At 37.2% G+C, this 124,174-nt stretch overlaps 2 protein-coding genes, 1 long non-coding RNA gene, 1 other non-coding gene and 1 pseudogene across 7 annotated transcripts; 4 read left to right on the forward strand and 1 right to left on the reverse strand.

Moving 5' to 3' along the window:
• Positions 1 to 32,520: 32,520 nt before the first annotated feature.
• On the reverse strand, positions 32,521 to 32,655 carry LOC111755229 (small nucleolar RNA SNORA51). The gene has a single exon (XR_002789801.2). It is a non-coding gene; the product is annotated as a small nucleolar RNA SNORA51 (small nucleolar RNA).
• An 11,616-nt stretch (positions 32,656 to 44,271) lies between these two features.
• Commd3 (COMM domain containing 3) lies at positions 44,272 to 48,197 on the forward strand. 2 transcript variants are annotated; one of them, XM_005000988.4, is made up of 8 exons: positions 44,287 to 44,562; positions 45,898 to 46,009; positions 46,112 to 46,175; positions 46,269 to 46,303; positions 46,679 to 46,739; positions 46,817 to 46,873; positions 46,969 to 47,028; positions 47,858 to 48,197. In XM_005000988.4, exons 1-8 carry the CDS (start codon positions 44,424 to 44,426, stop codon positions 47,915 to 47,917), a joined length of 588 nt encoding a protein of 195 aa, XP_005001045.1. In that variant the 5' UTR covers positions 44,287 to 44,423; the 3' UTR covers positions 47,918 to 48,197. The 2 variants fall into 2 exon arrangements, with proteins under 2 accessions (XP_013001451.1, XP_005001045.1); XM_013145997.3 differs by lacking the exon at positions 45,898 to 46,009 and having other exon boundaries at positions 44,272 to 44,562; positions 46,072 to 46,175.
• A 1,201-nt stretch (positions 48,198 to 49,398) lies between these two features.
• Positions 49,399 to 59,712, forward strand: Bmi1 (BMI1 proto-oncogene, polycomb ring finger). Of its 2 annotated transcripts, XM_063237929.1 has the most exons (11): positions 49,399 to 49,585; positions 54,224 to 54,354; positions 54,692 to 54,788; positions 55,448 to 55,503; positions 55,592 to 55,642; positions 55,811 to 55,919; positions 55,996 to 56,041; positions 56,459 to 56,557; positions 57,104 to 57,184; positions 57,276 to 57,414; positions 57,497 to 59,712. In XM_063237929.1, the coding sequence occupies exons 2-11, from the start codon at positions 54,243 to 54,245 to the stop codon at positions 57,502 to 57,504; spliced, it is 798 nt and encodes a 265-aa protein (XP_063093999.1). In that variant the 5' UTR covers positions 49,399 to 49,585; positions 54,224 to 54,242; the 3' UTR covers positions 57,505 to 59,712. The 2 variants fall into 2 exon arrangements, with proteins under 2 accessions (XP_063093999.1, XP_063093998.1); XM_063237928.1 differs by having other exon boundaries at positions 57,276 to 59,712.
• Positions 59,713 to 71,850: 12,138 nt separating this feature from the next.
• Positions 71,851 to 120,044, forward strand: LOC134473497 (uncharacterized). Of its 2 annotated transcripts, XR_010043745.1 has the most exons (5): positions 71,851 to 72,162; positions 83,445 to 83,616; positions 93,312 to 94,367; positions 105,680 to 105,864; positions 106,375 to 120,044. It is a non-coding gene; the product is annotated as an uncharacterized LOC134473497 (long non-coding RNA). The 2 variants fall into 2 exon arrangements; XR_010043744.1 differs by having other exon boundaries at positions 71,852 to 72,162; positions 105,680 to 120,044.
• Positions 83,623 to 93,305, forward strand: LOC134473496 (small ribosomal subunit protein uS9-like; annotated as a pseudogene).
• Positions 120,045 to 124,174: the final 4,130 nt, after the last annotated feature.

Below are 124,174 nucleotides of genomic sequence, written 5' to 3' on the forward strand. Positions count from 1 at the left end.
TCTGTTAATGAAGAAAAACTATTAAGTGAAGACTTTCAATCTTCCAAATTAGAAAATGTTCCAATGTATTAGCTATCAAAGTAAAAATTGAGAATAAATATTTTATAGCTATAAAACATGTTAGAATATTTTAGGTCGGTCTCAACATGAATCAGAGGCTTTGTTCAAAAAAATTGCAGGCTTTCTCCATCTGTGTGTCATAAACTTATGAATAGAACGAGCATAAAAGACAGATGCTCAGCATTAAATCATCTCACTAGAGTGATAAGAAATGCATGTGTCACAGAGTTTAACTGGAAGTGCTTGGCACCAACACTTAAGATCAGTACACATAAAAATGCTGTAAACACTGAAAGACAGTACTGCCGAGTGAGAAGCCCACACTCCAGTGATGTAGTGTCACTTGAGATGGACTGAGAATGGGACCATGACCTGCACACTGCAGGGTTCTCACAGTCTGGGGGCTTCACAGCTTCCTTCTGCCAGGAGATGAGATTCCTTTAGAGCAGTCAAGTGATGCTGCAGCTGACAAGTTAAAAACATGAGTGGCTGTCCAATGAACAAATTCAGAAGAGCATAAATGTCTGTTTTGCAAAACGCAATAAGAAGTAAAGATTCTGCCTCCTATGTATGTGGCCCTGGGTTTGATTCCTAGCACTGGGAAAAAAAAGGACGAAGATTCCGTCCCAGGGCTTTGTAATTACAGCAACTTTTTGATTCCAAATAACAATCACCCTGCTCTATCAAATGTATTATTAAATATACTGTTTTTTGCATAGTTGCATAGTTTCTGCTTCCCATCTTATCCCAGTTCTCCAAGCCCACTCTCCAAGCTCTGTATCAGGAGGAGCTGAAGGAGTGTTCCATCCAGCTTGTGGGAAAGCAGCATTATCCAGTGAGTACTCCCTGGGCACAGTCTCCTTATTATGATCATTCCTTGCCTCATCTACGCCCTCACCATAAACCCCAAAGCAGTGGAGATGGCACGTGGGCTTCCCCAGGATCCAAACCAGCCGGCCGTGGTCACTCCCTCTGCCTTCCTGACTGCTGCCAGCTGCCTCATGAATATGCCAGAAGCTCTTTGGCTTTTAGGCAGTTACAGTGCCCTGAACTCCCGAACTCCACCTGCTGCCATTCTACTAATCTTTTCAGACCATGCCTCCATTTCCATCTCCCTTTGGGAATCTTTCTTTAACCCCCACTTTTGTGGTACCCCACTAAGTCCCTTTAGCTGTTCACCTGTGTGCTCTTCTGTCTCCAGTGTAGGCAAATGGACAGTGGTCAGGCTCTCCCCACACTCTAGAACTGTGCTCCTCTTACGGACACAATTCATAGTGATATTCATATTCCCTAATAAGTACTCCAAAAATACATTGTCATTAATTTGGTAAGCATCCCACTTGCATTTTTAGCTCATGTTAAACTTGGTTCACATAAGAAATATACAAACAAAATAGTCATTTAAGGAATGACTCTAAATAGAGCTGGCTAATAGATAATAACTCAAAATAAATATTAGCCCTAGTTACCTGCTTACTAGTATTTTTATTTTACAAAAGGTTAAGGGCTTCTTTTCAAGTTACAAAGAAATCTAAGCAGAATAAAAGGTGCCAACATGCTTTCTCTGACCGGATGATGGGAGCAATAACAGTAATAATTCGCACATCCCAGCACCAGCACTTCAGTTCTTTTACATTTGCCAAGCTGAGGACTGAGCACAAGGCCTCAAGTCCAATCCCCACAGGTCTCACCACTGAACTACATCCCCAGACCTGATGCATTTGAAATAAATTACCTTGTTCCATTCTCAAAACATTGCTATGGTTACCGTTTACATTCAAAGATGAAAACAATGAGTTTTGGGTAAAAAACTTACCCAAAAGTACACACTTAATGCTAACAAGAGTCAAGCTTTAAGTCCAGACAGTCTGACACCAGACTTGAAGTCTTTATTGACCTTTAGAAGAGAAAATCTCACATTAAGAAATATCGCATACCATATCTGACTCTGATGAACTCCTATTGTATTCATTATATAATGTCACCAGTTATTGGGTAGAGTATGACCTAACACCAGTCTTTCCAGGCCTCTAGCCCATGGGTTTCAGTAATGAGAGTGTTAGAAGAGACATTCTTGCTAACCATGGTTGCACCTGCCTATAATCTCAGTCCTGGGAAGGCTGGAGCAGGGGGATCTCTGTGAGCTGGAGGCCAGCCTGGGCTATGTATCGAATTCTCAACTAGCCTGCACTACATAGTGAGACCCTGTTTCAAAAGACCACAAATGAAAAGTGATGTTCTATATTTTTTCTATAAATTTTTATTTATTTCAGTTTAGTAGTATATGTGTGTAGTATATAATGTTTACATTCCTACTGGAAATTAGGACATGTATTTAATACATCTTAATTCCTTTTGCCTTTTTAATCCCGTTTCCTTTCCTTTTCCCTTCCCCTATCCCTCGAGGTGTTTCAAACTGCATAAAATAATTACTACCCAAATGTTAGCAATTTAAAACAGCAAACGTTTATTATCTCGAAGTTTCTGGAGCTTGGCCCTCGAGGGGCTGTTATCTGGGGCTATCCTGGCTCACCGTCTTTCATGAGGTTGCACGGAAGCTGTTGGTCAGAGCTGCATCTATTTCAACTTGTATGGGTGTCAGCCAGCCCCCACTCTTTGGAGGATGGTGGTTCTCACTGAGAAGCTCTCTGAGTTCTTTGTCAGAAAGCAAGTGAGTGAGCCAAGAAGGAACAGGAGCGAGGTGACCCACGGGCGAAAGCTGCCCCACACCCCCTCATCTCTGAAGAGACACTCACCCCTTCTACTGTATACTCAGAGTCCGTTCACAGAGTCCTGCCCACACTAGGGGTTCACAAAGACGTGACTTCCAAAGACTGAATCAGGGAGCATCGAGGGGGTTACTACAATGCCGCAGTAGGCTAGGAAGATAAGCATGTCTTCATTTCATCCCTGAGCTCCACGTTTCTATGGGTTGGTGTTGGCATTCTGTTTTTATTCAAATGATAAAGAATTAGATTATTAGACTCCAAAGCCAAAGCCTTGCAGACAAACAACAACTATGTTGATTAGCTTTCCCTCTGCTAGGACATAAATCATAAATCAAAGGAGGAATTAATCAATGCAATATGATTGAAAAATACAGTAAATAAAAGTTGATTTTTTAAGAGAAATTATTACAGTAAAAGATTGATATTAATCTCTTTTCAAATTCTTCTCTTTCACTTAGAACATACTGAAACCATCATTCTTGCCACTTTCTGATGCAGTTCTGGAGTCTTCCTTGGTGAGCATCACCAGCATGTCATGCCTGATGAGATATCCTGAACTGACTCACAATGTTTACCTTTCACGGTCAGTTTTATTTTGGGGAGACCCAGGAGTCACACAGTGCCAGATGCAGTGAATGAGGTGAACAGGGACAGAGCATAGTGTTTTTTGAGCCTACCTTTCTGTTGAATGTCAGATAGCACTGTAAAGACCCTCATGGAAGAGGACTTCAGAACTGCTTCTTAGTGGCAAGGATGATGGCATGCGAGCGTTTGGAGGGAAGGAGAGTATTTTGAGGGAAACTAATGTCAGTGTGTCTTTTACTACAGTATTTTTTTAGATTTAAGTACACACTGTATTTATCAACTTTGTGTTTGGTTTCCAGTTTCAGAAATTTCGGTCCATGGACAGCTGTGTCTGTGAAGCAGAGCTGCTCATTTCAGTGGCAGCCAGAAAGCAGAGTCTAGAAGAAAAGAGCTAGAGAGGAAGGGGCCCCGGGGCCAGATACAGTCCCCATAATCACACTTCTGTGATCCACTCAGACACTCCCAGGAGCATGCTTCCTAATCCCCTAGGTGGCTCACAAGCCAATCAAATCGACAATCAAGATTAACTGTCACAAACCATTATAATCAGAAGACAAAATCGCAAAGGTGAAGTAAAACATAAAATAGCCTTCATTCACAATTACATCAAAATGCTAGACAATTTCTTAGTGTACTTCATGTTCTGTCTTAATACAGTTCAAGTGAAGGTCCCAGTTACATTAGGTAGGCCCCAAATAAAAGACCACAGCCTCGGCTGGGGAGTCAGCTCAGTGGTGTAAGCACCTGTCTGGCAAGTACAAGGTTGTGAGTTTGATCCCCATTACCAAAAAAAAAAAAAAAAAAGCCTCCAGGAATAAAAGCCCTTTAAGAAACTGTAGCATATTAATTCCTGAATACATGTATCAATGCTTAGATACAATTGGCTTTCCAAATACCTCCACCTATTGCTAACTTCTGATTCAGTGTGTCATAGCAGACACTCCTACAGCACAATCTCCGTAAAGAACACTGATATCAGGGCTGGCCATGGATCAGTGGCAGAGTACAAGCTTAACATAAACCCTCATTCAATCCCCAGGACCGGGGAAAAAGAAAGAAAGAAAGAATAAAGAGTTGGATAAAGATCAGTATGACAAAAAATGTGTTACTGTCTTTTGTAATGTGGTGAATTTTCAGTATTTTTAATTAGCAGTTTTAAAGACAGATAAATCTATATTTTGGACCTAGGAGTTTGAACAAAATAGTGACACTTTCAAATTTTAAATAGTCTGAAATGCTACAAGTTTTCATGTTTGGAAAGTCAGTCTGCCTCTACATTGTTTATAGTTTACAATGATATTAGAGTAAATAATCTTCTGTTCTGCAAGTTTAATAGCAACCATGACCAAAAATCTTAAAATTCCAATCTGAAATTGCATGAGCTTTATTCCAAACCATAGCTGTATGTGCTTTGAGGGATTCTAACGTGTTTTCTTTTACTTATTATAAGGTGAAAATTATATGCAGGCTTCTACATTTTTCCAATTAATCAACAATTTATTATTGCCAACTGACATGAGCTTGACACAGGAATTCTAAAGTCAAATGTTCCTTTCTTCCTATTGCTGAAAATTGGTGCCATGTAGTAGAACTTTTTTTTTTTCAAAACTGCTTCTTTCTTACTTTCTTTTACAATGATGAGGTTTTTTTTATTCCAGATAGGGTGTTTCACTATATGGTCCATAATGCCCTTGAATTCAAGAGCCTCCTGCCTTCTCTAGCTGAGTAGAAGACAGAGGCTCACCCTCACTCAGCTGTCAGATTCTTAGTAACATTTGTGAACATCACACACACTTTACATCCCCAGAGCCTACTATAGCAACCTAGAAAACAATAGACTACGTTGGTGCTTTTCCATCTTACTCTATAATCTCCAGTGCTCAAACTTGAACTAAAGCTTTTTTTCAAGCTAATACAAACTTGCCATTTTATAATAACAATAATATGAATTTAGTCTTGGTCTCAACTTTATCAGGGAAAGAAAATATTCTCTTCTTTTTATTACATAATAGGATACTCATCCAGCATAAAAGTTATGAAAATTTTACAATTATGTTTTGAAAAAACAAAAAGAATTAAAGGACTGAGGTGAGACACTTGCCCAAAGTGCCCAAGACTCTGGGTTTGAGCTCTAGCATGGCAAAAATAAATAAACAAGAAACTACATGTCAAACCCCTGTGCTATTTTTATTATTCAGTTGTGTAAAGCCTCTATAGTTTCTATTTTACACATTCTGTTTTTGTTGTTGTCCTCATTGTGAGCATAAACATATTTTCATCTTCGCATGCTCTATCGAAAGGACTTGTAACCATGTCTGAAACGTAAATTGGATACCACCAAGAATACTTACACTTAAGATCATAAAATTTCTAGAACTTTGGAAGCGTTCTATTTGGTCATGCTTAGGAGGCAGTATTCTTGCTTGCGCCCCTCCTGTGGTCCCTGAAAGTTCGCTATCCATCAGCACTTGTCAACTCAGCACCTAGAGAAATCGATCTTAGTGAAAGTCTCTTTTTTACACTGTACTTCAGTTTCACATGGCCATTCTCACAATAGGTTCAATTTATCTGGTTTTATTTTTCTAAAACTTGCAGGGTATATTGTTCAGTACAACATACAACAAACTCTATAATTTGAGAGGAAAAAAATCTCCATGTTATGCAAAGTGTATCACTAGATTTTCCTAATAATAAAACTAATAGATTCTCCTATTTTTCCCAATTTTTAATTAATTCCAAGTTAATTTTGTGTGTTAACTGAATTTTTAATGGCAAGAATCCTCCAAATGTGTTTTTATTTTTATTACAGAGAAGCTATGTCCCTGCAAACTACTTTAAATGGCATGATTTGGCAGATAGAAGGCATTTGATTCATTTCATAATGATGTGAAAAATAGAAGTCAATGTAACTATTACATAATTTTTTTTTTAAAAACTAACTTATCCATAACTCAGGGCTATAGAGTATAACTCTGTATCAAATTAACACAATAATCATTAAGCACTTAGTGAAAGTCTCTTCTCACCCAGCCCTGGACTAGATTGCGATGTGGAGATTATAAAACCTTAGTTAAGCATAATTATATAATGTAGTATAATATAATTATCATATTTACATATATTACTCAATATAATTTATTATTAACTTTTAAGATATAATTGTTAAGTAATGTAATCATTAATTTAATTTAGTGTTGTTATAACCATTTGTAAAGTTGTTAATCATTTGCAATTTAGTGTTGTTATTATAATCTATTTATAGTATATACATAGTAATGATTATAATATGTAAATATTATATGCATACAGTATGATTACATAATATATATTCCTTCAAAGAGTTTAAAACAGTATTTTAGTAGCAGGCTTAGATTTAAACCCTAACTTTGACCCTAATTTTATTTATTTTTATTTATTTATGTTTTGCCTTTTTAAGATAGGGTCTCAGTTCAAGCTGGTCTTGAGCTTACATTGTCTCCAATTTACAACAATCCTCCTACCTCAACCTCCTGAGTGCTGGGATTACAGGTGTGTGCCACCATTCCTAGCTCGGCTAGCCTTAATTTTAAAAGAAATTAAGTCAAGAGACTAATTATAAGTTACAAATGCAACAGAAGAAAAAAAAGTAATGAATAAGTACATGTACATAAGTAAAATTAAAAGCATGAATTTTAAGCATGTAGTTAAGAGATGAATAAGATTTCAGCAAGCAATTAACGCAAAAGATATTTTCAGCTAGAAGAAGAGAACAAACGAAACAAGGAAAACAGGTGGAGTTAATAGGTTTCCCAGAGTTAAACCTAATAGGATTGAAGGATAATTTTGGGAGTAGTGAAAATGACATTTGGAAGCTACAGGAAGAATTCACTGAAAAACAAGCCAGAGGAATTCAGAGTAGATGCAGAAAGAAAGAGGAATCCATGGCAGGTTCTTGAGCAAAAGAATAATAATAACAGTATGTTTTTAGGAAGATTTTTCACTAGTGAATTAAATGGGAATATAATTAACTAAATAATTATAAGCCTCTTACTTCGCAGATCACGACAAAACAATGACAGGAGAAAAACAGAATCTCTTATATTCCACTTGCTAAAGTTCAGTTACATTGTCTTTATTCCCCCCCAAGAATAAAAATTAGGGGGGGAAACAGCAAGAGGAAAATGGAGCCCAAAAGAGGTGGGAAGAGAGTAAGAAAGGTGTTTCTTACACAATTCAGTACAAAAGAAGTGCCTTCTGCTTGCAAAGTATTTGATACAGGACAGTTAACCTCAATAAAATCCAATTCATGTGTACCAGGAGTTTATGAGATAATTAAAGTGTTAACAAATATACATTAGCCATTTTTATCAATACCACAACAAAAGTGCAGATAAAATCCCATGGGCATTCACAGAAGTTTTGTTTGGTTTGATTTTTGGTTTCTGTATTGGTTTTTGACAGGATCTTGCCTCTATCTCATGGCAATCCTCTTGCCTGAGTGCTGAGATTTTTAGGCATGCCCCATCACACTTGGCTTTTGTTTTGTTTGTTTGTTTCTTTCCTTTGTGGTTGTTCCACAGAAGCTGAACATCTTCTTTCAGGTTGTATGAATCAGAAGGGATTAAGATAAGAGAGAGATAATCTTTTTTGTAAATCTCAAAAAGGGGGTTGTCAGAAGGAATGGCAAGGGAGCCTGCCAAAGTAATGATCCTGAGGCAGCAGCATCAATGGGCACTTGAGACCAGCCTGGGCTGTGTAGGCAGTTCAAAGCCAGCCAGCATGAATTATGGAGCATGACTCTGTCTCAAAAGAAAAAAAAAAACTAATAGGGTAGCCCCCCTGTGTGCAGCGGCAGCCCTGCCAGCCAGGGAAAACCAGCAAGGAAACCACTACCACCACCTCCAAAAGCAACCTGATGCAACACAGGCTGAGATGATAACTGAAGTAGGGAAGCAACCTGACATTTGTGTTGTTTCATTGACTGTGCAAGCCTGGGGCTGGTAGTCTGACTATTAGAGGATAACAACTATGTAGAGGATAACAATATACAACATAGTGACGATTGTGGATTTCCTATGGTCCTATCACTGTTTTGTTTTGTTTCATTCCCTTTAAAATTAAAAAAAGTAGGGGCTGGGGATTTAGCTCAGCGGCATAAGCGCCTGCCTTGTAAGCAGGCAGTTGTGAGTTTGATCCCTGGTACCAATAAAAAGGAAAAAGACAAAAAAAAAATTAAAATTAAAAAAAGTAATGTTTATTCTGGGTGGTCAATGTCTGCTAAGCATCAGGCTTACTGTAGGACAAGGGAGAGGATAGATGTGAAATAGATGTGGAAGGTAATGGCAGTACATGTATAACCTGTTTCCTAAAGTGGCTTGGCATGGTAACTTAGCAGGAATATTCTGACGAAGAAAAATGGATTTCTCAGGTGGTGTGACATGATAAGTATGTTTTGTCAAGAGGGAGAGATACAAGAAAAGCGATTTATTTAGTAGAGACATAATCTGCATAAGTAAGGACTATCTTCTGAGAGTCCCCTAACCTTTTCCTTTCTTGGTTTTGCATTTATGTCTTCTAATCCTCTTTTCCTACTAAATCCTGAATGCTAAAACTCTCATTTCTTCATTTCCTCATTCCTTTTACTATCATTGTGTCTTTGTTCCCTATAAATTAAAAATTTCAGCATCAAGATTGTTCATACTGTTGCTCTAAAGCTTCTGTTACCAGCTAGCACTGACATACTTAATCTCCTGTAATGTGACAAGTAATGAAGTCGATTAGCTGCAAAATCTCAATGAAAAGAGAACTGACAACTCTTAACTACATAATTCACTTATATCTCCCTTGATTCTCATATTCCTGCAATAAAGACCTTCTGTGACCTCATATATCAATTTGTTCCTACTGAAAGTGACCATACAGCAATTAAATACTGTAAGCATATTTATTTAACAAAATCTTGTTATCTAATTAATTGGACTGAAAACTAAATCTGCATACTCTCAACATTTTTTTATCATTAAAACATACAAAGCACTCTACATTCTAGAGTGGGTTAGGAAGACTTCCCCAATGGAGAAGAAAAAATGTGGCTTGATAGGGGGCTGGATGGAGAGCCTTTGCAGAGAAATCAGATCAGATGCTAGAATTTGACAACATGGAGAGGGCCAGATGATTGGATAATGATTCTTATTAACCAAGGCTATAACCGAAGGGAAAAATAAAACTAGGAAGAAGAAGGAAAAGCACAGGTGGAGAATTGAAACCCAACAAGCTCACTGAGACCCGTTCCACACTGTACTGGGCATGCCCAGATGATCCAAAGTTGCTCTGAGACTGCAGCTGCCAATAATGGGAGTCAGCAAATCCTGGGCCCTTAACTGGAGGATGCGGCATAGTGAACAATGGATCTAAAGGGAAGAACTTTATTGGCTCTCGATGAGTGCTGGAAATTGTGTCCCAGGGACCTGTGAAGCAGCCAGAGCCATCTGGCTGTGCCAGAGGAGATCACCAAGCACCTGGGCGCTGAAGCCGGGCACCGTGCAGTTTTCTGACTGATCTGCGCTATGCTGGGAGTGCAGTGAAGACATGCGGTGCAGTGTGGAGTGGATCCAAGAAGAAGAACTGCATTGATTGCTGGTGAGTGCTAGGGATTGGGTCCCACGGCTGCTGTCGCTGGCTGGAGGACATATTGGAGTTGGGCAGAGCCCGGCACTGCAGCATTGTCAGTCAGCTGTCCCTGACACAGAGAGGACTGGTGGAGGACATCTTGAAGTTGGACAGAGTCTGGCACCGTGGCTGTGTCAGTTAGCCACCCCTGGCACAGAGAGAACTGGCCGGATCTGCTGGGGCTGAGCCATGCCTTTGGTTGGGACCCAATAAGCAGGTACAAAATTGTCACAACTCTGTGACGTCTACAAAGTACAGCCTAACTTGTGGATTGAATGGCTCAGAGGCTGGAGACTAGCCTGCACCATCCCTGCATCCCTGCATGTACCTCAGATAACAGCAAATTGGGGAGGGCAGCAAAAACTCCAATCAGCACGCTTCGGAAAGAACCTAAGCAATATGGAGAGGGCCAGAGACCCCTCCCAGGACACACCAGTCTGAAAGAAACCAGAAACATGACATGAGATAGAAATAAAAAAAAAAATCTCCAGCTGCCGAACCTGGGAAAATAAGCCCAGGAGAAGTAAATACAGAAGAGAACCAGTGCAGTAACCATCCAATACTAGACACAGCATCAGCGGACATAAAGAAATACCTTTATGACTTCATAGACAAATTTAAAACTGTACTTCTGATCCAAGTGAGGCAAGATATAAAAAGATTAATTAAAGAAATGATAAGCCCCTCCCAAGAGAACACAGATGGGAAGAACAGAGGAACTCAAAAAAGAAAGAGAAACCTTTGATGAAGAATTTAAACATAACCTAGAATATATGAAACAGATCCAAAGAGATTACCAGGAATCTAAAAACTCCATTGAAAACTGGCAAACTGCCTTGACAGAAACTAAAGTTAGCCTTTTGAAACTTGAAGAGAGATTTATGATATATGTTGCGAAAGAAAAGATCTCTTAAAAATAACGAGGAACCAGAAAGAAACAATTCAAAGGCTAGAAGAAGACAAAAGGATATACAACTTAAGAATAAAACATGTGAGCGAAGAAGCAGGAGTAACCAAAAATGAACTACAAAGACTATTCACAGATATAATAAAGGAAAACTTCCCAAGCACAGGAAAAAGAAATGATATCCAGATAAATGAGGCATACAGAACTCCAGCCACCTACAACCAAAACAGATCTACTCCCAGACATATAATAATCAAGATTCCAGAAATCCACCAAAAGAACAGAATATTCAAAGCAGCTGGGTATCAACACAAACTCTCAAATCAAGAAGAGCCTGTGGGGAAATAGTCCAAGCCCTAAAAGAAAATAATCTGCAACCAAGACTGATGTACCCAGAAAAACTCTCTCTCAAAATTAATGGAGAAATAAGATGTTTCCAAGACAAGGAGGAACTGTGGTAGTTCATGACTACCAACCCAACTCTGCAAAAAATACTGAAGAACATTCCAGAGAGAGAGAGGAAAAAATACCAGGATTCTAGTAACAGTGGCAGAAAGGCCTCAATGAACGGGGCAGACAATGGAATGAAGGAATAAAGTGGACAAATTATAGCAGAAAAATAGAATAGCAGACATGAGGCAGAGACGGTAAGCTATAGTCTTTAATATACATAGCCTTGATACACTAAAATGAAAAAAAGAAACAGGCAGAGTAGATTAGGAGGCAGGTCCCATCGAGATGCTCTGAATAGGAAATACACTCAACTCAAAAGAGGGTTAATAAACTGAAAGTGAAAGATGAGAAATCAATGATATATGTGACAGGAAACCAGAGAGAAATAGCGACAACTCGTCCAGCAGCCACAGATAGACTGGAAATCTATGATACTTTTGGGCAGTGTAGAACTACACAGCTGGAAGGAAAGAAAACCTTCTGACTTTAGTAAGTAAGGAGTACAGCTCAAGATCAAGCTCAGGGGTAAAAAGGTTCAGCAACACTCAGACAGACAACACGCTGGCCCCATAATCTAAAAACTAAAGGGGCTAAATGGGACCCAAAACATAAAAGCATCCTGGGAAGGGGAAAGGTGAAAAACAGCCTAAAAAAGGAAGGCAGAGGTCATTGTTAATAGTGTATCAGGACTTAAAAGTCACAGTAGTCTTATCGTTCTGTTTAGTTTGATTTTATTTTGTTCCAGTCTGTCCACTCATATCAGATTTGAGGGCACAGACATCTAACCACAAAATAGCAGGTTATACCATGGTAACTATCCTTAATTTCCTATTAACTTAAACTGAAACCCTGTATTATTTACATTTTCTTACTATGACTGATCTTATTTGAAGCTGGTTTGTTAGACTGCAGTTTTGCCTTGGCTGATTTTATTCAAATTTGGTATGCTTGAGAGTATCAAGTCTAAGAGTAGAGGCAACAACTCTGAAGATGACAAGATGTAAAAGATATCCATACAAGTTTTGATTATTAACTGCTCTCAAATCCTACAATGTCTTCAAAGTTGTGTTTTTATAAAAATAGCTATGTAGGGGCTGGGGATTTAGCTCAGCAGCATAAGTGCCTTCCTTGCAAGTGTGTGGTCGTAAATTCAATCCCCGGTACTGATAAAAACGAAAAAGAAAAAAAAAGAAAAGAAAAGAAAATAGCTATGTAATACTATGCTTAACTATATTAAGCCTGATGATGTGGATAAGTCTATTGAAAATAACAAAAGAAAGCATAGTAAATATTAGATCACCTAATATTGTGGTCTTATGTGTCTTTTTCATTGCATGTTTTTCTAGGAATTTGTTTTGTTGTCTTGTTATGATCTGTTTTTCCCTATAATACAGAGAGGATAGATATACATGTAGAAATTTACACATGGAAGAATTTTTAAAACTATTTATCGGAACAGATTATATAATACACGATGTAATGAACAGATACTCTGTAGAAGAAGAGACACTAAGAAACCCAATGCTAATTCTGTAACATTATGATATCAAATCTAGCAATACTATTCACTGTTCAGAGTGACATTAGTCTCTTAAATTCAATTTCAACAAAGATAAGGACAGCTATTACGAAGAGAATGAGAGACATTATGGTAGTCATTATTGACTTCCCCAAAATCAGGTCTTGAAAACCTAAAAAGCCTTCATCATCCTGTAATGATTTGATTAGTTCTATAATATGCAGTATGTATTCAATGTGTGTGAAGATGGGGACAACTATTTGGAAGAAAACTAGAGACAACACAAGACAGTGAAGATCTCCAGTGGACTTGTTTTGAAATCTGCATTTCTTTAAATTGTTTCTTTATGAACCATTTTGTTCTGTTTTGATATGTTTAATCTTACTCTTTAAGATAAAAAACTGTAGGACTGATAACCATATTACTAAGTTTTTGTTGGAATCTTGAGCAGAACTGTTGGCAGTGTCACTATTTGAATTCACTTTGTATGCTTTAATTTTGTTTTTTTTACAAGTTATACAGATTTACAGAAAAAAATAAACAGTAGGAAATCACTAGTTAATGGATTACATTTTGTCATCTCAGAAACAATTGTTCAAGTTACAAAATTAAAGCTTATAAAGTGGACATTCCAACAGTGAGACTGCAAACAGTTCTGTTCAATGATCCAACAAAACTCAGTAATATCATTATCTATCTTATACACTTAAATATACATGGGTTATATAGTTTAGAGCACTTTCTTTTCCTCTCTTTGGTACAATGACAACTACACATTTTGGGTTTTGTTGCTCCCACAGTTCTTATTACTTTTTTGGAAGAGAGTAGAACCAAATGTGAAATAACAGAACAGTCAGTCAAATCAAAAGGGTGGACGTAATAGATAATGTAAAAGCATAATACTACGTGATCAACAATGGTTACCATAATGCCTCCCACTATCTCTAATAGAATTGCCTATATCATTAGTTATAATAAAATTGAACAAAACCAACAAAACCAAAACATTGGAGACATTATAGGTCTTCAAAAGTAGATAATAGTCAACCAGAATGGGCGTCATAATGAATCCTACTATCTTCACAGCTGTTGCCTAAACTTTCGAGCCTGGTACTATCAAGCAAAACAGAATAGAGGAACATCAGTCAAAACAAGATGGTGAGAACAATACAGGGCTTTAAATCAAGATAATGGAAAGTCAAAGTGGGTTACTATAATATATCCTGCTATTTTTTAATTTATTTTTCCCTTAATTAAAAGGATAAAAAAGTAAATAATAAAATGGAGATTGAGATAAAAGAGGGCATAACAGCAAATCAGCACAGATCAAAACATAACCATTTAAGCAAAATAGTGTTTCACCACAAGATTATCCCGACATAAAAGTAGTTACCATATTGTCTCTTTCCTTGAAATCTTTGAGCCTAACTTCGTATACTGTAGCATCAAATATATCAAAACAATGTAAAACCATTCAAGAGAATGACAGTATTACAGGGTTTTTAGAATCAACTAACAGAAAATAAACAATGGTTTCTGTATAATCTCCTTGTCTATAAAAGGTTTTGCTTATAGTATCATATATAATAAAATCCAATGAGATACCACCTGTTTAGACCAATGGAGACAGAAGAACAAAAGCTTGATGAGACTTCAAAACAAGATGATACTAAATCAGTATTACCTCTTAAGACATCATTTTCTCCAAAATAGCTGTTCCTATCATCCAATCTTCTCTGCCTCATTTCTGTTGAGATCTTTTTCTGTCATTAGTTGTCAGTTTGTCTTCTTCATTTTGTTTTCTGCTCCATTAATTGTGGCCTCTCTGCCGCTACTTCTGGATTCTTTGTATTTTTCTTTTTTAGAATATCTTGCAGTATTCTCTGTAGAGTTGAATTGGTGGTTGCACATTCCCCTAGTTCCTCTTTATCCTGGAAGCACCTTGTTTTTGCATCAATTTCCAGGAATAGTTGTGCAGGATATATCAATCTTGGCTGGAGATTATTATCTTTCAAAGCTTGAATTATTTCCCCCCATGCTCTTCGTGATTTGATGGTTTGTGCCGAGAAGTCTGCTGTAATTCTGATGGGTGTTCCCTTGTAAGTGATCTGTTTCTTGTCTCTGACGGCTTTTAGTATTCTGTCCTTGTATTGGACTTCTGGAATTTTAATTATTATATGCCTGGGTGTTGCTCTGTTTGGGTTGTAGGTGGCTGGGGTCCTGTATGCTTCATACAACTGAGTATCTTTACCTTTTGCTAAATTAGGAAAATTGTCCTGGATTATTTCTGTGAGTAGCTTTTGTAGTTCATTTGTTTGTGTCCCTACTTCTTTTTTTATGTTCTTAATTCTTAAGTTATAGACCCTCTTATCATCTTCTAGTCTTTGTATTATTGTTTCTTTGTTATTTTTAAGAAGTTTTTCATTTCCTTCTCCCATATTACAAATTTGCCCTCCAGTTCAGATAATCTGTCCTTAGTTTCTTTCAAGCTGTTATGCCAGTTTTCAATAGACTTTTTAGTTTCCTGGTATTCTCTTTGAACCTGCTTCACATATTCTATGCTTTCTCTATTTTCTCCATTAAACAATTCTCCCCTCTTTTTCTGTTCTTCCATTCCACCATCTGTTTTTTCTTGGGTGGTGCTTAGCATTTCTCTAACTATTCTGCTTATGTCTAGCTTCAGGTCATTAATAACTTCATTCCTGAACTTGTCTATGAGGCTCTCGAGATAGCGCTTTATGTCTATTGGTGCTGTGTCTTCTGTTGCCTCTTTCTCAGGATTAGGGGCTGAGGACCCTTTCTGGTTGCTGCCTCTTCCCATATTCTTTGTTCCTTATATATGCAAGCGTATATAGGAGGCCCAGCTTCCTTCCTTGTCAGCCACAGTCTGATTGAATTGTGCCAGCTAGGTGTTCCCGCCCACTGCAGCACACCAGGGAGTTACAGACCAGACAGCCTATGCAGGGCCCACCCCTCCAGGTCACCTTCAGGAGCTGGGACCTGGGCTGTGCTAGCCTACTGGGTCTCAGCCAGCAGTGTCACGTGGGCTAGGCACTACTCACCAATCCCGCTTGAGAGGCAGATTGGTGACTGAAGTCACTGCAGTGCCCTGTTCCCGCAAGTCTGCCCGGTCCCAGAATGTCCTCTGTTGGAGTCTCCTAGACCGTGGGGAAGAGACCCAGTTTTCCCTCCCTCACCAGAGGTGGATGCACAGCTCCCCGCCTGTCCCATTCTCAATTCCGTTCACTGATTCCCATTCTCAGAGCTTCTGCGCGTCTCTCTCCCTGCCGAGCCAATGTAGATGCAGCCGCCACGTGGCGGGAAACCCAAATCGCGGCTTCCAATGGCGCGGGCTCCAGCTTCCATGCGGAGGCTTTATCTGTTCCTGTTATAGCACCAGGATTGCATTCCCAGTTGGTTTCTCTCAGCCCAGTTCATTCTTGGATCACTGGGGCATATCTCCTCTTGCTTATGATTCCTTACTCAGCACCATTCCTGAATTCTAAGCTGGGTGTTTCAGAGAGCCTCCGTAGCTGCTGCTATCTGTCCGCCATGTTCTCCCGGAAGTCATGCTTTAATTTTGTAACCTGAACTATTTCTAAGATGACAATATGTAACTTATCAACTAGTGATTTCTGTTTATTTTTCTGTAATTCTGTATTATTTCTACCCTTTTTTCTTCTCTTTTTGTTTTTTGTTGTTGTTGTTGTTTTCTCTTTAAATTAAAAAAAAAGAAAGAAAGACTTCCTCAATGGTCAGGTACCTCTGCAACTGATTTCCGAAATGTTTAGTAGTACTCAGACAGGGTGCTAAATGGCCTCTGATTTGTTTGTCAAAAGAAACAGTAACACTTTTGAGAAGCAAATGTAATATGGTTTTGGGAACCTGATTGTTCTAATTTTACAAGATCTCCCTGTCATTCTTCTAAGCACAGCAGCAATTTTACATTATTTTTCCTTCTGCTGTTCTTCTCGGTCTCCTTCCTCACTTCCTCCTTCTTTTCCCTCAACTTTAAATACTGATGTACCCCACAGCTTATTCTTTGCATTGCTTGAGTTCAAAGACTACAGTCTTGGGCTTTCGGAAATGCGTGTGCCAATAATTTGCTGCTTCGTATCTTCAGTTTCTTATATCCTCCTAACACTGCATGGACGTTGAATAGGCATTTCAAATTTAATGTGTACCAAATGGAATCGGATCTCTTTCCCTTAAATAAAAACTGACTTCCACCTTCTCCCCCATCTCAATAGATGGCAACTGCACCCTCCCAAATGACTCAGGTGGGAGGTGTGGGTGCTACTGGGTTTTTCCCTGTCCCCTCCACTTCTCCCAAAGACATGGAGGAGCTCCTACTGGTTCTACCCTTCTTATTTATCCAAATTGCTCATCATTCTCACGCCCCTGTCATCGTGCATGTTGACCTCATTCCTGCCCTGAATTCTTGCAATAGTCTCCTAACAGGTTTCCTTGTTTCCACCTTCTCCTTCAACTCATGCGTCGAAGGTTCTATTCTGAATATTGCAGCCAGGATGATCCCTTCCAAACCTCAGTGGCTCAGAATCCCCCAGTCTCCTTGCATGCAGGCAGGTCTCCTTGCATCCAAGACCTCGCCAGGGCCTCCGATGCCCTTTCTGCGGAGCCCTTGCTGCACACCGGCTCCACAGCAGCTACCTTGGCTTGCTTCCTCCTCCCACACTCCTGTTCTCTTCTCTTTTGAGATCTTTGCCATCATTGGGACTCTACCAAGAACGCTGCTTCTCCAGTGCATAAACACCTTAAGTCTTGGACTAAGTCACTTTCTCTGCCAGGCTTTACCTGACTCAACTTATCTAGGTTGCAGTTCCTAGCCTGACCCTGTTTACACCTTTGCCTCTTCCTTACTTTCTTCTGTAACCCTTCTCACCTTCTGCTCTCTATTTAACTTATGTTTGTGTTCTTTTAGTTTCTTTCACCTAGACCAAGGCCTAGCACACAGTAAGCACTCCCTAGTTACATGCTGAATGAGAAAATAAATAACTAAATAGTGATAATTTATGACTAGGGTAAAAATAATTTCAGGAAGGAAAGACTTTTTTTTTAGTACCAGGAGTCGCAGAGACTATGCCACTGAACTGTATCCCCAAGCAAAAAGACTTTTAAAACAATTGCCATGATTTTTCCTTCTTTTCTGAGTCTAGCATCTGGCATCTGTCATATTGTAGACATTCAATAAATACTTCTGAATTTAACTGAATAGATACTGAATTGTGCAGACTAAAATTTAGGTACCAATCCCAGATTCTCTGCTCTCTAGATGTGTAGCCTAGAGAAAAGCACTTAACTTTTCTGTTTGGTGTCTTCATAAGATAAGAATAATAAATATAAGAGTTGTTAGACATAGGGTTGTTGTGAGGATTAAACAAGTAAATATATTTAAAGCACAGAACGCCTTAACACACATACATAGTGACTGTCAATTACAATACTCCTATGAAACGTAATTAAATAGGAATTTTCTGAGAAAGCATCAACTACCCAAGATCTTTTTAAAAATAAATGAACTAGATCAAGTAACCAAGTTATAGCTTGCCAGTCCTTAACTGAAAATCTGTAACTACTGCCTTGGTGATAAAAGCCAAACTTCCATTCCAGCATTCAAGATTTTCTGTAGTTTGAACCCAATATTTAATTTAAAGGTTAATAGAGCTGGATTATTCCAGCAGGTAGCTCAGTGGTAGAACATTTGCCTACCATGTGTGAGGCTCTGAATTTAATCCCTTGTACTGCCAAATAATAAAAAAGTCAATAAAAATAATTGGCTACAACAGCAAGGTGAAGAATTCCCCCACAAATGTATAACGATTTCTGCAAGGATATAAATAATGTCTTCTATTTTAAAACATATATGATTTTCAAAGAACTTTTACACAGTGAGCTTGCTTATAGCAGTGACCACATTTGAAAGGAACCAGGTCATCTTTATTTCACAGGTAAAGAGAAAAGAATTCCAAGAGAATAAGTGATTTTTCATTGTTTTATTTTGTTTCCTTGTGTTTTGTTTTGTCATGCTGGCAGTTGAACCCGGGGCCTCATGCATGCCATACAAATGCTCTAACACCTGCCCCTGATTGCGGTTCTGTAGCTAGCGATTCATGATCCAAGGCCATAGAACTTCCTGCTATTCAATTCTGCTATTGAATTCAGGGTGCATTTACTATAGCCTTCTAGTGATAACATGGAATTCAGTGAGTGAGTTCTAAGTCTCTTGTAGTGTTGAACACATTGCTAAGTATGTGATAAGTGCTTAAAACATCTTTTCTAATTACTTAAGGTAAGAAATAGGCATATTCTTTTAAGCAAAGATAATTCATATCCTCTGACAGAATATAAACTAACCCCTAATGCCTGTTATTGCACAAATTGTTTCAATACTTTTTAAGGTACAAAAGCTTCTGAAATGAGCCTAGAGTTTCTACTGATGTTCTAATTTGCCATTTGTCCTTCCACAGAAAGACACTTTTTTCATTTCCTAGGAGTTCTGTAAAATAAACCAATACCTGAGTTTCATACTTGATAAGACCATTTGCTTAATACTATCTGTGCGATTCTAGCTCTTCTCCTGTATGTTAAGGGTCAGAGAGAACTGACTTTAAATCGTCCTCCGTAGGAGTTTAAAACCTTCAGCTTCAATGTTCCATCACACTCTTAGCATTTTCTAGATAGAATAAAACATAGGAAATACTGCAATATTTATGTTGAAGGAATTTATATGTGTAAAAATCATGTTTATAACTAAACTATGAACATCAGATGTAGAAAAATTCAGCAAATGTTATATAATACATTTTTATCTTGTCTATTTTAAGCACACAAGAGAAGTAGTAGCCTGGAAATACCAAAAAAAAAACTCTTGTTTTTTCCAAAAGTGACAAAAGAAGCATTACAAGCAATATTTAGCCATCGGTTGGCAGGGAGCAGCTTCTCATTTTGGTTCTTTGAATGGCTTAAAGGCCCTGTTGCCTGGTATATCTATTTGACCCAGGTAGTGGAGCTGTCCCTTTTGCCAGGTACTCCTTGCAAGGATTGTCATGGTTTTCCAAGGTTCTGACTCCAGTAACCGTTAACCTGCATTACATTAAAACCCAAAAACTCACTTCCCCCACCCTCTTCTCCCCAACCGCCACTCTTGTTTCCTATATGTCATCTGGCAAGAACATATGAAAAACGTGGTCCAGTAAAGGAGTGCACACAATGACCATGGATAGTGGATGCCGTGTCTCAACAGTGGGTGGCTCTGGCTGCCGGTGGGGGCCGCAGTTCCCTGGCACCTGCACGCCAGGGCGGGAGTCCAAGCTTGTGAATGGGCAGCAAGCCATGCCCAGCAGATGGGCACAGGGCCGACAGCCAAGCGACGATGTCTGTGCACCGAGTATAGGTGTTCAGAACAGGAATTCCAGCTGAGAAGATCAAGATGACGGTCTGTCTCGAGCGTATGGCAAGGAGCTTGTCAATTCATGCCTTGTTTAGTAACTGTGGATTGGAATTTGGGAGGCCAGAAGGATTTGGATAAACATGTACTTTTTGTAAAAATACAAGAATAACTCAAACATTTGCAGCAAATGGTTTTGGCAGCGTGATTTGAGTCAACAGTGGTCCAACTTTTCTACATGGATTCGTGATTATTAAAGCTTCACTTTAAGAGGTACAGAATTGGACCTTTTTGTAGAATTAGCTCATTAATTTCTCATTTGTCAAACTCTGTCAGTGCATTCAACTCAGTATTTCACTGTCCTTTATATTCTTAAGGAAATTTGTCCTAACAGATCAATTATAGTGAATTCCCAACTCAAACAATCTGTTAAGTCTCAAAGAATATCTGAGATCCACTTTACAATCTTTTCATGGTAGGAAAGATAATCCAGAGACTTCATTAGTAGTCTCCATTTTCTTTCTAAGAAAATGACTTCAAAACTCCAAATCCTAAGATTATGTAGCTTGAAGAATAAATGTGGGTGGGAAAGACAGAGTCAGATTCAAAATTCCTAAAGAGTATTGATATGAATGGAGAAGGAAGTGTGTAGCTTATGTACCTAACTTACTTATATTACTTAACTTATATGAATTATATTGTTTACATTACTTACATGATGTCATATTAAACTTGTTTATATTTCTATTCTGTTTCCCTAATTAGTAAAATCAAGGAATTGGGCCAGGCTCTCTCAGGTCCTTTCCAGGTGTAAATTCTATACTACCCCTGTAAACAAATGGAAAGTAGGATTCAAATCCTGAGCAGTCCTACCATGACTATCATCACCACAAAAAAAGGCAAAACACAACAGTCCCTGCAACACAATCCTACTCGCTGTGGAGTCAGACACTTAGAGAAGGAAGTTTGACCAACCTCTACCCCATCTCTAAAGGCTCTTCAGAAGCAGGTTTTCTCTGTCATGTATTTCTGCATAGAAACATATCTAAAGGGCTGGGAATATAGCTCAGTGATACAGCAGCTGCCTGGCAAGCATGACGTCCTGAGTTTGATTCCCGGTACCTAATTTAAAAAATAGAAAAACATATTTAAAATTTTTTCTTGAAAAATAATATACACACAAAAAGTAAGTAGTTGCAAGCTCTCACAAGCTGAATACATCTTTGAAAGCAGTGGCAAACCAGAAAATGGGTTGTGGGGTATAGCTCAGCTGTAGTAGATATTGCAATTTTTCCCAAATAATTATAACCAGATTACACATCCATCACTAGTGTAGGAGAATTTGTATTGCTCTGTATCCCTGCCAGCACTTGGTATTGAATGTCTTTTTTATTTTCCATTTTAGGTGAATTCAAGCAACATACAGTAGCTTTTAAAAGTGAGCAATTAAAACAATAAAAGTGAGCAATTAAGTGGCATTTAATACATTCACAATAGTACAATCATGGCCTCTGTCTAACCCAAAATATTTCATCACTTCAAAAGGAAGCTCTGCCCATTAAGCAATCACTCTCTATGTTCCATCTTCAGACCCAGCCATTGACAACCACTAGTCTGCCTTCATCTCTAAATTTACCTATGAGTGGAATCTTGTTAACAGGTGACATTTTGGGCTTGACAAGTTTCACTCCTTATTTTTCAGTCAACATGCTTTTCGGGTTCATTCCTGTTGTCTCACAGGCCCACACTTCATTCTTTAATAGCCGAATAGTATTCTATTGTTTGCTACAATTCATCTACCCATGCACCCATGATGGATTTTGGATGTGTCCACCTTCTGACCACTGTGGATAGTGCTCCTATGCATGTGAGACCAATGTGGTTGGGTGCCCTTCTCAGTTCTTTGGGGTGTGTACCTAGCAGAGGAAATCCTATGTCTTGTGGTAATTTACATGTAACTTCTTGACGAACTGCCAATCTTTTCCAACAATGGCTAAATCATTTGCCTCCCACCAGCAATGTTCCTGAGTTCCAACTTCTCCGTATCCCTCACAGAAAATAACACCTGTTATTTTCACACTGCTTTTGTTTGTCTTCTACCTTACAGCCACAGCCACCCTAATGAGTATCAAGTGATACCCCACTGCGGTTTTGATTTGCATGTCTCTAGTAACTAATGAGGTTTAGCATCTTTGTGTGTGCTTATTGGTTATGTGCATATCTTCTCTGAAGAAATGTCTGTTAAAGGGCTTTGTCAATATTATATTTGAGTTGTTCGTATTTTTGTTGTGTTATAAAAGTTTTATTTGACTATTCTGGATACAGACCCTTCTCAGATACATGACTGTTTTTAAACATTTATTCCCATTCTTTATGTGGCATTTTACTTGTTGATGATGTCCTTTGACATTACAACAAAAGTTTTTGATATCGATGAAGTCCAGTTTGCTATTTTTTCTTTTGTTGTTTATGAGTTGGAAAGAAAGTACTGTGAAATTCAAAGCCACAAAGATTTACTGCTATATTTTCTTCTAAGAGTTTTAAAAAAAATTTTACATGTTATATGTAGATTGTTGATCCATTATATGTTACATGCTGGCATATAACACTCTTACCATACAGCACTTCCAGTACTGAAAGGAAAGGAAGCCCAGGGAAAGGAAATCAGTGCATCAAGGAGACCCTGCATTCATGCTTATCACAACATTATTCACAACAGCTAGAATTTGGACTCAACCTAGACAGCCATCAGTGGATGAATGAATATAGTTTGGTGTCTATGTATGTGGTGGAATACTATTCGTCCCTAAACAAGCATCTGCCTCTGTTATTCATGACAAGGTGGATAGTAGACCTGGAAGATGTAATGTTAAGTGAGATAAGTTAGACACAAAAAGACAAGCACAGCATGATATCACTCACGTGGAATCTAAAAATGTAGACCTGTAATATTAACCCATTTTGAGTTAATTTTTTGGGTATGCTCTGAGGCAGATGTTTAACTTCATTATTTCACACATGCATACTCTGTTTTCCCAATATCATTGTGAAAACTATATCTTTTCCCAGGGAATGGCACTGGCGTCCTTGTAGAAAAATCAGTGAATAGCTGGCGTGATGGTGCACTCCTGTAATCCCAGCACTCGGGAGGCTAAGGCAAGAAGATTGCTGCAAGTTCATGACCAGCCTGGGCTACCAAGTGAGCCCAAGGCCAGCCTGAACTGTATAGTGAGACCGTGTCTCAAAAACAAAAGCAAAAACAAAAACATAAAAGAAAAGAAAATCAGTGAATAGTAGTGTTATGGGTTTATTTGTGGACTCTCAGTTCTATTGCCATGGTGTAATGTTTTGAAGATTGGACGCATGTGTCCTATAATTTCATTATTTTTTGGCAGTTCAGGACCCCTTGCAATCCATTTGAATTTGAGACTAAACTTTTCCATTTCTTCAAAAGCTGTCATTGGAATGTTGATGAGATTGCATGAATCTATGGATCATGCTGGATAGTAGTACTATCCTAACAACATTGTTTTATAATCCATAAAGACAGGATGTCTTTCCATTAATTCAGATCTTTAATTTTTTAAGCTATGCTTTTTTTTTGGTTTTAGGGTATTTTAGTCTCATGAATGATTTTTTAAATGAAGATGTTTTATTAATTTCCTTATTGCATATTTTTTGTAATTTTTTAACTTTTGAGAAAAGATCTCACTAAATTGTCCAGACTGGCCTGAAACTAGTGATCTTCCTGTCTCCATCTTCTGAGTATCTGAGATTACAGGTATGTGTGAACATGCCTGGTAAATTGTGTTTTAGTTTTTTGATTTAATGACTTTTTGCTTTTTGAGGTTTTTGTTTTGTTTTATATGTATGTCCTAGAGATTGAACCTAGGGCCTCAGCACTGAGCTATGTTTGCTGCCCATGATTCATTTTGAGACAGGACCTCACTAAGAGGCTAAGTTGCATAGGCTGGGCTCTACTTTGCAACCCTCAACTTTTTAAAATTCTAGGATTACAGGCCTGGCCGCCAGGCCCAGCAAGGGTGTTGATTTTACACACTGAAATGTTTTTGAATTTGTTTGTTAGCTCTAGGAGTTTGTTTATTTACTTTTATTAAACCTTTGAGATTTTCTACATAGAAGATCATGTCTTCTATAAATAGTTTTAGTTTCTTCTTTTCAAACTTCAGTGGCCTTTCTCTCCTTGCCTAATTGCTCTGGATAGAATTTCAAGTGCACAGTTGTGGAGCAGTGGTTAAAACGACTCCCTTGTCTTGTTACTGATCTTCAAAAGAAAGTTTTCAGTTTTTCAGCCTTTGAGTACAATGTGAGTGAGTTTTTCATAAATATCTTTTATCATTTTGAGGAAATTTCTTTCTATTCTTACTTTCCTGAGCATTTTTTTCTCAAAAGGCTGTTGAAGTTTGTTAAATGTCTTTTTCACATCAATTGAAGTGTGTTTTCTTTAGCTCTTTGTATGTTGAACTCCTCTTACATTCTTGATTTAAATCCCACTTTATTACATTGTATAATCTTTTTAACATGTTGTTGGTTTTGACTTGGTAGTATTTTGCTGAGGATTTTTGCATTGACATTCATAAAGAATATTTGTCTAGTTTTCTTGTGGCATCTTTCTCTGGCTTTAATATTTAGTATTTAGAATAATTCTGGTCTCTTAAAATGAGTGCTTCCTCCTCTTTTCTTATTTTTGGAAGAATTTTAAAAGGATGCATGCTAATTCTTCTTTAGATGTCTGATAGAAACAGTGTAGTTTTAATTTAGATTTCTCTATTGTCTAATGAAGTTGAGCATCCTTTTATAGGTTTATTGGACATTGTTACATCATCTTTTGTGAAGTCTGTTCAAGTCTTGTCCATTTTCCTATTGATATTATGTGATTTTATTAATTTATAGACATTTTTACATATTCTGAATGAGTCATTTGTCGTTGTATTGTTTGCCTTTGTATTGTTGTATTATCTCCTAGGCCACAGTTCTCCCTTTTTATTTTCGTAAGAGTATCCTCTAATGAACAGTTACTAGTTTTAGTATAGTCCTGTTAAAAGGTTGTTTTCTTTCATGTTTACCCTGTTTGTATTGTAGGTAAGCCTTGCTGCTTCAACGTAATAAAGATTTCTCCTATGTTTTCCTCTAAAAAAGCACTGTTGCTTTACCTTTCTTATACAGTATATCTGGAATTTGTTTTCGTGGAGGGCATGAAGTTAGTGAAGGTACATGCATATTTCCCATATAGATGTCTACCTTACACAGTACCAGTTATCTGTCCATGCTTGACGACCACATTGATCTAACAAAGTGTCTGACAAAAATAGTCTCCAACCACGGTCTTCCAGATAATGTGGCGTTCGCTCCAACCTTTGCATTTGTGTATCAATTTTAGAATCAGTTTCTCATTTTCTACAGAGGGCAAAAATAAACCAGTTGAGATTTTGATCAAGAATATGATCAGTTTTGGAAACTTAAAAAAAAGAAAGAAAAATATTGGGTGGTAAAATTAGAGGAAACGTTAATTCAATAAATATTTCTGCAATGCCTGGCTTTTGCCATGCTGTGCCCTCTGTGGGTACGGCACAGTGCAGGGATGTATCAGCAAACAAGGCTTTATGCTAAGTAAGATTAGACACCTGCTGAGGCATTTTATGGTCATTTGTAAAATGTCCTCCTGATGAGACTGAGTACTTTCCAAATTCTTATGAAGTTCCACTTAGCAAATAGAAGCTCAGCAACTACTGAGTTCTTACTATGTGTCATTGAGTGCTTCACAGATTACTTTATTTAATTCTCATGATAACCTCACCTGATAATGAAATTAATATTATTTTTGCCATCTTTACAGATGAAAAAAGTATGGATTAAGGGAAGGGCAGGAACAAAAGAAGATAATTTGAGCAAGCAGGTTATGGACCTAGAATCTGAACTCATCTTCCTAATCCCAAGGCTAGTGCTCTTAACCACTAAAAGAAATAAATAACATAACTCAAATGAATTTGTTAGTGTTTCTTCAGCAGTCCATAGAGAGTAGAAGTGACAGAAGACAAAATACCTAGGGCCTACATGAGACTTTGGTATGATGTGGCACTGCTACATACATTATCTGTGGTTACTTCCTATGAAGTGCTAATTATAATACAAGACATTGGGAAACCTAAGGTCAGTTCCCATGAAACAGCATGAGAGGCATGAGAAATTCAAAGACTGTGCAGTAGGGTAGGTGCCTCCATTGGTCAGACAGTTTAAAGAAGGTAAGGGGCCAAGCTAAAGTCTCAGTTTATGTTGAAAACCAAAGCCTTTCTTTCGATTATACTCAGTGTGTTGAGGGGTGTAGCACTGGGGATTGAACCCAGAGCCTTCACACTTAGCTATGAACCCAGAGGTTTTTGTTTTCTTTTGTTTTGCTTTGCTTTGTTTTTTTTTTTTGTTTTGTTTTGTGTATGTACATTTGTGAAATAGTGAGTATGTTCATTGTGGGTAGTTGGTACAGGTACATGACACATCTCAATTCTGTTTAAGGTTCCCTTCTCCTTCTCCAGCTTCATCTCTTAGACCTCTTTCCACTTGCAAAAGACCTATTTCCCTGTTTTCTATTATCTGTCTTTTATTTTGTTCTTCAATTTATTTATATTTTTGAGTTTCTCATATAAGAGAAGCTACATGGTATTTAAGCTTGTATTACTGATTTATTTCACTTAATAGGCTTAAGGTACATTCATTTTCCTACAAATGACTCAAATTTATCCTTCCTTATAGCAGAGTAGTACTCCATTGTGTATAGATGCCACATTTGCCTTATCTATTCATATGTTAATAGACATATAAGCTGCTTCCAAATTTATCTACTATGATTTGTGCTCATCTTTTATTTTTTATATATCATTAAGTCACTAAATTGCCCAGACTGGCCTCAAACTTGTAATCTTCCTGCCTTAGATTCCCAGAGTATTGGGATTACTGGTGTACACTACCACAAATGGATTCTTATTTTTCTTAAAGAATATTTTACTTATTGTGCAGCAAGACTGATAGACCCTCAAAGTCAGTGCCAAGATTGCTAAAAATATAAGGTTAAAATCTATGAATTGCCTAATTATAATATCAGTTGAAGTATCAACTTCACCAGATTCTTATGTTCAAGAATCTGACTGGGAGAGGGTGGAGCCCCAAGGATTGGAAGATGAGCATATATGGGGATTATAATAACTCAGAATACACTGAATCTCCAACCCCCACGGAATCCCATTGGCTTCCTGAAATTGGTGAGACTCCTTAGCTGGTTTGACGACGCTTTAGAGTCTTACGAGAATTATTACCTTTATACTTTGCTTTCATCATTTAGCTTTATGATAGTGTGAAAGTAGTATCCATTCAGTAGAAACCATATTTCAAATTTTGAACTTGGACCTTTTCCCAGGCTCGCAATTGCTGGTGTGCTACTTTCTTCTGACACTAGACTTGCATGGAGCATGCAGCTCGCACTCAGCCATAGAATCATGAGGTGAAGCTGTCAGTACTTCACAGTGAACTGTGCTGCTACATGCTTGACAGGCTAGATACATTCAAAGAATTTCTGACTGTGACAGTGTTTTCAGCTTCCAATGCCACCATATGCTCAGGACTATGTGTATATATAGTCATGAAGCATATAATAATGAAGGAGCACATATACAATGGTGGTATGATTAAATTCTATTGCCCAATGACATTGCAGCCACCTTGATTTAAACATAATCTGTGATATTCATACAACAGACTCACCTAAAATGTACTTCTCAACACAAATCTTTTCATGAGCCAACACATGACTGTCAGGGGAGTGTGAACACTGGAAAACAAATTGATATGCTTTGCATTAGCGATTCTGGGGAAGTATTGAACACAATGGGCTCCTATCTAACTTCCAGTGAACTCACAAGAATATCAAGTTCTAGAATGGTAGAATGTAAGGAGCCTCACCATGGCGAAGTGTTTACAGCAGCAAGATGAGAATGGAAAATTGAACAAGCCCCACAAGGTCCTGGATTATAGAATATTTGAGTGTTCACCCCCTAGTACCAAACTATTTGGACAACTCATCTATTTACTATTTATTGAAACTAAATAACCTAAAACTAAATCTGTTGAACATTAGATTTTTTTAGTTCTTTAGAGGAATTATTAGAAATGAGTTCTAATTCTAATTCCAAAATGAAACTATTTTACAGGGCAGAATATAACCACTCCCTTCCTTCCTTTAATCTTACCTTAAATTTTACAAGTTTTAGAGGATTGATCTACTCTAATTAAAGTTATAAGCACCTCTCCACCTCAAACTCCTTGAGCTCCTACCTAGATATATTTTTACTACATAGAATTTGTTGCCTTCTGATATTTATTGTCTGTTTTTCTTTCTCGTAGAATGTTGGCTTCATAGGACAGAGATTTTAGTCTGTTGTTTCTTGTATCCCAACCAACTTAAATAATTCTTTGTATATGACAGTATAAGAAGTATGTATTGAATAAGTTAAAATAGGAAAAAAAATTTTCAGATGAGCCTGTCTCATGTAGCCCCAATGGGACAATAAGCCTTTTTCCATGAAATTCATTTATTATGTAGGTGTCACTCAGACATAGCAGACCTTATGGAGTAGTGGGATAACCTGTTGAAGCCTTAATGATATGCACCCTTGGTAGAAATATTCTTAAGCAACAATCACTGTTTCCACAGATAGAATAGACATATTTGGGAACCAGAGATATAAGCAGGAGTGCAAAATGCCTGCTACTATTCCAGCAACACACAGGCCTCTGGCACAGAGGTCTTAATACCCAAGGGAAGAATGCTTTGGCCAATTCAGCCTTCTAATATCTGTGAATAATAGTTCAAGAAAGTTATTGCATTGTTTTCTGCAGTTTCTACTACTGTTTAGTTGCCACTAAATAAAGGATGAGAAAAAATTCTGGGAAATGCATCAGGGCACTTCCTAATACTATATGGCAGTGGCAGAAATGATAGAAATTCCACAGATGCAGAGCCATTAATAATGCACATCTTTAGGGAATGATAGTCTGGCTTCCCCCTTTGGGTTGAGACTTTCAACCAGCTGTAGTGTTAGATGAAGGCCAAAAAATATGCAGCACACAGCATGGGGAAATCATAACATCTACGCTCACCTTGTGATTCATAACACAATTCAGGACTGTTTTCTGAGTCAGGTAACAACTACACACTTTCACTCATTTCCCTTTTCTCCTCAGTGCTCTTTCTCCACTATTTAATATAGGCTCACATCGAATCTGGTGGCTAATTTTGCAAGTTAGTCCACAGAGAACAGAATGTCGACATGGGAGCTGATTATACTAGAAGGGGCAAGCACAACACACTGAGCTCCTGACTTGAGCCTGGATGCAGTTAACAGTGAAGAGGAGGAGCACATTCTCCATTGCTCTGCAGTTTACTCGGTATGTCAGAATCAATTCTGTTCTAATATTTTTCTTTTCTTTCTCCTTCCAAACTACCTATTTCCTCTTAGTACTTCTTTCCATTTTGGAAGTTTAAATGTAGGAAGAAGATTGTTTGCTAACACTAAGGCATCAAAGGAATGCAATACAGAACTAGGCAAACATTTTAATGACTGAATTATTATTTTTGCACCCAATATTCTGACCTCTTTATCTGTATTTGGAGAACCAGTATCACTATGAAACAGAGCCTACTACCTGCCACATTGAAAATGTGTATTTTTTTTTTCAGAATCAATGGATCTAAATGAGGTGCATCAGTCAGAGGCATCTTGGGAGTTAGCAACACAAAACCCACAAAGGTCGTGGTGTTCTGGTCACAGATGCCAACCACGGATGTATTCTGAGTCAGCAAAGCCATTGGCCCTGAAGTACCCTTCTATGCCAGGTCAGCGCTGGTGACGGAATCCCTGCCCACACAGAATACAGAGCTGTCCTCCCTGAGGCTGTGCTGGGCAGACGCCAGGCTCCGCTGTGGAAGATGCTGGGTGCTGCTGTCTGGATAAAGCAGTGGTGCACTGCAGACCGCTGTGTCAGCTTCCAAAAGCTGATTGCCAGATTTTCAGAAATTTTGTGAGACAGTTGTTAAATGTGATACAAAAAACTGAATTACATAAACTTGGATTTGGCAAATTACTTTTTTAGAGGTAATGAATACAGAAAAGTCATTGTATCCTAAATATTCCATTACTATGTAGAGATGGGAGGTTATGCACATACATCTTTTGTGTCTTTGTGATATAGTGCTTCCCAATTCCTTGTTTAGTCACCTACATTTGGAACTTGAGACTGGTAAGGGGGATTTATACAATAAATACTGTCAAACATCCCAAGCCAGGGCTTGGTTTGGTTGATAAGAGAAATGGTAATAAAATACATTAAACTTAAAAGTGTCTCATGTCTACAACCATTACTGATGCTCATAACAAAAAATAAGATAACTTTTTCCTATGGAGTTAGTTTCACAGCCCCAAAGCCTTATTTTGTGATTCTGCTGGAGATTGAAAGCAACTTATTATCCTTTTTTTAAAAATGTATTTTTCAGTTTTTTGAGACAGGCTCTTGCTATGTCTCCTGCTTAAGTTGTCTGAGTGTTAGGATTACATGCATGTGCCACTACACCTATTTAAAAATCTTTTCTGAATAACTAAATCGGAATATACTTCTAAGGACCAAAAACTGTGATAGATACACTACCATTTGAAATGGGATAAGTATCTTTTCTCAAAAATGTATCTCAAAAATTTCTAGTGAGCCTTTGATAAAACAAGGGGAAGATTCTATATTTCATTCAAAGCTTAGCTTCAGTGTGTAATGGGTATATTCCAATTTGAATAGTAGTCCAATTCCTATTTAAAATTGCTGCTCTTGCTGAGTGTGGTGGCACATGCCTATAATTCCAGCTATTCGGGAAGCTGACACAGGAAAATCATAAGTTCAAGGACAATCTGTGGAACTTAGTGAGACCATGTACCAAAAGAAAATAATAAAAAAGGTTAGAGATATAGCTCAGCAGTTACTGGGTTCAATCTTCAGTACTGAAACAAAAATGTTGATCTTTCTTTATATCGCCTATATATATATTGGTATATAATAACATATGCCTAGTGTTCCCAAATAGAAGTTTATATTCTAGTACAGGACTATTTTTCATATTTTTGAGGAAAAAATATGCATATTAAAAATAACAAACATAAAAAACATTTATTGTGCACCACTTGTTTGCAAGATTATGTAGTAAGAGCTATCAGAGAATAAATCTAAATGTTTTGCTTCATTATTCAGTATGTGAGCTAACACAAGCATAATGCCTGAAATTTAAAACAGTGTGTTAGGAAACATAGAAGAGGTTCAAGCTGCTATGAAAACTATAAACTGCAGCAAGATAACAAGTAAGCAACTATACTATTTATAATAATAAATCATGCTTGATAATGAGTGTCATCCAAATCAAACAGTATCAATGTAAAAAGATGGATATGAACCTGGGAGCCAGTCACAGGTGCACTTGAGAAGGTACTCAGCAACCTGCTCAGTTAACAGTTATTCAGGGAAGCAGAACCACAGCCAACAGTGTAGAATCAGGGATTCATTATAGGATTAGATTTCATGCATGATGAGAGATGTTATGGTAAAGGTGTCTAAAAGAGGGGTGAGCGGATAAAGTCACAAGTAAAGGACACAATGTTCCTGCAGGTGAGCCCCTAGCCACTGAAGATATGTGGAGCCAGCTGTTGGTAAGGATAGCTGGACATGAGGTGGTAGAGAGGAAGTACACCTTTTTGGAGTAATGCAGTGCACAGGTTTCATACTGTCTCTCATGGCATCTAACCTAGTCCAGGAAAGAAAGCACCCAGGAAATGGGCAGGAGATGAGGATATTGTGAGCTGCTGCCTCACTCAGCAAGATGAACTAGAAGATTGGGGCGTCATTATGCTTTTGATTGTTACGGTTGCTGCTTCGCTTCTGCATTCCACATCTCTCTTATAGGCAACTCTATGTGACAGCCATGCAGTTCTGGGAATTCTGGGACAAGAAGTTCCAGACGAGCTGAGTTGACACAATATAAAGTCACTACACAATGTTACTTAGCCCATAAAACAAATTAATTTAAAGCCTTTAATACTGGTTTTATATTTCCTTTTAGTTTTCAAATGATCTTCTTTAGTTGAGATTATGATTTGCTATATTTTTCCCAGGCCTCCTTATTGACAATTCAGAGCAGGCACAGGGCCTGGACTGCAGTATATATATATAGAGTACGTTTATCTCTGCTTTTTTTCTGTATAGTCACTGGAAGAACACAAATGATAGTAAGTACCAAGAGGCTGATTTGGTTTTTTTTTTTTTTTTCAAAGAAATTATGCTTAATTTTCTTCAAATATATTTTAACATCATGTTTAGTATATTATTTCCTTTGCTTATAAGGATTTTTAAGTATTATTTAGAGCAGTAAGCCAAATAGACCTCTTCATAAAGTTAAAAAATTTTAGAGCAAAGTGAAATGTGGTTAAAACTAGTATTTATACTTGAAAATAGGCATATTATTTAGATAACACAAATAAGGAAATGATGTCCACTTTTACAATTCGTAGTCAACTTTATTTTGAAGGTTCTAGCCAGTATAATGAGTTGTGAAAAATAAATCAAAAGACATACAGATTGGAAAGGAAGAAACACAACTATCTCTATAGGAGACAAGATTGTCTACACAGAAAAACCCTATGAGCTATTAAAAAAATACTAGAATAATTTAGCAATGTTATATGAGATCAATATATAAAACAAAAATCAATTGTATTTTTATATTCTTATAATGAAGAAATTTTTTTTTTTGTCTTTTTTCTTTTTATCGGTACCAGGTATTGGACTCACGACTGCCTGCTTGCAAGGCAGGCGCTTATGCCACTGAGCTAAATCCCCAGCCCCAATGAAGAAATTTTTAAAGTTGTATTTCAAAAAGCAACAAAGTACATTAAGTATTTAGGTTAAAAAAATTACAAAATATGTATAGAATCTGTGTGCTCAATAATAAAACATTGATAACAAAACCAAAGATACAAATAAGAAGAGATATACCATTTATGAAGATTGGGAGATTCAGTGTTATATCATTTCTGTTCCAAACTATTAATAGATTTAATGTGGTCTCAATTAAGATTCTCATAGTTTTTTCTGTAAAAATCAACAAGCTGAATCTCAATTTTGTAGGGGAAAAATAGGAACTGCCAAAATGACTTTGAAAAAGAATTACTAAGAATTACTATAAATCTACAGAAGTCAAGACTGTGTGACATTAGCAAAAGGATAGACACATAAATCAGTGGAACAGAACAGAAGATTCATAATCCAATACAAAGAGGGTGAGAATGATCAGCTGAATTCTGACAAAACTGCAAAGATAGTTCAAATGGACTTAAAGAAAATAGAACAAAATACATACTTTTATGGCTATCTGCAAAAAAATAAAACCCCACAATTCCATTTGTGGCTCACATATAAAAATTGACTTAAAATGGATCATAAATGTAAAATATTCACCTTTTAGAATAAAACATAGAAAATCTTTGTGTCCTTAATTAGAGAATTTTTAGTTGCAATACCAAAATGATAATCCATTTAAAAAATTGTACAGGGGCTGGGGATTTAGCTCAGCGGCATAAGCACCTGCCTTGCAAGCAGGCGGTCGTGAGTTCAATCCCTGGTACCAATAAAAATGAAAAAGACAAAAAAAAAAAATTGTACAGAACCTAAATGAAAAATTTTGCTCTTTGAAAGATGCTAATGAAGCAAAAACAAAAAATACAATCCATGAAATATCCACAAAAATATTGCTTAAGCATAGCTGATAAAGGACAAGTATACAGCTGGGTATGGGGCTGTGTACCTGTAGTTTCATCCATTAGGGAATCTGAAGCAAGAAGATTAAGATTTTGAGGACAGCCTGGACAATTTAGTGAGAGCCTGTTTTCAAAAAAAATGCTGTGGATGTACTAGAGTGGTAGAATGCTAGCAACACAAGATCTACAAGGTCTACAAGATCCTTGGCTCAATCTCCAGTCCAGGGGAAAAAAAGACTTGCATCTAGTGTATACAGAGAACAACCAAAACTCAGTAAGTAAACAAATAATCCTGTAAAAAATGGGCAAAAGATTTGCATAGGCACTTTGATAATAAAGGTCATATTTGGCAAATGGGCTCACAGAAAAGATGTTCAACATAATTACTCATTAAGGAAATACAAATTAAAACCACACTAACATGCCACTTTATACGTATTACAGTGTCTAAAGTAAACCTGGCGTGGTGGTACATGCCTCTAATCCTAGCTACTTGGGAGGCTGAGGTGGGAGGATTGCTTGGGCCCATAAATTTGAAACCACCCTGTGAATTATAGTGAGACCCTGTCTCAAAAACAAACAAAGAATAAATTTTTTAAATGTCTAAGGTAAAATTAACTGGTGATGCACATATAGAAGAGGATGCAAAGCAACTGAAACTCCCATACAATGCTCGTAGAACTGAAAGATGATATAGTTACTGAGGACAACAGCCTGGCAATTTCCTACAAAGTTCAATATATACTTATCACATAACCTAGCAACCCCTCACTCTAGAACTTATTCCAGAGAAATAATATATCTAAAGAAGACCAGTACACAAATCTTTGAGATGTTCTAAAGGCTGTTAGCCAAAGGAAATGACTTGAGAAAAACTAGAGTAAGGACCAGTGGGAGGAGAAGGAAGGGACCACTCACCCCTGCTTCCTTAAAGAGGGATATTTAGAGGTAGGCTCACCATCACCATTGCAGAGGCCGGGAGAGTCCTGGGACCTAAGTGATGAGGGAACAAGAAAATGAGTCATGGAAGTCTTTGAGGGAGTAATGTGATTGTCATTATTGCAACAGCTCTGTAAGATTTCCTCTAGAGTCCCTGAAAGTGAGGAAGTACCAGGCAACCCAGAAGGTTTTTATTTTAATTTTCTAAATAGGGACTTCTGTCTTTGGGATCCCCAAATGGTCACATCACATGCATAACAGCTGTACACTTAAATGGAAAACATATATGCCAGTAAAAGCAAAATTCAAAGTCACAGAATTGCATAATTTGTTTATAACTACATTCGTGGAACACATGGCTTAGTTCTGGATGCTTTCCATGAGCCATGTGAAGGAGATGTCATTATTATTCCACTGAACACTTGAGGAAAAAGAGATTCAGAGGAGATCTTTAGATTAAAGTCATAGAACTAGAAGCAAGTGAAAAAAGGGTTTGACCTTATTGGACTTCACAACACACTGCATATTACCTTCATCCAACAAAGTTGTACCTATCTACTAAATACCAGACACTTAGCCAGGTGTGGAGACTCCTGCCTATAATTCTAGCATTTGGGAGAATGAGGCAGGAGGATTGCCATGAATTCCAGGCCAGCCTGAACTACGCAGCAAGACCCTGTCTCAAACAAACAAACATAAATAAATAGCAGATGCTTGTCTACTAAAAGGATTCTATAAAAGTAAAGTAAAGAAATGATAAGCCAGGTATAGTGGAACATGCACAATCCCAGCACTCTGGAGACAGAGGCAAAGGATTGCTGTGAATTGAAGGCCAGCCTAAATTACACAAAATTAAGTGAGACCTTATCTCAAAAAAGCAAATAAATAAATAAATAAATAAACAAACTTGCTCTGCTCTTTCAGTAATTCATGTTATATTCCATAAATTTCAGTGCACTTTAAGAAGACACTATAACTTACATAACATCACATTTATATTAAGCATTACTAAAATAAAAATAAACTTTTAAAATGAAGTTACAAAAATTTTCCTATTAAAAAACTAAATAAAGTAGATCTCTGGGATAAATACCATCTACAAAGATTTTAAACATTTTTTTCAGTAAGCTTCATTATAATCAGCCTGTTATTAGAAAAACTGATATTCCACTTGCCATTCAAACCTTTACATTTTCTAAAACAATTATGTAATTATTCAGATATCTTTATGAAGAATGAAAGTAGCAATCACTTTCATTTAGAGAATGGTGAAATATGACAATACACAAAGTAGTATTAACTTTATTCCTAATATTATACTTTAGTTAGTTGTAATGGCCATTTGAATATCTGCATAACTTATATAACTATATCTGAGATTTAATTTCTATGGGACAGTTCTTTTAAATTTTTATTTTTCTGTGGTGCTAGGGATTGAACCTAGGACGTACTAAATGTACGTTCTACCACTTAGCTGTATTACCAACCTTTAGTTTTGTTTTTACTTACTTATTTTAGTGCAGTGAATCAACTCAGACTTGATCCTCCAAGGTATGCACTGTATCACTGAGATGTACCTCCAGTGCTGAGGAGTCTTTTAAAGCTGACTTGGGAATTACATCAAACATTGTATGTTTAAATCTAACCAAGTCTTTTTCTTTGTACTATTTTCTTAAAGTTTAATAAAATAAAGGGAAACTAAGAGGTAAAAAAAAATAATAAGCAAACAAAATTAGCTTATCCTTATCCTATTTACATCCATGGACAGACTCTTAGAGCATAGCTGAGTCTGTACTTACGCTTCTTTTCTCCTCTCTCCTCCCCACAATTACATGGCAGGTTGCTTGCTTGCAAAATGACTGCTTTCCTATAGTCATTCTTGATTTGAATATAACAGACTATCATTATGACTCAACTTGAACACTAGTCATCATGGGATGTGATGGTCTCTACCAACAAACATTGACAATAGCAACTTTTAGAAAAGAACCAAAAATAAAAAATAAAAAATAAAAAAGAAACTTAAATTAATTTAAAAGAATTCATTCGGAAATGTTCTTGTAGAGCTCTAAAAACATTTTAATCACTGGCTAAAAATATCTCACAAACGTACTGTAGATTTTTATTTATGTCCAATTGATTGCCAAAATAATTTAAGAAAAACTTCAAACTACATTTTAAAAACACGTAGAATATTATATTCCTTTCTAATATAATTGACAAAGGCAAAATCATTATTTCCCAATATTTGCTGTATAAACTGGTGAGAGTTCTTTGTAAAGAATGTATGTCACACATAAAAATTTATAAAACAAATATGTATGTCTTCATTGATACATTTGGTTTATAAAACTATTCTTAATTTCAATTCACAAATATCTTTATTAGATTACATTAGCAAAATAAGTCACATTCTTATAATTTCACAGGTTATATGCCACAGTTGGGTCTCATTTAAACTATTCTAACACTTTCAAATTTTAAGAAAAGCATATGAAAGTATGGTTTTCCTAGGCCTCCTTGGCCCACATATTTCTATCAGCATTATTATTTTTCACAAAATACTTTTCTTGAACTAGAATTTGTAGAAAACCATGAGTCAATAAAAGTTACCAGTTATCTGATTAATTTTGATTTGGAATACTACTGCTTTAAATGATCTAGGCCCATTTTTCTAACAAGAAAGAAAGAAGACAGAAAAGATAGTTGAGCTGGTACCCAAATACTAGTAACTCAAGGCTAAGTTTCTAATTACTTAGACTAAACTGACATATAAATACAAGTCTTTCTTTTATCCTGCTGCCATTTATTACTTTCTTGGTATTTCATTACACTGAAAAGAATTAAAACTTGCCTTCCTCCAATCCCATCCACAAAATACAGATTAAAATGCTTACATAAAGAAATGTAATTTGGGGCTGTGGATATAGTTAAGTGCTTACCTTGCAAGTGCAGGGCCCTGGGTTCCATTCCTAGCCCTGAAAGAGGGAGGTGGGAGAGGGGTGGGGATTTGGAGGGGCGGTTCTTGCTTTCAGTGTAACATTTGTAAAAGTTAGAACAGCAATATTATGTTTCAGTTTTAATAAAATAATCAAATGGAAGTTTGGAAAGAAAAACTTGAGTCTAGGAATAAAAGCAGAGGAAAAGTTTTACCTATTTTCTAAGGACTTGTTTTCTTAGCAGTCCAATATTAAAATTATTTCATGAAGATTTGCCATGGGTTTAAATACAGGTATATATAATCATTCGAAGTATTTTTTGAATAATTCTATCAAAATAGAAAGTAAGCCAGGAATTTAGCTCAGTGGTGTAAGTGCCTGCCTGGCAAGCGCGAGGTCGTGAGTTCGATCCCCAGTACCAAAAATAAATAAATAAATAAATAAACAAAATAGAAATTAAGCAAGAAAGTTGAATATTATTATACTAAGGTTTTTAAAAAAAATTCATGTTAGACTAACTTATCTATAAAATTGCTTCAAGTCCACATTTTGTTTTAGCAGGGGAAATAAAGTAGTAGTATTATGTCAAAAATAATATATTTATAACAACCATCATTAGAACATTAAATTCTTCTTCTTTTTTTTTTTTTTTTTTTTTTTTTTGTCTTTTTCCTTTTTATCGGTACCGGGGATCGAACTCACGACTGCCTGCTCGCAAGGCAGGCGCTTATGCTGCTGAACTAAATCCCCAGCCCCGAACATTAAATCCTTAACTAGTATCATTTTAAATTTATGCATATTTCAAAGCATTAAAGCACTTATATAGGCCTTTCTTTGCCAAGAAAACTCCTTTAAAATATAAATTTTGGGGCTGGGAGTTTAGCTCAGCAGCATAGTCACCTGCCTTGCAAGCAGGTGGTCATGAGTTCAATCCCCGGTACCAATAAAAAAAAAAAAACAGTATAAAATATAAATTTTGATTTAAATGTGTAATTTAAATGAGTTAAAAGTATATTTAGTATACTTTTCTTGTTTAGAATGAAATTTAGATTATCCATTATGTGTATAACTTTCATTCTAAAATACTTCATTTGATAAGTGAAAAATGATCCAAGCTTACAGTTTAAGCAAGTGTAGTTACTATTTTAATCTGTAAAATACTTTCATTTTTCTTTGTAAAACTATATTCCCTTAAAATAAATATAGATATTTATATATTATTTAAATTTTGAATTTCAGTGTGTAAAAACATGCTCTCAAAATACAAATTTTAAAAAGTTCTCCCATAGATGATAATTTACCTTTGTGTAGGCCGCTTTTTCAGCTTTTGGTTGGAATTCATGTATCTAACCAAAATTCCAATTTCAGAGGTATGAGGAAAATACAGTGTTAGGATAGAACAAGTCCAGAATCCAAATAGAAGGGGACTCTGTGAATACTCTCTGCTGTTATAGTCTAACTGTATGACACTTTGACACCAGATAAGATTCCAGGCAGGACAGATAACTTTCGGGTCTATCTTGTTTGTTACTTTGAAGCTTGGTTGAATTCAGTGTAGATAAGAGTATTTTCTGTCATGAATGTGTTAGACAAAATAAACAGTAAATAAGCTTTGTTAGAATTCTCCTCTTGGAAGGAAAAACCAGTTTGCCTTTTTTCTCCTCTTTCCAAAATTCTCCTTTCTTTCCTGTCTTCTTTCCTCCCTCTTTTAAAAAATATCTGACCAACTTAAAGACCAGTCTGTATGTGTACTACTATCTAGAAGAATGAGGTAGATGATGTAAGACATGAGTGGCATCTTTATAATTTAAGTGGAGAAAAAAATCCACCTGCTGTTGTGAAATAAGTAACTGTGCTTATTTTCTAAATTGTCTATTTGACAGAATGTGGTCCATCATTAACTGCTAATTTTCCTATCAGGATACTGGTGATATAAATTGTGTGATTTCAGAAGTAAACTTGCTTTTTATAGTCTAAGAATGATAAGCACATGGTGATCATTTAAATCACTTTGTGAACTTATAGGAAATTTTTTTATTTGTTCACATAGAGGAATTTGAAAGCACATACTTTAATCTGCTATTTTCTTAACTGAATGTTCCATGAAGGATGATCCCTTTCTGATTTCTTCCTAATTTTTTCATCTTTAAATTAAAATTGTCATCTTTTGCCAAAATATATTTATTCTTATTTCCTTCTTACAAATCAATCCTTTATTTCTTCCAGCTGAAGACTTTACAACTTTAGCCTCAGTCACATTTAACATTAATTATTTTGCTTAAAAATAAGGGCTGAAATATCCTAAAGTAAGTTACAATATGTTATACTGAAGCCCTAAAGGAAACACATTACTTTTCGTTATGCAGAAAATCTTTTTGAAACTATAGACCAGGAGATACAAAGATTTGGTATTAAAATCCTGATTTTATGCTTATCTATGCTCCTTCAATTTTATAGTTTTCTTATTCTAATTCAAGTAGCTAACAAAATTATGGCATGGTACCAATGACAATAGCTGCCAAATTTTACTTCAGAAGTACAAGAGTTTTCTTGCTACTGTCTTAACTACAGAATTTCCTATTTGGAAGTTTAACAAAATTACAGTGTCCTTCCTTCAGAAAATGCTTAGAGATGTATGTTTATAAACAATAAATTTCTTAGATAATTTGTCCTTTAAACCTTAGATTTAAAATATTCAATTTTCTTACTGTTTTTATATTTTGATATTTCCCTGATAGTATGCACAAAAAATATTTTAAAATGGTACTCAATAATAAAAATACTATCTAAACAGAAATTGAACAATTTCTTACCTTACCATGTTGAATAGAAATTTTAGGGAAAAGTCTGAAATGTCTGTGTAAAACCATAGCATGAATTCGAGTGTTTTAGAGAATGCTACCATTGATTTTTACTCCTATTGTTCCAGTTTCTTTAATGTAAGTGTCATTTTACTGCCCCTATCAAGACACTAAATTCACTGAAATGAATTTGGGTTTTATTTTTACATCCATATGTACAAATTAAGCTGTATTATGTGAGACAAAGAGTTACATTTGCTATATTAATTAGGAGCATGTGGAGCTTAATAGGGACTTGATCATAGGTTTAATTTAAAAAAGCTTTGTTGTTTCCTCTTAAAAGTCATTTTGGTATTTGATAATGCAGGTGATAGGAGATGCAAATTGAGGTTACTAAACTCTGTTATCATGAGTATGCAAAAACTGATCGTTTAACTTCCAAGTCCCAGTTTATACCTTAGAGTTATTTAGCAAAGTCAGTACATTTAGATAGGGCTTATAAACTTCATTGAAATTTTTTTTTACTTATACCCGCAAGGGTCATGTATAACTCAAATATTCTTTCTAACTGTTCATCTGTGATTATAATACCTTAAAAACAATAAATTCCATTTTCATGATTAAGTATTTCAAGTTTTAAGATAACTAATCACTGAAAAAATTAGTATTAGGAGGTAGAGAGGATTTTCCTATGTATAGTTTAAAAATATTTTTAACCCTCCTTAGGAAATGAGTGGGTATTTTATGAACAGAAGTAAAATAGATCCCAATATAGATTGTCGTAGTATATATGTTAGTTAAATCTCCTGTATCTGTGACTGACATCAAGCCATATTGAGATTTCTTTTCTCTCCCTCATTGGTATTTAACTATATTGGAGTTTCTTTTTTAATCTCTATGGGTATTGAATGAACTCTTTCATATAATGGAATACCTTCTTTCAGCTTTCTGTACAAAAGCAAAAGTACTAATAATACATTCTAGAAAAAAGAAATATTTTAATTCACAAAACTAACAATCATAGCAAAAAGGCCTTTGAGGAAAACTGACTACAAAGATCCTGTAAAAGCAGTTCATTTCAGTTGTAATCACAATAAGAGCTAATATTAAGTTGGTTTCTAAAAATATTAACCAATCAGTTCAAGGATACAATGTATTTTGAAATTCTAAAACATTGTTTAAAATGATACTTTCTGGTTTTTGAAATATTTTCTAGATTGCTATAGATTCCTTTATCCTAATATTTGCAGTTTAGAAGGCAAGGTATGGTTTTATCATGAAGATGTTGGAATATGATTGTTTGCAGTTATAGAAAACTGTTCTTTTAAAAGACTTTTGGATGTCAAATTTAGTCTATTGGCTTTGAGCCTGAAGAATTTTTTAAAGTTTAAATGAAGTTCCAGTGTTGTTTTCAGTGAGCAAAGCAAAAATTTTAAATTGTGTTTTTCACACTTTTATACATATGTAGTTTTTTTTTTAATGATACAAAGTGCATTGATTCTATGGCTGCAATCAAGAAAGTCCACATTTAAGTAATCCTATCTTTAAAAGTTCTATGTATTTCAATGGCTTGTCAAAGGCACATATGTTCTACATTTAAACAAATATTTAATCCTGTGCATCCTTCAAAGGAAACTGAAATAAATGTACCTGTTGTAGGAAAACTCAGTCTTTTTGCATCAGAAAACATTATGGTTAAAATTTTTGCAAGAGCTGGAAATGTACCATCACTTGGGCCTAACACATGAATACATTTAGGTAAAAGATTATAGTTTATAAGAGAAGTACCTACATATGACAAGAGAGTAACATGACAGTTACTATGAAACAATTTTTGTAAATTGTCTAATTTTTATGCCCACAAATCATAACCACATTTGCTTACTTTCCTTGTTTTAAATTAACATTTTAAAATCTATGCCCAGGCACTAATGCTTTCTTTTTATACACTAAATTAAGTATGATTAGAGTTATCAACTCAAATTCTATTAGAGCACTAACAACTAGTAATATGCCTAATCATGTTACATATATGAATATATGTATATATATATATGAAACATAAAGAGCTTAAGCGTTAATATTAACATTTACAGTTCTACCCTGTAAAGTATTCTCTCTGTAAATCAGGTATCCTAAAATTTTTCAACTGACATTTTACTGCTGATGAAAAGAAACAAGGAATTAGAAAGTGAAAGGAGGAAAAGATGAACATGATTAATAGGTGTTTGTAAAGACCGCAGGGAGACTTTCAAACCTTTCATTGCTGCTGCATTCTCTCCAGTGCAAATGCCTCTCGGAGCTTTCAAAGCAGGGCTGACTTACTCCACCAGTTGCTTTGCGTCCCGTTACTGTGAATCTGTGAATTGAGTTACCCTCCCCGCAATGGATTGCAAGGTTAAATGTTGACTGTACTCATTTAAAAACTCCCCCCTAAAAAAGCACCTAAATTATGCCAAAGAAGAGAATGTTTCACATTCTCTTATTTGAATTGAACATTGCAAACTAACGTTCCTGAAGCCTAAAACGTATTTGTCGTTCTGTAGCTTATCCCTCCATCCTTCATGACCTTGCATTTTTTACTCTTCGCGTTCTTTTGATCAAAAATGCCTAGTGTATGTTGCTTAGCGGGTTTTTTTTTTTTGTAAGTTACTCTTGTTCTCCAAACCAACTTCGTAGAAATAGAAAGGACGTAAATTTTATTTTTAAAGTTAGAGGTGTCAAAAAATACAAAGTAATTCACTTCTAACAAAGATCATGTCATCTCTAGCTGTGATTTTTACTGAGAATTGTCTATGTATTTATGAAGGGTTTATTGAGTAATTAAAACTGGACCCACGAATGTAGTGACTACTGTAACATACAAAGTGTATCGCAGTTTCCTTTTGGAAGGTATTTACTTGCAGTGGCTTATCAACATTTTAATAAGCCTGTCAGTGTGCTCATGCATAATGTATTCCTCTCCGGGTTTCGGACGCGCTCGCTCTTGATGCGTGCATCTCGGCGCACACGCTAAGCAGGAAAAAATCTATCGTCGACTTCCAGAAATGACAAAGAAAAGCCAGATTTACAGAATTAGGTGTCTACAGGGTAACTCATAAAGGGCAGTGCTTCGAGGTTACGCTGGTGGTTTTTTTTTTTTTAATACAAAAAGACACAAAACCTGTTGCCTCACAGCTGAGTCCCCCACGGGTTCCCCGCGCAAACCCGGGGCTCCGGGGCGAGTGGGGGTGTGGGGGCGGGGCCCGCCGCCGCCGCCGCCGCCCGGGTCTCCGGGAGCAAAGCCGCGTCGGTCCTAGATGAGCGCCGCGCGCGTCCACAAAGCGACCAGGGCTGACCCTCCCGGCCGGGCTCGCGGCTTCGAGGCCCGCAAGCTGAAGGAAGTTCCGGGGGCGCGAGACCTGCGAGGTTGGGGAGGTCCAGGCGGAGAGGCCTTTAGCCCGCGCCGCCCCAGCCTCTGCTCGGCCGCCGCCGCCCGGAGCCGCCCGGAGCCGCCCGAGCCGCGTGCGCGCGGCCGCATCAGCTGAGCGCGCGGCGGAGTCACGTGGTGTGCATGTCGAAGGTCACGGCGCGCTCACAATGGAGCTCTCGGAGTCTGTACAGAGAGGCTTCCAGACGCTGGCAGATCCCGGCTCTTTTGACTCCAACGCCTTCGCGCTTCTCCTCCGGGCGGCTTTCCAGAGCCTGCTGGACGCCCAGGCGGACGAGGCCGTGCTAGGTAAGCAGCTCGGCGCCGAGCCGAAACGGCCCGGGTGGAGGGCGCTGGAGAAGCGGAGCGGGACGAGCGCGCGGCGGAGCCCGGGAAGAGGAAGTCTGCCTGCGGCCGTGCCCTTCGCTCCGGACGGAGTGTGCGGACGGGACGCTGCCGGGCCAGCGGACCCCGAGCATTGTTCTGTCCCGCTTGGCACCTGCACACGGCTGGCCTCGCGTTCCCGGCCCGTTCTCGCTCAGTCGCTTTGTTCCTTTTGTCAAGCCCTTGTTCAGGTCTCCTTTGTGGCCTAAACAGCCAGGATTTGCAGTCTGGGCTGGGGCAGCCGCTGTTTTGACACTTGGACTTCAACTGGGGGTGGGGGGCTCCCTGTAATTCAAGCTTGCAAGACTGGACTGGCAAGGGTTTAAAAGGGTCTCTTTCCGAAGTAATGATGAGAGGTCAAAGAGTGCTTCCAACTCAGAGAAGATCTCGGGTTCCTAGGAGAACTCCCGCCCTCTAGTTCTGTGTGGTTTGTACAAGTTCTTGGCCCCAGTACCCTAAAATAGTGCGCCTGATATTTTGTTCCGCACCAGTTACCAGGAGGCAAGCCTCATTGAAGCTGTCTAGTCAGTGACTTCGGGAGGGCACTCTCCATGTGGATTATAGGCATACTTTAAGACAATTCGCTTTTAGGTTATTTTCTTAAATATAACTATTTAAACAATTCAAAGTTTTGGGGGTTTTCTTCTGTAGTTTCATGAACAAGACATTTGTACAAAAATTATGAAAGTGGAAGTTCTTTAAACGAAAATAGTAACCACCACCTGGGTTTAAAGAAAAAAAAAAAGAATGGCTGTCAAAACCCGAAAACACTAATAGGATTTTGGATTTCCGGTTTTACATTTTACATCCTCCCCTTTAGCCTCTGCCCCTTCAGTTATTAATGTGCACAGTGCCAGTTACCCCAAAATTTCATCATCTGTAAAGGGAAGGTTATCCTCAAATTTATGCCATGTAAAATACTTACTTTGTTTTTTCTTTTGAATTTACTCCATCCAGTATTAGACTGAGCACTGTATAGTTATTTTTTCCTTTGGGACCCTACTGTTTTTGAAACTAATAAAAATATTAGAGAAAAATAACAGGTAATTGAAAACAGATAAAGTAGAATTACTGATATGTTTTATTATTTTGCAGTTGATCTTGTTGCTCATCTCATTTACTTATAATTTATAATCATAATTGAATTCTTTGTTACCTTGTTAAAAAGGTGTTTTTACTCAAATTAATATATCTTTTTTTAGGAACATGACCATCAAGAATTTATTATTATAGGCATCACTGTCAATGTTTTTATTTTAGATCACCCAGACTTGAAACATATTGACCCAGTGGTTTTAAAACACTGTCATGCAGCAGCTGCAACGTACATACTGGAGGCAGGAAAGCACCGAGCTGACAAATCAACTTTAAGGTACAGGATTTATTTAAATAGCCATGTATTATGAAATAGTATCTTTGTGATTCTAATTTCAGTTTTTAAAATGAAGATCAAACTTTGGCTCTTCCCTACCAGCACCTATCTAGAAGACTGTAAATTTGACCGGGAGCGAATAGAACTGTTTTGCACAGAGTATCAGGTTACTTACTTTAACTTTTTAAATTAACTGTTACTACTTTTAATTCTAACTCAGTTTGCAAAGATGTATCTTTTTCCTTTTTTTCCTCCCCAGAATAATAAGAATTCCTTAGAAAGCCTCCTGGAAAGGTAGGTACAAAATGTAAGGTGTCAAGTCAAGCTGGGCACATTTTTACTTGGAGGTATGAATAGAGAGGGCTGGTGTGAAACAAAACAGTGCAAAAAAAAAAAAAAACAAAACAAAAAAACACCTGGGCCTCTGGCCCAAAGAAAAGGGGCCAAAGAGCATGTGAAATAATAGTTAAGCTAATGTATTAAAATGAAATTTACTGAATAATTTTAGAAATACTTTCATGCTTCAGAACTTGAAAATGTGACAATTTTAAAAATTCAGCATGGATTAAAATGGGCTGAATGGTGGAAGGTAGATACCATTTTTAGTAAAGACAAATCCTAATTAATTTTCCTGTAGTTATTATATACCAAATTAATACTATCTTTCAGTATAGGCAGGTCCCTTCCTCATATAACTGATGTTTCTTGGCGCTTGGAATATCAAATAAAGGTAAAGTTTAATTGTTTTCGAGAGGGGTTTAGGGAACTTTGTGGGGAAAAAAGACTTAACATGTTGTATTGTTGTAGACTAATCAACTTCATAAGATGTACAGACCTGCATATTTGGTAACCTTAAATGTAGAGGTATGTATAGACAATTCCTGTCCAAAAAGTGAAATATGTAGTGTAATTGCAAATTTCCTTGATTTAAATAAACTGCATTTTTTTTTCTTCTCTAGAACAGTGATTCCCAATCTTACCCAGAGATTAGTTTTAGCTGCAACATGGAACAATTACAGGTACAGTATTAGGATCTGTCTTTTATTGATGTTTAAGAATTAATGCTTATGGAAACTTCAAAAGAAAAATGAATATTCATCAGCAAATAATGATGGTTGGTCAAAGATACTTCATGGGAAGGGGTCTTCACAGCATATTCTGACATCAACCTCACTTTTGAAATTGTTACTAATTTACCAGTATTATGTTTGGCATTCCTTGTAATTAAACTTTTAAAGAATAATATAAATTCCTTCACTTTATGATGTTTGATCCATTAAGGTAAAGCAAAATTAAGATTGTGGCTTTGAAAATGCGATCTCTGCTTACAGAAATTGAGTGAAACTTTACAAATTGGATTGTTGAACAGTAGTTTTAAATGATTTTCATAAAGGGAGACATATATATGTATATATAAGATTTTAAATCTGTTTATGTTGCAACTTGTGAGCTTAGGGAAGTTGAAAACTACATTGATGGACAGGACAAATTATTTTTTGCCACTTCAAAAAATCTTAAAATTTAGATGCAGTTCAATTTTTCAAAGACCTGTTGTAGTCAGTATAACTATTCTAAACTTTAAGAAAATGTGAATGCAGCAATATTCTTGTTAAGAGGATTCGGTTACTCATATTTCATTCTAATGGCAAATTACCGATTTGAAGATGATATATTTGATAAGACAAATGCTTTTTTCCATGGATAGTGGTTTGTCAAAGGTTAAAATCACAGTGAACTTCAAGCTCATTTAGAACGTGTTCTCCCGACATTTTTCTTGCACCTCTCTGGAACTTGAATACTTCGTTATGTGTTTTATCCTAAAAACGTGGTATTCTATACATCTTCTAGGACTTAGTAGGGAAACTTAAAGACGCTTCAAAAAGCCTGGAAAGAGCAACGCAATTATAAGTTGGAGAAGTTAAGGAACCTCCCGGGTCTATAGGAAAAGCAGAAACATCTTGCCTTTAGCCAAATCGTCGCTTTTGCGAGCTGGATGCCTTCATTTTCAGTAGGAAAAAAAAAGTTTCCTCTTTAAGTTTATGCCATTCATCAATTTTGACTTTAAAAAAAATAGGGGGAATTCTATGCGTTTGATTCATCTTTGATATTAGCTGTACATCTCTGTTTTGATTTTTCAAGTATTCTGAAAATATTATACCCTGAATAAATAAGGTGTTGCCATAAAAAAGCGTGCTGATATTTTGTTTGGAGTTTGTGTTTTGTGTGAGCAGCTAGACACGATTAGCGTTAACTTTTAACGCCGGCCTTTTCTCGGGGTTCCACCACTGGGAAGGGTACTGATCCGGGTCGGGGAGCCCCGCCGAGGGCGGGAGCGGGCCTGTGGCGGGCAGGGCGGCCGTCCGTTACCTGGCGGAGGGCCCGCCGCTGTCCGACCCCGTCGCCCGCGCGCGCCCCGCCACGGCGGCCGGCGGCCAGGGAAGGGGCCGGCGCGGCCGCGGGAACACTGGGGCGGGCGCTGTTGTTTCTGCGAGCCCAACTCGGGTGCGGGTTCCCGGCCGCAGCCCCAAAAGCCCACAGGGCTGGGCGCCCCAGGTCGGCAGGAGTCGGCGGGCGCGAGTACCCCAGGCGGGAGACTGCAGTAACGGGGACAGGCGGACAACGCGGCGTGCGAGGCCAGAGTGGTGCCCGCGCCGAGCAGGGCGGCGCGTGTGGCGCTGTGGAGAAATGTCTGTCTCCGCGGCCGCGCCAGCGCCGACGCCGCGCGCAGCGCGAGGGGGAGGGGGCGGGCGCGCGGCGCGCAGGGGAGGGGGCGGCCACGGGCCCGACTACACCGACACTAATTCCCAGGCCGCCCTTAAGGAATGAGGGGAGCACGTGACCCTGTGGGGGGGCGGCGGGGGGAGAGGGCGGGCGGACTCTGAGCCATTTTGGAGCCGGTGTCAGTTTCCACTCTGCCTTCAGCGGTGCATTTTTTTCCACCCTCCCCTCCCCCTCCTCATCCTTCCTCCCCTCCCCCCGCCTCGCTGCCGCCGCCGCCGCACGCACATACACGGCGCCCCCCGCCCGCCCTCCTCCTCCTATAGCAACTATGAAATAATAATCGTAGTATTAAAGGCAGAGATCGGCCGAGACAATGGGGATGTTGGCGAGGGAGCCCCGAGCTGGATTAGAAACACCTCCTAGCCCCGCAGAATAATACCAATTGCGCCCCCTCCGCGCGCTCCCTCCCCCGAGCGCGGAGCGGGAGGCGGCGGCGGCGGCCGAGAAGGAGGAGGAGGAGGAGGAGGAGGAGGAGGAGGAGGAGGAGGCCCAGGAGGAGGAGGCGTTGGAGGCCGAGGCGGAGGCGGAGGAGGAGGCCCGGGCGGAGGAGGAGGTGGCCGAGGCGGCGGCAGCGGCGGCGGCGGCGGCGGCGGAGGAGGCTGGGCTCGGAGGCAGCATGAGCTGAGCGCCGCGGCCGCGGCTCCTTTCGGCTGCGCTCGTTGCCCATTGACAGCGGCGTCTGCAGCTCGCTTCAAGATGGCCGCTTGGCTCACATTCATTTTCTGCTGAACGACTTTTAACTTTCATTGTCTTTTCCGCCCGCTTCGATCGCCTCTCGCCGGCTGCTCTTTCCGGGTACGTAGGAGGCAAGGCGCCTCCAGGGCCGGGCCAGAGGGCGGCGGGGGGTCCGCGCGGGGGCTCGGGCGGCCGCGGGAAGACGAGGAGCGGCTCCCCCCAACCCCCCGCGCCTGCCCGGCCCGCGCCGGCCGGAGGCGCTGACAGCGCGGGCGCCCGCCGAGCCCCGCGCCCGATCGCCAGCCCCGCGCGCCGCCCGCCCCGCGCCCGCGAGCGCGCGCCCGCCCGCCCCGCGCCGCCCGACGCGCGGGGACCGGGACCAGCCCGCAGCCCGCGCCGCCTTCGCCGCCGCCGCGCCCGGACGCGCCCGCGCCGCCCCACGCTTTAGTTCCTTTCTCCCCCGGGCGCCCCTCGGCACCCTCGCGACGCACATGGTCCCCGAGCAGAGCCCTCGCGTCTGCAGCCTCGGCGGCTCCCGCGGCCGCGGCGCCCTTTGTTGCGAGCTGGATGGGGACGGAACGGGCTCGGGCGCCCGGCGTCGGGAGCTGCCTGGGTCCAGTGGCTCCGCTCCCCTCCCGAAGAAAGCGCCCCGGAGGGGTCTAAACCTCCAGGGAACGCCCCCATCTTATAGGGACGGGTCAGTGGGGGCGCCTTGACCCTGGCGAGATGGGTGTTAGGCCGGGGGGCGCCCCGACAAAAATGTTATTAACTTAAGTTGGAGGGACACTTGTGTGAAATTGGATGGCTCGTAAGATGGCGGTTCCCAGTTGTTTCCCCCAAGGTTTGCATTTGTGTGGAAAAATGGTAAAGTTTTCAAGGTACTGTTTGTTGGGAGTCTTGGAGGAGCGCTTCAAACTAGCTTGGGACTTGCTTCCTGGGAAATGGGTATTTCAAATTGGGAGGGGTTTTCTTTTTTCTTTCTTTTTTTTTTTTTTTTCTTTCCCTGAGTGAGGATGGTGACTGGATGTTAGTCTTGCTGTAGGTTTCCTCTCTGTATGTCTTTATCCCGTTTTTCTTTTTCTCCCCCCTCTCAGAGATGATAACTTTTCTACCCACCTCTGTCATGGGATGCATTCGGAATCCTGACTTCGTGTCCAGTGCGATGTATAGATCAGGTGGTAAAGGGATGCTCTGATAGAGGAGCACTAAGAAGTTGATTGCTAATGTTTACGCAGTCATTTGGGCTTGACAGCGATAGAGCAAGATCTTTCCTCCAGAGATTTACAGTTAATAATTGGGAGTAAACAAGTAGACAGACTTTGATCATTCCCAATTGCAATAAAAGGATTTAGTGGGCTTAGTGGTCACGGTTCAATATTTGAAAGAGAATCGTGTATTAACCGCGTTCCTTAAAGTAAGCAAGATCCGGGACATATATGTCACAATGCAAGTGGAAGTTGGTGGTATATACAATGTTAGGAGTAGTTCAACCTGTATTTTATAGGAACCTTAATCCCCATGTTTTGGGAAAAAGTCATAGGGAACATTGTAAATTGACAGCTTTTACGGGTAGCAGCATTTGGATTTTAGACAGATCAGATATTTTTGAGGTTGATTTTATGAGCAAAATTTTAAAATTTTGATACTTGAGTTCATTTCCATACTTTTCCCTCAAAGTACAATCAGAAGTTTGAAGTAACCTGCTTGTGCAAATTATGCCCCTAGTATCTTTAAAGCCATATAAAAGACACAGGTAATAAGCTTTTGTAAGTAGATTAGACATAACTATTTGGCAAATCTATTAATACTCCAGCACTAAGTTCTTGAATGTATATTAAGTGCACACATAGGTTAGATCCTTCCCGACTCCACTTAACCCTAGCTTTATCCATGGCTGTATTGAGGTGTGAGCCCCAACTGAGGTTGTGGAGTTCATTTGCATTTCTTAGACTGCTGTAGTCAAGCTGATTGTTAAGAACTTGCTTCTGTTTTCCTTCATTTTGACATTACTGATGTTAGGCCTCCACCTAAAAACTGACAGCCCTAACTATGTTCTGGTAGCAAGTTTTAACTATTGAATCTTTCACCATTGTATGTTGGAAGTATTTTTACTGGCTCAAGGACAGATTCTGTGTTGGAACCTAGATGATTTTCATTTCTAAGGTGCAAAAGAGTTCTTCAGACCTTGTTTAATATATCAAATGTTTTGGAAGTCTGTTAAATTACCACTATTTTCCTTTACAGTAAAGAGGTTAGGAACTAATTTTTATATAAGGAAAAGTGATACTAGCAAAAATCATAATAGGATTGTGGCCAAATTCTTCTGAGCTAAGGCAGGAGAATTGTGTAAAGTAAGATTTAAGATGAATTTTAAAAGAGTTTTGACTTAAATGTTCAAAGCCAAGTGGTAGATAATCCTCCTCTTAGGTTTGATTGTTCTCTGAGTTAATATTTGGTGTTGGTTTTCTGTAAGGGAGAGAAGAAATAACAGCTGTTTTTATTGGAGCTCCTTGGTGAACTACATGATCAGTGGTGGCCTTAGTGTGGTTTTTTTCCCCCAGGCAAACAATATCTATCACCTTGCTAACCATCTTTCCAGAAAAGATCCTATGGTTTCACAAGGTGTTTTAAGCCCCAAGGATGCTCTTTAATCAAGTGCAAGTGGATTTAAATACTGTTACTCTTTAGGGATTCTGCACCATCTCCGGCTTCTCTGAGATACCATCTAGATTTATGTTAGCATATGTTGGCAGTATTCATCCAAATAGGTAATCCAAAGCTAACTGAGGAATCCATACATGAATTTTCTGGTTGAGGTAGCTGGTTGCCACTGTGGTCACTTTTGTGAAAGAGGTTTGGTTTGCATTTGGTCCACTTTTTAGGACTGGGCTCTTTTAACTACAGCCATTAAGATATATTGATTGGTGTTTCCCTCTCCACTAAAATTTCCTAAGAACTAAAGCCTCAGATGCATCTTACTGCAGATTTCACAAGTTTCTAGATTTATGTTCAAGACAGCTTTGAGAATGTACTTCAGTCAGGTCTAGAATCTTAGTTTTACTTAAGTTTCTGAAATAAATCAAGGGGGGTAGGGGTTGGTATAAGAAAAGTTCCTACTTCTCAGCAGTATTACACGAAGTGATTGACTTCCCTGATTGTCCTCCTCTGTATTTCTGCTGATAATTCAGCACTGACTTTAAAAAAATAATATTTAACACCTTTTGGGAATATAATTTCATCATATGGAGGTTTGTATTGAAGTTAGGCTGAGAAAAGTAGCATTTGTTGTTCTCTCCTATCATTACTCTGGGTTGACAAGGTGTTGATTTAGTGTTGGGAATGGGCTGGTCACATGGTTCTTTATATATTGTCACTATCCTACGGACTGAAGTAGTTTTCCTTGCCTCCAGCATAGTTTGTTCAAATGAAACACAGGGCTTTCCCCCCTTCTTCCTCCTCTTTTAAAGCAGTTTTCAGTTTTTAGCCCTTCCAAAACTTGGTATGGCTCATCTCATCTCCGAAAGAACTTACTATGAGAGGAAGCTTTAAAGAGGTTCGGTTCAATAAACATCTCTGCAACTTGAGCCTTGACGCTTTGGGGCTAAGTGCACACTTGGCAATTTTCGAAAGATCTCTTAAGTGAAATTTTTGACCTAGTGATAGCAAACAGGACGGACTCAATGAGCCAAGATAGGAAACTAGGTCTTCTCACCTAATCACCGTGGAAAGAGGCCCCCAAGAGTGTCCGAGATGGCCAAGAGTGTGGTTTGCGTTTACTTAGCAGCTCGCTTTGCCGCCCCTCAGGATCCGGGGTCCCCCAGGCTGTCTGCCCTGTGGCTCCGCCCCGCATTCGGGTCCTCAGCCCGCAGGCCTCCTGCCGTAGCTCCACCCCCGCCCTGCCACCCGCACCCACCCCGCCCCCCGCCGTGCAGCCCCGCCTCCAGCGCCCCTCCCCCGCGCCCTCGCCACCGCTGGGCGCCCGCACACCAGCGGAGGCTCGGGGCTCGGCAGCGCAGCGCGCAAGTTGCAGCGGTGGCCGGATGCCAAGTGTAAGTGTAAGTTGCTATGGAAACCCTGACTGTGGCGAGTTCCGAATCCGGAGAGAGAAGGAGCCCGGGCGCCACTGGATCCGCCCCTCTCATCCCGGCCCCCAGGCGTCCTCCGCGCCCAGGCCCCAGCCCGAGGCCGACACGAGGTGCTCCTCCTGCCGTCTGCACCCAGCTCCGGAAATTCCAGGGATGCAGATAGAGCAGAATTTGTTTTCCTTTTGTATCTCGTAAAAACCTGCCAGGTTCTGGTGGCTTGAGCCATCTAAAACAATAAGAACCATGGAATTTTCAGCTGAAGATCTGCGAGGAAGTTTTACAATAAATCCATAGAGTTGGAACAAGCCCTAGTGGTTGGTAAATATCTGTGATGTCTGTATGGTGTCTGCAACAGCCTTGGGGCTACTAGCCTGGAGGACAAATGGAAGCGGGAGACCCAAATGAGCTCTGCTCCCGGCTTCCTCCGCGGACAGTTTAATCTCCCTTCAGGGTTGACCTGAGAGACTAGAAGTAAATTTAGTTGAATCCTTTCGCATCATTTCAGTAGAACTTATTCAGATCTAATCACTAAATTCCTTCTGTAAGAAATGTTGGGACGGTTCAGCTCTGACTGTGTTAAATAGATTCTATGAACTCAGTGTTTCAGTTAACTAGGAGAGATAATGTTGAATCTCTTTCTTTGAATTATGGCCAACGTTTCTGTGTTTTACAGGATCTTTTATCGAGCAGAAATGCATCGAACAACCAGAATCAAGATCACTGAGCTAAATCCTCACCTAATGTGTGTGCTTTGTGGAGGGTACTTCATTGATGCCACAACTATAATAGAATGTCTACATTCCTGTAAGTACAGACAGCTCTCTTTTTGTCACATGCATGTTGTTTCTTCTGAACTTTAAACTCTGTTAACAAGTCCTATAGTCCTTGGCCATTTTGATACAAAATAGTAGGGTTAATTTTCTTCTTTTACATAAGAGACTTTTTGTTAGTGCCTATTTTAAGTATTACAGGCATGCAGTGTATTTTCTCAGGATATTGATTGATTTCGATTATTTCCTTGGAAGTACCTTTTGGCATTTACCATCCCGTTTCTCAAATTCTCAATTTCTGACACTTAATTTTAATGTTTTGGAGTTTAGGCCCTAATTTAAACTAAAACATTACCTGTTCCTACTTCTAGTCTGTAAAACGTGTATTGTGCGTTACCTGGAGACCAGCAAGTATTGTCCTATCTGTGATGTCCAAGTTCACAAAACCAGACCATTACTGAATATAAGGTAGGAGAATGTTTAAATTCTTTGTAATTGTTATAGAAGTTGCATAATTTATATACAGGAAAGGCAGTTTTGCTGTCTTTACAGAAAATTCATTTTTTAACCTCTAACTGGTGATTTTTGTGAAGAGTAACTCTTTAATTTCTTGCCATTTTAATGGTGACCAACTTTAGTCAAAGTGCGTCATTATTCCAGTGATCCTTAAGGATTTTTTCTAATCTTTCTTTAAAAACTAAATTAGTGGGGGCTGGGGATTTAGCTCAGCAGCATAAGTACCTGCCTTGCAAGCAGGCGGTCGTGAGTTCGATTCCTGGTACCCATAAAAATGAAAAAGACCAAAAAAAAAAAAAAACTAAATTAGTTCTCCTTTTCTGTATTTTCTATTGACTTCATCATAGATAAATGTTTTTGAAAGAATATATCCCTATTTAATATTAATGAATTTAGTAACTTAAAAGACACACTTAACTCACCAAATGTGAAATTAGTAGTAAATTAAATGTTTTTCTGATTTGAAAGTACTACACAGGGAACTTTTATTTTCATAATTTTTATTTTAGTGTGTAGACATGATCACAAGTAAAACTATGTAAAAATTAATAAACATTTTAATTTTTGCCATATTAACTGGTGGTTTACTTTTCTAATTTATTCATTTTCAGGTCAGATAAAACACTTCAAGATATCGTATACAAATTAGTTCCAGGGCTTTTCAAAAGTGAGTGAGTACTTCAGTGAATTTTTAAAGAGGGTAGGCATTGCTTTTAACTGCTATATCAAATGTTCAAATCTTTTCCCTCCTTCAGATGAAATGAAGAGAAGAAGGGATTTTTATGCAGCTCATCCTTCAGCTGATGGTAAACTTTTAGGGGGCAGAAGATATTTTATTTGGAGGGAAAATTATCCACTACTTAAAATTCATTAAAATTGAATTTACTCTAAAATACCCCTTCCATTCTCTTATGTGTAAAATATTTTCATTAAAACTTTAATTTTTAAAAATTAGATTTCAAATGTCTTTATAGCTGCCAATGGCTCTAATGAAGATAGAGGAGAAGTTGCAGATGAAGAGAAGAGAATTATAACTGATGATGAGATAATAAGCTTATCTATTGAATTCTTTGACCAGAACAGGTAAATTATTTGGAAATCTATTTTATAATAATGTGTTTATTAGATACATTGTTTCACTAATTTTTTTGTTTCTTAGATTGGATCGGAAAGTAAACAAAGACAAAGAGAAGTCTAAGGAGGAGGTATGTTCTATATTACAAAAATATAAAAAAAAAATTTTGGCTCTGGACTTTATAAGGAGTGATATGCCCTTTAGAATGAATATTCTAGGGGTAGATGATGCTGTTAAATACAAGAAAATGGTATGTTTGATGTTGAAAAGTAATCTGTGTGCTTTATATATGGTTGTTATTCTTCCAAATATTTTACCTAGTTCATATTTAATATACTCATTTTCTTATGCTTATTATGTTTAATGTACTCATTTGTTTATTATACTAATTTGTTTATTTAGTATTTATAATAGTTGAAAGTATACTTGAGATTTTAGTTGCATCTAGTTTTGGTATTAGTACCTTTTATTGTACTTAGGCAGTTGAATTGAAAATTTCATATCTGAAAGGAAGTTGAAAAAATTATTTTCATAAATGTGTTCTCAGGTGAATGATAAAAGATATTTACGATGCCCAGCAGCAATGACTGTGATGCACTTAAGAAAGTTTCTCAGAAGTAAAATGGACATACCTAATACTTTCCAGGTATCTATTTTATAGCTTTTATATATTTATGTAGATTTTTACAAAATTGTTTTTGGATTACAAACCCAAAAATGCAATGGAAAAGATTTCAAATTTAATGCTTAAGTTGAAAGATACTTCTGAAAGTATTTGAGATAAATTGCCTTTTAAGATATTTACGTAGAGTTTTAAAAAATTGTCTTTGGATTACAAACCCAAAAAATGCAATGGAAAAAATTTAAAATTTAGTGCTGAAGTTGAAAGGTATCTTTTAAAATACTTGAGATAGATTGCCTTTTAACATATATAACACAAGGTCAGGGATTTAGCTCAGTGTTTCAAGTGCTTACCTGGTAAGCTTGAGGTCATGAGTCTGATTGCCAGTACCAAAAAAAAAAAAAAAAGTATAACACATCTCTTAATACTTTCTAGAACTGTTTAAGGAGGATTCTTTATCTAAATGTTTGGAGGAAATGTTTTCTAAAGTACTGTGGGGGATTTTTAGGGAACAAAAGTAGATTTACCTTTGTTTTTGTGTTATTTAATAATTGAAATATTTTTCAATAGATCGATGTCATGTATGAAGAGGAACCTTTAAAGGATTACTATACACTAATGGACATTGCCTACATTTATACCTGGAGAAGGGTAAGTAGCATATCTACTCTTCAGTTGTGCTAGTGAAGGACGTAGAAAGATTTAAGAGTGACTTTTTTTCCCTCTTTTTTTAACTTTGCAGAATGGTCCACTTCCTTTGAAATACAGAGTTCGACCTACTTGTAAGAGAATGAAGATCAGTCACCAGAGAGATGGACTGACAAATGCTGGAGAACTGGAAAGTGACTCTGGGAGTGACAAGGCCAACAGCCCAGCAGGAGGTATTCCCTCCACCTCTTCTTGTTTGCCCAGCCCCAGTACTCCAGTGCAGTCTCCTCATCCACAGTTTCCTCACATTTCCAGTACCATGAATGGAACCAGCAACAGCCCCAGTGGTAACCACCAATCTTCCTTTGCCAGTAGACCTCGGAAATCATCAGTAAATGGGTCATCAGCAACGTCATCTGGTTGATTCCTGAGACTGTTAAGGAAAAAAATTTTAAACTCCTGATTTATATAGATATCTTCATGCCATTACAGCTTTATAGATGCTAATACATGTGACTATTGTCCAGTTTGCTTTCTTTTGTAGTGACATTAAATTTGGCTGTAAAAGATGGACTAGGTGTGATATTCATGTGGACATTAAATGAAAAGAAAGATTGTTGCTATACAGAATTGGATTCTGAAGGCGGGCAAGATTTTTTTACTGTGTTAGAAAGGATGTGAAATGGTTTCTGTAACCGTTGTTTGGGTTTGGAAATACTCTGCAGTGGATAGAAGCATTGGGCCATAGTTTGTTAATCTCAATTAATGCCTACATTACATTCTTCTTGATTGTTCTTGTTATCATGCTGTTTTGTGAACCTGTAGAAAACAAGTGCTTTTTATCTTGAAATTCAACAGATGGAAAGAATAAACATAGAATAATGTGTTCTATGTAGCCATGTCACTGTGAATAACAATTTCTTGCATATTTAGCCATTTTGATTCCTGTTTGATTTTTATTTCTTTGTTGCTTTGCAAAACCAATCAAAGGAAAGTAAACTTCAGTTTTACAATCTGTATGCCTAAAAGCGGGTACTACCGTTTATTTTACTGACTTGTTTAAATGATTCGCTTTTGTAAGAATCTGATGGCATTATGCTTATTGTACAATGCCATATTGGTATATGACATAACAGGAAACAGTATTGTATGATATATTTATAAATACTATAAAGAAAATATTGTGTTTCATGAATTCAGAAATGGTTGTTAAAATTCTCCCAATTGGTTTGACCTTTGCAGATACCTATATCAAGGGTAGCTTACCAGCATAGAATATTTTTAATATGGATAATCTGATTCTAAATTCTGCTCCACTGGAAGCAATTGGCAAATAATCGTCATACTGACTTTATTCCAGTAATACATATTTACTTTTAAAATTGTTACAGTAAAGAAAAACTTTATAAGGAACATGGAAGTATAATGTCTTAATTTTTCATTGGTTATAATGGAATTAATGTGTTTTTAAATGCCTATTTCTCACTGTAATTCTAAAATTTTTAAGTGAACCAGCCAGTTGCTGGAAGAAGGCATTTTGTCTAAAGTAATTTTAATATGTGGTATAATAATTTCAAATGTAAGAATTGTTTTAACAGTTAATGGAGCCGGGCCTGGTGGCTCATGCCTGTAATCCTAGCACTCCGGAGGCTGAGGCAAGAGGATTGCCAGGAGTTTGAGGCCAGCCTGGGCGACATAGTGAGTTCCAGACCAGTCTGAACTCTATAGTGCAAGACCCTGACTCAAAAAAAAAAAAAAAAAAAGTAAAAAAATAAAAAATAAAAACAAAAAACCCCTGCAACAGTTAATGGAATATGCCTTCTTTGTAATGCCTAGAAATAGAAGCAATTTATCATGAGCTTCTATGGGAATTTTTAAATACAGCAAGTATGTTAACTTTAAATAATCCCAACAATTCTCAGTTTGTATTTTGCTTTGGTCGAATGTGGTGTGTGTTCATCACCCATCAGTTATTTGTGAGGGTGTTTATTCTATATGAATATTGTTTCATGTTTGTATGGGAAATTGTAGCTAAACATTTCATTGTCCCCAGTTTGCAAAAGAAGCACAATTCTATTGCTTTGTCTTGCTTATAGTCATTAAATCATCACTTTTGCATATATTGCTGTTACTTCGGCTTTCTTTAAAAGATTCAGTAAATGTTTTATGAAACCACAAAATACATATATTTTTATTTTGACCTAAATTTGTACAGTCCCAGTCTAAGTGTTGTTTCTAATTATAGATGTAAATTGAAATTTCATTTGTAATTGGGAAAAATCCAATAAAAAAGATATTCATTTAGAAAATAGCTAAGATCTTTAATAAAAATTTGATATGAAAAGCACAACGTGCGGAAGTTTTGGAAACTAGTGGATTACAACAGGTAAAATCTGGAGAGAATACATTGCCGTCTTAAAAAGTGATGTTACTAAGAAGTACATGCTTTGTTGTAAATTGCTTGAGAGCCCATTGAAAGATGTATCTGTTTATTTACAATCTTTGAAGTAAAAGTTAGCAATGTTTGCCAATTTTGGTGAATTTAACTCATTTTTCTAGGCCTTTTTTCCCCATGTTACTTACCTAGAACAAAGAAGTTAATGTTTCAAATGATATTTTCATTTTGGATGATCATTAGGTAAAGAATGAAAAACAATATTTTTCAAAGGCAAAAAGACTAAGTGCTGTTGGATAATTTGACCAACACAGAACTCAAACCTTGACATGTCAACACCTTTTTAATAATCTTACTTTTGAAATTTCTTGCATTTCTAGTTTAGTACTATTTTACTACACTTAATATTTCCATTAACAATTTGAAAATTGCTGAAGTTTCAAAGGAAATTTTAGTTAAAATTTACTTTTTTTATAAAACAAAGATTATCATGGTTTACATTTTTAATAATCGGCCACCTTAGTTCTAACAGGGTTTAACACTTAATAAATTACCACCTTAAATCTCATTGAAAACTCCCTTCAAAAGTCCTAGTTTTTATCAAAATAGGTTCCTTGAAAAGTCAGCTTGAAGGTTTGACTTCAAAATTTCTAGGATCCAGTAACACAAAGTTAGTGTTAAAATATTCCACAGAAGGTGCCTAAATTGATTTCACAGGTTTTTAGTTTAAATGAAAAAAGAAAATGAGACTGGTTGCTGTTGTGTAAATAGTGATCTATCTTGTTTTACACATGCATAGCATTTTACAATTACTTTTGGCTTTTTAAATTGCCGGCCGTTAATTGCAGAGTTGAGAAAAAGTTGCCCTGTAGTTGACATTTGCTTAGTTTTCATATCCAGGTGTGCAAATGTTAAGATCTATGGAAGTAAAATGCACCTGAAAAAGTAAACTGGTAGAACTTTCTTTCATCCTTTTCTCTTTCCCTAATACTGTACAGTATTTGAGAGTCTTCATTTGTAAAATCTTGATTAACTCATTTTTAGGCCTAGCAAGAGACTTTTGTCAGATAGGAACTTAAAATACCTGTGTGAAAGGCTACTAGCATTGACCAAGAAATGAAAACGTTGATCTTTTTAGGTAATTTACAACCTGTGGAGGGGGTGGGATTTTAGAAACAATCTGCACTGGAACCCAGTCTCTTAGATCGTGGAATGAAGGGGATCCCTCTCCACTTCTCTTTCTACTTTACAGGTTTAATAAATGTCTCATAGCTTTTTCTTCCCATTGCACCAGGAATGACAGTTGGAAATTCTGATTTAGTTTAGTTCCCATATGAAATAAAAGCTCTTAATATATTTTGGAAACAGTTTTTTACCCCATACATTTTGTACAAAACTAAAGCTCTTGATCAGATTATATTAAAAATGATTAGACTTTTATCAACTCTATACATCTTTTAACCAAATATCAATTAAACCTTTGTCTAAAACCATATGTCTTTGAAATATCTAATTTGCAAAGCAGAGAACCCATCTTTAATATAAAGCTTTTGGGTTAGATATATCATTTCATCTGTAAACTGAACACAACAGATTGACTATTCTAAACTCGCTCAAAAAAATTTCTGACCAAAGGGAAAAAGAAATTGGGCTGTACTAGAAAGACAGACTCAAAAAGGTTCTATAACAGGAAGACAAAGAAGGTATCACACATTCCAGTCTCCCGGTAAATCAAACTTGGGAAATAGCCCTGCCTAAAACCTTGAGCCAGCCCATCTCACCCTGCAAATCTCAAGATCCCCCAGTTTTGATTATAAAAGTCTGAAAATGTTTACACAGTCGAGTGTTTCCTGTTTCCGCAGTTAATTTTTTTTTAACGTTTTTCTTCTTTTGCTTCTTGAAACGGATTTCCTTTATTTGCACCAGTTTCTTTTTCTTAGTGAGCAATTTCTAAAGGTCTCACATGAAGAATTTCAGTAGCAACTCCCCCGCCCCTGCCACCGCCCACCAAAAGAAAAGTTTCTAGGTTGCTGTGCCAGGTGGAAAGAGCTCAGGACGCCTGCCTGAAGGGAACCACCTCGCCTCTAACTCTTTAGTGCTGCCTTCCAGGCCAGAGGGCCTTTACCAACTCCAGCAAGTCGACGACAATGTTCTTCAACACTGGAAAGGCTACTCTAAGATCTTTGCTTTTCTGAAGAAGTTTAGGGGGATAATTCACCTCGATTCTTACTTAGATCTTAGTAGTAACCTATTAGTAAAATTTTCCAAATGATAACAAATTTGTTTCATTTATCCGACTCTTGGCTTAAAAATATTTTCCCAAAGATCATCCAGAAAGAATGTACAAAAACAGCAAGTGCTGTTCATTGTTCCCTCAGAGTTACCTACATTTAAGTAAAAATATTCTTTGTTGCCCTGCTTTCCTGGGTTATTATAAGACACAAACTTCACCGGGAACGTGATTTCAAGGTGTATGGCGGTGATTCGAAGATCTCAACTCTGTCCTACAAAATCAGCTAGATCTCAGGGTGCAATAACAAATTTACCTGGAAGATTACTAACCAGAGTACTCGAGAAGCGCGTCAAAAATGAGAATGGAAGGAATGAGGACTTTGCAGAAACGGACTGACGTAGTTAGAGGAGGCTGTGGAAGATCTAGTCTAAGGTCTAAATGCCCGAAAGTGGAAGACACTCCAGCAGCACGGCACTGCAGACGGAGCCCAGGACTTAGTGATTAGAGTGTGAGTAGGGGAGCTATGGTGCTGCCCCGCCTAAGCCCCCACAAAGGTTTCTAGGTTTCCGCGCGGGGTGGAAAGGCGCCAATTCGCCTTCCTGAAGGAAACCGCCTCGCTTCTCTCATAGTACTGCTTTCTAGGCCAGCAGGTCTTTACCCAAAGGGCATGTGGAATATGACAGGGCCTCCTCCCTTTCTTTGTTTTCAACCTATTAGCTCTCCGAGGGGCAAAAGGAGCCTGTCTGGACCTCCCGTCCCTTTCTCAGCCGCGGGAAACTGGGCCTCGCGGGAGCTCAACCCAGCCCCGCCGCCCGGGAGGCCATTTTGCGCGTGCGCTGCTCGCATCGCCCGCCCAGCGCCGGACCGCGCGGATCCCGCCAAATTTGAAAGCGAGGTTGTCAGGCCCCGCCGGGCTCGGGAGGCCGGGCAGCTCCAAGTCCTTCGGCGTAGAGCGCTGGGGGCAGCAGCGGCAACTGCCGGGGTCTGCGCCGCCTTCCGAGCGCTCCCTTGCCCGCCGAAGCCGTCCACGCCGCAAGGACGACCCTGAACCCGCGCCAGGGACGGAGGGGCCACCGACGCGCCTGTGTGTGACCGCCGCGCCCTGGTCACTATCGTTTCTATCCCCGCTTCCACTCAGCGCCCTTTTTCCTCTGAGAACGACGTGCCCGCGGAGTGTGGCTTTGGGTGTGAATTTGAAACACGAGTTTTCATACTAGGCTGAAGAGGGTGACCGTAGAGGTGACTGGGAAAGGCAGAGTCGAATTTGTCAGCCCCTGGGCTTGTCGGGGTACAACGGTCTCGCGGGCAGGATCTGGCCCACAAGATCTGGCCGAAATGTCACACCTCGGGGCCCCAGGCGATGCCCGCGCAGGTCCTGGGCCCAGGAAGTCGCGAGCAGGCTCCAGGCGCGGGTGTCACCTCCGAACGCTGGCGGCTGCAGCCGGCTTCCTACAGCCCGCTTGTCAGGTCCACGGAGTCCCAAGGACACCCCAAAACAAGGAGAGAAAGGGACGATTGGGGAAAAGGTCGGGGAACGCGAAGTGAAAGCAGCCTGAAATGGGCGATGCCGGCGAGTCCTCTTTTATCAGCAAGCAGGCTGCCTCGCCGCCATTTGGTGGCAGATTTCTGTATTTCTGCAGCGCGTGGTGCCGAGCGTCACCACTGTTTGGTCTACGTGGCAGAGCCATTTTTTAAGCCGCTATTTCACCAAATTCAGATTTCCCGCCAGCTGTCTTCCACTGGGGGCATCGAGCCTCGCCCGGGCCTGGCTGGATCCCGGACCTGGCGTGGCAGGCAGACCTTTTCTCGGGGACCAAAGAGGCCCGAATGGAGCCCGGCGCCGACCCAAAGGGCAGCTTTGTGCTCCGTTTTCACGGGACTCTCCTCTCCCCGTGCAGATTCTCAACGCGCTGAGGCTGTGACAGGCGTCGTCTCGCCCGGTGTGTCGCCCTCAGCTGTGACGGGGGAGCTGAAGCCTAGGGACAGACCCGAGCCGAGACGCTGCTCGCGAGAGTGCAGGCGGGGCTTCCACAGGGACTCGGAATCGCAGTCGCCCCGGCGCGAGTCTGGCGTCCCAACGGCGGGCTGCGGTGAGAGGTCCCAAAGCGCGAGGTGGCTGCGCGGAGAACAAAGGGCCGCGGTCTCGGCGGGCTCGGGTGGGGGCTCAGGGCGCGGACTCCAGGCTGGAGACCCGTGACCACCGCCGCCACGCGGACGCCACGACCCCGGCTTCGAACCCTAGCTGCCATGTTGCCTCCCCGGAGGATGCCTGGATGTCGACGCCTCCGAGTCGCCGACGCCCCCGGCCCGAGAGCTCCGTGGTTCTTCGCGCCTCACAGCCGAGGCCCAGCCCGAAGGACCGGCCGAGCAGGCGGGCGGGGAGTCCTGTGGGTGGCAGGGCAGAACCAGCTCTTCGTCGCCCTCATTCCAGGCTCAGGGCTGCGCGCGCCTCAGATGCACGGTTGCCAGTAGCAACCACACGACGGCGATTCGCAGCGTGGGCTGCTGCTTCTGGTGCCGCTGCCTCTTCGCGAGCCCTCGAGTGGAGCAGTTGAAACCCTGGGGTTGCCTTCCTGACACCTGTCGCCCCACCCGGTCCTCAGCCTCCAGCACTCTCAGCTCCGCCCAACAGCCCCGCCCGGCCTGTCCGGCTCCCGCGCAGACAATGAGGGACACCAGTACCCGAGATCCAGGACCAGGTTTTGCAGAGCCCTCTCACCCTAGTCGCTCTCATCTCCGACTGGAGCCAAAATTCATTTTCAGTAATCAATTAGGAAGCTTTTGTTAATATCGGAAGCAAGATTGGTGCCAAAAAAGATGATGCTTTTCTAGTGACACCTACCCATTGAAGAGCTCCTGGCTGTGTCTACACTCCATGAGGGTGGCTTTCCTCTGAGTGAGCACCACAGGCACATACATGCACACGCACAGTACGTGGCTTCCTCTTCTTTGTCTACCATGAATATTTTGTATGAGATCCAGAATATAATCACTTCCGTAGGCTCAAACATACCTAGAGTCTTGGTCCCTGTTATTCACAGGTGTGTGGAACACCCCTTCACACCCCATTTCATGTGACAGTCCACATCAGCCCTTGGCAGGATGGACCAGAGTGGTCTGATGAACAACGGAAGTGACTGACATCAACCCTTACAGATGTTTCTACCTTTCTATGGTTCCAGGAACTGCTTAAACATGTTTTTTAACAATAGAACTTTAGTATTTTCAGTATTTTTTTTTTAATAAAAGACTCTAAAGTATCCAGCAAAATCTTTTATTTGGCTAAGAGGAGATGTGCATTGCCAGATTTCATCTCTGAATAATTGCCCCATGCTTTAAATAGCCTAAATTAGCTGAGGGTTTTTCATACATTGAAATTTAATGTAAATTGCAGACATGCTGAAATTTCTAAGTTTAAAGCTTCTTGAGGACAAAGACCTGTTTTATTTACCTTTGTATGATTGGGAGTCCTTTTGATGTAACTAAACATATATTTCCTGGATTTCCAGAAGATTCCAGAAGTTTCAACAATCCTTATTAGAAAGAAGGGGGAGAGGATTTACTATCACAAAGTTTGGAAATGTTTAGTGAACTCAATGAAAAGCTAAAGATGTTTTCAAGCTAGTGATACTAATCAGATATCCTTATTTACACATATTTTAACCTAATTATGTTTCCAATGTGGCAGATCTATTTACTAATATCTGCCAGATGTTTCCAGAATTCTGAGACTGACAAATTGCACATAAGTACTTGTAACTTTCCTAATTTCTCAACAGAAGTGTCTGAAAACTTAGTCATTAGTAAGGTAAGAATTTAAAGTAAGTTAAGATTTTAATACTTTCATATAGCAGACATGGTGCTTTATGCTTACATAGCAATGCCAAAGGGGCTACTAGACACTGTGAATCTACCAAGACAAGGCACCTTAAAATATCCTATTTAACTTAAGTAAGCTTTGGAAGATACTGAAAATAGTTACTGTGTCTTAATCATAAATAATGGTAAATTCTGATTAACAATGCCTCCAGAAATGATTGTGAGGTATGTTAGAAAAGGGGTTCACCTTTAAATTTCATAAATTGTCCAATTCATTAAATAAGACGGTTTTTTTCAAAGAAGTTAGCACTTGGTTTCTACACAACATAACAACCTGTAGCTTGCCCAATACGTTAAAAACAGGAAAGCAGGCTTTAGTGAAAAGTTCTTTTTTTCTACAGTCTTTGAAGAAAGAAAAGCACCAACAACTAACTTTGCACCAAGTTAAAGAGATTACCTCCCTTTTTCATTATGACAGTGTCTTTCAGTGAATTGACTGGATAAGATCAAAGTGCATTTGTATTCATGTGAATTATCATTGACTTTAATAATGATGGATTTCATTGTTTTATTTAAACTAAAGCCAGGAATGCTGCTGCTTTTGAGTCTATACCTGTAAGGCTGTAAAATTTCTTCTATGAGGACTAAAAATAAATACATAAATAAATTTTTTAAAACAGCAATTAGGTTTGACAAGCACATCATTTCCATAATGTACTTCCATACAGAGGACTTTTTATTGAAATCAGTTACATTTCTATAGACTCTTGCCATTCAATTTTTGACTGCTTTCAGCCTTCTCAACAAAGTTGTTCCAAAGTTCAGCAAATATGCTTCTAAAATACTTTTCAATTAACTGTAGTGGGAAGATAGTGATGTTTAAAAAGCCTTTAGCTGTTCACAAGTGAGACAAATTAATGTTATCAGTAATCAGCTCATGGAATTGTTTTTGCTTTGAACAGGATTTATCACACTGTGTTTTCTACTGTAACTGAAGAACTCAGGGTGTGCTTGGGAAAATGTGTTTACCAGCTGTTTCTAAATATGTTTTATGACAATTTTCTTAAAATATTTTCACTTAAGTTTTTCTCAAACTCTTACACAATTTTCCAGGAGAATAAGGCTACCAGATTTCATGAAACTCATTTTTCTAAATGATTGTTCTGCTCAATTAACTTATTAAAAATATCACTTTGAGGAGTACTTCCTAAAAAATTCATTAAACTCTTATAAGCTCATTATTGAATAACACTGGCAAACTTTAATGTAGATTTAGGAAAACACACTCCAAGAACTTTGACATACTCAGTACATCTTTTATAGGAAGACCAGAAAAGACAAGATTATTAGATTATCAAAGTCCACAATACATATTAGGAAACATCCTCTTAAAGAAAGACAATTGCTACCAGTTACTTGGTATCCCTTTTAAACTTTTGCCATATGTTATAGCACTATACATAAGCATTCTGTGATTTTTAGCACAAAGTTTTAAAAGTCTATGTTTTTCTATACAATTGTGCTACAAAAAGTCTTTATTTCACTTTACCCATATTATGTTTCTTTAGTGATGCAAGTTTATTAGTAAATTTTTTTGTTTGAGAAATGGCCATAAACATGCTGAAATTATTTACGTATGTGCAAACTTTGTAAACTTCCAAGGTCTTCACCTAGATTTATGAAGATACTCCTAGAAGAAAAAACATGATTTTATAGTTAATTTCCTTCCGAGTCAATCTCTCTTGCTGATGGAAAAAGTATTTTCTTTATAGGTAGTTGGTCTTTTATAGTGTTCATATAATAGAACATTATTCTTCACTCTAAAAATTAAATATGGGCTAAGTCTTACTGGAGTAAGACATAAAGTAATTCAGATAGCGGCCTTCAGGAGTTTCCCCTGAAATATAAAAAGAAATTGAAAATGCCAGAAGAGGTGAAACTTGCAATGCAAGCATCTCCCCTTGTAAGACTGAGATGACTTCAGATTTAGCCTAGTTTTAGCGGAGGCAATAACTTCAGTGGGGAGAGCCGACTTGCAGAGTGGCTAAACCTTTTTATTTCAAAGGTTTCAGAAATTTACAAGCCTACTCTGTGCAGTCATTTCCAGGAGTCAGAGCAGACAAATACTCCCCACGTTAATCAACGCACAAGACCTTCTGGCTTGGGACTTGAAGTAGTGAAAATAAACGACACAGGAAAAAAATGGGGAGGAGATGGAGGTTAGAGGGTCCCAGGTGCGCGATGAGGGCAGCGCCCCGCCTCGGTTCTAAAGCGGCTCTCGGGGATCCGGCCTGTGCCCAGGGGCTTAGGGAGCCGGGTGCTGACTGCGGAGGCCGACGCCTCGTGCCAAGCCGCCCCACTCCGCGGCTCTGCGGCCGTCGGGAGAGCCGGCTGGGGCGGAGCAGCGGACCGGGACGCGGCGAGATCCACGATCCTCTGTCCCGGACCCCGCGCGGCTTCGCGGCCCAGAAGCAAGCCGAAGCGAAACGACGGAGGCCTCGGCGCGCTCCAGCGCCCCGCCGCGCCCCCTCCCGACGCCAGGCGGGGCCCCGAGCCCCGCAGACACGCCCGCGCCCCTCCACACTGAAAGGCGCGCACACTGCGGAGCCCTCGTGGGCATTCGGGACCCCCAGCTCTGGCCTGGCCTCGCGGGCCCCGGGGGCGCTCTGGACGCCCTTCCTTCCGGCCCGTGCCTCTGGTGCTGTAAGTTAATACCTGGGGGGGGGGGGGAATCACGCACCTGTGCGCGAGGGTGTGAGAAGGGTGGGAGGCTGCACAGGGTGCGGAGAGTGCTGAGCGCCCCTGGGCCGCTCTGAGGGTTTGCTCTCTGGCGGGGTCGGCAGTGTTTACACTTTTAATCAAGGAAACGCACGCAAGTCTTTCAAAAGGAGATGTTCACGCATGATACTAAACAGCAATAACTTGGGGGGTTTGAGTGCATGTCACTGCCTTGGACAACGTGTGACTTGATGAGCTCTGCGTCGAGTCTAGGTCGTCCGGTCACTGCGTTACTTTGTGCCTACTTTGAGGGGTGAGATCATGACCTTGGAGCCCTATAGGGGTTTCCTCTGGGAGTGCAAATATGCCCTCAATCTCTGCATCCCCTGAATGACTGGAAAGGAAGCCAGGCTCAGATACAGCTTGAAGAGTTGTGACTGGCGAAATCTCGATCACCTTTGCGTACCACGGAAAAGGAGCAGAAGAACTTCAAAGTTTAAGATGTGTAGAGCTGGCTTTAAAAGATTTGAAAAGCAAAGAATAAGAAATAAGATACAGCATAACGCATGCATAGATGTATCAATCTTCTCCTCCCTGGTGGAAGTGTCTCCCCTGTCACACCTGGACGGTCTGCTTAGACCTGAATGTACAATCCTGGACATTTTGTCCTCCAGTGTGACACTTAACGATAGTCATGTTTGCTTTTTTATCATTGTAAATAATAGGACTCTGCAAATTTATTTAGGGAATATGTAATATCTTTATTTCCAACTCAAGTATGTACACGTGAAGTTATTTCAGTGATTTTAGATTTGATGTGGACAAAGTGATGACTATATTATCGTGACTTGAGTAATTACATATGATTATTGATTGAATATTCTTTAAAATGCTAACATAATCTTTTACTCTTTTTTTGAGATTTCATATCTAGATAAACCTCAGATGCATTTTTGTTAAAAATAAGAAGTCTTTTATTATTTCAGTGAGAATAGCTATTTATTTAGCTATTCTCACCTTTTTATCTACCTTACTCTGAATCACTCATCTTTGCATCCAAAGTCTTTAAGCAAGAGAGCTGTTACAGTCCTTAAAACAGTGGGAATTATCTGCTTGTTGAATTAATGCAGATTGCAGTATACTACTGCAGAATAAATCAATGTCTTTCTCTTACTGGACTTCATGCACTGCAACATAGGCACATTCTCCCATTAGCAAAGTGTTTAGTACACATTGATATTTAATACCTATTTGGCTTGATAGAGAAATATATATGGCCTTTAAGAACCTCAACAAGTTTTAAAAATGTGGATGTTAATATCTAATTGACATTTATAAAGTTTTAATTTTTAAAATTCGGTGAGGTGCTGAAAAAATATGTATGTTAAAAATTCACAAAAACTTTAGGTATGTGTAGCAAATAGTCTCATGGTAATTCTGAATTCTCAAGTAAGGTTAATAAAGGGAAACAACAGGATTTTAACTGGCTTGTCTTTTCAGTGTCATTTTTATAAGTACAGGAATTTAGCAAAAATATTATTTTGAAGTTATGTTATAATTAGTTTTCTTCAAAAGAATTCAAAGTGTCCCAAGCAAACTTCATGGAAACACTTTTGCAAGTTGCTCTGATAATGTTTCATTCTCAACTGATGGACACTTTTATGTTTCAGTTACATTGTCTATCTCTAAAATCAACTGGTAATTTAAAAAGGAAAACCTTCAATCATTTTGAAAAACTACAGTACCTCTCAGTTCTTTCTTTTTTCATTAACTACTAGTTTAAAAGTATATAAGTGATCATGGAGCATTCATTTAATTTTGTGAAACAGTAGTATTTTGTTTCAAAGGGGATTGAAGGTGAGTCAGAATATACAGACTGGTTTTCTTGTCAGTAAAAATAATCTGCCATATTTTATATTTAAATTAACAACTTTCATTTATATGTGTATTATGATATTTGTTATATTTCTCCATTTAATTTAAAAGACTTTAAAAAAAAGAAAGCTAGAAGAGTAAAGATCTGACTTCTTTTTGGTATGTCCAGTTTAATATTTGAAGTAGGCATCCTATTTCGTGTTTTGTCAGAATATGATTTAAGTATTATAAGATTTGTAAGAATATGATTTAACTCATGGACACTGTTACTAATGACACTGTAGTCTAAAATAATTCCATGCCATTTGACCTTAAGTTTTCAAACTTGGTAGCCTCCCATAGTCTGCTTATAGGTTTAATTATTTTCACTATTAAAGGTTCAACACTTTAAAAGTAGAAAATACTGGTAAAGCAATTACTAAAAATGGCAAGGGTATTTGGTAGGAGCTTGAATTGTTTAAAGACAAACTACATGGAATCTCATCATTTTAATGGAATTTTTTCACAATGCAATAAGAAATAAAAAATAAAATTATTTGTAATTTTAATTATTTACTCAGTGCTTCCCTAAGAGGGAAGCACAAAACTTTTCAAGGACTGGTTCTCTTAGGAAAATGTAGGGGTCATTGTGAATTTATAGCTTAGAATTAAGTAGATTTGATTACCAGTGCCTTCTAAACTAAGCAAAAGACATATCTATTCTGGGGTAGTAGAGATTTGACTGAACACATTTCTTTCATTCACTGATTGCTGACCTATTCTTCTACTATTTGGGGGCTCCACAAAATATAGGTCTTCATCAGAGAGCTCAGATACAGGTGAGATCTTAAATGTAAGTAAAGCAAATGTAAGTATACCAGTTGACTTTGCATGCTTCTTTCTTCTGAAGAAGAGATAGCAAGGATTTCCTATCATGGCTATCTGTCCATTTGACACCTGGTGAAATTGGGGTTTCTGATGGAGAAATATTTAAAGTTGGCAGTTGTCACTGAGATATTTGGTATACTGTTTTCAAAGAGAAGCTAAGTACACTACTAAATACAGTACTTAAATTTTGTAGACTAAGTGTAGTACTTATATTTTGTTGAAACTGGATAAAGATTCAGGTTATATAAACTAGAGATATGTAGCTTTCTAGGTAAAAGGTCTTTTTTAGGACGTGCCACTCAGAAGCAAAATGAAGCCTAAATTTAAAAAGACACAAGGTTTAAAAAACATAAAAATGAAGAAACAGCAATAGTATAATAGTCGTCAGGAAAGAACCATCAGAGAGGACTTTTAGCCTATAATTTCCTCCCCTGTTCTTCTCTAGGAGTGCTTAAGAAATACTTTTAAGTAATCAAGTATCTGCACGTGGTTGCGACTTTCCAGGAGTCTTGAAATCAGACGTTAGGTATGTAGAAACTTGGATTGAAAAGGACAACACTGACTCTTAGGGTGCATTGACAGCGACCTTTTGTCAGGTTCTACAGTGTCGGGAATGAGATTTCTAGTGACCAACGGAGCTCGCGCGACCCCAGGGAGCTGGGGGCTCCCCGCGGACTTCCAACCGTCCCGGCCCTCAGCGCCGTGCAGTGCGGCTCGGGAAGCCCCGCACGCGGAGCCCCCGGGATTGGCCGTCCTCGCCCGCCGTCCAGTGACGTCACGCCCGGACAGCCAAGTCGCGAGCGGCCGCGCGCCAGTTCTGTCAGGTCCGCCGGCCGGCGACGCGCTGCGCACGGAAACCGCCAGAGTTGCGGCCCACCGTCGTCCCCTCAGCGGGCCGGTGCCGGTGCCTGTGTCGGGGGCGGGCGCCATGAGCCTGAAGCGGGAGGACGGGCGGGGCCCGACGGGCTGGCGGCTAGGCCTTCTCGGGTGAACCTCCCTCCCCGGGCCTGACGGACCAGGAAGCCGCGCTCTAGGGCGCGCGGACCGCAGAACTTGAGTCGCTGCGGGACGTGGGTGAGTCTCGCTGGAACCGCGGCCCAGCCTGCTTCAGCCCCCACCTTCCCCCAAGACCCTGCGACGGCCGGGCCCCCAGCCTGGTCCGCCAGTCCCGGTATCTCCTTTCGGGCTGGGCCGGGCCGGCCGAGTGTAGGGGCAGCACCTGAAGTTCCGCAGCCCTCCAGGGGCTGGGAGGCGCTCGGCTTCCGGTCGGCGGGGGTCGGGTCGCCAGGACGAAGCTTCTCGGTGCACGCTACGCTTCGGTCCTCGGCGGAGCCGTCGGGCTGGTGTGAGGCAGAGCAGGACCGGGGCGCGGACTCAGGAATCTCCCGGAATCAGCCCCTTTTGATCGGGTGCTGAGCTCGTCACCCTGTCCTTGATCACTTTCTGTTTCCTCGCAGCAGAGATTTCCAGACACATTTACAGTTTCTTGTCTTGGATTAGTAAAAGGGATGTGATGTGCTTGAATCTTTTCCGAGAGATTCGAAGTAGGTAAAAATAAAACCTGCTTTAGCGCAATCTTTAGGTCGTTTCCATTCTACTCGTCTGTCTGAACTCAGTTTCTTCCTTCCATCCTCCTCACTCTCTCTACACTTTTTTTTTTTTTTTTTTTTAAATTAAGGGCAGTTCGATCATCTGAACGGTAAGGTAGCTATCAAGAAATCTTCAATTTATGATAGGATCTTTAAAACTAGCATAACACATCATTAAAAATAAACTACATTTTGACAGAGCAAGAATATTTAGATCCCATGTATACTTTGGATTTGTTGGAGGCGAATTATTATTGCACCTATGTGGTGGTTTCTTGTTATTAGTTTCTTGGTGTTTATTTATTGGGTGTTTTTTTCTTTTTCTTCTTTCTCTTTTTTGTTTTTTGCGAGTGACAGAGTCAACATGGAGAAAGTTCAATTTTCCTAAAAATACAAGTTTAAGATAATTTAGTTTTACAAGAATTTGTAAGGAATAATACAGAGTTTACGTGAATGATAATCTCTTACAAAACTTCAGTGTGTCAGAACCAGGATGATGCTATTGATTAAAAACTCAGTGGTATTACTCAGGTTCCCCCAGTTGCTGCATTTGTGTGTGTGTCTTTCATTCTATACAAACTTATTTCATGTGCATCCATCGTCATCATAGTCAAGATGCAGAACACTTTCATCATTGTAAGGATCTCTTGTGTTGTCCTTGTAGTAGCCACACCCCCTGATGTCCTTAACCATGGGCAATCACTTGCCCATCCAAAATTATCCATTTCTAAAAAATGTTATATTAGAATTGATAATCTTTTGTAGTTATTTTATATTGATTGCCTTTTTTCTCTGTGTGTTGTGTGCATATTTATGTACATGCACGCATACCCATCACAGTACCCAGAACTTCACACAGTGTGTTTCATACACTTAAACTAATTCACACTTTTAAAAACTTTTTTCCCTGCTTGATTTCTACTCTACGCCCTTTGTGAATGGGCACTTACTAAGTACAAAGATTTACTTTCTGGACAATAGATGTATATACAAACTAAATCACTTTTAAAATGGGGAGATAATTGATATTCTAGAAATTTAATGTAATATACATAAATTTTAAGATACAGAGTGTCACCTTTTAGCACAGTCCAGAATATATTATGGAATTCCCTCCTTAGCTCACTCTTTTCTTTCAAATAGGGTCTTGTTATGTTGTTTAGCTTGGCCTCCTTGGGCTCAAGCCATCCCCCTGCCTTAGTCTCCCAAATAGCTGGGTCTTAATATGAATCATTGCACTCTACTTACGTTATGAAATTTAATGCAGCTCATAGGCTAAGTGATCACCATATTATATGTAATTTAGATTTGATCTTCTACACTTATGGCCTGGCTTATGAAGAAATGCAATACAAAGGAATATAACAGTGTTTTAAAATTACCTGTTTATAACTTTTCCTGATGGCATATTAAGACTTTTTCCCTGAGGACTTTGTTTTGAACGTATTTCATATTACTTGGATTTGATTTAAGCATCCCTTTAGTTGTTTCAAAGACTGACTATGCATATTCCAATATATTCTTTAAGTAAGTACCTGTATTGTTTATGAAATCTTTTAATAGTCAATAAACTTAACCAAATTATTTACTCTTAAAAATTACCACAGATTTCAAATTGCTTTTGAATGAATCGCAATATGTGTATATCAGTTATACATTACAGATACTTTTTTCAGGTGAGTACCTTCCTTTTGGTAGTGACTTTATGCAGTGCATTTTTTTTTTTGACTTTGACATATTGTCTACATTTCTGGAATGTTTTTGTTTTGTTTTCTCCCTGTATCTGTAGTGCACTATTGGTAAGCATGTAGTATTAAAGATCCAGAGTAATGTGAAAAACATTTCCCATATACGAACCCTAGTCAAACAGTAATTTTTTTGAATTTTGAATAATTGTATATGAAAAATATTAATGGTGAAGATTATCAATGAATTTTTATTCAATTTTAAATCTCATGTTCCTCATTGTATTTTTGAGGTGCTAATAAGAATTTTGTTTCCTTAATGTATTGCAGGATCTCTTCAGAATATTTAGAAAAGAGTAAATTTGATTTATTATCAAAATTGTTGCTAGAGAAATTGTTAATGTACAGAGAAATTGTTCTTGTACCTTGAAGGTTTTTCCTCATTGAGGTTTATTCCTTCTAAATTAAAAGAACACATATGAGAACATTAAAAAGTTTAATGTTTGTTATAAAATGTCTTTATGTACTATCAAACCCTATATGTTTGAAACATTACATCTTACAGCTATTTAAAAATGAGTTTTGATACTTTCTCTAAATAATCAACAACACATGACTGCATTAGTAAAGATAATATATTGTTACTTTTACCAATTATAAAATGTCTGCAATTGGAGATGGTTGGTATGAAATACAAAGAAACATATTTGGTGGCACAGTGGAAAACCAGGCCACTCTTAGGTCTGTTAGGAGGTTTTCTGAAGTAAGTTAATAAAAACTCCAAGAATTTTTTTTTTTTTTTTTGGTGGTACTGGGGATGGAACTCAACCTGGCCCTTGCCAGATAGGTGCTTATGCCACTGAACTAAATCCCCAACTCAAGAAAATTATTTTTAAACTGGTTAGCTACATAGAATAATCTTCTTCTGAACCAGCTGTTTATAGAACTGGGAGTAAAGTCTATACTATTTTACAAATAACCTGTAGTAAAAACATGGTAAGTCAGAATTTTATGTGCATGTTCAGAAGAGTTAAGCATAAAGAGGTTTACATAGTTCTTTAAATATGCTTCTGTATGAAGCTCTTGCTAATTGAGGCAATTAAATGGCTTCAAGATTTAAGAAAATGATACATGATAGTTGAACATGGTGGTAAACATCTGAAGGATTACCATGAGTTTGAGGCCAGCCTGGGTTACATAAGCAAGCTCAAGGTCAATCTGGACTATGTAGTGAGACCCTGTCTCAATGAAACAAAACAAATAATATATAGTATATGATTTTAAATTACATATTTCTGGAACAGGGTGAAAATTTTCAGGTTATTTAGTAGTTCAATATGCTGTTAGAAAAATCAAATAGCATTTATAATCTACCTAAAACACACCTTAGTATGTACATGCACCATGATTCTTTAATAAAAACCTGCTCTTCTGGGCTGGGGATGTAGCTCAGTGGTAGAGTGCTTGCGCCCTGATTTCAATACACAGTACCCCCCTGCCCAAAGACAATACGAAAAAACCTGCTGTCCTAAAGGGTATTGCTCATATTTTCACATCATATTAGTTTTTACAGAGTAGACCGAATTGGTTTATAGATATCAATAGTATGTTATCTTTTATTTATTAATTGCTTGATTGTGGTGGTAATCAACCCCAGGTCCTTTTACATGCTAGGCAAATACTCTTCCACTGAGCTATTCTGCCAGTCCTGAATTCTTATTTTTAGTATTGGATATACTGTTAGATATGTGTTGGAGCCTTGGGTGGAGGCTTTTAGTGATATTATTAACTTCTTGCTAGAGAGCTTGTTTACTAGACTCTGTGACAATTATTCTGGCTTCTGTTACTTATGAATTCTAAATTTTCATGTATTCACTTACGGTGGACTGTGGATTCCTAATGGACAGGTAGGTAAGAAAAGTCTTTTTCTCCCTTGTTGTGTTAGGGATTGGATCCAGGATCTTCAGCAAACTGGATAGAGACTACTGTGTTACATCCCTGGTCCCTGAAATTTCTTTTTATATGTTATATATGGTGCTTTGTTTCCTCTTTCTTCCTTTGCTTTTTTACTTTTCTCCCCTTCTCTCCTTCCACCATTTATGCAGTTCCTCTTGCACAGGACAAATTTACAATTAGAAAAACAGTCTCCATGCCTAATCTGTGTAAGTGGTAAGAACATGTCCTTCTGGAGAAAGACAAACACCTGGGGACTGCTAATTGTGAAGCTACAAGGCAATTTAAGAACTAGACTTTTGGGGCAATATTTTTGAGAATTTTCTTCAATTAAAAAAGCCTTATTGAAGGTTACTCTTTCAAAAAGGTTATTCCGACAAAGGTATCTCAAACTGACACTTTAGAGTTTTATTCATTGTGACTTTGGAGCTTTTTAAATATTCAGAACTTCCACTGTGCTATTATCTGAATTCAGGAATATAGGAAAATTCTGATAGATCAGAAGAAGCATTGGCACAGAAGCCTGACATTGGTATTGGATATAGGAGTAGAAAGACAGAAATTGTAAATCATTTTATTGACTTTTTATTTTATGATGCAATAGAAAAATGGAGAAAATATATAAAGAAAATTCCTTTGAATGTATGGACCAATGAAATACCATTTTGGAGGGTAAAATATTCTGCTTCTAAATTGTAAACTGAAATTTCCCCAAATTGGGAATTATGTTGTAGATCAGCTAAATATTATGGGGAATAAATATTTAAATATTATAACCCAAATTGTTGACTCTTCAAATTAACAATTTAAAGATTTGAGGTTTAATTGAAAATTTAATCCATTATGAATAACCTAGTATAGCTTGATTTCCTAATTATATTTCAAAAGACAATAAACAATTGCCTTCACATAAATGTATCAAACTTGGGGAAAAGGAAATACCAAAATCATATGGAAAAAATAACATGGAACATAATTGTGATTCCTTAAAAACTCTTCTAAGCATATTTTATATTCTTGGTCTCAAGTACATTTGTGAAACTATATTGTAACAAATCGAGCTTTTGGGGCTGGAGGTTTAGCTCAGCGGCATAAGCGCCTGCCTTGCAAGCAGGCAGTCGTGAGTTCGATCCCTGGTACTGATAAAAAGGAAAAAGACAAAAAAAAAAAAAAATAGTCTCAAATTGAGCTTTTATTTTTAGAATATTGACATTTTTAATTAAAATGGTGCATATTCTGTATTTAAAAAAATCACATAATACTTGGCAGTAATGACAAAACAACTCAGTTCAAAAGTGGATTTAGAGATTTCTCTGAAGAAGGAATACAGATGTCTAATATGTATAGGAAAAGATGTTCCATGTAGGGAAATGCAAGCGAAACCACAATGAGATGCTACTTCATACCCGTGTGGATGATTATTATGTTTAAAAATGAAAACAGTTGTTGGTCAGCATGTGGAAAAACTGGACCCCTAGTACATTGCCAGTGTAAACATCAAATGGTACAGCCACTGTAGAAAATATTTTGGCGGTTCTTCAATGGTTAGACAACAATGTGACTGGACATAGTGCCACTGAATTAATACACTTAAAATGTGTTGAATTGGTAATTTTTATATTTTATATCTTACCACAGTAAAACAACAGTAATAAAGCTACCACAAAGAGATCAGTAATTTTTTTTTTCTGGTACTGAAGATTGAATCCAGGGCCTTTTGCACTGGGCTAAATCCCCAGCTCCTTTATTTTTTGAAACAGAGTCTGGCTAAATGGATAAATTATCCAGACTGGGCTCTGACTTGCAGTCCTCAGCCTCTCAGACTGCTGGGACTACAGGAGTATGCTACCATGCTTGACTCAGTGTGTCAACTTTTGGTTGTCTGATGCTTTATTCTGTGCTTTAAACTGTTGTGAGATTTCAAAAGTTATCCATCAAAAGTGCAAATGCATAATATAAACAACATCTATGGAACATAATCGGTTTAATTTCACATAAGCTTAAGATCCCAGAGTGAGCAGGAGCCCTGTCGCACCCATAGCTAACTGGTTTGAGTAGAGTTCACACTTGGCAACTGTGGCCTTATGGCAGATGATTTAATCTATCCTCCTAAGACTAAAGATGATGACTAAATGAAACTAGAAACTCTGAAAAGCACAAATCATTATCAAATGTGTGATTAACATTGTTTCCTTTATGTTATTTGGTGGGTCCTGTTTCTCTTACTTTGATCTAATCTTGGTGTTATTGTAAATTTTTCTAAAATTCTACTTTAAATGTTTCTGGATATAATATGATTTTTAAATGCAGATAATTTGTTTTTATTTATCACTAGAATTTTTCTTTTTTAAACCAGGGATCGAACTTACAACCTTGTGCTTACCAGGCATGCGCCTGAGCCACTGAGGCCAGGATACCAGGATATGTTTTTAAAGACAACAAATAATGAGTTTAATAGTGGTGTAGATGAAGTTCAGAAAACTGCAGGGTACTTGGTACAATCTGAACTGTCATTCCCCTTCTTGTAACCTTGGTCTGTGAAGCAAGAATATCATTTGACCATTTTGCAGACTTTATAGTAATCAAAGTTAATATAAAGAGAATATTCTTAAAGTAACCAAAACGTAAGTATTATTAGTATCCCTTACCCTAGCTCCTCAATTTCCAGTGCATATTGTTTGAAGGTTATCCAGAAAGATTTTCTGAATTCTAACCTTGTTTTGCCATTTTATGTCACAATTTACTTAACCTTTCTTAGCCTTAGTTTCTTCATCTATAAAATAGACATAATGATAATATCTACTGCATAGGTTAGTTATGAGAGATAAGTGAATTAATACAGAAAAATACCATTAAGCCATGCTTGTATATGATAAATTCTTTGTAAATATGTTACTTTTATTATTGTGATAGACCTCATGCATATTCAACCCTAGGATGAACATTATGTATTAGAGGATACTTCATTATCTTAAGGAATTTGGCAGTAGTATTCATGTAACCTTTTTATAAGTGTTGAGTTCCTAGTCAAATGGCTCTACTGGTTCCTTTGGCTCAGAGAGATCCTGATAACATTTCTGAAATAAGTTGTAAGTTCAATTGGAATGAGACATAAGATCAAATGGAATACTTCAATGAGAAGAAAGACCTGAATTGAGCCTTCAAGATAGGATTTTGCAAAGCCTGCTGGGAAAACCTACTTTTCCCTCTTTTCTGCTCGCCAGGGACTAGCACTATACTATATACTACTTCACTCTCCATTCCTCCTTAAAACCTTGTCAAGTCACATAGCTATTTAGTTGCTGAATTAGAAGTTTTTTGTTTTCATGCTATATTTTTTGTTTGGTAATTACAGATTGTATGATTTTTTTGTCTTGATCTGTTAGATGCTTCTAAATATCACATTAGGTTTTAATGGATAGTTTTTATTTTTACTGATTTTTACCCTTAGTTTTCTTGTCTACATATATACACTGAATTGTATGTTTCTTTTTTAATGTAAAATTTTGATGATTTCTGTTTTTCAAAATTTAACTCAGGTGTAATATTTTTGCTGAAGCCTTTTCTCAGTATGGTCCCAATAATTCAACAGATGACTGCTCTGGCTCTTCGGAGACTTGCCAATTATAGTGACAATTTAGTATCCTTCCACAACTTGTTTATTCTAACAGAGCAGAATTTAAGAATTGTTTTTTATAAAGAAAAAAATGTGTATTGAGATTTTTAAAAAAATTGATATTTTTGGGCATAGTTGTAAGCTTATAAGCATTACAGTTACTAGGATATTAATACAACCTTAAATTCTCTGAACTGTGCTTAACTTTTTAAAGAGTATTTTGTTTTAGAGCTGATATGTAGCCTTTGTCTGTTGTCTGTAGAGATAATTGATTGAAACCTTTTTTTGGGAATTGTATACTAACCAGTAATTTTTTTTTTTTTTTTTTTTTTTTTTTTTTTTTGAGAGGAGGTCTTCCTATGTGATTCAGACTGGCTTTGGGCTCACTTTGCCGCCCAGGCTGGTCTCTGACTTGCAAAGATCTTCCTACCTCAGCCTCCTAAATGCTGGGATTACAAGAGTGCACCACCCACTCCTACTAACCAGTATTTTTGTATATGGGCATATTAAAGAAAGCTGTAAGATCTGTCTGTAGGGTCCCTGGGCAAACCAATAGTTGCTTTCAGTAATCTTATATGCAGGTGAACTTTAGTATAGTTATAAGAAAACAGCCTTGAAGCAAGGGGTAGATGGATAGAGTATACTTAGTGGGAGGTTTGATGAAACAGTTTTTATTAAGTAAATAAGCACGTGAAGTCTTTTAGGCATTGTCTAAATTATCCTAATACTCTTTCTATACAATACTATTCTACATTTCTATGCAGTGCCACTCTTTGGTTTAAGGATCCTGTAGGTAGGATCATGGACTATTGATTCTTCTCAACTAGTTTATCATAACTTCCTAATTACTTATGAGGCATGAAACTCACAAGCTCAGGACTTCCATGGGTAACTTTGTAAGACTCTGTCTCAAAAAATAATAAGGGCTGGGAATGTAACTCAGTAGTAAAGTGGTTGCCCAGCATGCATGGATCCCTTGTTTCAAATCTCAGTCCTGTAAAAAACAAATTACACAAAACAACTTCTACACAAATATTCAAAGCAGCATTATTTGCATCAGTTAAAAGGTGGAAACAACCCAAGTCCATCAGCAGATAAGTGAATGAAATGTATATTTGTACAACAAACTATTATACAGTTATAGAAAGAGTAATGTACTGATAAATGCTACAACATGGATGACTTTTAAAAAATAGTATGCCAAGTGAAAGACTTGAAAAAGGCTACATATTCTAAGATACTGTTTAGATGAAATATGTAGAATATGGAAATCTATAGAAACAGAAGTGGGTTGGTGATTGCCAGGGATTAGAGAAAGCAGAATAAGGAAGGACTATTTAATATACAAGAGATTTCTTGGAATATTATTTTCCAATATTCCAATATTTCTTGGAATATTGGAAAATATACTGGAACAAGATAGTAGTAATGGTTGTACAACATTATGAATGCATTAAATCCTATTGTATACTTTAAAACAGTAAATTGTTATATATATATTTTATCAGAATTAAATCTGGAATGTGTAAAATTTTATTTTTTTATGAATTAGAGAGTCATTAATGCTTCCACAGGGAATCCCAAAAATTTCATTCTTATTGTGGGTATTTTTTTTAATTTATAAAATACTGTTAGGATTCTTAGTGCTTTCCTTTGAGAGCAAGATCTATGTTTTGTGTCCCACATAGAAGTTTTCTAACTATGAACATGTGTCTATTAGTTGTAAACAAACAAGTGAGGAGGCAGGGAGAAGGCAAAGCGTGACCCTCAATCTTCTGTCTCCTTCACTAACCATTCCATCAGGTATTTTTCACAGGAGGTTTAATGTCTTCTTTATGAGGTACAAAATCTTGTGGTTTTGCTTGTTTTCTTTTTTAAAAGGCAGTTCTTTCGGTGATAAATAGGAGAGAGGAACGTTAGAAATTTGGGGGAGTAAAAACACCCAGAATTAGATTAGAAAGTGCAAATTATAGGCACTGTAATGACTATTAATATCTGTAAAGGGTAAATTTGACAATTCTGTAGAATAAAAGATCAAATTAGCTTCAGGTATTGACAATAAATGCATTATCCTTATTTTTATACCATTATAAGAAAATAATCTATGGAAAGCTACTTCAAAACTTTACCCTAATTTTTTTTTTACAATAAATTGGTGGAAATTGGGTTATTGCCATAATTTAAGAAACTGAAGAAAACGTATCACATGAAAACATTTTTGCTAATATAGCATTTCTTATACTAGTGTACCTCAATTTTTAAGATATGATGTGCTAAAAAAATACCTGTTTTGGGGGCTGGAGATTTAGCTCAGCGGCATAAGCGCCTGCCCTGCAAGCAGGCAGTCATGAGTTTGATCCCTGGATCCGATAAAAAGGAAAAAGACAAAACAAACAAACAGAAAAACCTGTTTTCTTTCACTCCTATAATTTTTATTATGTCACTTTTTTAGCTTAAGTAAGTAGAAGGCTTTCAAAGCAGGAAATTGGGTTACTGCCATAACTCAGCTGTAGTTGGGTTACAGCTGTAGTTACCTTGTCACTTTTTAGTAGTCACTGTAAAGAATTAGAAACTCAGAATGTAAAGTAGAAGATTAATTGGATTATATTAATAAACGAGTTATGAGATTAATACTGTCATTTTTACCATAAAACAAGTTTTATAACCAAGTTATTTGTATAATTTAATTTTTATAGCAGTAGGAAGAGAAATGTATTAGCCTTGTATGTCAGTTTAAGTTTCTCGGTTTTTAATGAGAAATTTATGAATAGGAAAGTTTATGTAGAAAATACAAATATGAAACAGCTTTTAAAATTTACAGAATGTTAATTTACTTTTTTAAAAAATTAATTATTTAAAAAATATTTTAAAATTATTTCTAGTGAATACAAACAACTTATATCCCATTGATTAGCTTATTTGCTTGCCAGGACAAGTTTAAAAATAACAAATGAATGTTTTGCTTTTATGTTTATGTGATGGTTGGTATGTGCATCTTGGAACATGGTGGTTATTTCGGAATAACTTGAGTCACCAGAAAGAGTAGTTGAGATCATAAAACCATGCTTAGGGACTGAGGACAATAAAGGAAATGGATTAGTCAGTTGACACAGTTTAGTTACACATGTTAACAATCCAACAGTTCCCACGGGTCAAAGAATATCTGTCAGTATAATGCAGACTAGGACAGTGTTATTAACTTACGAATTTGTGGAGAGTACAGTATTTATCTTTTACTATGAAGAATTTTTAAAAGTATGCTTCAGAGTACAACATTTGAACTATAATTTAAAATTGATCTGGTTTTCATTTTAATTACTGAACAGAAGCAATGGCTGATCATAAAATAATCCAAATGATTTTGCAGGATGGTTTATTTTTTGTACTCAAAAATAATTGAGATTTATTTACATTAATGTTATTTTAATTGAGATTTATTTATTTTTTATGCTTTAGATTTTGTGTATATGAATGCACAATTCATCTTGGATTTAGTCTCTCTCACCCTGTTAGCACTTCTACAAGAAAGCTTTGTGTTGAGAGCAGTTGGTAAATACTCTATAGCTCAGGCCATAGTTGATCATGGACCACTGGATGCACTGGTGATATGCTTGGAAGACTTTAATCCCTGGAGTCAAAGAGGCTGAAGCCTGGGCACTTGGATGTATTTCAAAACATGATGCAGGTAAGGGAGCATACTGGAAAATTTATTAGTGGTAAATCAATTTTTAAACTTGGTAAACTGCAGATCAGTTTTTAAAGATAGCAAAATATCTATATGTTTCAGTCTTTATCGCAGCAGAAGGGAAATTCAAAGAGAGGGAGAGAAAGGGTGCAGCAGGGCATGGGGCAGTGGGATTGAGTTTCAAAGACCTTGGTAAATTTGTTCAGTTACAAAGATTATTGTGGTCTGCGGCCCTCAAAGGGGTCATTGGCTCTGTGCTCTCATTCATGATAGAGCATTTCAAGACAGCAAAGAGCCACACCACAGACATGAGTGAAGACATAGACATAACTAAGAAAATGTGTTTTCCATTCCTACGGGGCTGGAAAGAGTCACTTTCTCTGAGAATTGGAATCTCAGTGAAATCACCAGGTGGGAACAGATCGTTTTGCAAAAAAGGCTGTGCTAACACACCCAAATAAGAAATATGCAGGGAATCATACCCCCCCCTACTTTATAGAAGTTGCTTATGAACAAGTAACAGAAGAGAATGGAGGTTTTTAGTTTTTTGTTTTTTAACTCATAAAAATAATCTGCCTTTATAGCAGTCAACAAATTGCATTTGTTGAAGCATTAATAAAATACCTTTTTCCATCTACTATTATGGGGTAGGGGAGTGAGGCAGCAATATAGCTAAGTGTGTAAGAGCACTGTGGCATTAGATGGCATCTGAATTTGAGTCCAAGTACTATCACTCAGCTGCTATGTGACCTTGGACAGGACTTTCAAATTTTTTGATCCTGAACCTTCTTCATCTGCAAAAGAGGATAACAGTAGTTACTCCTGAGATGTGTTATAGGGATAATGAAGTAATACGTATGTAAAGTGCTTAGTGCTTGACATATGGTAAGTACTTAGCAAATGGAAGACTAATATTGGATCTTAAAGAGAACATTATAATGTTTATGATATTTAGGCAGGCATAGTGGCAATGTACTTGTAAATTGAGCTGCATGGAATTCTGAAAGACATTAAGGCCAGAATGAACAAAACAGCAAGATCCTTAGCTGAGGGTGATGGTGCATGCCCGTAATTTCAGCACTCAGAAGGCTGAGGCAGGAGGATCACTGCAAGTTGAAGGCCAGCTGGGGCTCCACAGTCAAAGTTTAGGGCTAGACTGAATTAGAAAGTGAGATCCTGTCTCAAAAAAAACAGAACAACAACAACAACAAACCCTCAAAGAAGAAAACAAAAACTCCCTTAAAAACAAAAACAAAACAAACCAGCAAGACCCTTTTCAGTAAAAGAAAAGTTTGTGCCATTGGAGGAGGACCTACAAATTGCATAAACCCATGCAAGGCAGTTTGACAAAACTAAGTGATGAACGAATTTGTGCTTTACCTAAAAAATCTGTTTTGGAAATTCATCTTAAGGAAAGAGTCTCAATGAATGAAAAACTATATTTATGAAAATGCTATTGAACCTATGCAATAGGAAAATTTCTCAAATACTTGGCAGAAATTTAGTGGTTAAATTGTAGTACTCTACTTAATGGAATCTCATGTCACAAAGTAAAAGGGTAATTACAGTCCCCACATGATCATATGAAATTATAGAAAATTGATAAAACTACTTCACAATTATGATGTAAAATATGTTTTATTCGTGCATAAAATACAAAGAAATAGATGTTCGTATTACTGTGGTGATAGAATTAGTGTGTTTTCCTTCGCTTCTGTATTTATCTGGCTGTCTGTCTAGCTGTCTACTCTCTGTTATGCATTGAGCAATAAATATATACCTTTTCCTGTACCCTGTGCTTCTGATATATGATCTCATTTTGAGTACAGCTGCTTTTGGGTACATACGACTCTCCCTGTTAAATAAAGAAGAAAAGTGTGACTTAGAGAAAATGCCTGAATTTATATAATTTAGACAAGAATTTGGGTCTAAATTTATCTGACTCTAAAGCCCATGTTAACTAGTATCCCATATAGCTCCACGAAATAATTTCTGAAAAAGTGCTGAGGAAGAACAGAAACAGGTATATACTGTCCCACAGTTGTGTTTAATTTGGTTCTTAGAGTGGTGACCATACTGGAGACAAAATAGAAATAAAATTGTAGGAAACCAGATGGAGAAAGCCATTGTGCTTAGAATGGTTCAGATTATATACATTAAAATTCATTCTTTGGAATCTAGGATTTGGTTTTCAAAATGGGTTCATCTTGTTTGATACATGTTGACTAAAGAAACTAATACACTGTTTTAAATCACAAACTGGTTATCTCAGGAAAGTATATGAGATGATCCAGTAAGTTTTTTGCTATGTCAGAGGGACATGTCACAGATTGTGACATGAGTATTTCAAAATGGTGTGAAGGACCTTTGAGTGACAATAATACAGATAAACTGTCAGGCAGGTGGCCAGAGATAACCTTTTCATCCTGCCCTTTTGTTGAGTCTGGTTGAAATTATTAAGAGTTAATAAATAAGATCTGATTTAGGAATCCCATTCCAGTTTCTTTCTGTAATCTGGATCTCACACAGAATTCCCACTATAAATTATTTCAACAGTAGTTAGAGGCTTGAGACCCAGAGGCTCCCAGATGAGATTACTGCATAGATTTCTCAGAAGGAAGAGGAATTGTTATGTAGTAAGGCATAGAAGAAGCCATCATTCACATCCAAATCAGTGAAAATAGAGGATTTATCTCCAAATAATCTATTTAATTATTAATGGTTTCTAAAGATAAAGATTAATGGGGCCAATTTATTCAGTATTATTCTTAGTATTAGTGGTACAATGTTTGATTAGACAGCTTTAGAAATATAGTTTTAAACTGAGAAGCAGAAGAATAAACTATATTTAAAGGCAATAGAAAATGTTTTATGTATAAAAAGCAAAATAAGTGTACAATAGAAGAGGGCAGCAAATGGGCATTATCTGAGTTTTCTTATTTAAAAAATAAAATTTCTAAAAGTCTTTCTTTGTAAAGATTTCAAAACATTTTACTGATAACCAAAGGAAATTGGTTCCTGATTGCCAATGAAATGGTGCTTTGGTTTTTTGGTGTGCATCTCTGTATAAATGATGTCATTATACTGTGATAGTCAAATATTACCTATCATTTGATACTATTGTGAACTAAAATACTACTATATAATGATAACATTTATCTCATTTTGAAGATAAGCTATTTCTTAATCTTTTTCACTGCTCTTAGCGAAGGCTGATGTGAAATTTTCAGATTGGTTGTCTTTTTTTTTCTTCTTCTTTGCTACTCTTTCCCACTTTGCAGAACTGTTTGGTTGACGTGTCAGGTCTCTTACTGTTTCCAAGAATTGTCTTCTTTTGAGAGATGGAAGGTGTCCAAGGAACCTTTGCTGATGAAGGGCTAGGCAGCAGAAACAGGTTGTGTAGCACTGGGCTCCTCTACTGTTGTTCAGCAGCTGGGAGGTACCTCCTGAGGTTGCAGGCCTTGCCCTTCCCCACTACGCAGCCTTTCCTAGCCCTGTTTGTTGTTGGAAGCCACCCAGCTCTCTGTAGGAACACTTCCAGTGACCTTCAGTGTGGAGGTGGCCACAAAAAAGAATATGGCCTGAGTTGAGAGTGTTAGTCTAGCTGGAAGTATAAGAGAGGAGGAATCATGCAGTGTTTTGTGGAATGGCCTTTCACGTCTAGGCTGAAAAGTAAGTTTTAAGTGTTCATTTTGGGAGCATTACAAAAGGATGCATCTTGGTAGTAAACTTGTGGCTGTTTTCAGCTTGGCAGAGAGGAATACCTTCAATTATGTTATCTATACCTTTTTAATTATCAGTGTGCCATATTATAGATGCAAAAGCTGACATAAAAATGTTAGAGGCTTCATTCTAGTCCCACAACACTTTATGGTAAAACTGTTTGACAAATACTTAAACACTTGCCAGATATTTTCTTTTTATACTGTGAGAAAGGATAGTATATAAGACATCATTCTAAACTCTTTGTAATTTCTGAAAGTCTTGGCAGATACCACTATCTTTAATCCCAGATAACTGATTTCCACGTGTGACCCTTTTTTCTCTATAGCCTGATTTATGCCCAGCTCAGTAGTAGTTAGGAGATGACCTGGTTGTGGCCAAGAATGAGTATTCCCCACAGGGGTTAGCAAATGTGGACACTGTGGAAATCTTTAATTGTATTACATTAAGTAGACAGTGGAAGGGAGGAATCAAGACAGAGCTAGCCAAACTGATTGTTTTCTATCTTAGATGGAAAAGAAGAAGAGAACTTTAAAATTCAGAAGTTTTGAAAGTATTATTTTTATGCTACTTGTGCAAATATCAGTAACCTGAATAGTGTAGAATGGCTTAGTTAGGAAGCAATAATTTTTTTAAAAAGGTGATGTAAAAACATCTAAAGACTACTCTCCAAGCAACTTTCAAAGTTATTAATTTTTAAATTCCCAAATATTAGTGGTAAAAGTCTAGGTAAGAGTTTGGGACCTTGGATTTACAGTAAGAATTGATAGTGAAAAGGAAACTAGTATCTATTAATTAAAAATTCATGGTGATGCATGACTGTAGTCCCAACCATTTGGGAGGCTGAGGCAAAAGGGCTATTTGTTCAAGAACAGATTAGGTAACATATAGCAAGACTTTACCTCAGGAACAAAATAATTTTTAAAAAAATACTACAGACTACTATATTTACTGTACATATATAAATGTTGATTTCTGAACTTTTTATAATCACTTCTATCTTGGAGGGGTCATAAAATACAGAAATATAAAGGTAAAAGATGTGGTATTGTTCATAATGTGTGTCACATTTATTTGATATTAACATTTTTACAAATACTTTTGTATATATTTAGATGTTAGTGTAAAAAGAATAAAGTGAAAAGAAATGTTCTGTTGTTTGGGGATAGAGACCAAATGGGTTGAACAAAACATTTAAATTATAACTTTTTTTATTTGCTGGTTATCTAATTTATAATTTTCTACAATCAGTTTGCAAGTTAGTAATAAATGCTTCTGAATTTTATTTTTACACTTTAAAACTAATTTGAACTATGGAACAATAAAATATAATCATTTCCTACATACAAAGCTAGTCGTTAATAATCTTCACTAAGTATGTGAGGCACTTCTGTGTGTTTATGTTGTTAGTGTATAAAATAAAATAGCCCTTTTCTGGTTGTGGCACCACGTGGTGAAGACCGCTGGTCTATGCTAGTAAGCAGGCCGTCTAAGGGCCCACTGCAGTCCATGCAAGTCTTCGGTCTAAGAAGACAGCTACCGTCATGGCACACTGCAAACGGGGCAGTGGCCGCATCAGTGGGCATCCCCTGGAGATAATCGAGCTGCACATGCTACAGTACAAGTTACTGGAGCCTGTTCTGCTGCTAGGCAAGGAACAGAATGCTGGTGTTGACATCTATGTCCATGTGAAGGATGGCGGTCCTGTGGCCCAGATTTATGCTATCTAATAGTCCATCTCTAAAGCCCTGGTGGTCTGTGACCAGAAATATGTGGATGAGGCTTCCAAGAAAGAGATCAAAGATATTCTCATGCAGTATGATTGGACCCTGTTGGTAGCTGATCCCTGTTGCTGCAAATCCAAAATGTTCAGAGGCCCTGGTGCCCATGCTCTATTACCCAAAGTCCTACCGATAAACTTCAGCATAAGAAACACCATTGACCTTTATAGTAAATAGGGAATTTTAAGGTAAAATAAAATAAGTTGGCTAACATCTTTCCTCTAGGGCCTTAAGATAGAAAAATTGATGCAGATAAGTATAAAGGACATCAGGCAGCTTGACAAATGTTGGGCAGGAGATTTCAGTAGTATTATATTAAAGATTATTATTGTGGTTTAGATCTAGAGTCTCCCAAGGTTTTCATGTGCTCAAAGGCAGGGCTTTTGGAAGGTGATTGGATCACAACTAACATGCTCTTCAGAGGTGAGTCCTGGTCAGAAGGGGTTGTTCACTGGGGGAATGACCAGGAAGGTTGTATTTCCCTCTCTGACTTCTCTCTTTGCTCTCTGCTTCATGACCACCATGATGTAAACAGTTTTCATTTGCCTAACGCTTTCCTAGTGCCATTTCTGCCTTAGAGCCCACAGGCCAAGGACCAAGACTTCTAAAACTGTGAACCAAAATAAGCTTCTTGTGTAAGTTGTGTTGGGAATTGTGTTCAGGAATGGGAAACTGTCTAAGGCAGATTTTGGAACTGGGAATTGGACTGTTAACTGTGAATACCTGACCATATCCTTTGTGCAAATATCAGTAGCCTGAATAGTATAGAATGCTTAGGAAGCAGTAATTAACTTTTTATAAGGAACATGAGGTGACTCCAAGACTTTGGAAGTGGTTCATGGGATAAATTTGGAAAAGTTTGGAGATGATGACTGTTGAAACCCTGGAAAGCATGGGAGATTCTGGTCAAAGCTCAGAAGACCAAAATGCTGTTATAAATTCAAGAGTAATGACCAGGCACAGGAGGTTTCAATGGGAAACAAGGATAACACTGGCAGTTGGATGTGAGGCCACATGTATTATGTTCTGATAGAAAATATGTCAGTTCCTGAGACTGCAGGAGACCAAAAATGAAACTGGTGGACTAATTAATTTAGTAGAAGAAACTTAAGAGTAGCTCAACATTCAGGCCATGGCATGTGCCCTTCTGACTGTGTTTAGACAGGTTTACATTTGGAATCAAGAACAAAAAGCCCATTTAAAAAATTTATCATTTATTAGAAAGGAAACACCTGTAAAATTGGAGCAAATATTGCTAAAAAGATTAGCATTAAAAAGAAGTCAGGACAATAGAAAAGGTGTCTTGAGGACAATTTAGGAATCTGCAAGAGACCACCCTTCATTGGCCTAGTCTTGTTAAAGGGTAAACATAAATTCCTTTAAAAGACTTCGACTTATCTTCCTGAGTGGCTGGGATTACAGACTTGTGGCACTGCATCTTAGTCAGATTGAGCATTCCTGATGAAAATTTAGTAACTTTGAGACAACTTTCAAATGCAAAACACAAACTGGAGTCCAAGATTTAGAATAAAAATAATGCAAGATAGCTCAATTCATTTATCTAAAGCCATAGCCTGCATTTCCAGACCTTTCCAAATACTATTTCAGATATATGGTGTTAAGATTGCATAAAATCATTTAATTTTATCTTTTAAATGTTGTTGCTTTAAAATTTTACATTATGTGGATTACATTTCTCTTGGCTAGCACCAACTTTGAAGTACTATGTCTGTGCTTTGTGGGTATTTGGTGAGAAAGATGGAGTACATAGCTCAGTGGTAGAGGTTTTGTCTAGCATGCTTGATCCTGGGCCCTGGGTTTGATCCTCAGCATTACCTCCCTTGCCCCAATAGTAACACTGTGGTCACAAAATATGTAATATTTGTATTTATTAATCAGTATAACTACACTGTTCAATAAGTTAAGGAATATGCTGCTGAAAATACCATTTGGGGAAAAGTAATTCAGTTTCTAGCAATAACTTATTTGATATAAGATCTGCGATGTATGTGGCCAGTTGTTAGTCTTATTTCATATATTGTTGATAGGGATACATACTGATACAACCTCTTGGGGAAATAGTATTGCAATATATATTAGGATGGCTTATATAGAATTACCTATACTTGATTTATTTAGACCAAGAGAAACAGTAATTTCATGTTAACTAAAAATATCAAAAGCCCCAATGAATGTCAACAGCCTTCCCCTCAGTAATTACACTTCTGGAGTTAAAATGTAATCTTTCTCTCCCTTAGATGAAATCTGTGAGTATATCCATGTATGTGTAAACTGCCTGAAGTAACCAGCCTCCAAGATTTTGGATCTTGTAGTCTAGTATTCATATCCTTGTGTGGTCTCTCTCCCACATCGTGCTAGGGTTGGTTTGTGTAACCAGCAGAAGTCAGATTTGTCATTATTTAGAGTAGTTTGTAAAAGAGCTTCTGTCTTGGAAGCATAGGGAGAACATGCACAAGTGCTCTCTCTTTCCCTCCTTTTCAGGTCACTTGCTGTAGGGGACACCAACTGCCATGTCTTGAGGGTACTTTGGCAGCCTTGAGGTTCCAAAAGCCAGTTAGAAATTGAGGCTTTCTGGCAACCACAGGGAAGAGTTTGAAAGCAAATCCTCCTGAGTCAGGCCCGTCAGCTGAGAGCCTGATGGGATCTTCATGAGAGACTCTGAGACCAAACTACCCAGCTAAGCTGTGGTTGGATTCCTGATCTACTGAAAGTGAGATAATAATGATGTTTTCAGCTGCTGAGTTTTGGGTCATTAGACACATAACAATAGCTAAATATATAATCTGAATGCAAAAGAGGTTCATTATTCATTAAAATAGCAGACAACCAAATCAAAAGCCAATTAAATGTCCTAATGTGGGAGACTGATGGAGTAAAGTAGCATATTTACTAGTGGGATATTAGACAACATTCTCTTGTAGAGAATTTCATTTGAGTCCTGTAACCTTGTGCTGTCTGGCTTTCTCCATCTGTTTCAGTTGGTTGAAGACAGACACTAGCCCTGGGTTGAAGCCAAGAATTAATACCAGTAGAGTTTGAATAGTAAAATATGTATTTCTCCTGTTTTTAAAAAACAGAATGTAAACTGGGCATGGTGGTACACACCTGTAATCCCAGCACTTGGGAGGCTGAAGCAGGAGGATCACTTTGAGTTCAAGGTCAGCCCAAATTACATAGTGAGACCCTGTCTTAAAAAGACAGACAGCAAACCAATATAAAATTATAGGTAGAGTGAAACTAAAACTGTAGTTACAATGCTATGTAAAGCATATAAAAACAAAGTTTTAAAAACCTAGATACAAAAAACATATTTTATAAAGCTCTAATTCTAGTTAATGTATTTTCTTTATTTTTAAAGGTACTCAAGACCCTCTATAATTTTGCTTTATTCATCTGAGTATCAGTAAATGCTAAATTAGTACATTTAGGGCTGGGAACTAAAAATATAGTAAATTTTCTCCTATTGTCTTTCAAGACTGATCATAAGTCTTCTTTTTACTTTCTCGTTTTCTGATCTCCACTTCTTGACTTTTCCTTATCATGCTTTGAAGCTGCCTCTTTAAAAAAATTGATTTCTGTAAATGCACTGTCCACCCCAGCTGATTGTAATTTCTAACTGAAATCCCACTAACTTCACGTCCACCATCTTTTTGACTCACTTAGCTTTTTAAAGGAGCCAAAATTGTTTAATCTTCAAAGCAAATGTAAGTATGTTAACTCTTAAGTTTTCAAACACTCAACTTACATGTTAGGGCTAAACCAGTGGTGTTAAAGACTGCGAGAAGAAAAGCGAGGTGAAAATGATGTGTTTGAAAAGATGACATTTGTGAGTATGAGAAATATAACATGAAATTTTTTTGTAATATACAAATTCTCTCTGCATGCTTTCCTTACTGCTACCTGCAAATTGGAAATGTCAGTTACTTAGCTCAAGTTACAGCTAAAATGAGTCATTGTTACATATGGATGTTGTCTCCTAGATGTTGGTAAGGAGCAACATTTCTTTGGTAGTCTCCCTGGTGGCCTTCAGGGATGCTGTCATGGATCATTCCCATTGTTGGGTATTATCTTCTCCCACTGTGCCAGTGAGTTATAGCAGAAGTGATGGCATGCCACTTCTGGGGTTAGACTACACCATTCTTGACTGTTGTCTTGGGTCCTCTCTTCTAGATCAGTCACTCTGCAGGAAGCCTCATCATGAATGGCTCATGGAGAAGCCCACATGATGAGGGATTGCAGATTCCCCCTCATGCTGCCATGAATGTGATTGGATCTTCAGACAGCACCAGCGTCAGCTGACACCTTGATTGTAGCTGAGAAGTCCTGAGCCTGAACTACCCAGCTAGATTCCTGGCTACTATCAGATTCCTCATCTATAGAAACTATGGAACCATAAGCAATTGTTGTTTTAAACTTGTAAGTTGGGTATGGTTTATTACACAGCAGCAGATACCTAGTATAGTTATAAGCAACTGAGTTAGGCTAAAACCTAAACAAAATTTCTTTTGCTTTGCATGTGCTGTTACTGCAATCATACTGAAGTATGGTGAATAAATAACCAATTTTTTCAGTTATAGCATCATACTTTATTTTTGTTATAATTTTAACTAATCATGAAAATTTTGGTTTAATGGGGTTACTGATTATTATTACTATAAGATTAATATCATAAGTTGTAACTAATTTTCAAATGTATTGTTTAACTCTATTTAAAAAGAGTATGAGGTGATGTAGTTATGTTTTTATGGCCAGATATAGAAACACCATCTTTAGCTGGCCCAGTAGCCAGTGCCTCTAATTCTAGCACTCTATAAGGCTGAGGCAAAAGGATTGGTAGTTGGAGCCCTGCCTGGGTGACTTAGTGAGATCTTGTCTCAAAGTAAAAAAGGGCTGGGGATGTAAGTCAGTGAGAAAACCCTGGGTTCAGTCCTCAGTATGAAGTGGGGGAATATAGCACTGAAGGTAATGTGGTTGTTCAATGGTAGAATGCTTCACCAGAGAATGATGCCCAGAATTTATCTTCAGGCGACAACAACTCACTTTTATACTGATAAATAAGGCCACCTATGTGCAAAAAAAATTAACTTGTGACTTTCTTGTATTTTTGAAACAGATTAAAATATACTTTTATAGGGCTGGCCTGGTGTGGTGGTGCATACTTGTAATACCAGCATTTGGGAGGCTGAGGCAGGATGATGTCCTTGAGTTTGAGGCCAGCCTGGACTAGTAAGTTCAAAACCAACCAGGACTACATAATGATACCCTGTCTCAAAAATAAAAATTAGTTGAATGTCATAATACAGGTTTAAATTAAACTTTGCTTTTTGCAGGCTAATTTTAGGGTTTTATCAATTCTTGGAACTCTATGAATTTTCTTATATAAGCCCTGCATTGTTTCTTCATTTATAACTCCAAAACATGACTTCAAGAATTAATAGTAGAAGGAACATCACCTTTCCACATCCATCTAACCATATTTCTACAGATTTTAGAAAAGTGTGAAATTTAAACTTGAAGTTTTGAAAGGTAATTGAAGCAAAATAGCTTGCCTGCACTTTATTGTTTTATTTGGCTTGTACTGTGTTGTCTCACATAGCGTTCTTGAAAAAATAAAGTTGCCAACAGGTAAAAGCCAGGCAGTTTCACATTAAGGAGGTCTGACTGCAGGCAGCCTACGTTGCTTCATGGCCATGCTGGGTGGAAGCCGAGGAACAGCTGTCCCTTGCAGGTAGATGGTGTCTTGATTTTTCCACTGTACTGCTGCTCTCTGACTCCCTGTTTTCCCTGCCTCCTCTGACATCGCTTAATTTAGTTACTTGCCTGGAGGCATTTGAGTTTACCACTTCTCATCTAAACAGACAGCTAATCATTTCATAATTAAGAAGAGCCCTGGCTTCAATTCCCAGTACTGGAAAAAGACAGGGATGGGGATGTAGCTCACTATAGGTGTGCTTGCCTAGCTTTGCAAGGCTTTGGCTTCTGTTTCTAGCATGGGGTGGGGGTAAAAGGATAGAGGGAAGGAAAGAAGAAAGAGAAGGGAGGAAGGGAAGGAGGGAGAAAAGGAAAGAGGAGACTACTGTGAGGGCTATTAAGATCCCTTTCGCTTGACCTACCTACTTTCACCTAGTCTATGCTGACTGGTATTCCTCCCTGCTCTCCTTTTAGTTGAGTCAGTTCTTTTTCTTTTTTTCACAGTTAGTTCTAATATTATCCTTATATAGTACCAGTTTTATAGATGCTTTTAATCTTAAAAGTTTTCCTTTTTATTTATACTCAAAGTTGTAGTGAGGCTTTTGATTATTAAAGTGAAGGTTTTGATTCACTTAAGTTGCAACATTTCACATCTGTCAGTGAGAAATCAGTGTAAATTTAGCCAAACACATACTTGGGCCCCAAGAACAACATAGAATGAAATTTTAAAAAGTGCAACTAGGTGGAAGGATGGAATGTAAGAAAATCTAACAGTTTTCATCCCAGTGTTTCACATGTTACTATTATTTTTAAAATTTGCATGCACATAGTCTTTTAGTGGTCAGAATTATTGGAAAACTGAGAGGCAGAGAAGTATGACAAGATATTTCCTACCTTTTCACAGTTCACAGAGGAGGCTGCCCCAGTTCCTTTGCTCACATGAAACCGAACAGAAATGGCTATTCTTTTACTGAAAACAGCTGGCCATCCAATTTGGGGACTGCACATTCAGTTGTATCCATGTGTACTTTGATATTTGTGAATAAAGGAAACACCATTGGTTAATTTTATTTTATCTGACAACTTACCATCTAAAGCTGATTAAAAATAAACCCTAGGGGGGCTGGGGATTTAGCTCAGTGGTAGAATGCTTGTCTAGCAGGCTGAAAGCCCTGGGTTTCGTCCTTAGCACCAAAAAATAAAAAATATTCAAAAAATTAAAAATAATAACCCATAGGGCCAGAGATATAGCTTCGCAGCATAATACCTGCCTAGCAAGCATGAGGTCCTGAGTTTAATCTTTGGTATCAAGCAAGCAAACAAACAAAAATACCCTAACATTTAACAATGTAACATTTATTTTAAATGTAATAAGGGCATAAATATGGCAGTAGCTAAAGTATGAAAAAGTAAATATATCTGGTACATAGCAGTAATTCTTCAAAGAATAATTATATACTCTTTTCTAGTATTTTATGTGAAGGAAACACCATTTTTAAAATAAGAAACTTTCTGATTCACTAAAGAAGCTAGAAATCTAATGTATTTTTTATAATAATGTTATTATAGTTGGTCTCAAGAGTAGCTGTAAGTATGAACAGAACACATTTGTATTTTTCTGAAATAACCACATTGAAGAAAATCTGGCACAAAGAGAAGAAAACTGTATTATCAATATTAGAACCGGCCTCGTATAAATATTGTATGTTAGGCTTAATATGCAGTCTTTTTTCTTTGCATTTTTAAACAGTTATAGCCACTTTTTAATTTTGTTTATTGCTTACAGTGTAAGATGATGTCGCATATTGCCTAATATAAAATATATTTTAAAAATTCCGAGTATTATTTAAAATTTAAATGAGGGTAAGATATTTTCAAATGTGAAGATAAATTTTTTGACTTACTGCTTTTTATTGATCAATCTTTTATAAGCATTTATGTCTTTATATATCAATCCTTAATATTAATCAAACACCCAGAAACTTCCAAAACTAATGTTTCAGATGAGCTCTATAAGAGATTTTCCATGGGAAGTCATTTTTGGTTGTAGAGAATTTTGTGTTTTGGTTCCTGTTGCTTTTGGAAAGGTAGAAAAGTATAGAAAAAGAAACAGGGGAGCATGGTGGGAAGCATTTCCTGAAGTAAGGCCTCTGGATACCTTTTCTCCCCTGAATGTGCCACAGACTTGACTCGTAGTTCTGCACTCTTGACTGTTTTCTCTCCTGTACTTGTAGTATGGTCTGTTAATATGTTCACCCTGCGTGAGATCTGGAACAGAACAATCTTTTACTGTATTCTGCTTTCCCAAGGTCTAGCCTGGTTTTCCAACACATAGTGAGCCCTTCATGAACACTCAGTGAGTGAAGGAAGAGAGGAGAATGTGTACAAACACCATGCATGAGAGAGCAAAGAATTTCAACTGTAAGACTACTAATTACAAGTGGTTTAAACAACAAGGGCATTTTTTATTTCAAATGATGCACAGCTCAGAATAGGGGAAGTTTCAAGATTAGCGATAGAAGGCCCAGATGTTTCTGATTTTTGTACTCTGATTTTTGAACTTGTAATTTCTTCTGTTGTAACTGGAAGATGAAGGTAGAAGTTCCAGGTGTCATTTGCAGTCAAGTCCATGTCCAACACAGAAAAGGTGGCATTTTCCCCTGGGAATCTCAAGTTTATTAGAGAAAAACCTTTCACAGATGCTTCCCATTGACTTCCATTTTTAAGTCCCATTGTCCTGATAAGGATGGACTCCCAAGCCCGTGCCCTAGTTGACAAAGGCTACCAGGCAGACACAAGAGCAACTGATACAGAAACACCAGAGAAAGCAATAAAAGAGAAAAGGAGAAGAATGTGTCAGTGAAAAATGAATAGTGATAGAGATAGGATGAAATAGCCTATAGTGTAGTAACAAATAGTATGGTATGCATTATTTAAGCCTATTGCATTGTTATATAATGGTACCTTGGTACTCATGGTTGATTGGGTCTAGGAGGCATTATTTAGTGCCACAACAGGGTTTTGGCCAGAAAGGATAGTCAGGAAGCAGTCAACATTGAAAGTTAACAGCTTGCACATTGAGTACCAAATGGCAACTACTGAGACAAAATTTTCACATCAAAATGCACCACAAACTAAATTGACAAGTTTCAGAGCAGTCCAGTGTCAACATGTGACTGTATGAACTTATACTTAGTATATATATGGAGATAGTAGCGTAATATTTCCAAGGAACAATGTGTGTCACTCAAGAGCAGACTCTGTCTTTGTAAGATCATATATGTTTGGAGAGCTAGAAAATGCAAGTAAAAATTCCAGTTTAGGTCTTTAGAAATTTTATTACTTTCATGGCAAATCTCCCTCTAGGACTATCCCCAGTCTTCTTACATTTAACATCATTTTCTCCAGAGAATAGAAAATGGCTTAGGATAGGATTGGGTAACAAAGTAGGGGAATGATTTGCTTTATTGTTAACATTGTAGTGTTCAGTGGAAGAAGGATTTAGAGCACTTTAGTAGTTATTTGCAGGACAGCTAAAATGTATGGTAATTAAGACAAAGTGTAATATCTCACGCTGTTATCCTAGCACTCTGGGAGATTGAGACAGGAGGGTTATCAAGTTTGAGCTCAACCAGGGAAACTTACAAGGACTGAGGATTTAGCTCATTGCAAAGGCCCTAGGTCCGATACCCATGACCACAGGCGTGTGTGTGTGTGTGTGTGTGCGCGTGCGCACATACACACACACACACACACACACACACACACACAATATGGGGTTTGTGAAGATTACAGGTTTTTTTTTTTAAGAAAAACTGAGTTTTTGTTAATAGTACTTTTAATTAATTTTAATTTGTAGTTTACATTCTTTACTCACAGCAGCTATGCATACAAGCCAGGCATGGTGGCACATGCCTGTAATTTCAGCACTTGGCAGGCTGAGGCTGGAGGATTATTGCAAGTTTGAGACCAACTTGGGATACAAAGTGTGTGCTTGGCCAGCCTGGACTGCATGATGAGACCCTGTCTCAAAAAGATAAAAAAAAAAAAAAAAGAAAGAAACTATGCATACAGTAAAACAGTTCAATAGCTGAATTAATCCTTATGCTCTCAAAACAAAATATTCAGCCTATAATTCAGTAAGTACATATAAAGTTGATATTATCATATAATACCTGTATCATTTGTATTAAACTGAATTCTTAAGGAACATGTTAATATTAATAGAAAATGAGGATTGTACCTATCTTTCTATTTTCTTCCCAAGTTGAGGAGGAAAGTGTCTTGCCTGCTGTCGTGTTGGTCTTCAGGCCAACGCAGCATCAAACCAGAGATTGTTTCTGATGAATCTGTTACATTTCCAGGTTGATACTCTAATCCTTTTGCTATCATCCTCTTAAAAGCTCCACATTTTTCTCTTATCTACCTCTGGCTCTTGAGGTCACATTTGGACTTTTCATTCTATAAAATATTTCACACTAGCTGTAAAAATAAATTGCTAATGAATGTAGTTTTGATTTTCCAAGTGTGTCATTGGCAAATGCATCGAGTGAGCTTAGCACATAACAACTTTCCATTAATATTTGTTTAATGAAAATAAACACATCCTTTTACAATATTGAGACTTCTAAAATAATTACAATAATTTAAGGAAAACAAGTTGTGAACACTAACTTGTATTTGCTAATACCATTTTCTTATAGAAAATATGATATCTTGAAAAGTTAAATAATCTTGAAAAATTAAACATTGTACTTCTTCGAATTAAAGACTTTTGAAGTCTGTGGCTAAGGTACTACAAATCTGGAAAAAGGACATAATATAGTAGACATTATAGAAATGGGCACATATAACTAAGTAAGAGAGGCTAGGGATGCAGTAAGAGTAAAATCTACAACTCTATGGTGTTATGTTCTTAGAAGACCTTTTTTATGCATATATTATATGGGCCTGCCTGCCTGCTTATCTCCCATTCTCTATAATTTACAATATTATTTTTGTAGCTGTCATTCTTGGGCACATAAGTAAATCAATGTGTGTATTTAGAAGATACTTACTTGATTTCTGACATGAAATGTGGTTAAGATAAATTTATTCCTTTATCTAAACATTAACATTTATATATAAAAGTATGTTGCTCAGTTGCAAATCCCATTTTTGAGAGTTGTTTTAATGCACTATGAAAACACAGCTTTTTATTTTGTATAAAGTATTTTAAAAAATCTTTTAAAAGTGTTACAAGATTAAAGGAATTTAAAAATCGACATTATTGGCACAAGATTCATGTTAATGTTTACTCATGTAAATAGCAAAAAATACTGCCTAATTAGTGTGGTTGGTAAATTTTTGGTACTTTAATTTTCTCTGTTATTGTAAGTCATGCATAAAATGCTTGCCTATTGAGAAGTGCAGAATTGTCAGAGCTTAAACAGCTGACATCTGCTTACTCTCTTAAAAAAAAAAACAAGCCATTTCAGCCTAATCTACCTCAAATGTGTTCATGTAAATGGAGGTCCATCTATTGACATGTGTTCTTTTCAGCTCAGGATTGGTCCGCATGGTTTATGAAACCAGGAAGACTGATTTGAAATGCAGATGTCGAGAGAGTGAAGTGCACCCTCCTTTTTTTTCTTTGCTGTATGTGTCAGGGTGAAAAATGGCTTGCACAAGGGTCAGTCACCCATACTCACTTAATTACTTTTCTTGGACCCAGAGAACTGTCACAAGCTGTGGTGGATGCAGGAGCTGTTCCTAGTACTCTGTATTCAGGAGTCCGAAATTGCTCTGAAAAGGATTGCTGCTTCAGCCCTAAGTGATATTTCAAAGCATTCTCCAGAGTTAACACAGACAGTAGGAGACACAGGAGCTATTGCTTTCTTAGCCTAGATGATCCTCAACTCTAAAGGTACTTTACAGTATAGTTAAGCAACAAACAAACCAGCCTTCTTACAATCTAACAAAATGGAAAGGTGTACAGATTCATATTATAGAGCTAAAATATAATTAATAAAACATCATTGAAAACACATGAACATGTTATATCTTGATCTTCTAATATATGAAAATAATACTATAAGAATAGACAGTGAAGATGTGGTTGGGAAAACTGCGCAGTGTTGAAAACTAAAAGTAGCATCAATATAAACATCAATGACAAAGGAATCAAATCTCAGAGTTGAAAGGGAACTAAAGATTTTCTAGCGACCACTGTAATATTCAAGTTTCCCGTGAAATTGGTCTTATGTTTGTCCTTTTCAAAATCCTTATTTTCAGTTATTAGTAATCAATTATGCTTTCGTGTTCTAAACATTATACCCTATAAAAGTACAAAATTGTTAATGTTAACTAAGCAATGGATAAGTTCTTTAAAATGGTGTCAATATCATACTAAAAATGAGATGTTCTGTTAATCATTTTTGTACTAAATTATATGTATCATAAGTATCAAACAAATAATGTTCATCCAGTGGTGGTACTATTTAATCATCTGCAATACAGTTTTTAAATAGAACTAATTTGGAAATCAGGGAATCTTTTAAAAATGAGAATGAGACTAGGATGTGAAAGCCTCAAAACTTGGAAATGTTCTGTAGATATTTAATTTTTCCTTTTTATAAAGGACTTTGACTATGTATAAAGCTATTTAAATTATATCTGAACTCTGTGGTGAACCAGTGGATTCTACATAGCAATGTTTTGATTGATTTGATTTGGTTTTTTGCTTAACTGCATCAGGTCCTTTCAATTCTCCATGAGATTGCAAAACATTCTGTGGATCTGGCAGAAATGGTTGTTGAAGGAAAGATTTTTCTAGTTGTACTTACCTTTCTGAAGGACAAAAATGAAAACATGAAGAAAAATGGTAGCACTTTAGAGAGATTGCAAAACATACACCCAAAGTGAAAAGGTTTTTAAAAAGCCTCAAGATGCAATAATATGTTGTTTTACTTTGGAAACAAAACATCAGTTTGTTTTGGGGCTGCAGAGATTTGGCTACACAATCTGGTTAGGTCAGGGCTTTCTCACCCTCAGTAGTAACAACATTATGGATTAGGTAATTGTGTGGGGAGCTGTTTTATACATTGTAGAATGTCCTTTTGCAGCAGCCCTGCTCACTGGATGCTGTAGCAGCCCTCCCCCAAGAGGTGTCAATCAAAACTGTCTCCATACATTGCAGATGTTCCCTAGTGGACAAAAATCCACCCCCACCTGACGTTGAGAACCACTGGGTTATATTAATGGAGTCTGTGTTAAAAATCAGTTTCCATTCATTTCCCCGTTTCATGTCTAGATAGATTGTGGGGCCTTTGGATCTCTGCAATCCTTATCATTTTATGTCAGCCGGGAGTCGTAAGAATATTTCACCTCCAGGTTGAAACAGATACAAAAATCCCTGGCCTAGGATGGCCATTCTAGTAACTGGTCTTACACAGCAATTTCCTGCTCTGAGTTCTTAGAGGAGACAGACAAAGCAAGCCTGTGTTGATTCTGACACTGTCTTTTTTCACTACATACTTAGACTAATCAATTTCATTTCATTATATGTTAAGGTCCTCTTTTTTTTTTTTTTTAATCTAACATCTTTATTTGGTTGAGGTTTTTCCAAGTGGCAGTGCATTCAGCTAGTAATCATTGCTAGCCAAAGAGGGATAATAAGGTTAGCGTTTCCAGTCTGACCATTGTCTTTTGGCATTCAGTGATTAATCTGCTTCATATTCACACATTGTTACTGAGGTTTTCAGTGTTTAGCCAGTTATGAACTAGCCCTAGGCTTAGTGTCTAGGTGAGGAATTTTGACATCCATTATATGAGGGGTAAAAGTTGTGCCACTGATGCATGAATAATTGAACCACAGACTGACTGAAGCCTCTCACAGTGAATATATTTGTGTATTTGAAATGGCAGAATATTGTTTTTATATTTCTTTTTAATAAATATAACAATTTCCCTAAATGATATTTCAATTTTACCAGTTGTTTTTAGGTTTTAAATAAAATATGGCTGCATGAAAGATCATCTTTTGCTTTCTGTTCTGATTAGTTAGCTCTTCTTGTCTCTCAGTTTCCACAGCTGATTGTTGACACAGGAGGAGGGATGGTCACAGGGACTGACTGCATTGGGTTGTGTAAAGGGAACACAGTGCTACCTGGCATCACAATGCTGGGTTACACGGCCACTCGTTCCGAGAACCTGGCCATAGAAATGGTTATTTCCAAGGTGTGTTATTGCTTCATCTACTAGTTATTGCAGAAATATGTTCTAAGAGAGAACCACAAGTTGATGATCCTCTCCAACAAATTATAAAATATAACTAGATGGAGCAAAAGAATTACCTGAAAGGATTTTCAGTTGTCTCAATGCTTATTCTAGAGCTTATTAGTAAAATTTCTCAAAAGAATTCTTGAAGAAAGATTTAGATTATGGGAAATTTAAAGTTTTACTCAGTGTTTATTAACAAAACATCTACCATTTTGAGTATTACTATATTCAAATAAGTTTGCATCTTGAAGAATTAATTGTGCATATTTATAAGCATATAAAGCAGAGTTTGATTAAAAACAGATATTTAAATGACTTTTCCAGTAGTCGTTTTCACCATGCTCAGAGGTCTGCACAGTCCTCCTTTTCCTGGCATTTGGGTAAAAGATGGCAATGGCTAAGATATCATTTTATCTGCTTTTTTTTCCAGTCAGGTTTCATAGACTAATTTGTATTCTTAGACGTAGGTAAGCAGAACACACATCAGATAAGAGTTTTTTGTTTCCTACAAATTTTGTCTTACCTCAATTTGTGACTTTATATAAACTCATCATTAGTGAAGCTATGATGCAAATTAGATGCTCACAGAGTATGCACTGATGCATACATCCTGATCTGCAGAATGGGTCAAAGGCTTTATGTGCTTGTAGTATGTATGTGGTGACCCTCTCGGGTGTGGCTTATCAGCATGGAAAACCTGCTGCTATATGTTAAACAGATTTTTTTTTTTATCCCTTGCTAATCCTTGGGAGAAAAAAGAGCCTTACATCTTTATTTTCTACCAATTCCACAATGAATCTTTGCTTCACTCGCTTTTATCCTGCTTTAAATTTTAAACTACTTGCTCTTTTATGCTGTTTCTTTTCTTTTGTTCTATTAACCATAGGCTGTGAACTGGAGCAGTAATAGTGCTTTTGGAAGGGTCACTGCAAGGATGTTACTGGAATGTTCTTCTTTTTTTTTTTTAGTACTGAGAATCAAACTTATGACCTCACACTTGTCAGGCAGGTTATACACTACTGAACTATCTTCCAAGCTCATTACTGGAATTTTTTTTTTTTCCGGTACCAGGGATCGAACTCATGACCTCAAGCTTGCCAGGCAGGCACTTATAAGCCACTGAGCTAAATCCCCAGCCCCCATTACTGGAGTTTTTGATCCTAATTTTTTTGTATCGAGTCAGAAAGGTACTACCTAGTAACGATGACAGGAGGAGCAGTTGCTGGTGTCCTCCTCACATTAACCAGGAGGTTCTCTCCTTTTTGGGTCTGGGGATGCTGCTGGCCTCTTCCACCTGGTTTGTTTTTCAGTTAGTTGGAGATCAAAGTGACAGCAATAGTCTGAGGCAAACCACACAGTAGAGGATAGATAGGTAACATTCTCTCCTTTCACTATGTGTTAGTACAAGATTAATAATAATACCTACATTTAAGTGACACTGTAATTTTTGAAGTATATTCATGTTGCTTATCTCATTTGCTAATTATAACAAACTGAAGCCAGGAAGACAGAGCTTTGGGGTTAAGGTGGAGGCCTGTCTTGCTTTACTTACTGTTTCTTCAGTTCTTTAATATCCTAGAAGTACGAGCTTTCTAAGAAGTTAACCTCAATCTGAAGACAGATAATGACCTTTTATATGGCAGATAATACCTTTTAGTTTAGGAAAGGAGCATGGACAGGCTTTTTAAGGATATTCATCTCAATACCAAATTAAAATGTAGAGGTAAAAAGTATATATATATGACCATGTGATACTGGTTTTTGTGATGCAAGGTTTGAGGTAATTACTATAGTCCTAAATTAGAAAATTATGACTACAGAATCTGGAATCAGACTTTGATTTGGGTTATTGATTCTTCCTTGGTTATATAAACTGGTGTATTTGTGGCCTTTTTTAATTGTGTTTTTATTGTTTAGATAAAATTGAAGCCTAAGATGTAAAATGTAAATACATGTTATTAAGCATTTCTGCTTTGACATTTGATCACACTAAAATGAGAACTATCACTTAAAATTCAACCAAAATTAATGGAAACATACACACTATTTCAAGAATGATAATAGTGAATATATTCCATTCACAATGTAGTTAAGATTGTTTGAATGTATTTCATCTAAAATATACTTAGGATTGTTTGAGTCTATATTTGTCGTTTTGTTCTCAGATTTATTGTACTTTATGAAAGATAATCCTTTTAAAGATTCTAAATTTAAAAAATTCTAAGTTAACTTTTAACAAAGGAAATGAAGCATTTTAAGATCCTAAATATTTTATGTTTGTCACAGTGGAATATGGTTCTGCCTAGTCCATGCCATCTGTCATTTGGTTAAATGTCCCTCTATCTGGGGGGTAAAAGCTAGTAGAGTTTCTTAGTTAAGTCAGATTGTTACAGATAATTAAGGTAATTTAGTTCTAGGCATTTTATTGACTTAAGAAATGACAGCCTCTGTGATGTGCTCATTTATTGAACCATTTAGGAAAAAAAGGATCAAGGCCAAAATGGTTTCTTCTAATGTTTGAGAGACACAGAAGACTCTTTAATCCTGCTCTAGATTTATAACGCTTGCTCTTTTGATCACCGCTGCAGGGTGTACCCCAGCTGTCAGTCTGCCTGTCAGAAGAACCAGAGGATCATTTTAAGGCTGCTGCTGCTTGGGTCTTAGGTTGGGCGATACACTTCCAACATGCATGGGCTGTTACCGTCACAAATACTTTGCTTGTTCTGCTTTCTTTGTATATGCCACAGAACATTCTGAAGATCTGCAAGTCAATGTAAGGATAGTTCTATGAAGATCTGTTAGACTTTGACACATTTTAAAAATGTGTAATGTAAAATAATTAAATTACATGGACTGTATTACTTCTGTGAGTCAAGAAACAAATTTGTCAAGAGAAATTAGAATCACTTATCCTTAACTCTAAAAACTATAATATATTTTAAAGAAAATTCTTTAGGTATAAAGTTGTTTGTAAAATGAGTGTTTGATTATTGAGTTCAATATTCTTTTGTCATACGGAATAGGAACTCAATAATAGAATATTTTAGTTAGAACTTGTTGAGATTGTTTCTTCATTTTACATGTAAAAAATGAGTTAAGTGCTTTTCTAAGTATAATGTAAAACAGTTGGAGAATATTTCTGAAGCTATATAATTTACCTCTCCTGACTCTACAGCTGACTGATCTTTCAATTATATGTCTTGTGTTTATACCTTTAATTGTTGTCCATAAAATCTACTGCTGATCAGTTTAAAATTGTACCTATTTTATTTTTATTTTTGAGGCAAGGTCTCACTGTGTGGTACAGGCTGGACTTGACCATCTTATGTAGCCCAGGAGGGCTGAAACTCACAGCAATCCTGCTGCCTTAGCCTCCCACGTCCTGGAATACAGGTTTGTGCCACCATGCCTGGCATTAAATTACGCATATTTTTAAAAGCCAAGTTTTATGAAAAATATTAACAAAATAACATCAAATATTAATATAAAGTAGGATGACTTGTTTAATAATCTTATAACTTCACAGAATGCAAAAATGTTTCTCAGCATGCTTTCTATTAGGAAAGCGTGTAACTTTTTGAAAGCACCATGCAAAATTGACTTGAACTGTGGGAAGTTCACAGAAAAAATAAAAATAAAATCAACACCAGAAAGTTAAATTGCACTTAAGTTTTAGTTAAATCAATAAGTTAACAAACAGGAAAACACATTTATTGAAACATAACTTTACATGATATAATGAAGCAGGAAATTTCCTCAGTTTAGGAACATTTTTATTTAACTTGTAAATTTTACAAAATTCTGTTTACTTTGGGTGTGATGGTGCATGCAAGAGGATCCCTGTGAGTTGCAAGGCCAGTCTGAATTGCATAGTGAAACCCTGCCTTGAAAAGATGAAAAGAAAAAGTCAGTTTATGTTTGTATGGTTGTGTTTGCATGTCATTTCTCCACAATTCACTGAGAGAAGTTGATTTCCAAGACTAACACTCTTTCAGTTTATATAAAATTTTTTCTAGGCACATGTCTGTAATCCTACCTACCTGAGAGGCTGAGGCAGAAAGATGATAAGTTCAAGTCCTGTATGGGCAATTTAGGAAGACTTTGGCCTCAAAATAAAAACTAAGAAGCAGTGGGGATATAGCTTGACAGTAAGCACCCTTGGACTTAATCACCAGTATTAGAAAGAAAAAGGCTTTGTCAGTGCAGTGAGTATAATAGATTTAGGGCTTCCCTCACATGTCTCTAAGGTTAAGGCAACGGGACAGTGGTGGTAGTGCTTGGTAGAGAAGAAGATGGGACAATGTGTTCTCCAAGGTTTTTTTCTGGGTTTTGATTTTTTGACCTTCTGGTGAGAAAACACAGCTCCATTTCCTGTCCTAGTTTGTCCAGTTATATGTATGTTTCACACATATACTTTAGCCTTTTGTATGTCATCTTTTGATCTCATATTTCTTTAACCCATTATCATTATTGTCTTTTCTCCTTCTCTCCTCCCTCCTAACTTCCTACGCCTTCCTTCCCAGTCCTCTTCACTTTTCATCCCCTTCCTCTTATCTCCAGTGAACCAGTGGCTCTTGGCCACTTTTGCAGGCAGAAACTGACTAGAATATGATAGTAACTATAATGAATAACAGAGATTATCATTAGTGTTTACCTAACCTTTAAGATTACTGCATTTAACAACTTTTACTTTGTTTTGAAATTAATAATACCTGAGCTAAAGCACGAATGATTAATAGTGGAGTCAATAGTAATTATACTCAAGAAACCATTGTAAATAATGCTCAGGTAACACTAATTTTTATATACCACTAAGTTTATGTAATTTGATTTTTAAAGAATTATGTTATATAGTACAAGTATCACTAGTGTAAAATGAATTTGAAAACATCACTGCTTAAAGTAACTTTTGCTGTGTATTAGCTTATCTTTAATAGGTTAACTAATACTAAAGTTTGTTATACTAATATTTGGTATAGTATTCACTTTCAGGAAATACATTGGGTATTATATTAGGAAGTAGAATCTTTATTAGTTATAGTCTGTTGGCAGTATTTCCAAAAATTTAAATCCATTCAAATGTTTTCTTATTGTAGGGAGTTGATCATTCTTTTTTCTTCCACAAGGTATCTTAGACTGTATCAGTTGTTAGCTGTTATTTTAGCCACGGCAGGAGGATTGTTGCAAGGTCAAGGTCAGCCTGATTACAATGTTAAGGCCTTGTCTTAGACATTTAAAAACGAAATTTTTTAATGGCTTTAAAATAAAGTCAATTCAAGTCTGTTTGACTTAACAGTATCCCAGTAGGGAAAAGTGTATGCAAGAACACAAAGAAATGTATAGTGGTATTTCTCATTTGTTACTGTGGGGGCAGATTTCAAATTATAAGGCCATGTAGAAGTTCATTTTGTCCCCAAAGCATGCCAGCTTCTGATAAGCATTCTCTAATTAATCCCAATGAGGAGAACCAGTAAGCATCCTCCTACAGTTTCTCCCATGTTATCATATAGCCTTTTGTTTCCCTGCTCTTATGTTAATACCTTAATAAAAACAGAAACAAAATTTTTTATTAGTACGTTTGCAGCTCATAATCATGAGGAATTGATACATGTGTATAACACATCTTAATTCTTTTTTACATTTCCTTTCTCTCCTTTCCCTTACCCCTTCCTCCATCTCTTGGTCTCCTTCCTTTTGCAAAAGTTTTCTCTGGTTCCTATTATCTTTTATTTTGGTCTCTGATTTATTTATACTTTGAGTTTCTCATTTAAGGAAAACAATGTTATATTTAAGCTGATGTGTCTGATTTATTTAACATACTGTCTGAAATTTATCTTCCTTCATGGCAGAGTAGTATTCCACTGTGAATAAATACCACATTTTCTTTATCCATTCATCTGTTGATGGATGTATAGGCTGCTTCCAAGATTTAGCTATTATAAGTTGTGCTGCTATAAAATGGGTATGTATAGATGACTATAATATGATGTCTTTAACCCTTTTAGGAAGATACCTAGAAAGTGAATAGTTGGATCAAAGAGAACTTCTAGTTTCATTTTTTTGAAGACTCTCCATACTCATTGCCATAGTGGTTGTACTAGTTTACATTCCTATCAACAATGTAGAAGGTTCCTTATGGTCATGGTAGTTCTGGTTTCACTTTTTTGCAGCTTTATTTAGATATAATTCATTTCCCATACAATCTACCCATTTAAGATACACATTTCAGTGGTTTTTAGTGTCCTTACAGAATTATAAAGCCATCACTACACACTAATCTTAGAACATTTTGAGGAAATGTCAAACTGTTTTCCAGTGTAACTATACGACTTTATATTCCTACTAAGAAAGTAGAGGGCTCTAGTTTTTGCAGTCCTTGCTAACTCATTAGTATCTTTATTTTTTATTATCATCATCCTAAGTGCATGTGAACTGATAGCTCATTGTGGTTTGGGATTGCATTTAGCTAATGATGAAAAATCTTTTGATACACTTACTAATCATTCATGTGTTTTCTTTAGAGAAATATCTATTCAGATACTTTGCCCATTTTAAAGTTGTATTATCTTTTTATTGTTAAGTTTTAATAGTTCTTTATAAATTCTAGATACAGGTTCTTATTAGCTGTATAACGTATTTTCTCCCATTCTGTGTATTGTCTTCATACTTTATTAATGGTATTATTTGCCGCACAAGTTTTACATTTTAATGAAATTCAGTTTGTTTATTTTTTTTTTTTTTATATCGGTACCGGGGATCGAACTCACGACTGCCTGCTTGCAAGGCAGGTGCTTATGCTGCTGAGCTAAATCCCCAGCCCCTTAAATTTTATCTTATTATTATTTTTTTTCTTTTTTTCTTTTTTTCTTGGTACTGGGGATCGAACTCATGACCGCACACTTGCAAGGCAGATGCTTATGCCGCTGAGCTAAATCCCCAGCCCCTCAATTTGTTTATTTTTGCTACATGTACTTCTAGTGTCACATCTAAGAAGGTTTTGTCTATCAAAGGTTATGAAGATCACTCTTATATTTCCTATTTATTTTAATCATGATAACTCTTTGGGCCAGAATGCTTTCAGAACAAAATTTACCTTGTAGAAATTTTGAATTTTTAGCAGTTTAATAAAGATCATCTTTTAAGAGTGATGAACTATGAGTAATTTTTGTTATTTCTCTCATTTCCTGGAAGAACAACTGAAGTGGTATTAAGGGTTTGATTTACACTTTATTAATATTTGTTTTGTTAATTGTTATCCTTATATGAGTTGTTAAGTAAAAAATATGGTACTTAGTGTATTACTTAGTGTGACTTTTACAGTAGTCCTCATCAAACTGGATAAAGATAATTTTAAGAAATAATAGAAAAATGAACAAATTTAAAACTGAAGATGCTATGCTGGTTCACAGGAAAATCAAATCCTGAGTCTGCCATCGAGACTTCTCTGACATCATCATACACTGTGTCTAAGGATAAATATTAGTTACTAAATACAGTAATAATTAGCAAAATTGATACTCTTTTTCATTAAAGTTAGATACAACTTGATTTGATAAGTTAGGTCAATAAAAGGGCTGGTTGACCCATACAATTTTTAAACAATAGTGTGAAGTTCTAAGAACTTTTTCATTTTTCTCATAGCCATAAATAATCAAATATAAAGCATGTCTTCCAAAAGCTAACAAATCTTAAACCTAACATACAACATTATCTTTAAAAAAAGAAACTTCTATTAGTACCTGTTTGCAGTACATAATGATTACATTCACTGTAGGGATTAGTACATGTACATAACACTTCAGTGTCCTATTTTTTTGTACTGGGAATCAAACTCAGGACCTTGCACTTATCAGGCAGGCACTTATGTTGCTGAGCTATAAGCCTGGTTTCTTCCCCCTTCTTTTACTCCTCTTTTACTTTTCCAGCATCAGAGTCATTTATTTATCTTATAAGAATTTATGAGGTTTATCATATATACAGATTATAGAAAGTCCTAATGAACACACATACACACAAACTGTAACCAACAAAGTAACAGGATACAAGATCAACATACAAGGAGTCAACCATATTCTCATGTATTAGTAATGCCTTCAAATATGAAATTAAGAAGATAAACCAGTTAACATGGTACACATCTGAAGGCCTAAGCTATCAGGTGGCTGAGGCATGAGAATCATTTGAGGCCAGAAGTTCAAGGTGAGCTTGGATAATATAGAAAATCTATACCTCAAAAAATATAGTAGCTTTAATAATTCTTGTTATTCCTTGTTGTGAAATTTTGTTTTACCTTTTTTCCATAAAAAGTAAATCAAAAAAATACAGTAACATCAAAAAGATTAAAATACTTTGTAATTATTTAATAAGTATCATACTTATCCACAGAAAACTACAAAAGACTGCTAAATAAATGGAGAGAGGTTCATGGATTAGAAGATTCAGTATTGTTAATATGGCAGTATTGTCATGCCTTGGTACACAGCCACTTTGAAACTTATTGAATATGGTGCTGGACATATTTTGGTAGGAAAATCTCGCCTCTTGTTTGGTACTAGAAGTTCAAGCTAGTATTTGTCAGTGTCAATTGCCTTGTGACTCACTACCCTTTCTAGCCAAATAATTTGTTCAGTGCTTATGGTACTTGTCATGCCACCTGAAACCAATTAATGACAAGAACTAAGGTACCACTGAAGTCCAAATTGATCCATACATTCAATGAAATCACTATTGAAGTCCCAGCTGTCCTTTTTTTCTTTCGGAAATTGAGAAGCTGATCCCCAAAATTTATTTGGAAATGCAAAAGACCTAAACTAGCAAGACAGTGAAAAAAAGGAAGGGGTTATACTGCCCAATTTCAAAACATAATAGGGCTGGGGTGTTGCTCAGTGAGGGCTTATTTAATATGTGTGAAGTCTTAGGTTCAATCCCCACTACCACAGAGGCAGGGTAACACAAAGCCAAAGTACTCAAAATAATGTAGTACTATATGCCACAAAATAGTGTGGTACAGAAAAGGATACATATAATGGAATTGAACTGAGAATCTTAAATAGTCAATTGATTACACAGGTGCCAAGGAAATTTAATGTAGAAAGGATAAACTTTTCCACAAATGGTACTGTGGCAACTGTTAAATCCTCATTTAAAAGTATTTATTTGGACTCGTCTCAGACCGTACACCAGAATTAACTCAAAATGGATCACAGATCTAAAGAATTGACACTATAAACTTTGTCATAAGACAAAGAAGTACATCTCTTTGATCTTAGATTAGGCAATGGTTTCTTAGAATTACACCTAAAGCATAAATGATAGAAAAAATTGTTACTAGGTTTCTTCAGGATTAAAAACTTTTGTGCTATAAAAACCACCACCAGGGAAATTTTATGTCACCATGAAAAGAAACAAAAATGTCAACACATGCTACAGCATATGTGGAATTCATCTTGTACTCTGTGAAAGATTCTAAGCACAAAGTTGCATATTGTATGATATAATTTATATGAATTGTCCAGAAAACCAAATTCATGAAAGTAGATTAGTAATATCCTGGAGGTGATGGGGTTAGGTGGGTAGGAGGAATAGAGTGTGACTAAAAATGGGCATGAGGTTCTTTTGGGGATGAGAAAATGTTCTAAAATTAATTGTTGGGATGGTTGCATAATCTATAAATTTATAAGATTATTGGATTGTGTATTTAAAATAAGTGAATTTATGATAAGTAGAGTAATGAAATCATAAAAACATCTTAAACTCAGATGTGTAAAGAAAATCTTAATTTTTTCCTTGATGAATAATATAGCTGATTATTAATTATAATTTATTTCCCTATCCATAAGAAAGTAGTCATAAATTCAGCTTATTTGCTATCAGTAAAACATTTTTAAAATTATCTTCTATAGCCTATTTCTTGATACATTAATTCTCAAACATTGTTTCAGAAATTAAAGAATGTAAAAAATGCAGTTCAACTCTTTACACTAGTGTAAATTCTGTGTATAACACACATTCTGTCTGCCTGTTCTGAAGAAAATAATGAAACATTTTTTGTTCTCTTGGATACATGGTGTGTAGGGGACATAATAGTATGCCTCCTTGACAAATGAACTAACTAAAACAATGCAGGAAATGTCTAGACTATTGCAAAGAGAAAATCCTTTTCTTCACTAAGATGGATAAGGCGTGGGGGACAAGTGGATGACCGAGAGACAGACACACTGGCTCTTGAAAATGTATAGTTGATATTACTTTTGAAAGTTTCATTTTGTAGTTTAGTGAGTAATACTAGTTTTAATGAATTTGCTATGAAAATGAAAATCTTAACGAATTCAAAATAAGTAAAAGGCAGTGGGTTTTGTGGAAGTCAGTCATTGTTGAATAAAGATCATAATGCACATTATATACTGTTTAATATGCCTTCAAGATTATTTGAAGAATTTTCTATTTTCTTAAAGCATTCTTAAGGAGGTAACACTCAAGCCCAGCTGAACATAGAGTAGGCATTAGCTTGTTAAAAGAGAAAGGTTATGGCCTATGCAAAGGCATCCTACGGATAGGAGATAGCATGGGCAGAGGCAAGAAGTGGCACAACACACATACTTTGATGATAGTAAAATGAAATTTAGGATGGAGCTTGATGGAAGAAGCCTGGAGGGGTATTTAGGAGCTGGTGCAAAGGACCCTATATTAAGGAGCTTGCCCTTAATTTTGTAGTGTGTGAACAGGCTCCAGTGGGTGTAAATTTTGTACTTTACATTTTAAATGGATCTCCTTTGCTTTGCTTTTGTTCACTACCTTTGGTCCAGCTCCATAACATAAAAAGTTAATATTCTTCTACAAAGAATGTATTTCATCTTCAGTCATCAGCAGATTTAGACTTATTATGTTATGGGCTTTTCAGGCATAAATGTTTGTATTTTCTCAAATTACTGCTTTTAAATAGCCATAATCTAACTTGGAAAAGAAAATCTGACATTTTTATTGGTTCACTTTTCACTTGCCATATGGTAACAAAGTACATCAGTTTTTTTTGTTGTTGTTGTTCTGGGAATCAAACTCAGGACCTTGTGCTTGCTAGGTAGATGCTATGCCATTGAGTTATATCCTCAGGCCAGCACAATGACTTTCTAACAAGTTGGTGGACTTAGAAAAGTTCAACAGGTACAAACAGAAACTGGTTCTGTCCTTCAAGAATACATCAGAAGTATTAACAACTGATACCCAGAGAGTAGTAAGGTTAGGAAAATGCAATCTGAAAAGTTCAATAGTATAATATACTTTTTGAGTTTTCAAATATAGATTTCATATACACTACATCATAATGTAAACTTTGAAATACTGTACTCTGTGAGTCCAGTGTGTAGTTTTACTTCTCGCTTGATCTCTTTTCCTTGTAAATTAAATTATGTTCTGGTAAACACACATTTTCAAATCAATCTTGAATACATATTATTTAAGACATTTTTGTACTAATGTATGTTTTACTAAAATAGTTCAGAGTTTTGCACTAATATATGCTTTTACTAAAATACAGAGCTCAAAATCACAACTTTTAACTTAGAAGAGGCTGATACACTATATGTTCTAGTTTTTCATAGTTCCTGCATAAGTTCATATTCACATTAATGACAGTATTATAAGTAGAAAAGAGGTGTTGGATAATGAAAGTGACTATCTAAATGTAAAACTTTATGTAGTGTTTTTTATGATATGCAGATAATCTTTGAGTAATACAGCAAGAAGCATTTTTTTTTTTTGAGACAGGCTTTTTGTAGTGTAGACTGGCCTTGCACTCACTGTGTAGCCCAGGTTGGCCTCATACTCACAGTGATCCTCCTGCCTCAGCCTCTTGAGTGCTGGGATTAAAGGCATGTGTCATCACATCTGGCAAAAGGAAGCTGTTACTTTTTTGCAGTGCTCTACCACTGAGCTAAACTCCCAGCTCAGATCACTAGTTTTCAAAACATTAATATTAAGCCAAACCTAAGACTTAGTCCTTGTAAACCTAGAGAACTATACTATTAAGCACCGCCAAAAACAAATTTATCAAGAGAAAATTAAAATACAAAGTACTGCATCTTGAAAAGCACTTTATAAAGTATGCAGAATAAAAGGCATATTTACTTATAAGTTCCAGCTAAAATTTATATGTTACATATGAATTACAACTTTGTTTATACTTCTATATCAGAGGTTTTTAAGACATAAGAGTTTTAAAGGCACAGACACTGATTTTAAAAGCATAAAACTAATTTTAAGAATAAAACAGTTTGAGGGGATGGAGCTTTAGCTCAGTGGCATAAATGCCCACCTGGAAGCATGAGGTCATCAGTTCAATCTCCAGTACCAAAAAAATAAAAAAAGTTTGGGAGCTGGGGATATACTTCAGTGGCAAAGTGCCTGCCTGGCAAACGCAAGGTCATGAGTTTGATCTCCGGTACCAAAAACAAAAGAAAGCAAATCAAAATAAAAAAATAAAAGTTTCTGGCCCAGTGTGGTGACACATGCCTGTATCTCAGCACTTGAGAGGCTGAGGCAGGAGGATCACTGCAAGTTTGAGGCCAGCCTGGGCTACAAAATGAGTTCAATCTGAATTCCATGTGAAACTTGTGTCAAAAAGGCAAAATAAAAGTGGTTTCTGTTTACATATATTCAGCCAATAAATTCTAGTTAAGTACTTTGGTAGGTTTATGAGAATATCTTGGCCAAAAGTTCCACTAATCCAGTTTTGAAAATATTAATATAAATATTGATACATCAAAACATATATAACTATTATGTATAAAATATACAAATATAGATCACATGTTATGTAATATGTGAAACCATAAGTAAAAGAATTATGAAAATTTTTATCAATAAAATAAAATTTTATGTATGGAATATTCAGGAAGAACCTATTCAGGAAGAACAATGTTTTATAAAGGTTGAAAAATAACTTCCACCTTAATTTTCTTTCTTTTTTTTTTTTTTATTGGTACCTGGGATGGAACTCACAATCGCCTGCTTGCAAGGCAGGTTCTCATGCCGCTGAGCTAAATCCCCAGCCCCTCTGTCTTAATTTTCTAAAAAAACAAAAGAAAATGGGTGGAGGGGAACCTTAAATGAGGAAAGTTAAAGGGCCTCAACATGGAACAACTTAATAGACTGGAATACAGTACATTTTTGATACATTCTTGAGTAAACATTTTCTTTTTACTTTTTTTCAGCATATTTTAACTGCAGCAGGATGAATTAAAAACTTTTTCACAGAATTTAATACGGTGCTTTGTAAAATACCATTTAGAAATTTTAACTACTTGCACTCTGTGACTTGGGGTTTCATTTTAAAAACTGATTAATACTTATGAGGAATTTTGGTTGGCTGATTTTTTAAAAGCAGTAGTTTCTATAATAGGCAGATATAATTTTAGATGCATTTATTTATGCAGTTATGTGTTTCTTAATCACTTGGCAACAGCTACATTAGAACTTCGTTTTGTAAGACAGATGATTAGTGGATACGTATTCTTACCTGTTTTTATCTTAAGTACTTATTTTATATTGCTTCTAATTTGAGTAATCATTTAAAATTTTATAACGAAAGTATAAGAGGGGAGGAATCTGGACTAGGCCTTAGATTTGTGTTCCAGGCCTGACCCACTCCATACCCCTAAGGTGTTTCCGAATGCCTTTGTCTTCTGGTTCTCTGCCCTCCCTGGGGACAGGAAGCAGCTTTTGGAACCATCTAATTTGAAGAAGACCTGCACACAGTCTCATTCAGTACATTTCTGGTAACATAATAATAAGATGAATCTGCATGGGTCTCCATAAGCTAAATTCATTTACATTCTTGAAGGGCTGTCAGAGATAAGTTAGGATAGCAGTGTCTGAAAGCCAGAGGGAAAGAGTTTCTTGTTCTTGGATGTTCATTTGGTTCTTTGATGAGGACTATGGCTAAAAGCTTAGGTTTAAATGTCAAAAGACCCATCTTAGACTCAACTATTAATGTTATTGTCTTTGACGTAGTGTTTAATCCTTTAAGTTACAAGTTATGTGCCTGTAATACCTGTTTCATGAAGTTTATAATTAAATGAAATATGCTTAGGCAAAGGGTTTATTCATAGGAAGAATTCTCTCCAATAAATTTTTATTTTTAATTTTTATTAGTATGTGTTTTAAACATTGTGTAATGTGTTCAGTACGCTGGGATTACATTTATTATGGGGAATTGGTACGTGTACATTATGCATTTTAATTCATTTTTTATTTCCTTCCCTCTTTCATCATTTTCCCATTTGCAAAAATAAGTTCTTATTGTCCTCTTTTGTGACCCACAGTCTCATCTTTCTTTTTCTATTTAAGCATTATTAGGTAAGTAAAACTTCATTTTATACTAATGCTGGAGAAGCTATGTAGTAACTTGGCCAGTTATTATTTTTCATTATTTGTTTTGATGATAACATTTGCAAACATAAAAGATTAAATAAGATTATTCTGGTTAGATTTAAATTGCCCCTAGTAAGATAGAGCACTGTTACTAGGGAGGATTCCACGTTTTCCTCATGAGGCTACTTTTGAATTTCTTAGCATCAGGTAGACTCTAGTTGAAATGGGGCTGTCTGACAATTAATGGACTATCTGACGTATTACTTATCATCTGCATTCTGAAATACATATGTTAATATGTACTTATGGGAAGTTAGGTAGTGCTAAGTGTATATTCTGCCCATGAGGCTCAGGGAGGTAAGTGCCAGGCACATTCCTTGTAGGAATCCTACAGACCATAAAGTCTCTGAGGTTGCAGGGGGAAGAGGTGTGGCATTGGCAGTTAGCTTGGAAATGAAGCAGGTAAAGACTCAATAATTATTGGTAGATCCTAACTGATTAATTGGGGACCATTATTTTAAAGCAACAATGTCAAATGGAAATACATGAGTCATGTGGTTTCACATTGTCTCGTAGGCATGCTTTAAAAAGTAAAATGAAAAATAAATTTTAATGACTTAAAATCCAATATATCCAAATATAATTTCAACTTGTAATCAATGTGAAATTTATTAATACATTAATTTGCATTTTTATGATATTGATTCCAGCATATCTTAATTTGGATGCTAAATTTCACTGGATGTATGTGACCTGTATTTAAATTACATAAAATTTATAGCTGAAAAAGTAGACTTGTAAGTTATTTCAAACACATCAAATGTTTTTCAGTAACTGAATTTGGTTAGGTTTTAAAATTTTAATTAACTATATAAAATTCAATTTCTCAAACACACCATATGTTTAGTCTCAATCACAGGTACTTAACACAGCTTTAAAAGATTTTTTTTAAGAAAAAAATCTACCTGTTGTATTTAAGTAAACTATACCTACTTTGTGTCTGACACATTTTTAAGGCCTAGAAAGGAGAGGAAAGCTTTAAAATCTAATTCAGACTGAGGGAAATATAGTCGTGAATTCATCAGTAGAAAAATACTTTGAAGAAACTCCCTCTTGAAAGACAATCTTTTAAAGGGTGGCAGGCCTTTTGAGGACTAGTCTTACAAGTAGCTTTTTATGTACACATGTATGTTCTTAACCATGACTGTATATTAAGCATACTATTGAGAAAATACAGCTTTGTTATGCCCAACTTCATAAATTGTGAACAAAATTAGTATAATACAAATCATGGGTTTTCAAGTCAAGCAACTAAGCATAGATAAAAATAGCTAACAAAGGACAAAGTAGGTCCCCCATACTAGGTTTTATCTAGAGGAGAGACCTATTTTGAGGCTTTTGGAATTTTTTTTTTTTTTTTTTTTTGAAAGTACTAAAAAATACAACAGAACAAGACAGAACAAAGCCAATCGAGACAATGCAGTGAAATTGGTACAGAACTTCACAGTAGGATACTGGGATGTTAGTAATAGGTATCATAGTATATCTCGTTATCTTCACAATAGTTGTCCAATCAATTAGGTATAACAAAATCAAACCAAAAACAGAACATTATAAAACCAATTGAAACAGAGTATTGAATAGAGCAAAACAAACATAACAAAACAGTGAAAACAACCTTTGCCTTCAAACAGAAGATGGAAGGAAGCCCCCCATATTTGCTATATTGTATATAGTCATCCTCTCAAGACATGGTCAGACCTCTGTCCTCAGTTGCTAACTGGGGTTGGTGGGGGGTTGGAGTTGGGATGTTTGATTTCCAGCCTGCTAGCTTGTAGGCTCACAGGAGCCAAGCTGCTGACTGGGTCTCCACCTGGCTTGCGCCAGAGGGAGGCGCTTACCAAAGGGCAGGTGAATTGCCACCTTCTGCAGCTGCCTAGGTTCCACCATGGCTGGTTCTCAGCAGCTGCTGACTGGATCTCCTTTTGGAAATTTTAAAATTTCACTTTCTTAAGTTTTGAAATTTTTGTCTTTTTTCTTTTTTATCGGTACCAGGGATCGAACTCACAACCACACACTTGCAAGGCAGGCACTTACGCTGCTGAGCTAAATACCCAGCCCCAAGTTTTGAAATACATTTCTATATTCTAGAATACCTGATAAATTGTATTTGACAGATCTTTTTATGCATGCAAGTTATTTCTATGGCATATCAAACATTCCACAATGCATTTTTAATCAGTGTATTTAATACTTTTATACTAAATGTTTAATAAATATTTCATTTATAAGTATAAATTTCTAGTAATATGTGTACAGGTAACAAGAAAAATGATTAATTTCCTAGGTTTATTTAATACTAATATTTGCAAGACATTTATTAAATAGTTTAATGCAAATTTTTGTTTTTATAGATGACAGAATCTGATTAAAACATAGACTAAGAAATTATTTTTAAGGCAAGCAGAATGCAGAAGTTGATTAGTAATGATAAACTGTGTGGTCTGCTTTGGAAAAATCTATTGGGTATGATCTTTAAAGCAAAATTAGTCACTTGATATAATAAAAATAAAATCTCTAACAAAATGTTGTCACTGGATTGAAGTGTTTTACTTTGAAACCATTTCCTTTGCCACTATATTTCTATCCCTTTGCTAAGCACAGTACTTCCTAAGCACAGTATTAGGAGTTAATATTCTCTTCCTTGATAGTCTCAGGCATAAAAAGCTTTACTAGAGTCTAGTTACTCAGGGTACATGCAAGTTTTCACTCATAGAATTATTTCAGATAAGTTTCTTAATTTTGCCCTACTGTGTTGAATCTTCCATAAATCTCTAGTAGGTTTTTTTGCTAGGTGCTGTTCTCCGTAGATACCCACAAAGACAACTGCAGAGAGTAGGTAATCAACCACTTACCAACTGTAATAGTCAGTGATTGCAAGAAAAACAATTTAATACAGAACACACAGTTTATACAATTATTTTGTAATTGTCACTCGAGTCAAAAGTGCAGGAAATCTATCCACACATTAAAGACCCAAAGAATCTAGCTGAGGGCCGAGATCCCACAGCGTCTTGCCTGGGTGAAGCTGAAGACCTAGAGCCCATGACAGTGTTTTGTGCAAGTCTGTTTCATAGATCTGTGTTGGCAAGGCTTAGAAGTCAGTGGTGGAACCTAGAAAGTCTATGCCAGTAGGATGAAGGATCTGTGCCAGCAGACTGAGGGATCTGCACTGGAGTCAGGAAGTGACACTCAAGGTGAGGACCAGAGCTCCCCTGAAAAGTACTACAGCTATCCTCAGCGACAAAATCAGCTCCTCCAACTATGAGAACAGCTGAATTCATATCAGGAGGTCAGCATGACAAGCTTCTCCCAGAGACTGAACATCACATACATCATGAGCCAGAGCCAGGAAGTGATGCTCAAAGTAAGTACCAGAGCTCCCCCAAAGTGAACCACAGCCATTCTCGGCGACAAGGTTCTGAGCTCCTCCATGAAAACCAACAGCAACAGGAGAACTAACAACACAATTTTTTTCTCTCCAGTTCATTTTATGTAGTTGACAACAGTCCTCAGGTGGGCCATCTACACCCCCAGCACTGTGCTCATTCAATTCAGCTAGGTGTTACAAATTGACCACTAGTTGGCAATCTATCACACCAATTAAACAAAGTTAGGTTTTTATATGCAAACTCACAGCAGAGTATTCATAAGTAACATTTGTTAATATTATTTCTAAATATTTGAACTAAATAAATTCTAGATTTATTCAGAGCGAAGTACCTTTAGATAGTATTTTCAAAATTTAATATTTTCAAAATTATTACCTCAAATATATGAGTAACTATTCATAGTTACTTGCATGCGTAAGACTCACTCACATGGTAGATTTTAAACAGATGATGAGTTTTAAGGCATGTGTCATTTTTCTACTAAAAACCACAGGCAAGGTGGGGGACATAACCTCCAACTAGATATAAGAGAGAGATGGTGTTCAAAACCTTTATTTTGGCCAGAAGAGACACAGTTCCAAAAGGACAGGAATATAGGGCCCTTGAAAGAGGTGCTGATGCTGGGTGCATAAATGCATTGATCTGGCACATGGAATCTGCTATCAGGTTTTCCTGAGAGTTTAGGAAGGTACTCTTCTTTATCACAAAATTTTAAGGTTCTCTTTTCATTCTGTCTAAAATGTTCCAGGCACTGGGGATATAGTTCAGTGGCATAGTGCCTGCCTGGCAAGGACAAAGTTATGAATTCAATCTCGTACTACAAAAAAAAAAAAAAAAAAAAGTTCCTCACCTTTCATGGGGCTGTGGAGGGTAAGAGTCTTTATTAGGCATTCTGTGCTTGCACACATGCTCTCCAACCTCACGGAAAGGTTTCTGATTTATCATGAACAAACAGGGAAGGACATGTAAGCTGGGTACTCATGTCCCCTTTTCCTGGCCTTTCATGCTCTTGAATTTCCCTCCCTCCCTCCATTTCTTTTTTCTTTTTCTGTCTTTCTTTCTTTCTTTTTCTTTCTTTCTCTCTCTTTCTTTCTCCCTTCCTTCCTTTCTCTCTCTCTCTCTGGATTACTGCAGGTAGTGTCTCACTATGTAACCCACGCTGGCCCTGAACTCTCTATATAGCCCACGGTGGCCTTCAACTTTTAGCATCCTCCTACCTCAGCCTCCTGAATGCTGGTATGTGCCCCAATGCCTGGCTATACTCCCAAATATCAAAAGTCACATTTTAAGGATTTAAGGAATAATTTGAAAGGGATACCATGAAGCTCAGACTTTACACCAACTGTATTTTCACCTAGTAATGCATAAAGGGGTAGGTTAAAGAAGATGTCAATAAAATTTTAAATAGCATTAGAATTATCCTTTTTATTTTTCTTTACCTAGTGATTTTCTGGCCTTGGGAAATCTGTTTGTGTGTATGTGGTTCTTAAAGGGATAATGGTTATGTGATTTCCCTGAGATCCCCCAGGCCATCAGTGGGTACAGTCTGGATTTGATTATAGGTTTTTTCTTAGACTCTATTTTTTCTCAACAGTAAGTTATCCATTTATTTTTGGCATTGTCTGGGTTTGTCCCTGTCGTCATTTTTCCCAAGTGCATAGCTTTTTGTGTCTTTTAAAACTTAATCATCAAACAATAACAATAACAACAACAACATAACTTCATCATACCAGATCTTGTCCCATTTTTTCTTACATTGTTAGTGTTGTCATTTTGTTGTTGATTTTCGGCCTGGGAATGAAACCTAGAACTTTGTGTGTGCTAAGTCATGCCCCACAACTGAGCTACATCACCAACGATGATTTCAGTTTTTAATTTTTGACTTTTTATTTCATTCTTTTAAATCCTCACTTGGGCCTTTTCTGTTTATTTGTAGCAGTTTCTTTGACTCATTGAATGTAAGAAAATGTAATTATTTTTCTCTGTTTTATATATTTTCTTTCTGTTTCTTTCCTGTTCACTTTGTTTTATGAACTTTTTGACAATCTGATAAAGTAAAAGTAGTTTTTAAGTTTCTTTATTAAGACTTTTTTCTTAGATACTATGTTGGTAATAGTTTGGTAATAGTTTATCTGTATTAAAACCTCCTTGGATATTACTGGTATGGTGAATTTCTCATTCTGTGTTCCTTGCCCTTATACTTTGTACTTGAGGTGTTTTACTTCCTACATCATTTCATATTTATCAAATAGGACTAAACCAATAAAGTAATATTTGTTTATCTGGGTGTTTATAATTTCATCATATGCAGTTTAGAAATTCTGTGCTCTGAGATATTTCTTTTTTATTTTAAAAATAGTAAAATCCAACAAAACAAAACAGCAAAACCAATCAAAATGAAGCAGCAAAATTGGTACAGAACTTCAAAGCAGGATACTATGAAAACAATAGCTAACATAGTATATCTTGTTATCTTCTCAATAGTTGTCCGTTCCAACAGGTATAGCAAAGTCAAAAGCAAAACAAAATATTGGGTAAAGCAAAACGATTAATCAGAACAAAGCAAAACAGAACAATATTAGATTTCAAAGACAAGATAGAAGGTAATCCCCCATATTTGCTATACTGCATATTGTCATCCTTCCAAGAGATGCTTGGACCGCTGGCTCCAGGCCTGCAAAATCAACTAGATAATGCTGAGTCTCTGGAGGCACTGATTTTTCTCTTCCTGGAACCTGGGCTTGCCCAGCTTACCAGAAAGCCTGGCTGGTTGGCTTCTTCACTCTGAGATATTTCTTAATGTAGAGTACTTTTAAGAAGCATAAAGCCTTACTTTCCAAAAAGTCTATTTTTTTAAATGGTACTGGGCGTTGAACCCAAGGCTTTTGGGTTGAGCTGTGTTCCCAGTCCTTTTTTTAATCTTTTAATTTGAGACAGTGTCTCTTGCTAAGCGACCAGCTTGCCTATGTTCAGCTTCAATGTGTGATCCTCCTGTCTCAGCCTCTGAATACTGGGATAACAGGCATGCCATGCCATGCCATACCTGGTGAAAGGTCTAATTTTTTAAATAGACTTTATTAATTGAAAAGTTTGTTTAAAAAATAAAACATCTTTTTTCATTTGTGTTAGAGCAAAACTAATGTCTCTCACTGATACTCTGACACTTTCATTGCTGGTTTAAATTGTGTCAATTCCAGTGCTCTGTGCAGACAAACTCTTCTCACTGTCCCTTGTCCTCTGCAGGCTATTTAAAGTTCAGCTATG

Source organism: Cavia porcellus, unplaced genomic scaffold (assembly GCF_034190915.1).
Source record: "Cavia porcellus strain 051 isolate PalLab524CR breed Dunkin Hartley unplaced genomic scaffold, mCavPor4.1 scaffold_27, whole genome shotgun sequence".
Classification (NCBI taxonomy): Eukaryota; Metazoa; Chordata; class Mammalia; order Rodentia; family Caviidae; genus Cavia; species Cavia porcellus.

Bases quoted from the DNA above. Each gene is read 5' to 3' on its own strand.
- Commd3 (XM_005000988.4), top strand. From the start codon at position 44,424: ATGGAGCTCTCGGAGTCTGTACAGAGAGGCTTCCAGACGCTGGCAGAT. The intron at 46,304-46,678 runs GTAGGTACAAAA...ACTATCTTTCAG, and splicing joins TTAGAAAGCCTCCTGGAAAG to TATAGGCAGGTCCCTTCCTC. The intron at 47,029-47,857 runs GTACAGTATTAG...TACATCTTCTAG, and splicing joins GCAACATGGAACAATTACAG to GACTTAGTAGGGAAACTTAA.
- Bmi1 (XM_063237928.1), top strand. From the start codon at position 54,243: ATGCATCGAACAACCAGAATCAAGATCACTGAGCTAAATCCTCACCTA. The intron at 54,355-54,691 runs GTAAGTACAGAC...TCCTACTTCTAG, and splicing joins AATAGAATGTCTACATTCCT to TCTGTAAAACGTGTATTGTG. The intron at 55,504-55,591 runs GTGAGTGAGTAC...TCCCTCCTTCAG, and splicing joins AGTTCCAGGGCTTTTCAAAA to ATGAAATGAAGAGAAGAAGG.